Source organism: Canis lupus, chromosome 36, assembly GCF_011100685.1.
Source record: "Canis lupus familiaris isolate Mischka breed German Shepherd chromosome 36, alternate assembly UU_Cfam_GSD_1.0, whole genome shotgun sequence".
Classification (NCBI taxonomy): domain Eukaryota; kingdom Metazoa; phylum Chordata; class Mammalia; order Carnivora; family Canidae; genus Canis; species Canis lupus.
In genome coordinates this window covers 18,294,147-18,438,325 of record NC_049257.1, presented here as the reverse complement: position 1 = coordinate 18,438,325, position 144,179 = coordinate 18,294,147, and the positions used below count along the sequence as shown (strand labels likewise).

At 41.3% G+C, this 144,179-nt stretch overlaps 1 protein-coding gene across 1 annotated transcript; it reads left to right on the top strand.

Annotated features, from left to right (window-relative positions):
• Window positions 1-46,385: 46,385 nt before the first annotated feature.
• On the top strand, window positions 46,386-101,378 carry SP3 (Sp3 transcription factor). Its single transcript, XM_038584877.1, has 7 exons — window positions 46,386-46,612; window positions 47,214-47,383; window positions 47,905-48,036; window positions 55,614-56,973; window positions 91,028-91,220; window positions 96,515-96,711; window positions 99,610-101,378. The coding sequence occupies exons 1-7, from the start codon at window positions 46,606-46,608 to the stop codon at window positions 99,924-99,926; spliced, it is 2,376 nt and encodes a 791-aa protein (XP_038440805.1). The 5' UTR covers window positions 46,386-46,605; the 3' UTR covers window positions 99,927-101,378.
• Window positions 101,379-144,179: the final 42,801 nt, after the last annotated feature.

The window sequence follows — 144,179 nt, the reverse complement described above, 5'->3', positions numbered from 1 at the left end:
ATGTGGGATTCGATCCCAGGAGCCCGGGATCACAACCTGAGCTGAAGGCAGATGAGGCTCAACCATTGAGCCCCACTCAGACACCCCCAGTGGATGCTTTTGATGACAATGAAGAAGCTGCTGTTTCTGGTGCGGGCAGTTGGTTTTGAGGGCAGACTGCCTGGCTTTGAAACCGTAATAAATCTCTCTGTGCCTCAGTTTCTCATCAGTAAAATGAGGACAATAGCAAAAACCAGCTCACAGAGTTTCTGCTGGATTGAGCCCATACGCACGAAGCACTCAGAATAGGGCCCTTGTCGCCTGTTAGCTCCTACTGTTTTCGTAATTATTACTATTGTAGACTAAATCTCTAGTTCCCTTGATGACATTCTCCCCATGGTTGGTAGGTCAAGAATTATGACATAAAATTAAACTATCTAGTTAAGAAAAAAAGAGAGAGAGAGAGACTCTGAAATTGAAAGGTAATAGATAACATCACGCAGTTACCATTCTTAAAAGGAGAACAGCCAAATTCAAATTCATAACTAGTTTGATCACTGTCATGTGCTGTTGACATTTCCTGCTCTGAGGTGTTGACAAATGGTCGAGGCAGCATTACTCAATTCACATTTGCCTCGCACTGACGCACAAGGCCCAAATGGCCCGCGGCTTTGGGGGAAACTCTTTGTAAATCCATCAGATTTGGCCATTAAAAAATGATAACTATGATCAGCCAATGCTGAGGGACCCATTTTGTGGAAAACAGAAATGAAACCAACACAGTTAGTGACATAATAATTAGGACGCAAGGGAGACTGCTGACAATTTGGAGATGTTTTCTTGGAGAAAATATCAAATGACTTCCAGTTTGCAGGACATTAATAGATAATTAAATGACAATTTATTGCCTCAGAGTGACAGCTGTTCCTTTCTCCTGTGTGTACACGAGTCAAGCATCTAAAGGCAATTCCTGCCGCGTCTTAATTGCAGGATAGAGTGCCATGAAAATTCCTTTCCTCCCACTGAAAACCCCAATAAATTTTCTTAAGGACATTAGGATTTTCTTACTATGAGCCTTAAAGTGCATCAGAAGCTACACGAGGATGAGTTATTAATTTAAAATGTTTTGTTTTAATAAACTTATTTTTTGAAAACCACAAATGCTCAAGTTAGCCTCATCCTAACCAATAATATCCACGGAGCCACAGACTGATGAAGATGAGAAATGTCAGTTGACCTGGGCCAATGGCTCAGTCGGATCCCTCCTCCTCATGAAGAAAAATCCACCTGTGTCCCGGCTGGGAGTAGAAACAAAATGGACAGGGGCCTGGAGGAGAAAACCAGGCCCTCTTAGTTGGGCCAGTTTTTTTCCAAGATAAGACAATGACCCAGCAGCAACATTTGGGGATACATGTGTGTTCATTATTGACAAACATTAGCATTCCTGAGGTCTAAGAGGACGAAAGGCAAGGTGGCCAGGAAAGTGAGGGTGAAGTTGTTCAGGGGTCTTCTAGGCAGAGGCAGGCTGGGGGACCTGTAAGGCATCTCAAGGACACTGTGGTGGGGCCTCACTATTTTAGGAGGGGTCCCCTAGCGCGTGTTCCGGCGATTTGGCAGTCTGTACACCCCTCTGGCTTGCTTACTGCCTGGTGTGAGGAAACTGGGGTCTGAGTAAAGGCTTAAGGCTGACAAAGATGCTGAGCTGCAAACATTTGGATCCCATCAACATTAACTCAACACTAAGAGTTTTTACTGGAGCATAACATGCAAGGGGTGAAGCGGTGACAATGAGGCTACACAGGTCAGTTGTAGAGGGTCCTGTTGGCAGGGCAAGGTATTTTCAACCTTATCCTAATAAAGTCCAGATAAGAGGTGAACTAAACCAAGGTAGTCTGTGAAGGTGACGGAGAGATAACAAATTGCTGAGATCCAACTTGATGGCTGGCCTGATGGGGGGAGGGGATGTAGGAACAAGAGGAGCTTATGATAAGCCCTGAGTTCCTGGCATAGGTAACAGGTATCGTAACCAAGGATAGGAACAAAAGAGGAAAAGTGGGCTCTGGGGTAAAAGTGATGTGTTCTGTTACTTATTTTCTTTAAAAGGATTTTATTTTTAAGTAATCCTTACTCCCAATGTGGTGCTTGAAATCACAACCCCAAGATCATGAGTCACATGCTCTACTGACTGAGCCAGCCAGCTGCCCCATCTTCTGTTATTCACATGATGTAGTTTGAAAGGTCTGTGGGATCCTTTTCAGAGATGTCTGGTCTTTGGACACATTGATCTAGATTCAGGACAGAGGGATGGGCCTGAGCAGCAGACTTGAGAGTCCTAGCCGTCCATATGATAATAGAAGCTGTGGTCATAAATAACCTCACCAGGAAGAAGAGAAGGAAGGAGAGGCTTAACTTGTAATAACCCAAGGAAGGAGACAGTGGACTCTGTGATGAGTGAGAAATAGCAGTCAGAGAAACAGGGGAGACCAAATTAATCAACTGTCTCTGTTTCTCCTTGAGGTAATCGTAGCCAACCTGGCTGGACAGTATTCGGGTCCCCTCTGGGGTAACCCTTCAGCATCTTTGGAATCCCAGTCCTCAAAAAACAAAAATACTACAGTTGGGTGACATGCGAAGTGTACTGGGTAGCAATTTTGAAACAAATGGTAATTATATAAATATAGTATGTGTGTACCAGAATTCCTCCCCAAACTCAAGTATTTGGGGAATCTAGAGGGGCAGGATTATAAAACAGTATTTTGGATTCAGCAAACATGCAGGTTCCCCTCACCATTTCTATTCTATTTGCTTTGTTTTGGAAAATTTAGTGGTTTTTTTTTTTGCTACCAAGGGAAAACCAAGTTTTTGTTGCTTTTTGATAGATAAACTGAGGTAACAGTATCCTGGTGACTTATTCACATGGGTTCTTACAATCAAAATAGTAATATGACCATCACATATTATGCCCATTATAAATATTTCTCTGTTACGAAGATTGAATACCACCTGGCACTTACACTTCCTTTATGGTTAGTAGTCTACAGAGCAGGGTTTCACAAACTTCTTGTGTTCTTGTCGCCCTCTTGAATAATTTTTGGTGACACGGGTAATTGCGAGCCAGAAGTTACAATCTGGCAATCCATGAAATGAGTTCCGATGGTCCTGCAAGTGTTTTTTTTTAAAGTCTGAACTAGCTGACATCACTAGAGATCAGGCGATTTCACATAAAAATTCAGATTTCTGGCTTCTCTTGAAAGATTGGGAGGTGTAGTAAACATGGTCCTCCACCTCAACAACCAGTGCATGCTTCATGGGGCTTCTGCTTGCAGACCAGGCCTATCTTCTCCCGTCCCGCAGTCCCAGCCTCCCCGTCTCTCCTGGGGACCATGCCTGGGGAGGCATTCGAGTTTGAGGCCAGACCCCTGCTATAGGCCAATGGATAGCTGTTCAAAGCGAACAGCCAACCGCATCGTCACTTCATTATTTGCCTCCTTCTGCCACTGGAACTCCTTAAGGCCTGAAGTTTGTACTTGCTTTATGTGCTCTGTACAATAGCCCTGTGCTAGGCGTGGCACACAGGCACTCAATAAGAGTTAGTTAATGAATCTAGGAGGCTTAATCCTTTGCAAACATTTGGCTACAGATGAAGAAGGGCAAATTGCCTCGGGTCCAAAACCTTAGAAATCCTGAGTATGAGATTAGTCCAATCCTCATACTCAGGGTCAAGTATGATGTGATGATGAAGATGTGAATAAAGGATAGGTTTGGTGTTCCAGGGCATTTCTTGACAGATCCATCAGCCTGACCTGCTGATTCCTGGGACTCTCTATTGGGTCACAATATGCATAGCAAAGGCTCTGAAGAATTCTGTAATAATTCTGTAATAAAGAATAAAGAATTCTGTAATTCTGTAATAAAACAACACACAACCGGTTTTATTTGGTTTGAGTATTTCCTAGTCTGTATCTACTTTTTCACTATTTTGACACTCAGTCTTGGATTCATAACATTCCCTCTTCTCAGATGTACTAACTGACAAGCTACTTTTTATTTATTTATTTTTTTAAATAATTTTTTAAAATTTACTTATGACAGTCATACAGAGATTGAGAGAGAGAGAGAGACAGAGACACAAGCAGAGGGAGAAGCAGGCTCCATGCACCGGGAGCCGGATGTGGGATTCGATCCGGGTCTCCAGGATCACGCCCTGGGCCAAAGGCAGGCGCCAAACCGCTGCGCCACCCAGGGATCCCGACAAACTACTTTTTAAAATGATGGTAAAATACAAGGATCCTGGTTAAGACAATTTTGCAAGAATTTTGTGACCCTCTCACAGGTCCTTGGGGCCTCCTTCAAAGCATGGCTAAAACAGTGCTGGGAAGTGTGGCTCTCATTGTGGTGTTATTGGAAGTCATTAAGCTATCTTGTTTCTTTTACTCCTTGGATCAGGCCACAAATCTCTGAAGATACAACAGCTCACATTTGTATGGTATAGTTCATCGTCACATGCATTTTCTGTTTTTCCTTACAGCACTTAGGGTAGGGATTATCATCCCATTTTATATAAGAAGAAATGGTCTCGGAGAGCTTCACCGATTTATTGAAGAACTAAAACTAGCTAGAGGTAGGGCCAAGACCTAAGGCTGTCTTTTTATTCTAGATCCGACCATCTTTCTGTAGTTCCATCTGATTTTTTTTGTTTGTTTGTTTTTGCACATGGTTTCGCTTTTTGGTCAAATCAGAACGTTGTCTCTAAATTTCTAAGATCTGGTGTTGTAATCTCCTCCCCTCAACCTAACATGCTGTCTCTCCTGTTCTCCGGGGAGGCCCTGAAGACCCGCAAGAAAAGGCGTTAAAGACGGACCCGAGCACGCCAAGGGCCTGGAGGGCCCACGAAGGGACGTGGGGGAAGGGGGGGGCTGAGACCCCCGCGGACAGAGCCAAGGCCCTGGCGAGCTGGCTCTGACCTGGGACGTTCGCCTTTTCCCCTAAAATCTTGCCCGCCCTCCGGCGCACCTGGGGGCCGCACACTGCCTCTCGGGAGCTGCACGGTCTTCGCTTTCCTTCCCCGGTCCTAAGGGAGGGCGGAAAGCTCAACTGGGGCGGCCCGGGGCGCTCAGCGGTTAGCGCCGCCTGCAGCCCGGGGCGTGACCCCGCGGCCCCGGGATCGAGTCCCTCGTGGGGCTCCCTGCACGGAGCCCGCCTCTCCCTCTGCCTGGGTCTCTGCCTCTCTCTCTCCCCGTGTCTCTCATGCATAAATAAATAAAATCTTAAAAAAAAAAAAAAAAAAGCAAAGCTCAGTTCGCCTAAAGAGCCTCCGGAGCCCCAACGGCGCGCCACCGGCCGGCTGGGCGGGGCCCTGGCTCCGAGTCCGCGGAACCCGGGCGGACGCGGCGGGCCGCGGGGGGCGGGGGGCGAGTCCAGGGCTCCCCGCGACCTGGGGGGGGGCGGGGACTGGGCTCCGGAGCCGGGGGCGGGGCGGGCGGAGCAGGTGGGACGCGGCGTCGGAGGCGCTGTCGAGCCCGGGTTCCCGCGCTGCCCTGGGCCTCGGCTCGGGGCCCGCGCGGCGGGGGAGGGGGAGGGGGTGGGGGAGGGGAGGGGGTGGGGGCACGGCAGGAAGCGGGAGGAGGGCGGCCCCGTGGGCTCCGGGGTCCCCGCGCCCTGGGCCCCCCCCTTCCCCCCGCGCGGGCTGCCCGGCTGCGACCCCGCCGCGACCCCGCCGTCTGCGTTTCTGTGGCCGCAGCTGGCCCCGTGCAGCAAAGTGGTGGGGCACGGGGTGCGGGGGCGGGGGTACGAGAGCAGGACCCGGACCTGCGGGGGTCAGGGCTCCCTGAAGGGAGGCAGCCTGTCCGACCCGAGGGCGCGACGCCCCAGGGAAGGCCTGGCTCCAGGGGGCCCCGGTGCAGAGCACCTCAGAGAACGGAAGGAAACCCCCCAAAAAGAGGGGTGGAGGGACCCGGCCTGCGCCCCTCCCGTCCCCCCCGTGGTGACCTCCCGGAGATGCACACCGCATGTTTGCCCCTCCCCGCCCCTACTTTGCTTTCTGACACCTGATGGCACGTGCCCCTTCTCCTTGGGCTCCTGGTCTCTAGCTCGGAGTCAGGCTGTGGGGTCGCAGCTCCGCCGCTAACGCGCTCCGTGACTTGAGTCCCGTCGTGGGCTTCCCTGCGCGGCGGTTCCCGTTGCTGCAACACGGAGGGGGTAGTGGCGTCCGCCGCCCTGGGGCCCTGAGCTCCCTGGGGCCTACGTGAGCTGATTTCATCGCTTTATCCGGACTTGAGCACCCACTTACCCTCAAGCTGCCCTTGGTGCCCCCCTTCTGTGCCCCTTTACTTTGCCATCTAACTACTTGACGTGTTTTCTTCGTGTGCAGGTGGTTTGTTTCCTCATCCTGCCTTTTGATTTCTTTAAGCACAGTCACTGTGTATTTCTGTGCGTTTATTTCAACATCATCGGTTTGATATATTGTACGTAGCTTGTATTCAATAAACATTTTTTGATCGAGTAATGAAATCTCACCGATTTTATTATCTAGAGAGATTTTTCTAGAAAATTTGAAGTTACCGACAAGGAAAACTCTTCCTGGGGCAGCGTAAGTAGAAGGAAACTTAATACGAGACCTTTACCTTCTTAGTTTAAGACCACAAAAAGGTGTCATGTGTAGTAATCTCGACTGTATAAAGAAGACTGCAAAAAAGACAATTGGAAGCGAAGGTGCCAAATGGTAGAGTTGATGCTCTGCTGTCGTAGGATCATGAGTGTGGTGTTTTATTTTGTTTTTTCGCTTACATTTTTTAGTCCTTTGCAACTTTTTTTGGTAAGATTTATTTGTTTATTCACGAGAGACACAGGGAGAGAGGCAGAGACATAGGCAGGGGGAGAAGCAGGCTCCATGCAGGGAGCCAGACGTGGGACTCGATCCTGGATCCTGAGATCGCTCCCTGAGCTGAAGGCAGATGCTCAACCACTGAGCCACCAGGCATCCTGTCAGTCTTTTCTGAGTTGTGCTAGAAAATCAACTTATCAGTTTGAGGGGTAGAGACATTTCCTTTTCAGTGACCAGAATCGTGTCTTGCCTAATTTAGGGGACTTCCTTTGAAGTGTCAAGATCCCAAACAGGAAACCAAAATCACAGAGGGATTCATATTAAATCCAGAGTCAAGGCCAAGCAAGCAGAATGGTTTTAATGGTTATTTCAACCAAGCTGTAAAAAAGTCTAGTGAACTTTCACCTTCCTAGTGATTTTCTTTTTGAGCTGAAAAATACACCAATTCTCTCCTCCTTGTATTACCGTAACTCTTTTTTTTTTGAATTGCCAAATTTCCAAATTACTTCAAACTGAGTTACCTTCCATTTTTATTGAGAATTAGGACAACTCCTTGACTTATATGTGCATAGTCATTCATTCAACAAAAATTTACTAAATACCTACCAAGTGCCACACCTCAAGCTGATGCTGGGAATATGAGACAAGACCCGGTCCTTTATCTTTTAGGAGCTTGGTGTCTAGATGGACGTGCATATATAAACAATGAGGTATAGGGTATTATCTCAGAGGGGTTGGTAGCTCCCTGAGTCAACTAACACAACTGCCAGTGGGACATGAAGGAGAAACCAGTTCTTGTGGGGTAAAAGGACCCAAGAAGGAGTCAGGAAAGGGTCATAGAAAACTAGTTATCTGGGCTGATCACAAATCTTTAGCTTATAAGTGGTTAGTCCTTCCTGATGTGAGACTTTTTTTTCTACACTTTACTCCGATCATATTGTCTTATAATCTAGCCATCTGATTACATTCTTTGATACATTAAGGGTTTACCTCGTGAGTCCTTCTCTTGTTAACAGGTGAGGTGAGTTTATAACATTCAAATTCTATTCCATTATATTCTAAGGATGAGCCAACATTTAAAAATATGAGTCATTTTATCATGTACGATTTAGACTTGCAAGACAACTTACACCTTAAACTTTTTATTTTTACTTAAAAGATATAATTGTGTGTTCATTACCTAATTTTTAGGTGTTGGGCTCACTGTGTAGGTCTCGTGATTGGAAATACTCCTTGTTTTTCCTGCATAAGCCTGACTCTTGATACTTTGAGTTTAGGATTTGCAACCTTTGCTTTTCTATAGTGTTAGAGAGAGCTTAGACACTTGTAAAGCAATATTACTGTGGAATTCTTAAAGGCTTTATAATTCCTTTCCTCATCTTTTACAATTTTCTAGCTTGTAACTAATTTGACATCCATTTTTATGATTTATTTATTTTATTATTTATTTTTTTTAGTGACCTTCCTCTTTTCAAAGCATGCAACTTCATTTTTATATCATTTTTCATGTCTGGTTTTAAAATTTATTTGTTTTGAGGTTTCTTTTTTTGTGCTTATATTTTACTTTTTATGTAATGGATATAAACACATTTTAGAATAAATAACTGATTTTAATCATACAGTATAACTGTCCTATACAGTTTCATTTAAAGATTTTACTTATTAATGAGAGACACAGAGAGAGGCAGAGACATAGGTAGAGGGAGAAGCAGACTCCCTATGGGGAGCCGGATGCAGGACTGGATCCTGGCACCCCAGGATCATGCCCTGAGTCTAAGGCAGACACTCAATCACTGAGCCACCCAGGCATCCCTACAGTTTCATTTTAAAAATGCCAGTCAAGATGTAGCGAATTTAAATCAATCCAGTAAATTGATATGAAGACTTACTCTTTGAAAAATACTGTGTTAAAGACAAGTAGCCTCCTAATATTCAATGCGTCTGTGGGGGTTAGAGAGAGTTAGAGAGTTAGAGAAAGAAGGTTAATCCAGTAAGTTGGTTAAGTAGTCTTCCATTAAGAGGCTTCTACTATATTAAAATTTTGTTATATTAAATTTCTGGGTGAACCACTAGGGTTTGGCAATCTCATTGCACTCAAGTTTTGGCTTCTCTGTTTTGAGTTTTAAAGAAAGTTGGAGTGGATCTAAAACTCTCAGACTTAGTGCTAATGGCCCACCGAGTTCATGTAATATATTTAACCAACCATAACTGAGCCATTTTAAGTCCATTAGATGATATCCTTTTCCATGGATAGAACAAGGGGATTGATTGATAAAATGTCTAAACTAATATAAGAAAATAGTTTTCTTAGTTTATGATAATGTCTGGGGCCCCTAAGAACCTTCGCTTAAGTCATAGCCTTGGGTTCTCCCTGGGGACATAGCACTTGAAAGATATTTGATGGAACTAGAGAATGATATGCCAGCAAGAATATTTATTTGAGTTGAAATCAAGATCCTCCTTCTCAGTGGAGGCTCCAAGTTACAAAAGATATTGGGGGCTATCCTGCCAGAGAAGGTAGTAAAGGCAGGCGGGTATTTTCCTGTGTTGATAGCTCTAGCTACCTTGGTCTGCAGTACTAGCTTTCAGAAGTTTATTCCTTTTCAAAATGCCTGTTGTTCAGGGAAGATGGGGTTGGCGAAAGAATGGACTATCTGTGGCAAAATATCTGGGATTCTCCATCTGTGAGTCAGGAACCTCTATTCCCTTTTTAATGAGGACACACAGTATGACAGCCTTCTTTTCTGAGCGTGTCGGGCCTGGAACCTTAGAAGTAGGTTGGGTATGGAGATTGCTGAGAAACAGGACTAGAGAAGGATGTGCACTACGCACATCTCCTAGCATTACTAGCTGTTTTTTGAATCCTCCAAGATGGATATAGTTATAGAGCAATTGCAGCTATAGAGAGGATACATTAATGTCAGAGAAAAAAGTCAGCCAGTTTGGCAAACAGGGCCTAATGAGAGGTCATCACTATTGTGTGGTCCTCAAAACTCACATTGTCAATACAACCAGAGTGACCAGACTCCCAGGGACTGATTCATGCTAGCCAGACTCACTGAAGACTTTTGAAAGAACAGAACACCATTTCACAATGGAGACATTCATCTCTAGTGATCAAAGGACTCGTGAATATTCTCCTGGATCCTCACTGCTAAATCCTGGGTACCTTGGGGGAGTCATTACAGATGAAATTAGTTAAGATTAAGAGTAGAGTGGCACCTAATCCAATATGACTGGTAGCCTTAACCTAGTAACCAGAAGGCTTTTTTAGGGATCTTAAAATCACAAGAGAGAAATGGATGTGCTATGGATTGAATTGTGTCCCTAACAAATTCATATGTTGAAGTCCTAACTCCCAGTGCCTCGGAATGTGACTTTAGTGGGAAATAGTCATTACTGCTTAACATACTGAGCTACCCAGGCGACCCACTTTCCATGTTTTTATTTAAATTTATTTTATTAATACAGTGTAATAGTAGTTTCAGATATAGAATTTATTCATCACTAACATACAACACCTGATGCTCATCACAACAAGTATCCTCCTTAATACCCATCATCTGTTTAGCCCATCCCCTTGCCCACCTCCTATTCAGTAACCACCAGTTTGTTCTCTATAGTTAAGAGCAAAAGCAGTTCTCAGAGGGAAGTTTATAGTGATAAAATCCTACCTCAAGAAACAAGAGGGGCCCCCCGGGTAGCTCTATCAGTTAAATGTCTGTCTTTGGCTCAGGTCATGATCTTGGGGTCCTGGGATCAAGACCTGTGTTGTGCCCCCCAGTCAATGGGAAGTCTGCTTCCCCTCTCCCTCTTTCTCTGCCCCTCCCCCTGCTCATCCTCTCTGTCTCTCTTAATTTCAGATGAATAAATAAAATCTTAAAAAAAAAGAAACTAGAAAAATCTCAAATAAAAACCTCGTTTTACACCTTAATAAACTAGATGAAGAATAAATGAAGCCCAAATGTAGTAGAAGGGCGGAAAAACAAAGAGTAGAGCAGAAATAAATGAAGTAGAGATTAAAAAAGATAATAGAAAAGATGAATGAAATGAAGAGTTGGTTCTTTGAAATGATACACAAAATTGAAAGCTTTAGCTAGATTCACCAAGGAAAAAAAAGGACCCAAATAAAATCAGAAATGAAAGAGGAGATGTTACAGCTTATACCAAAAAAATACAAAGATTATGAGACTACTGTATACAATTTACACTAATAAATTGGACAACCTAGAAGAAATGGATAAGTCCCTACAAATATACAACCTACTAAGACTGAATCATGATGAAATAGAAAATCTGAATAGACTGATTATTAGTAAGGATATTAAATCAGTAATCAAAAACCTCCCAATAAACAAAGGCCAAGACCAGATGACTTCACTGGTGAATTCTACCAAACATTCAAAGAAGAATTAACATGAATCCTTCTCAAACTCTTCCAAAAAAGTAGAAGAGCATGGAACTCCTTTAAACAAATTTTACAAGGTCAGCATTACCCTGATACCCAAACTAGTCAAGAATGTCACAAGACAAGAAAATTACTAGCCAATATCCCTGATGAGTATAAATGCAAAAATTCTCAGTAAAATGCTAACAAACAATATTCAACAATACCTTAAAAGAATCATATACCAGAGCAGACTGGGTGGCTCAGAGGTTTGGCGCCTGCCTTCGGCCCAGGGTGTGATCCTGGAGACCCAGGATCGAGTCCCACGTTGGGCTTCTTGCATGGAGCCTGCTTCTCCCTCTGCCTCTGTCTCTGCCTCTCTCTCTCTCTGTGTCTCTCATGAATAAATAAATAAAATCTTAAAAAAAAAAGAATCATATACCATGGATCAAGTCGGCTTTTATCCAGGAATGTGATGATGGTTCAATGTCCACAAATCAGCCAATGTGATATACCACATTAACAAAATGAAAGTTAAAAATCACATGATTAGCTCAATAGATATGCAAAAGTATTTGACAAAATTCAACATCCATTTATAATAACTTTCAACCAAATGGGTATAGAGGGAACGTACCACAACATAATAAAGGCCATATATGACAAATCCACAGCTAACATCATAGTCAATGGTGAAAAGCTGAAAGCTTTTCCTCTAAGGTCAAGAGTAAGACATGGATGCCCACTCTTGCACTTTTAATCAACATAGTATTGAAAGTTCTAGCCAGAGCAATTAGGTAAGAAAAAGGAATAAAAATCATCAAAATTAGAAAGAAAGAAGTAAAATTCACTATTTGCTAATGACATAATAATATAAACAGGAAAACGCTAGAGAATACATCAAAAAGCTGTTAGAATAAATGAATTTGTAGGATACGAAATTTATAATAAAAAAGATGTTGCATTTTTATATACTAATAATGAACTATCAAAAGAGAATTAAGAAAACAGTCACTTTACAATTTCATCAAAAAGAATAAAATACCCTGAAAAGAATTTAACCAAGGAGGTGAAAACTTAAATATTAAAAACTACAAGGCATTGATGAAAAAGCAAAGAAGATACAAATAAATGGAAAAATATTCCATGTTCATGGATTGGAAGAATCAATATTGTTAAAATATCTATACCACGGAAAGCAATCTACCATTTCAATGAAGTCTCTATCAAAATTCAAATGACATTTTTCACAAAAACAGAATAATCCTAAAAAAAAAAAAATAGAAAAAAATCCTAAAATTTGTGTGAAACCATAAAAACTCTAAATAGTTAAAGCAGTCATTTGAAAGAAGAACAAAACTGGAAGTGTCACATTCCATGATTTCAAACTATTACAAAGCTATTGCAATTATTATTTTTAAAAAATATATTCATTTATTCATGAGAGACAGAGAGAGAGAGAGAGGCAGAGACACAGGCAGAGGGAGAAGCAGGCTTCACTCAGGGAGTCTGATGTGGGACTCAATCCTGGGACTTCAGAATCATGCCCTGGGCTGAAGGTAGGCCCTAAACCACTGAGCTACCCAGGGATCCCCAAAGCTGTAGTAATTAACACAATATGGCATTGGCATTAAAAACAGACACATAGATCAATAGAACAGAATAGAGAGCCCAGAAGTAAACCATGCATATGTGGTCAATTATAAAAGGAGCCAAGGATATATAATGGGGAAAGGACAGTCTTTTTAGTAAATAGTGTTAGGAAAATTGGACAGCCACATGCAAAAGAATGAAACTAGACCGCTATCTTACAACATGCACAAAAATTAAATCAAAATGGATCAAATACTTGAATGTAAGACCTGAAACCATAAAACTGCTAGAAGAAAACATAGATGGTAACATCCTTGACATAGGTCTTGGTGATTATTATTATTTTTTTTTTAAGAGAGAGGTGCATGACCGAGGATGGGGCAGGGAAGAGGGATTGGGAGAGAGAATCTTAAGCAGACTCCACACTCAGCAGAGAGCCTGTCTCGGGGCTCAGTCTCACAACCTTGAGGTCATGACCTGAGCCAAAATCAAAAGTCAGTCACTTAACTGACTGAGCCACCCACACATGTTTAGTGATGATGTTTTGAATCTGACACCAAAAGCAAAAGCAATGAAAGCAAAATATCCAGTGGCACTACATCAAACTAAAAAGCTTCTGCACAGTAAAGGAAACAATTAACAAGATGAAACCACAACTTACTGAATGGGACAAATCATAAGGCCCTAATATTCAAAATATATAAAGAACACAACTCAGAAAAAAAAAATGAAAGAAAGAAGAAAAGAAAAGAAAAGAAAAAAGAAAATGAAGAATCCAATCAAAAGGGCAGAGGATCTGGACATTTTTCCAAAGAAGACACACAGATGGCCGATAGGTTCATGGAAAGATGCTCAACATCACTAATCATCAGGGAATCAACAGCCTCGCAGATCTGTTACCCCAGTGTAATCTGCAGTGTCCTAACTAAAGTTACTGACTTGGTCTTATCTGCACAGTTTTTGTGTCCTGTTTGCCTCTTGAATCTGATTAACTAGAATATGTCTCTTGCTCCTTTTTAATATGTGATGTCACTTGACCTAATTTATGTGTAGAAGCACTACACCATTGGTTTCCAGTACCCTATGTGTAAGATACACACTTGTGTGCAGAAAGTATCTCCCTTCAGGCTTGTAATAACCTTAACGTGGAAGATCAATGAGGGAAATCTTTATATTCTGTATAAAAACAAATCAAATTGATATACTAAAATCATTTGTCTAAAAATTTAAGTTGTTTTCAGATAAAAATATAAAAGCATTTCTGATATGCAAAAAAAATTTTGTATTTCAGGGAAATACAAATGAAAACCACAATGAGATATCACCTCACACCTGTTAGGATGGCTGTTACCAAAAAGAGAAGAAATAACAAATTGTTAGTGGGGGTGTAGAGAAAAGGGGACCTTTATGCATCATTGATGGGAATGTAAATTGATGCAGCAGCTATGGAAAACAGTATGGAAAAATAGAATTACCATCTGATCCAGCAATTCTACTTCTAGGTATTTATTTGAAGAAAACAAAAGTACTAATTCAAAAAGATATATGCATCCCCATGTTCATTGCTGCTTTATTTACAATAGTCCAGACATGCAAGCAGCCTAAGTGTCCATTAATGGATGAATGGATAAAGAAATTGGGGTATACCCCCCACATGGGATATAACTTAGCCATAAAAAAGACCAAAATCCTGCCATTTGTGTTAACATGGTTGGAACTTGAGGGGTTGTGCTAAATGAAATAACATGTAGAAAGACATATACTTTTTTTTTTTTAAGATTTATTTATTTATTTATGATAGACATAGAGAGAGAGAGAGAGAGAGAGGCAGAGACACAGGAGGAGGGAGAAGCAGGCTCCATGCACCGGGAGCCCTATGTGGGACTCGATCCCGGGACTCCAGGACCGCGCCCTGGGCCAAAGGCAGGCGCTAAACCGCTGAGCCACCCAGGGATCCCCCTAGAAAGATAAATACTGTAAGATCTCTCTTATATGGGGAATCTAGACAAAAAAATATAATTAAGTTCATAGATACAGAGAACAGATTGGTGGTTGCCACAGCAGGGGGTGTGGGGGGTAAGAGAAATGGGTGAACATTTTTTCTTTTTTAGTTTAAATATATTGAATAAAAACAATGATGATTTTATTGTTGAACAATGGCTCCAATGGGGAGCCCAATGCGGGCCTCGATCCCAGGACCCCGGGATCATGACCTGAGCCAAAGGCAGACGCTCATCCACTGCGCCACCCAGGTGTCCCAAGAACCATCATTTTTAACAAGCACTACAGGTGCTCTTAACCTCATTGATTGTCTGTTGGTTTATATCAGTTTCTTTCTTAGAGCATGATCCAAATTCCAAGTGTTGGAGATACCCAGCATTAGTCCAACTTTGGTAGATCCTATTCCTAACTTTATGATTCATTCATTCATTCAACAAAAATTTTTGAGCACTCCAGCAGTGAAACAAATAGACACAAATCCCTTACATTCTAACTGCGAGGAAAAGAGTCAAGAAATCAATAAATACGCTTAGGCGAGCAGTACTGTGGAAATAAAAGCAGGTTAGGGAGGTTGTGAGTGCAGAGCGTCTTGTGGGCATTGTGGTTTTCAGTGGGCCAACCTGGGTAGGCCTCCCTGACAAAGTGACTTGAAAGTGTGCCATGTGACTCTCCAGAAGATGGGTGGCCCAGGCAAAGAGGACAGCCAGTCTAAGGTCCCTGATCAGAAGCTGAGCACACCTGGTGTGATAGGGGCTGAGGTCCAAGAGTGTCTGGGGAGCCAGATCATGCACTTACAGGGCATTGCAAGGCTTCTCTGGCTTATACTCAAGTGACATGGGGAGCCTCAAGCAGTGACATGATCTGACTTAGAGTTTTATTTTATTTATTTGTTTATTTTTAAGAGATTTTATTTATTTATTCATGAGAGACAGAGAGAGAGGCAGAGATGCAGGCAGAGGGAGAAGCAGGCTTTATCAGGGAGCCCGATGTGGGACTCGATCCCTGGATTCCAGGATCACGCTCTGGGCCAAGGGCAGGAGCCAAACCACTGAGCCACTCAGGGATCCCCTGTGACTTAGAATTTTAAAGTGTCATTCAGGCTGCTGTAGGGGGAACAGGCGCAGAAGCAGGGACACCAGTTGGGAGATGACTCCGGTAATCCAGGTGAAATGCTGATGGCTGGTAACAGGGGGGTAGGGGCAGACGTGGGGAGAGGAGAGGTGGTTGCATGCTGCATGTATTTTGAAGGCAGAACCAAGCATTCTCTGACTGATGAGATGTAAATGTTGGAGAAGAGAGATATCAAGGGAGAATTTAATCGGGGTGAATCTTGGAATTTTTGCTTGGAATGCGGAGCAGAAGCAGCCCAGTGAGGAAGCACATGGTCCGCATGTTGCTGGCAGCCATCCTGTGTTCATGAGGAGAGGCAGCCCGAGGCAGGAGGCAGTGCTGCGTTGGCAGGGCAGAGTGGCAGGCAGAAATTGTCCTGAGGGCAGCGCTGAGCCACCCACACCTGAAGCCTGATCTACCTCTGCACTGGGGTCCCCTTTGTTACTCTCTTATTTGCATCCCAAACTGCTCCTCAGCGCAGACCAGGCTGGGCTGTGTCTTTCAGATGCACTATTTGCCTAAAGAAACTTTTCCCGGTCCTATCAGAGCTAGCCTCCAGACCTCAGGGGTGACTTTGTCCAGATGTTCTTTCTCATGCCTCTCCCCTCTCCCTGGTCCCTTGGCACACTGCAATCCCCTTAAGATAAGGGTACTGAGTCAGGAGCAGGGCCAGACAGACCTGGCATGGCACAAAGTCTGAAATGATTAGCCCCACGTCCCTGTTAGTAGTAGTAGCAGCTGAGCCTGCATTTTACAAAGTTGAGGGCAGAGATTAAGGCACTTCCCCAAGATCAAAAGTCTCCCATTTCACATCTAAGATTAGTTTGTCCGATTAGCCAATCACAATCCATGTATTGGATGAGAGCAGAGCTTTTCAGGAGGAGGCCATCTGGCTGGTTGCTTCACTGACTGGCGGTGTATCGGTACCGATACCACAGATCTGATCCTTAGCCTTACAGATGCAATAACCATAAGGGCCCCTTCACTCAGGGTGATTAAGCTGAAAGGGATTGATTCGTCATAGCCAAACTTCCAAGAGACTGATGTATAAATCAGCTTGTACTATTAATTATAATAGGAAATATTTCTCAGACTTGAAAACTTGTGGGCCCCTGAAGATATCCCCATTTGAGAAATATTGCTTTCACATTTACATTATGAGACTTTAGATGATCACCTGACCAAAACAGTCATAAATGTAAATCCAATCTGGGCATTAATATTACATGGCATTCCTCCGTAAAAAGGTGGTGATTCGGATGATGCGTGTGTTAAAGTTTTTATATTACCTTTCAAATGAAAACACAACATTTAAAGATGATCCTAAAGAATTCATGGGCCTCTGAGAATTTGATTAAAGACTCCAACATGAAAAACAATGCAAAGGGAGAAAGGCTTTGTTTGAAAATTAGGGCTGGTTACGTATACAGGATGCTCTAAAGCAAGTCTACTCAGGAAACTGGATTGTAGATCTGAAGGCAGATTGTAGGGTGTCGAATAAGAACAGAGGGAGTTGGCTGTTCTCAGGGGACACAGCCCTTAGACAAGGGGAGCTAGTTATCCTATCTGTGCTCGTTCTACAGATACTTCTGTTTAAGCCTATCAGTCCTGGAGAACCCAGTTCCATCTTTCTTGCGTTATGGTAGAGAAGCACCGACAAATTATTATTCACTAACTTCCTTTTTCCTAGACTCATCTTGAATCCGTGAACCCTCCCTGCGAATGCATCATTTCTAGGTAAATGGGAAGTGTGCTCTGGTCCCAACAAGGAAGGAGCGTGGACCAGATTGGTGGAACTCCAAGGCCCGTGCGTGCCCTTTCCCCTGAGCGTGTTGCTAGTTTCTGTCATTGAGCTAAAATGACGAGGGACCCCCCCCCCATTCTATAGGAGATGATAAAGCAACTTTTCTTTTTACCTCCTCCAATTTCGTCCGCAGCAGACTCTGAGAATCCATCATTCCTCTCAAGTGACTTCACCGCCTATTCCTGTTCCTATTTTAGATCCACCTTTAACAAACCCTCCCCTTTCCCACCTCCGGCCTCAGCTGAGGAACTGGGGAGCACTCACGGTGCATCGTCACATACTCCCTCCTGGCTTTGGAACCAGACTGGACTAGGGCCAGACTCTAGGCGCTGGGCTGCCTCCACGCAGGCTGGAGAATGCATCCTGTTCCCAGGCAGCGATTCCAAGGGCGGCGTCCAATCGCCAGTTCTTCCCTGGCCCATCAGAGCCCGGCAAGGGCTGGTCATCCTGCAGGCCATTTGACCGATGGTGGCCTGTTCTCCAATAGGGTTGAAGTGGGGTTGTGTGTGACTGGTTGGAAATGAGAGGGCTCCCAGGGAGCAAGCCCTGAGGCCCAGGTCAGCATTACCGAGCCCTCCTTCACCTGTCCACGCCTCTTGGTACTGATGCCCGGAAACATGCCACCAGTGGCTGCCAGCCAGGCCGGACTGCAGCCACGACAGCCACCACAGCCTTGGTCTTTCTTTACCCTACCATTTCTTCCCTGTGGGTGCACTTCTTCCCATAGCCTGGAATGCTATTTAGCTCCTCCTCACCAAACCCTCCCTACTCTTTAGGAGCCATAGCTGAAACGAGCCTCCCAGAGGCCTTGTATGATGTATAACCACAAACGATCCCTCCTTTTGTCAGCAGTTGTACCCATTTTCCTGGACTATCTTAAAACAGACAATTTTCTGGTTTCTGTTGTAGCTTTTGATGTACATTTCTTAACTATTCCACTGAGAAACAAGGTAGGACACCAGGGTATGTCTGACTGCTTTTGTTTTTCCCATAAGGACAAACACATTGTAGATACTTAATATCTGTTGAGTGTATAATAAATCAGAAGCGTTGGACCTGTGGTGCACAAATTACAGAAGGCTGGATCTCTTACAACTTTCTCTTCAGAAGATGACCCTAAGCGGGGCTTCCCTGGGGTCCCTCTGATCTCCCAACACATCTGCTGCTAAAGGGGCCCAGGGGGTTGGGGGGGAGCCTCCAGGCCCTCGACATAGCACTAAGCGAGTATCCCTTCTGATCGGTCAGTGCCTAGGCCATACCAGTTGTTGAATAGTTTGTATATCAGCCCCGCATCTAAGACAGGCAGCACTCAGCCAAATGACGTAGAAGAAACTGGATTCAAATGCATGTTATAGCAGTAAGACATTGTGTGTAAGGCACAGGTTAGGTGTGTTGAGGCAGATACTAGAGGGCAGGGAAGTTGGGGTGTTGGTGGAAGTTGGAAATCAGGGAATGATACCACCTTTCGTCAATCACTTGTGTAAGCTTGGGCGAAAGAACACCTGGGTTCTAGTTCTGGTATTGAATCTTGAGCAAATCACTCTTCATCTTGTCACACAGTGAATTTCATCTACACAATAGCAGGATGAGTGAGGTGATAGTGAGATACGGGGTTGCTTGGTGCAGGTAGAGAGTCAGAAATGCAGTCTTGAAAATGGGATAGGGCAAAGGGATGGTGTTTATTTAGATGTTGAGCCTTCTTGTGGAAGAAAGCATTCATTTTCTTCCTGTGCTTTAACAGGATTTCTTTGGTGGTGGTTCTAGACCAAGCCATGGAATTGAGCATCTGGCAAAAGACGGAAAAAAAATAAAGCAGTGTATTCAACATCAACCTGATAATTTGCCCAAAAGTCTCAGTACTTTTGCTCAAAGTGGGACGTGTCTCTTATCAAGTCAAATCACAATGAAACTATGCTTCTTTTTTCTTTGTAGAAACAATTTTTCTTGTCATTAAATTCCTTTTCATTTCTCTTCTGAAAGGGCCCCTATCACACAGCCATAGGTGACATTACCATATGAGCATGCCGGTTATATAAACCTCCGGCATGGTTAAGTTCATTCTCACTACTTTTAGTACTTGGTAGACCAAAAAAAAAAAAAAAAATCATTTGTTGTTTATGGTTTTTTTTTTTTTTTTTCTGTGCAAGTAGAATTGCTTAATGAAGAAAAGGAAATAGAGCAACTGTTACTAAATGACCCCAAAGCAGAAGTTGAGTTCCTTTCACATGAGTATTCAAGTGTTTTAGCCACACACTCTGGTCTTGGCAGCTCAGAATTGAGGAAGGCCTGAACTGGGTTGAGCAAAATCAGAAGTGAAGATCTATATGCCATCAGAAGAAAGCAGGCAGGAAGTAGACACATGGAGGTGGCATTGGGGCTGAATCTTGGAGCAGGACCACTTAGCATGAGCACCCCTCAGGAATTGAGTGATAATCATGTGACAGAAACACACGCTGCATACTTTTGAATTTCTCAGAACATGTTGTGTTTCAGGAACTTTGTCAAAACTGGCTCTGTGCAAGACCAAACCCCTGCCTGGCTGAACAGTAAGATAATTTTCTAGTTTGGGAGCCATTTGGAATCTGAAAGTCTTGAAAATACCCGTATTACAAAATAGCTCAGGGCCTGGAACAGAGATTACGATTTTAACAACGTGCACTTAAATGTGACTCGTCATCATTGGTTGGACAGATATCCAGTGTATCCAACACAGAACTCCTAGCCTCTTTTTGCCCCATGAAAGCCATAAATACAGTACCAAGTGGGAAATAAAGGCTGCGGGGTGAGTAGTAAAGCAGCCAATCGTTTCTCTGGCAAAGGGAATTTTCGCAACTCGTTCACGTGCCACTGAATTAATGCAAAGACTTGCTGCTGGCTATTAATTATCCCTTCCAAAACCTTGGTATCTGTTTTTTATCTTGATAAGAGAGCAGTTGTCATTATAGTTCTTGGAGAAAGAATGGTGCCTGATGGAACGGCAGTACCAGGTAGGGCCAGAGTACTAGCAGGGGGAGCTTTGTTACAGAGAAAGGATATTGGGGTGGTGTGTTAGCACATTCTAGCTCAAAAAATTAAGTTTCCTGATTGCTTTTGTTGTTAAAGACACAAGTGTGGGGCAGCCCGGGTGGCTCAGTGTTTTGGCGCCGCCTTCGGCCCCGGGCGTGATCCTGGAGACCCAGGATCGAGTCCCACGTTGGGCTCCCTGCATGGAGCCTGCTTCTCTCTCTCCCTCTGCCTGTGTCTCTCCCTCTGTCTGTCATGAATAAATAAAATCTTAAAAAAAAACAAAAAACAAAACGCAAGTGTGTTGAAATATTTGCAAGGCACTTGTTTCTGGGGACTCCGTGCCAAACCCACTATGAAGTTCCCCCAAAAGGAGTAGGCTCTGCCTTTGTTCTCAACATGTTTGCCATCATCTGGCTCGGGGAGTTTTTATAGCAGTTATGCTATGGTTTGTGACTCTTATCAGCAAGAGGATCATCTAAATTTGACAAATAAAAAAAATAAATTTGACAAAGGAACTGCTCCAATTTGAGGGCTTTGGAAAAAAAATCTCAGGCCAATGAAGATTATTAAAAGCATTGGGCACCATTCACTGAGACCAGTAAGTAGCCCATTCCTTTGACCTGGTGACCAAAGATTTTTAAAAGTAATTATTTGTGTAGTGAGGCCAAGCTGCTTATTGTCATGGGATCTCCATTTCCTAGCTTGCTTGTGACGAATAGAGCTTGTGCGAGTCCCCGCTGGCCTCTGTGGACAGGCGGTAAACAAGGAGGACACCGTGGCACGTCCAATTCCCTGGTCTGTTTATTAATTTATTAATTAATTTATTTATTTTGTTTATTTTTTTTAATTAATTAATTTAAACATGTATTTATTTATTCATGAGAGACACAGAAAGAGAGGCAGAGGGAGAAGCAGGCTGCCTGCAAGGAGCCCGATGTGGGACTCGATCCCAGGACCCCAGGATCACACCCTCAGCCAAAGGCAGGTGCTCAACCTCGGAGCCACCCAGGTGCCCCTCTCTTACCTGTTGGAGAGCCAAGTCGGTGCTCAACTCTCTTTTTGTTTGTTTTGTTTTTCTTTTTCTTTTTCTGGGCTCAGCTTTTACCTAGGTCACCAGTCAGAGCCCTTGGGCCCCTCCCTAGTGAGTCCCTCGGTCACCTGGTCACCAGCTGGACTCCCTGTGTCTGGTCCCTCCACCTTCAGCGCCTCCCACACACAGAGCGGGACTAATCCCTCTCAGAGATGGTTTCCACCTTATCAGGCCCTCTCTTCAGGAATTAATTTAACCACCACACACAGAGCCAATGCAAGCTCCCTACCCTAGGATTTTCAGTCATTCTTGGAGAGCTCCGCCTGGCTTGGATGACCTCAGCGCTTCTTGCTACAGTGAGCTCTGCTCAGGTCTGGTCTCTTTGCTCTTCTTTCCCCTTCCCCTTCCACTTTCTCAGTTTCCCTTTCCCCACCCTTGCTCTCTATCTTTATTCTGATCTCCTTGCCTTTGTTTGTACCGTTTCTAAGTTCTTCGTCTGTTCATTCATTGAATAGACATTGAGCATCTACTGTATACGGGGCAGTGTTTGGGGCCCTGAGGATACACGCTCAGCAATTTGGATGACGCCCCCTCCTCTTTTCTCTCAGTCCGAGGCACACACTGCCCTCAAGAGCCAATTTGCACCTCCCCATCCCAAAGGTCTCCTGAAGACGGTCTCCTGACTGATCCCTGTGGACAATGAAGCCAGCCGGGTATAATGGTTAGGAGCAGAAGCTTGGGAATCAGATAAATCTGGCTTGGAATTTTTGCTGTGCAACAAGCATCTATGGCATACCAGGCAAGGTATGCAACCTTTCTAAACCTTCTAGTGCCTCATCTATCAGGTGGGGATCAAGGTCCGCTGTGGGCTTGTTGCGAGAGTGAAGAGAGGGAGCAGTCTGTGGTGGTGTTGCCTTTATTATCTATCTTACCCTTTTCTCAAGGTTTGGCGGGCAAGTGTTGCTCAGTTTCCTAAGAATGAATGGATATTGCTTGTGGTTCCTTTTTTTTTTCTTTTAAGATTTTATTTATTTGTTCATGAAAGACACATAGAGGCAGAGACATAGGCACAGGGAGAAGCAGGTTCCCTGCGGGGAGCCCAAAGCGGAACTTGATCCCAGGACCCTGGGATCACCTGAGCCCAAGGCAGACTCAACCACTGAGTGACCCAGGTCCCCTCTTGCGGTGGGTGCTTTTGTGGGTCTCATGAAACTCTTTTCTTGCTCAGCAGCATGTAACAAGTGTGCGTGTGAATGTACGGGCAGTCAGAGGACACTTGGCTGGATCCTCTGGACACGGCTGGATCCCCAATTCTTCGGGGATATTGGCCTCTGGCTGTCTTCCTATACCACTTCCCCCACCACGACCGACTCTTTTTATGAACTGAAAGCCATCAAGATAGAGATGGAGGCATTTCATTTGCTCTGAGGCTAATGGGAGAGGGAAACTTTTACAAACTGGAGGGTGCCTGGATTTCCAGCTAGTGCTAAGCGGCCATAACAAAGTATAACCCATGGCTTCAATTTGGCCTGTCGAAGATGGAATTAAAAGTAAATTTGAAGTTTCACAACATAGTTCTCTCTATTACGGGTGCTGCTGTGCATTAAAATCGTCTGTGTGAGGCTCATTGGGATGGGCAGAGATTCAATCACTGCTAATGGCTTAAGGAAATGGGGTGGTGAGAATTAGGGTCATCCATCCCAATTGGGGCAAGAAAGAGAAGCAGGAAATGTGTTTTTCAATCTTGACATCTTGCCAGCTGGAGCTAGAAGGAAATGTTTTTCTGAACTCATTGAGCAGCCTACTCACAAATCATAGAGATAGCGGCATTCAATGAGAAGAGATATAATTTTTATGTGGTCTAGCTAAAGACTTGCACCACCCACTCAGAGTTGTTCAGAGCACGCCTTAGGGACCTTTGAAACTACACCATCCCAAGAGGTAGAGGCCCACTTTAGCAAATGCCATAACTGGCTTTATGCAACGGGGCTATTTACTTATTTCCCAGTAACAGTAATTTATTATAAGAAAAATACAATATGCATGTTTAACCATCAATAGATGGCTAAGATTTCATCCGCTTGATGTAAGATTTAGGTGTGGTATCTGGTTCTGCATGTCTATTGATGTGAAGTAGTCTTAAAAAGGGTAAATATTCTGAACAGGTTGCAAACCAACTTTATATTCTTCAAAAGAATTTTTTTTCCATGATCTCATCTGGTTCTTATGACAACACTTGGGACAAGGGCTGGGTAGATAATTGTCATCATTTTAGAGGTAGAGAAAGAGAGAGGCTAAATGCTCAAGGTCATAAAGCCTCTAAATAGGAGAGCCAGGATAAAAGTCCTAGTGGCCACTGTTTTTTTTTAATTATTATTATCCTGATGATGATGATGATGATGATGATGACGATTTTTTAAAGATTTTATTTATTTATTCATGAAAGACACACACAGAGAGGCACAGACACAGGCTGAGGGACAAGCAGGCTCCCTGGGAGGAGCTCGATGCGGGATTCAATCCTAGGATCCCAGGATCATGACCCGATCCAAAGGCAGATGCTCAACTACTGAGCTACCCAGGTGCCCCTATCCTGATGATTATTATATTGACTTTCTGACATACTTCTCTGATTTTACTTCTGTTTTTTTTTTTTTTTTTAAGATTTTATTGATTTGACAGAGAGTCCATGCACGAACAGAGAGGGGAAAGGGAGAAGCAGACTCCCTGCTGAGCAGGGAGCCTGACATAGGGCTCTATCCCAGGAGCCCGGGATCATGACCTGAGTCGAAGGCAGTCACTTAACCACCTGAGCCATTCAGGCGCCCCTTTTCTTCTGTTTTGTACTCAGAGATTTCTGGAATGCGGGGTGCCCCTGAGCCTCTTCTGTCTACCCTGGGCTGGGGAGTACAGGGTCCCAGGCTGGGTCCTTGACTTTCAGGGGGGCACTTTCAATGGTCTGTCCCTCTTGGCCCATTTCTAGCTTTGCCTGGGGCTGGGCCTGAGTGGGATGGTTAGAACTGGAGCCCTTTCGTGTTTTTCTGGTTTCTAAAAATGAAACAAGGCAAGAAACCCCTGCAGCAGGGAGCATTAGTTCCAGGCTGGGCGTTCCCTGCCAGTCTCCTCCTGTAGGAGGGTCTGCCTTAAGGCATTCCTTGTCCCTAATCTTGGTATGTGATCACTCTGACAAGTTTTAAAGATATATCACATTCAGTGTCCAGATCTAACTACCGGATCAGAATAAAAAGGCGGTAGGTTACATGGTTTCATTTCATTAAACAAAACCAAACCTTTCTTAAAGCTGGGACCTGCACATGTTTGCTAATTTATGCTGAAGCTTTATGAAGGGATCAGCCCTAGCCCCAGAGGGGTCAGGCTGGACAACGAGACTCCGGGAGGGAGCAGTGGTGGCCAGCACAGGTTGACATTTGCTGGTTTGGTGGTGGGGTGTAGTTCAGCAGGGGCCAGGACCCTGGGAGCTCAGAATCTGAAAGAGAGATCATTCACACTCTTTTGGTCTTTGCTTGAGTTTGCTTTTGGGTGGGTGGCGGGGAGGGGGCGGGAAGAAACACACCCCAAATTCCAAGGACTAGAACTTCATTATGTTGGAAGCGCCAAGGCTGCATGAATAGGGGAGGGTTTTATTTGGACAAGAAAATGTAAAATCCTTGCTCCCTGGTAGCTGGAACTCATCCAGATTGCACATCTGCATTAATCCTGCTGCCCATGCTTTTCATGGTTGTTTCTGAGGGCAAGGACCTGAGTTCTGGATGCTCACAAATCAGAACCATGCCAGGGGAAACCCAGAAACATTTAGGAACTCTCCCCAGAGCATGCAAAAGAGTCACACCCGCTCTTTCAGTCCACTTGACACAGCTCCTGCATACAGTGGACTCCAAAGGCTGCAGAGGAAAGCATGACTTTGAAAGTCTCTTTAATAGGCTGTAAGAACATGCTTTCCCACATAAACTCTGAGACATCTGGGGAGAGAGAGAGCTTGGAAGAAAGATGGGTGGAGGCAGGGAGACCTTCTCTGTATAGACTAAGCCAAGAGTGCAACAGCAACCGTAAATGTGCCAGAGGAAGGCAGGCGGAGAGCCAAGGAGCTCCGAGCAAAAGCTAAGCACAGGGCAGGCCCCTTGCCCAGCAGAGTCGCTGGCCTAGAAGAGCTGGATGGTGCCCACCAGTTGCCTTGGCAACGGGGGGTGGGGGTGGGAGGTTGGAACCCCCTGGAGTGTGTTAGAACTCTCCAGGGCTTCAAGGGAGGGACTCCGGAGGCCTTTCCTAACTGCAGGGTGAGCAGCTGGAGAGTCTGAAGGGACTGCGGTGGTTTGGGGTCTCAGGAACCACTTTCTCCCTGGCCAGCGGAGTCCCCAGCCTTTGTGTGACCAGGAGTGGACTGTGTCACGGCAGCAGCTGTGTGTCCATCCCTTGGCATGTGCACGTAAAATCATACTTGTGACTGTGTCCCAACCCTTTCAAAATAGATGTGACTTAATTGTTAAGTTGTCCTTTTGCTGACTGGGACGCGTTCCTACCCTGAGTCCCTGCATCATAGTTTCTGAGTCTCCAGTGTCCTCCACGACTTAGTTTTTCCCCTCTCCCACGCAGGCAAGAAAGAAACTGAGCATCACCATGCTTCAAGGGTCTCATCTGCCAAGTTCTAAGAGGATCAGGCCCTGGGAGAGAAGGGGGCCTCATGTACCGCAGCTGTGTGCCGCTCCCCCCGGGGGGCCAGGAGGACCACCAGGACCAGCCTCCTCCATGCCTTGGCGCCACCTCTCTCTCCAGCCCTCTTATTTTGTGAAACTGCACTGCACTCCCTAGGCCGCTATACTCGATGTCCTGGCTCCCAGAAATCTTTGGTGTGAGAGCAAGCAGAGGAATCTCCTGGGGTGTATTTGGAAGGAAGAGAGTAAGCTCAGGGCTGGATAACTTCCACAAGCGGAATCTAAATCAGTGGTTTTTAATCCTGCTGCACAATAGAATCATCTGGGAGCTGTTAAAAAATCACAACGCCCAGGCCCAGGCCAGAGATTCAGTTCAACGGGCCTGGACAAAGGTTTTTGTTTTTGTTTTTTTGTTTTTTTTGTTTTTTTGACAAAGGTATTTTTGGGAACAATTCCCAGGCACTTCTGAGATGTGACTAGGGTTGAGAACCAGTGATGCAGAGGTCCCTGTGTGCTACATGACAAGTCCAAACGTTCTTTGTCTGCAGGAAACCCCCAGGTCTGGGCCAGTCAGGCAGCTGTGCTTGGTGGTGGAGACCTCTTTCTTCTTCTCTTAATCTACCAGATACGCCCTCTACTTAGTTCTACACTTGAGGGAGGCGGCCCTGGGTAAGAAGAACCCAATACTGGCACCGTTATAGTAAGGAAGCTTTTGGGAAGTCAGCAGAGGAGAAATACAATCTCAGAGCGCTGGGGGGAGAGGGAGTGGTGAGTTGATTTTTTTTCTTTACGTCTAAAATAAAACCCAGAGGAGGGTGGGCGGCAGACAAGGGGAGGGAAGAAACAGAAGTGAAACAGCAGACCGAGTCATGAACGAAAATGAGAGAATCCAGGAGACAGCAGCCCCCACCCGCCCTGCCTCGCACACCTGTTCTTTGAGAATCTCGGAAGGTGGAGCTTTTGACTCAAACAATTAAAATTGCAAGTGGCCTTGCTTGGAAATCTGTCCCAAATCTCTGAATAGCTATGGCTCTGGCAGCTGCTTTGGGACAGTTATTTCAGTGTCCCAGAGGAAAGATATTTTGGGGTTTAGTCCTTGCCAGAAATAAGAAGCCAAGGGAAAAGGAGAAACATTACAGAATTTCCAAAAATATTTTGATAGCAATGCAAAACTTTGTGGAGGCTTAAGGAAAAATTAGAGTACACTCTTATTTTAAAAATGCCTAGTGGACTGGCTTTGTATTTTGTTTAGTGATTAATTCTGTTATCCTGTGTTGTCATCTGCAGAAGGGCCGGTAGGTTCAGTTGCAGACGTGGGAGTGTACGTGGAAATGTGTGTGTATGCATGTGTACACTTATTTATGAAGTTACAGTTAGTGTTGCGATTTGAATATATGGAGTAGATAAGGTCGATTTAAGTTTTCAAATGAGAAAGAACTTTTCCTATTTGGGAAAATGAAGAAAATGACGTCAGATCGAAGTCTGGCAGGAAGGTGAAGCACAGAAGGCTTCAGTTAGTTATTTAAAGGAGGACCATGCATCTCGAGAAACCAAATATGACCTCACCTATCTATGGGCGGCAGGACATTGTGGGGCCTTTTACCATAACTCAGCTGCTTTTTGTGGTCCCGCTGGGAAAGAAAGCGCTCTGAATGAAACTCCTGGTTTTCCTCTTCCAGCCCTTCTTCCCTCTACTGACTCCTGCTTCTCTTGCATGAAAGAAAGAAAAGCCTTAAAGTGTCTAACAGTCTTAGTGGTTAAAGGACTTTGTTCCTCCCCTGTGGCCCAGCAATAAGACTATTTTATGAGTTCTTATTTTTAATTCGCTTAAGCTATTAGTTGTTGTCCTATAATATTTTATTTGTTATAATGTGCTCATTTTCTCTAGAAGCACCCGAGGGTTGTGTTGTACAGGGTGCAATTTTAAAAATAAAATAAAATAATGTTAATTATGCCCCGGGGGTTGGCAGATGTGGACCTACGAATTATTGCAATTTAAGGTATCCCTCAGTTATGTGCATACTCATAAATGACCACTAGTCAACTTGTTTGGGCAGCCAAATCTGTAGAATCAGTTTGGGATCGAAGGTACCCAAAGTGCCAAAGGATCGCTTATCTCAGCAAAAAGGGCTTTATGCACTTTGGGACTAAGTAACAAGCATTTCCATGGTGGAAAATAAAACTAGAGCATCTGCATCTGAGAGAACAAGATTTTCTTAGCAGACTTGCGAGCCCTTTGGAAGGATGGGCAGCTAATACTGATTCTCATTTTGCTCTAGCACTTAGCAGTTGAACAAACAATATCTGTCCCATAAAATGTGTATTAAAAAATGCCCCCAGTGGCTTTTCTTCCTCCAACTTTTCCTCACTTAGGGAAAGAAATTGTATTTTTTATTTAAAAAAGAAAGAAGAAAAGAAATGAAAATGAAAGAAAAAGTATTTTTATTCATACGATTATACCTGTAGGAATTTATTTCTTTGAATTGTAAAATAAACATGTAAGCCCCCAAAGCATAGTTTTAAGTTCTTATTGTTACTAAATTTAAGATTGAGTTTAAGAAAGTCTTCAATTTGAATTGTTGGTAATGATTATTAAAAATTTACACTTCTTTACAGTTTATAAAAAGCATTCACGTGCTTGCTCACTTAACTTGCACAATGTGGAGAGGAAGAGGAGGCAGGTTTTATTATGTCTACCTTATGGATGGGAAGGCCAAGGCTCAGAAATTTAAGGATCTTGCCCCAACTCATAAAACTGGTACATGAAGCAGGCACCTGGGTGGTTCAGTTGGTTAAGAGCCCGACTCTTGATTTGGGCTCAGGTCTCTCCGTCCCATATTCCTCAGCCTTGTTGGCTCAGGCAGCTGTTGTTCCTAATTCCAAAACTGAATGAGATCTAGAAAAATTCTCTTTCCTGGTAGTGCAGTCCAGCCCAGCTGTGACAACACTGACCCCTTTCAAAATTGTCTCCTCCTAGTAAACTGAGAAGACAATGATAAAAACTTATAAATGGATTTGTTTATGGAACACAGGTTTTTAAAATTTTAACTACAGTCTGACTTAGACACGCAAAGACCCCACTCTTCCAAGGACTAAGAGGGCTAAAAACAAACTCATTTAGGGCTCAGAGATGCAAATAATAGAGACAAGCAAGATAATGACCTCCAAGAGTTAAGATGTAGAGAAGATGCAAAATTACCATGAGGATTGACAGATGATGCAGGGATTTTTGTTCTGTTTAATGATGGATCCCACACATAGGCACTCAGTGCACGCTGTTGAATGACGAATACTTTAAACTTGAATAAACTAAACGAGCAATGGGAGATTATCTAATTTATCTAACTGTAGTCACTGTAAAATTACCCCTGTGTCCTAGGACTGGTATCTGAGCAGTAGTGGTTAATTTAGAATCACTAGCTAAGTGGCACCTGGTACCTCAGTTGGTTAAGCATCTCCCTTTGGCTCAGGCCATGATCCTGGGATCTTGGGATCAAGTCCCACATAGGGCTCTCTGCTTGGTGGAGTCTACTTCTCCCTCTTCCCCTCTCCTCACTGATGTACAAATTCTCTCTCTCTCTCTCTCAAAAATGAATTTAAAAAAATCTTAGAGAGAGAGAGAGAGAGAGAATGGCTAGCTAAGCTGCTATCCATGTAGCTGCTAATTGGCCTGGCCTTTCCTACTACTACTTTCACTTTTCTGACTCTTGCCTGTGGGATGGTTGGTCTGACATTTATGACTCCATCCACCATCAGTTGGTAAACATCCCCAGAATAATCTTACTGTAACAATTCAGTCAGTAAGCTAAAACGGTCTGGCAAGATCATGCCGTCTTCTAGAGGCTTCGATCGTAGAGAACTAAGGGTGTGTTCCTGTGTCGGTAGATCCGTAAGCCCGGAGATCCGCAGCTGAGAAGCAAAGGAGGAAAAGAGGAGGCCACGTTGCTGTGTGTCCCTCTCTCTGCGAATCAGGGGTGTGCTCAGATCCTTTGGAGAATCTTCGGCCGGGGCTCTACTCTGAAAACAGACTTGCCCTGTAAAATGATTCGTCAACATCATTTTCCATGTAGTGATGGCAGCCAGGGATTTTTTTGAACACGAGAGAAGCCTGACACAAATAAGGAGCAAACCATATAGGGTAACAGGGCTAGAAAAAACCTGGCAGGCCTCGCAGAACCTGCACGGAGCCGATGCCAAAGCTCTGAACTGTGGTCCAGCCGCACCCCCTCTGAGGCGGTGCTGTCTCTTGTGTGGGCTCTCCCTCCCCAGCACGCAGGTTCAGGCACCTCTCTCTTTGCTTCATCTCCTCTTTAGAATCCAGTTCCATACCCTAATCATTTCACTCTTTTGCTTTGTTCCTACTAGCAGTTGCTTTTTTGCTTTTCTACCAAACTCTGTTCTACCAGGCCTCTGTCTTCTCTCTCTCTCTCTCTTTTAAAGCTTTATTATTTATTTATTTATTTATTTATTTATTTATTTATTTATTTATTTATTTATTTATGAGAGAGACAGAGGTAGTCAGAGACACAGGCAGAGAGAGAAGCAGGCTCCCTGCAGGGAGCCTGCTGCGGGACTCGATCCCAGGCCCCTGGGATCATGACCTGAGCCAAAGGCAGACGCTCAACCACTGAACCACCCAGGCATCTCTGGGCCTATGTCTTCTCAAGAAAAGTTTCCTTGTGAGTGTGCTGTTCACAACTCTGAACACCCTGGTTGGCCCCGGGCGCTCCTCCCAAGGGGCATGCGGGCTTACCTAGTTTGGGTATGATATGTGATCCTTGCCCTCCAAGCAGTTTACAACCAACTAAACAGATAAGGCAGGTAATTAATGCGTGATGCATAAAGAAGTAAATCAATCAACTGACAATATAAATTCTAAGGACTACATTTGAAATGCATGATTTACAAGGAATTCGGGCTGGTTGCTTTTAGTAAAGAAAATAAAAAGTTCTGGTAGATAGAAGGGCTTTGCAAATTTGCTCATTCCCTCATCCAGTGATACTTAGGTCAATATGCTATGTTGGACACTCAGAGAGAGAACATGGGTAAGGCATGATTCTTACTCTCAGAGGTTCTAGTTCGTAGAGCAGACGTGATACACTCATGCAGATCTAAAACACAAGGTAAAAACTGTTAAGTCGTGCAAGAGGTATACAAACAAGGCCTCGGGAAGGGAGCAATGATTCTTGGCTGGGGAGGAGCTGGAGGCCTTCGAGGTGGGCTTGAAGCATAGGTGGGACCACAATTTCATCAGGTCATGGATGCTTCAAGGTACAAATAAGACATATTAACTGAAAACAGTGTTTTTCTGGCCTTGCCCATGGCTGTCATTATGGCATCTCAAAATGTTATAAAATCTGCTTGCTCAATGTTTTCTCGGCAGTTAGCAGTTCTTAACCTTTTGAGGATCATAACCTCTTTTCAAAGTCTGAGAAACTTATAGAACCTTTACCGGAAAAACATATATACCTACTAAGTCGCATGCAGTTTTCAGAAATTTATGGGACCCCTGTGGCCTATTCTTGGATTCCTAGGAAGCCATGGCCTCCAGCTTAAGAACTGATGCAGGCAGTCCCCAGGTGTGGAAGCCATGGGTGTACGGAGCTACACAGCAGGGCCACCCTGCCAGAACTCTCTGGAGTCCTCAGTGCCCCAATGGCAGGCTGACCTATGTAAATCTAAGGGCCAATTTTGGCGCCAAAGCAGGGCTCCTTGCTAGTGTGCATCCATCTGTGTACCTAGATAGACAAACACACACCCACGCCCACACATAACACATACAACCAGAATGAGGCATGCATGTGTGCAGGGCATATGTATTTTTTAAAGTTTCCATGGTGATTCTGATACCTGTGATGTATCCCCCATACCCACTGCCTTAGGATGTTGTTTTCTATGAGCTTCCTCCAACCCTCATGCTGAGAGACTCCTGGCAAGCCCATCAGACATGCCCAGACGAATCTGAATCCTGGCTGTGAGCCCAGCTTGGGCTCAGGCTGGGACACCCCTCCACTCCCCTTCCATGCTGAATTAGTATTGAAGCTGGATGGCAAAATAAGGTCACCAACAAGGAAACTCTAGAAAGCGGGCAGTTTACAATGTTAAAGAAAATATATAGCTTTAAAGATTTTGTTTGTTTATTTGAGAGAGAGAGAGAGGAAGAGAGAGAGAGAGAGCACAAGTGGGGGAGTACGGTGGGGGAGAGGAGAGAGAGAGAGGGAGAAGCAGACTCGTTGCTGAGCAGGGAGCCTGATGAGGGGCTCAATCCCAGGGCCCTGAGATCATGACCTGAGCTGAATGCAGACACTTAACTGACTGAGCCACCCTGGCGCCCCAAGAAAGTATTTCTATAACACAGCTTCATTGAGCAGGAGCTGGGCTGGAGCCTTTTAGAATCAGGGATCTGACCTGGGGTTGCTGGCTGAATATTGAGTTGTTCTGATGTGTGGCTTCAGAATTAGACCAGCTTCTGGGAGTAGTAAGTACGCTGGGGTGAAAACCATACCCCATTTCCTGTTTTTTTTTTTTTTTTTTTTTTTTTTAATACCATTTAACATCAGTGTGGTATCTCCCTCAGGACCGATTACCTCGCAGAGTAAGCATGTGCTTAAAGCACTCTCCTCCTAGTTCCCGCTCCCACCTTAATCAAGGCCATAAGGGCTCTTGTCTCCATCGAGGTCCCCTTCTCAACTGGAAAGGGCAAATCAGGCAGAGACCCATAAGCACCCCTTTATTTCTGGAGGGCAGTCTGCCTCTCTGAAGACTTGAGGACAAACACCTTGTTCATAGACCCCAGTGCTTCCCAAGAAGGATCACATTTCTCGCAGTTACTTACAAACACCCACTCTATCTGGGTATTGGGTCAGGCACTTCAGAAAGGTACCATTTATGGTGAGTTTGTGGCAGGGAGACAGTCTGGGGAATGTGTGAGGAGGAGGCCTTCCCCAGGCCCCTTGATTCACGACACAAGAGTGACAATGTTTATTCTCTGTGAACCAGGCCTTCTCCTTAAGTTTTTGTTTTTTATTTATTAGTTACTTTTTTCTTGGCTTACGTGTAATATAAAACTTAAGTCATCTTAAATGTTTGCATTAAAAAGAAGAAGAAAGAAGAAGGCGGCGGTGGCTTTTAAATCTTTCTGATTCTTTTTAATAACTTTTAGTCCTGGCATTTGCCCTAAAATTGTAGGGACTTTAGATGTCCTGAAATTGGGGCAAGGAGAAGGGGAACTAGGAAGAGAACTCCTGGCCTCTCCTGAGCCTAACTTCAGAGGCCAGGCTCTCTGCCCTGTTCAGAGGGAGCCAGGAGCCCCAGGGAAGGACTCAGAGGCACGTGGACTGGGGAGCCCCACTGTGTCCAGCCCTAAATGTATTAAAACAGATGATTTCGAGGTTTGGGAGCTGAACTGTCTTAAAAGATTTTTTTTTTTTAACTGAGTTTTTACTATCTTTGGAATTTATTTCCTTGGAAGTCAGTAGCAGCGCAAGCTTGGCAGCATTCAGGGCAGTGGGCTTTTGAATTTGTTTTATTTCTTTTTTTGGCTCCTAAAGCTTGGTCCTATGAGGACTCAGGTTATTGCCTCATTATGAAAGGGAGCATATCAAGCTATGCTGGAATTGTTGGACTGCAGGATTCCTAGACTCACATGAGCTGCCAGGAACAGGAAAAGCCAGGATGCAGGACAGAGTTCATAAAAATATAAAACATAAAAACAAACCCAAACAAACAAAAGCACAAAGTACCTACCAAAGGCAGAAAATGAATGCAAACACTTCATACCTCTGAAAATCAAAACATCATTAAAAGGCAAATGAAAATCAGGGAAAAATAAGTATTTGAAACTTGTATGGGAGAAGTTTAATGTCATCAACGCACACTTTTAAGTCAATAAGAAAATGATGAATGCCTTGCGAGGAAGCTGGATTTTAAAGGATATAAACAAGTAGGGTACACTATAAGAATATACAAATGGCACTAACCCTATAAAAATGCTGACCATAGGGGTGCCTGGGTGGCTCAGTCGATTGAGCTTAAGCGTCTGCCTTTAATGATCTCAGGGTCCTGGGGTTGAGCCCCGCATGGAATCAGGCTTCCTGCTCAGTGGGGAGCTTGCTTCTCCCTTTGCCTCTGCTGCTTCCCGCTCCTTGCTCCCTTGCTCGCTCTCTCTCTCAAATAAAATAAAATAAAATAAAATAAAATAAAATAAAATAAAATAAAATAAAATAAAAGTTTCCATGATGAGTTACCACCACCACCTCCCCCATGTACAAGAATAGGTCCCCTTATGTTCTTCTTATAGGCATTTGCTTTCAGTATTCTACAGGATTTTTTAAAGTGAAGATTTTCTCTATTTACTTTTTTGTTCCATTAAAAAAATTAAAATATAACTTATATTCACTGAAACCCACCCGTTTTGGACATAATTCTATGAATTTTTGACTACTAGATTTTGACTATTGTAATTCAAGTATTTTCTTCTTGATTCTTTTTTTTTAAGATTTTATTTATTTATTCATGAGGGACACACAGAGAGAGGAGAGGCAGAGACACAGGCAGAGGGAGAAGCAGGCTCCATGCAGGGACCCTGATGTGGGACTCGATCTCGGGACCCCAAGATCACACCCTGAGCCAAAGGCAGGTTCTTAACCACTGAGCCACCATGGAGCCCCTCTTCTTGATTCTTAATAGCTTCTTGGATTTATCAATAAAGGTGACTTGAAATACTTATCTGCTATGTCTTATATACTATCACTTAAAATAAGTAAAACCTCATTAAATTATTGATTATTCCTAAAATATCCCTTTTCTCTTGAATATAAAAGTCAGACTTTAAAAAAAATTTAATGTTTTATTTTTTAAGTCATCTTTACATCCAATGTGGGGCTTAAACTCACAACCCTGAGATCAAGAGTCATATGCTCTACAGACTGAACCATCCGGGCACCCCTAAAATTCAGAATTATTTAGTATAATTTACATGGAGGATAAGACCTTGGTGAACTATGTAGAACATCAATGACTAGAAGTATCAGAAAGATATGATTTAATTTAAAGAGTCGGCATGGATTCACATCTCATCTGCCTCAGTGATGTGAAATAACCTCTGGGTCTAATGACAAATATCAGCTGAGGGAAGCCATGAACCAATTACTTGGGATAAAGCACCATGAAAAGAATACCATACAAACAACCAATCTAGAAGTTAGAGAAGTATGGTATAGGGATGAACTACTTAAGTAGATTAACATTGACTTTGATATCAACGTGTGGAAGAGTTTGGAACAGATGGATTACAAAGCTCCAGGGATCAATATTAGGACCAATTTTATTCATTTTATATGTCAGTGACTTAGAAGAAGGAACATGCAGTAAGCTTGTCGTACAAAACCAGAGGGAGGGACAGTCAATACAAAGAGGGAATGAAATAAGTTGAGTAGACTAGGAACATAAGCAGATAAGTAGCTTATTCAATTCAGTATGAGGAAATATGAAGTAGAAAGATTATCTCACAGTAATGTGAAATCGGAATGTTCAAAATAGAGTAAAAAAAGTAAAAACTCATCAGATGTGTAAATAAGCATGCTAGAAATAAATGAAAATCATTCAAATGCTATGAGTAAGACAGGAATATTGACTACAGAATTTCAATATTCATGTAAACGTTAATATTTTAAATAAAAATATTAAGCATATTCTTACTATACTAGACCAAGAAAATAACTTACTGGAATATATATAATTAGAGCAAAAATAATGACACTTGCCGTCAAGTATGAAAGTACCCTTAAATTTTGGGTGGTCTATCAATACCAGAAACAAATTAATTGACAGGGTCACCTAATTTATTATTTATTATGCTTTGTAATTTACATATACATTGCACATACTTTATATATATATGTATATATCAAAAATATTTGAAGATTTCCTTAAAAGCTTGTGATGATTTGTGCAACTGGCGAATACTAGTTTTGTGGCCCCTTTACAATCAGCAGGTTCATGTTGTTAGCAGTTCCTCTGTTAAAATAAGAAGCCTGAAACTCTAATCCTAACGGAATCCAAATTTGTTGTTTATTGAAATCAACAAATAATAATGGAACAGGTTTTGTTAGTTATCTTCTATTTGCTCACTACTGTAGATGTGGTTTTTTTCTTTTTCTTTCTTTTTTATTCATGGGCGACAGAGAGAGAGACAAAGGCAGAGAGAGAAGCAGGCTCCCTGCGGGGTGGGGGCCTTATGTGGGACTCCATCCCAGGACCCCGGGATCACGACCTGAGCCAAAGGCAGACGCTCAACCACTGAGGCAGGTGCTCCTGTAGATGTGTTTCTTGAACTCTTATTTTTATTTAAAAGATTTTATTTATTTATTCATGAGAGACACAGAGAGAGAGAGAGGCAGAGACACAGGCAGAGGGAGAAGCAGGCTCCATGCAGGAGCCTGACGTGGGACTCGATCCCGTAACTCCAGGATCACGCCCTGGGCTGAAGGGGGTGCTAAATCGTTGAGCCACCCGGGCTGCCCATCTTGAACTCTTGTATTAATAAGATTTCTCTTTTGATAAAGCACACGAGTCTAACGGTTTTCTTTAATATTTGAAATGCAAATAAGTTAATGTCATAGCTTTTTAAAACAGTCCCAGTGGGACAGACGAAGAGCTGTTTATACATCTCTCCTTCCTTGGATAATCATTGCTTGGGAGCTGGGGAAGGCGAGACGTCATGCTTGCACACAGAATGCTTATGATTTAAACAGTGGTGGCAACACGGTCGTAAGTTAAGGGTACAGACTCTAAGTGTAATGGAAAATTCAAGGGGAGGGAATTACTAATTGCTGGAAGCAATGGCTTTTGGGAGGAGGTTAAGACTTGAATGGAAGCTTAAAGACATGTTAGAATTTGCATGAGAACAGGGGGCAGGGAAGGACAGTCCTGGACTAGGGGTGATTGAATATAGGGCAGTGAGGAATTTTGAGGAGAGACTCTGTGTGCGTTACATCTTGGGAGTTACTAATGTGTCAAAGCAAGGCAGAGGAATCTGGTGGCAGATCCAGAACAGAAAGGAGCAGGAAAGTGTGGAGTACCTTAGAGGGCTGCGGAAGTCCAGGCAGGGCAAAGCATGCTTTGATCTCTTGCAGAAGGAGCTGACTGCCCCTCACGGATACCTGAATTCAGAGGGCACTCCTTTGGCAATGCATCTTTGTCATTTCTCTTCTCTGTTATCTGAATTTATGTACATTTCTGTCTTGTTTCTTAATGGGATTATCTGCTTCTGGAGGGGAGGGACCATGCAGTATCTTGGAAACGTGAGGTTCACTTAATTTTGTGGGCTCAGTGAATTGATAGTTAGCTGAGAGATTCTGTAGGAAAACTTGTAAGCGCCTGGTAAGCGGATGCCAGTGGGAGAAGGAAGAGATGTGTCAAAGGTAATTTCATGTGTGGGTGTCTGGGACAATGTTGACGACATTGCTGTCAGAGAGAGGAATGTCATAGGGATAAGGGGCCTGGTTCTGTAGAGAGAGAGTTATGGGGTCAGCTTTGAACATTCTGAGTTTGAGGTAAATTTTGAGACATTAAGAGCATTTCTAGTGCTTGAGGAACTCAAGTGGTAGGGGACAATTAAAGATCAGACTTAGCATTGAGTTTAGAGACATGGCTGGAGTTCCAGGAATGGTGCAGCTTCCAGGGGATGAACTTCTAAAGATGAATAAGTTCAGGGAATCAAAAACAGAGTCTCAAGTAATGTTTGTATTTAGAAAATGGAAGGAGGAAAAGAAATCCTACAACTGCACTGCCCAGTATGGTAGTCACTGCCATCTAATATTTAAATTGATGAATGTGAAATGAAATTAAAAATTCAGTTCTTTGGTCACACTAGCCACATTTCAGGTGCTCAACAGCCACATGTGGTTAGTGGCCACTCTAGTGGATCGTACAAACAGAATGCTTCCAGCATCACAGGTAACAGTATTGGACAGCATTGAAAAGATAGAGGGAAATATTCATTTGAGAGAAAACCGGAGAGCAAATGATCTGTCAAGGGAAAAGAGAGCTTTAAGGATTAAATGTTTAAAGTGTCACATGCTGAAAAGTAATCAAAATTGGTGTAGGGGCGGGGAGATCCATGGTTTTGCAATAAGGAAGTCATTGCAGTCTTTCAGACAGCAATTCTGAGTAGCACGGGAGGCATAGAAATTGAGTGTGGCATTAAATTAGGAAGGCAGTGGGAAGAGAGCAAGTTATTGAGACCTTGGACAAGGAAAGGAAAGAAAAAAGAAGACAATAATTAGAATTTCAGAGTCACATGGAGGCTTTTTAAGGCTGGGGAGACTGTTGCTGTTTGAAGCTATGAAGGCCTCTGAAGATGGTAAGGACTCCATCTAGGAAAAGCTCCCTGTTTCTCTCTCTATTCTCACATTCACAATACTCAGAGCACTTCCCTTTCTGTCACCAAATATGCATGTTTATTCCCGCATCAACCAACACCAGCCAAGTGTCCAACAATTCAGTTTGGTTCTGGTACTTTCTACCTGGAGTCAGTGTCAGATCTCATAGGTGAAGGACTCAATCCCACAAGATTGTTCCCACATTAGATACCAATTGCAAGTATTTCTGACCAACAGGCTGTAAATCCAGGTTCCCACAACTTCCTCCCAGGGTTGGATAAATTGTTGAAATGTCTCACAGAACTCAGGGCAAAACTTGCTTACCTTTACCAGTGTGCCACAAAGAGTGTAGATAAATAGCTAGATGAAGAAACACATAGGGCAAGGTAGGGGCCATAGGGTGCATAGCCTCTGTACCCACTCTGGGCAGGCCACCTTTCTAGCCCTTTCATGAGTTCAGCAACCTGGAAGCTTTCAAACTCTGTACTTAAAGGATTTTTATGGAGCCTTCATTGCATAGGCATGTCTAATTATTAACTCCTTTTCCAGTACCTTTCTGGAGGATGGGGGTGGGGCTGAAAGTTCCAGGCCTCTAATCAAGACTTGGTCATACTGGTGACCAGCCACGACCCAGGATCCACCCCAGGTCACCTCATTAGAACTAAGGATGCTCCTGTCATTTAGGAGATTCCGAGGGAATTAGGAACACCGTGTTAAGATCCAGGGTCAAAGACCAAATATTTGAACGCGATATTGAACCTAGTGCTCTTACCACTAGGAAAGCAAGAGGGTTTTATTTCTTATTTTTATTTTTTTTAATTTTTATTTATTTATGATAGTCACACAGAGAGAGAGAGAGAGGCAGAGACACAGGCAGAGGGAGAAGCAGGCTCCATGCACCGGGAGCCCGACGTGGGATTCGATCCCGGGTCTCCAGGATCGCGCCCTGGGCCAAAGGCAGACGCCAAACCGCTGCGCCACCCAGGGATCCCAGCAAGAGGGTTTTAGGAGCTCTGTCCACGAGTGAGGGGCAGAGATCAATATATTTATATATTTCCTATTATATCATAGGCTTCCAAATCCATGGCTTGCACTTGCTTTTCTTTTTAGCTCTGGGTTCAAATTTACAATAGTCTCTTGGATATCTCATGGATATCCTCCTAGCCCCTCCAATTGCACACATCTAAAACTAGACTCATGTTTGTCCATCCCATCCCTATTCCCACTTTTTATATCCCTTATTCTGGCTATCTTTCCAATTACTAAAGCAGGAAAACATAGTCATATGTGAATCATTCTCTCCCATCCCTCCTTTAGTCAGTTAGTGGCCTGGGCATGCTTATTTTACTATCTCTACCACAGACTTATTTATTAATTTATTCTCCCTGTGAAAATAATGATTATGAGGTATTTCAGGCAAACAGTAGTAATAGAGGACAGTATCACAATAACAACATACTTGGCATTAACTTGAGTAAAACTTGCAAATACAAACAAAGCCCCTTGAGAAATCTGTTCAAATCTCATCCTCCTCTCCATACCAAGGGTTATCACCATTTAAAATTTAGCATCTATCATTCCCATGCAAGTTGTTATAGTTTTACTCCACATCTAGAATGTAAGTTGGTATGTTTTTAAGCTTTATTTTTTAAATAAAATTTTTAAATTTTATTTATTTTTTGTTTTTAAAGATTTTATTTATTTATTTGACAAAGAGAGAGAGAATGACCCAGAGGCCACAAGCAGAGGGAGAGGGAGAAGCAGGCTCCTGGCTGAGCAGGGAGCCCAATGTGGTGCTCGATTCCAGGACCCTGGGGATCATGACCTGAGCTGAAGGCCGAGGTTTAACTGACTGAGCCACCCAGGTGCCCCTGTTTTTAAATGTTATATAAGTGGTATTGTACTGTTAATCCTGCTGTAACTAGATTTTTTCACTCAATATTATTGAGATTTATCCATGATGAATCATCTTTTTTCATTTATTTTAAATGTTGCTTAATAAATACACCACATTTATTAATCATTGTGGATTTTTTAAAAAAAATTATTCATGAGAGACACACAGAGAGAGGTAGAGACATAGGCAGAGGGAGAAGCAAGTTCCTCGAGAGCCTAATATATATAGTATAATCCACAATGATTGGGGACGCCTGGGTGGCTCAGCAGTTGAGCTGCCTTTGGCTCAGGGCATGATCCCGGAATTTCGGGATCGAATCCCCACATCGGGCTCCCTGCATGGAGCCTGCTTCTCCCTCTGCTTGTATCTCTGCCTTTCTCTCTCTCTGTGTCTTTCATGAATAAATAAATAAAATCTTAAAAAAAAAGTCATAAGGAAGAGACAAAAACATTTACAGAACTGTGCTGTATTTACTGGGGGGAAAATCTGTGTAAAGTGGACCCACGTAGTTCAAACTCAAATTGTTCAAAGGTCTACTCTAGTTGATGGATATGTCTGGATTATAGGATTAAAGGATAGAAAAAAATTCCATAATAAGATAGTGAATCATGAAATATAGTATGAATATACTTCATGTTAAAGGTTGTGGCTCATTTAAGGACACTACACCTTAGTGGAATCAGGTGACGGGTATCATTTGTTAAGTAAAGCTACCTTATGTTTGTTAATTGCAACCAAAATAAGCATTCTACATTAATAATAAGCATTCTTCATTAATAATAAGCTTTCTACATTATTCTAAAGGTAGTTAAGGAGACACTTTCTAGTGTTCAAAATTCTTTGAAGATAGCTTAACAAGGTAGAAATATATAAATCTTTTTTTTTTTTTTCAGAATATTGCAATGACTCAGAAATCTGTCAGTGCACTTAGCTTCGTGGACTGACATGAAGATGGTTTCATGTGTGTCATGGATAATTAGGAAATGTAGGATACCTAGGGATGTCAATAATCTAGATCAAAAGAATGAGATTCCTTGAATTATGAAAAGAGGAGTTTTTTTGTACCATGATTATATCATTGGTGTGGAGTTAGAATGAAAATAAGGGTCTAACTCATTTGGGAAAAGTGATCTTGAAAGAGGTGAACTATTTTAAGATAGAAGATGTTTGGGTAGCCTGGGTGGCTCAGCAGTTTAGCGTCTGCCTTCAGCTCAGGGCGTGATCCTGGAGACCTGGGAATGAGTCCCATGTCGGGCTCCCTGCATGGAGCCTGCTTGTCCCTCTGCCTGCATCTCTGCCGTTCTCTGTGTCTCTCATGAATATATATAAAAAAATTGAAGATATTTTATTATACAGTATTTATTGGTTAATTGTAGTTTTTTATTCATCATTTATTTTTCCCACAATTGTCTTGACAGTCTTTCTACTTAATTTTAACCATCCACAAAGTGTTAGGTATTGGTTAGAGCATTCAAAATATAATCCCTAACATAAGGAGCTCACCTCCTGAGACACGCTTTAAAAATGATCTTCCTTATACATATGGACCTATTTTATCTACTTTACTGTGTGTGTGTATAATCTTTACACCCAACGAGGGGTTCAGACTCACCATCCTGAAGTCAAGACTCATGCTCTACCAACTGAGCCAGCCAGGTATTTTTATCTTGCTTTTTTCTTTTTTCCGTAACAGGTATGTGAATCTCTTATTTAAGAAAACTTGAGGGACGCCTGGGTGGTTCAGTGTTTGAGCATCTGCCTTTGACTCAGGGTGTGATCCCGGATTCTTGGGATCGCACATCAAGCTCCCTGTAGGGAGCCTGCTTCTCCCTCCGCCTATGTCTCTCATGAATAAATAAAATCTTAAAAAAAAAAAAAAAAACTTAGTATGTTGATGGGTGAAACTGCCAACGTGCGTTTGAATCCTGACTGCCAGTTATCTGAAAAATGACCCTGAGCAAGTCCCATAATCTTGCTGAACCCCAGCTTCCTCACCTATTATGAGTTATAAACTCATGATATTTATCTCCTAAGGCTGAGGATTAAAAATGTGAAGGAGGTGGCACACTGTAAAAGCCCTGTTTAGTAGATTAAGAAAAAATAAGAAATATGGTTTTTGAGGTATATTTTTAAGAAAGTAGGGAAGATAAGTATGAAGGGGGTTAAGTATACCTAGTCAATGTCAACCAGAATGTTCCTGAAATATGATAGTGATTATGTAAGTAGAACAAACTTGAAGATTTTTGAAATCCAGTGTAAACAGTTTAAAGAGATCCAGGGGTGGAGGAGGGTCACAATCATAGCAATAAAGGCTATGTGAGAGATGTTGATTTAGGTGTAACTTTAAAAAATCACCACCTTTTTAGATGAAAATGAGTGTTGGCAATTTCGTATAGTCCACTTAATTCTTAGGAGGGAAAAGAAGCAGAAGGGGCAGTCCTTCAGGTGTGGTGCAGTTAACCAGGGCTGTCGCTAATTGAAATACAGAATGGCTAGGCTCTTGCAGATGTGAATAAAGCACTATTTAGTAGCCTGTTCTCTTTGAAAAGGGGAGTTGGAGAAGGGTGAAGATTCATGCCACAGTGTATTAGTCTTGTAGGCCCTTTGACATTCATGTTTCCAGGGGATTTAAGAAAACTTTAGAAAAACACATGGAAGATAAAATAAGTGAGGAAACTGAGGAAAAGGGGAAATACAGTAACACCCAGATCTCCTCCTGGGATGTAAACAATGGCTAGCACAGAGCTTCCTGAAATTATCTTTGGAAAGGATAAAAATATAAATGATATCCAGCATGGTGCTTCCCTTTCTGATAGGCAGCTGCAGTTCTGGATTCTTATGTAACGTGGCAGTAGTTGCCATTGAGTCTGCCTTCAACTGAGAAAATTGCTATCTTTTAATTAACATAAACTGTACTTCGAGATTTGACTGGAGTACTGGAATAACTAAGAAAAGGTGTTCTGTCCAGAGACTATCTTCGTTTTCAGCCTTAAGGTACTGCACGACAATCACTCTTTTTAAGTGTGGTCTGAGAGGGACCTCTGAATCGGATTGTGTGGTAGTAATACTTTTGGTATATGTATCTCTTAAAAGCATTGCATTAAAAGCAGAATTGTTAGCTCTGGTAGGTTATTTTCCCTTTTCAGAAAGATTAGATGAAGTGTTTTTGCATTGTGTCAGAATGGTCTACGGACCAAAGAAATTTGAAAATGATTTCTTCATTCCATTTGTTAATCGGTGTCAACGAGGAAATGAATTCCTGTGGCTAAATACTTTGCTCTTTATCTGTGGCTGGACTAAGACTTTGTAAAAGGGCATGGAGATGGTATTTTAAGACCCATAAAACACATTGCCACTCCTGGAAAGACAGCTGAAAATGCCTGAGATCTCTCTTGTAGGGACAGAGAGATCTTCTATCCAACATATCATGCCAGAAAAGTGATAGTGACTTCCCTTTCTCTCCCATTCATTTTCATTTCTCTCTTCAAGCCTCCCATTCCTAACCCCCCATCAGCTCATTTTATGATGCTTTAATTTTCCCTTAAAATTAAGTGTACGTATAGCATTCATATTCTTCTATTTAAATTATTCTTCTATTTAAATATGAGATCAAAAGTCTTCCTATTAGGCAAGATGAACATTTTTTTTTGTTTTTAAGATTTTATTTATTTGAGAGAGAGCACTAGCAGGGTGAGGAGCAGAGGGAGAAGTGGACTCTCTGCTGAGCAGGGAGCCGGGTGTGGGGCTGACCCCCTGGACTCTGGGACCATAACCTGAGCTCAAGGCAGATGGGGGAGCCCCCAAGACCAACCCAATGCTTGGATTTAGAAGTTCAAGCTTTGCTTTTGCATCTTTATAGTTTTTAGGTCATTTCCCTGGGAAGTCCTGTCTTTTGTACAAAGGCCAAGTAACCAACCACAGTGTTTTTGATTCTAGGAGTATAGATCCCAGGAATGGAGATGCAAATTTATTGTCTCACAAAATGGGCCAAAAATTCTTTTTAGTTAGCACACGCAGAATCTAGTTTAGTGGCTTGGACTTTACGATCCTATCCCCCAGCAAACCTTTAACCTTCCGCAAAACACAGTCATCGAAACACGGATTCTTGTTTTGAGTCCAGACTTCTAAGCAACAGGGTTACGGTGGACCATGTCTTCGTCTTTTGGATTTATTAATAAATTCACTTTTTATTACATGTCACGTTCACAAATCCCACTTTTTTTGGGCAATTAGATCTAAAGGTAATAGAAATCTTTTTTTTTTTTTTTTTCTGGCCATTAGATCTAGAGGTAATAGAAATGTCACAAATGCCACTTTTTTTTTTTTTTTTGGCAATTAGATCTAAAGGTAATAGAAATGTTTATTTTAAAAAATTTTTTTTAAATGTCTCTTGACAAAACATGGCTCACACAGCCTGAGCCTTCCTCCCAGATTGACAGCACGATGTCAAGGATGGAAAGGAGTGCTAAACTAACCAACTAATCCAATATGTGCAATGAGGTTTTAAATTAGAGAGTTAACTAAAATGTCCCGAGGAGGAAAAAAAAACCAAAAAAAAAACCAAAAAAAAAAAAAAAAAAACCAAACCCCAAAACAAATAACATAACTTCGCTGAGAATCCCTATTTAAAAAAAAAAATGTTGGCTGTTAATGGGCTTTTTCATTTTTTTTTTTTTTTAAATGGGCTTTTTCAGAGGTTGACCTGTAACCCAGACCATCAGGGAAGCGGAGAATAATGTATGTTTAAGCAACAAAAATGAGTTTTTAAAAATAAATTTATTTTTTATTGGTGTTCAATTTGCCAACATATAGAACAACGCCCAGGGCTCATCCCACCAAGTGCCCCCCTCGGTGCAGCAAAAATGATTTGGGCGGATTTAAAAAAAAAAAAAAAAGAATTTGTACCCCGTGGAACACAGGCACTTGCCACGTACTAAGTGAAAGAAACAGCGCGAAGGCCGGTTCCGGGGGCGTCGGGCCGGGCCGGAGGGTGTCCCCGGGGAGTGGGGCGGGCCGAGCCCCGGCGGGCCCAGCCCCGGGCTCCTCGCGCACTCGCCTGCCCCCGGGCCGGGGCCGGGGCCGGGGCCGGGGCCGGGCGCGCGGCGGCTCGGGCTGGGAAGCGCAGGGCGGACGGCGCGGAGGGAGAGTCCTCCTCCGGCCTCCCCTCCTGGAGGGGGTGTCTCCCCCAGGCCAGCTCCCTCCCCCCGGGCTCGCGGGGCGGGTCTGCGCGGCTCGGCTCGGCTCTGCTCGGAGCCGGGCGGCGGCGGCGGCGGCGGCGGCAGGAGCAGCCCCGGGGCTGAGCGGCGGCCTCCGGGCAGCGCGGGGAAGCGGCGGCTCGGCGGGCGCGGGGCCCTGGGGAGACCGGCGCGGGCTGCCGTCGGGATGGAGGACGCGTCGAGGGGAGCCGCGGCCGCCGGGGCTGGACTCCCGGCCGGGCCCCGCTCCAGGCACCCGCGAGGCGGAGGAGGCCTGCGTCCCGGGCCCGACCGCGGCGGCCGGCGAGCCAGGCGGGCGCCGCGGGGGAACGGCGGAGCCGCGGCCGCTCTCGGGAACCTGCGCCGCCGCGGCCGCTTATTGTCTCTCCCCTTCCACCCGGGGGCAAACAGGAAGCGCGCCGGCTGCCCGCGCGACGGACGGGCATGCGGGCCAATGAGCGCGGCCGACCGGGAGCGCGGCGGCGAATGGGCGCGGAGAAGAGAGGCGGGACTTCCGGGCGGGCTGTCACCCTCTTCCCCCCTTTTGGGCTGGAGGCTCCACCTTTTGTGTTTCCCGCACAGTCAATCAAAATAGGAAAAAAAAATCCCCGGACCGCTCCGGCCGTGTCCGCCGCCGCTTCCCGCATCCTCTCCCGCCGCCGCCGCCTTCGCTCCTCACCATGTGTAAGGCGGCGGGGAGCCCCGCCTGAGGTGCCCTAAACACACTATGACCGGTACGTAGAGCCGAGAGCAGCCCTTGCCGCCGCCGCCGCCGACCACAGCCAGCCCTTGCCGCCGCCGGCTCCCGGCCCGTGTGCGCGACGAGTGTCCGTGAGAGGCAGAGCCGCACTCCCCCGCCGCCTCCCTGCCCTCCCGGCCAGCCAGCGTGCCCCCCGCAGCCCCAGCAGCGCCGTGTCCCCGCCGGGCCCCGGGGCGGGCGGCCGGGCCCGCCGGGAGCGCATCCCCCCGCGTGCGGGCGCGGGCGGCGGGCGGGCGCGTGTGAGTGACTGACGGTGCGAGAGGAGCGAGCGCGAGTGAGAGCGAGCGGCGCGGAGGGAAAGGGGAGGAGAGGAGAGGAGAGGGGGCAGGGGCAGCGCGGGGAGGAGGAGGAGGAGGGAAAGAGGAGGAGGAGGAGGGTTACAGGCAGCGGCGGGCGGGGGCAGCCGCGGGAGGGGAGGAGGGAGCCGCCGCCGCCGCCGCCGGGGGGCGGGTGGGGGAGGGGAAGGGGACGCGGCCCGGGCTTTCCGAGTAATTCCGCCGCGGCCCGCGGGCCCCCTCCCTCTCCTCCACCCGCCTTCCTCCCCACCCCCACCCCCCCCCGCGCTGTGCCTGCAGCTCCCGAAAAGCCCGTGAAACAAGAGGAAATGGCTGCCTTGGACGTGGACAGCGGCGGCGGCGGCGGCAGCGGCGGCGGCCACGGCGAGTATCTGCAGCAGCAGCAGCAGCAGCAGCAGCACGGAAACGGCGCGGCGGCGGCGGCGGCGGCGGCGGCGGCGGCGGCCCAGGTGAGGAGCGGCTGAGCCCCGGCCCGGCTCCCCCCAGCGCCGCTTTCTCCTCCCCTCGCCTCTCCCCTCCCTCCGCGCCTCGCTCTCTCTCTCCTCCCCTCCCCCCGCCCCGGGAGCTGCCCGCCCGAGGCGCCAACGCTCCGACCCCGCCCGCGCTCCCCCGCCCGCCGCCTTTTTGTGAGCGTGTGTGTGTGTGTGTGTGTGAGTGTGTGCGCGCGAGTGTGAGCGTGTGCGCCCTCCCGGGGGTGGGTTCCGGGCGGAAGGTGGGGGCCCGGCGCGCAGCCCGCCGCCCGCCTTCCCTCCCGCGGACGGCGGAGCCGGTGTGCGTGCGAGCGGGAGGACGCGAGCCCGAGCCGAGGAGGAGGAGGAGGAGGAGGAGGAGGAGGAGGAGAGCGCGGGCTGGCGCTGGCCCGGGCTCAGCCTGCGAGGACCCAGGCGCACTTCCTGTGCGAGCGGCGGCCCGGCCCTAACCGCCACCCCCTCCCCCTGTCTCCCTCTCTGAACCCGCCCATCGGGGGTAGGACACTCAGCCGTCACCGCTCGCCCTGCTGGCCGCTACCTGCAGCAAGATAGGGCCGCCATCGCCGGGCGACGACGAGGAGGAGGCGGCTGCCGCAGCCGGGGCCCCCGCCGCCGCCGCCGCCGCCGGAGCGGTAAGTCTCGCGCGCGCGGCCCGCCCCCGCCGAGGCCCTGCGCCCGCCATCCCGGGCCTGCCCGGCCTCCCGCCCGGCTTCCCGCCCGCCGGGCCTCCCCGGGCCCGCGCCTTCCGCGGTGCGGCCGGGGCGCCCTCTCGGGCTCCTTGGCGTGCCCGAGCGGATCGGAGGCCGGCCCGGGCTTTCTCTAGATTGTCACTGCGGCGCCTCGATCCGAATTCACTACAAAATGAAGTCAGAGAGGGCGGGGGTAGAGGACTCCAAAATGGATGTTTGAGCAATTCATATCAGTGCCGAAAAACTCCTTCGCTGCACACTACAAAATTTTCAAGCACAGCCCTATCGGCCATAGATAGTATCAACTACAGAAGGCAGTGTCTTTAGTTCCTAGTATTTTTTTGAACCTGGGGCTTTTCCTGCTGGAACTTAACTAGATCTTAAGTGATTTAAGGCGTAAATTGCTAAAAAAGACCCCTCCCCCCCAAAAAAATAAAAAACCTCAAAACGCGGGGGAGGCATGAAGGTTTATTCTTTGGAGATTACCCTTTTGTAATGCAGCAGTGAACACTGTGAGTGGTTTTTTGGGGGGCCATTCGAAGTTGTTGGATTTTAGTTTTTGCAGACGACTTAAATTTGCGGGAATTCTTCGTAAGTGGAGTAAGTGAAACCTACATTCATTTAGCGACCGTTGAAATTGGTGAAGTTATTACTCAGATGGTACTTTGGTTTTTGAAATTGAATATGAAATACTAGCGTTGGAAACAAAAGTACATGGAAGGAATTGTGTTTACCTGCCTGTTAACGTCTACTGCCCTTACAGTTGAATTTGGTTGGCAAAGCTGTATTTTCATTTTTATTACGATTACTGGTCTGGTAAGATGTGGTGGGAATTCTGTTTGTAGTGTTTTTAGTTTGTCTGGGGGCAGGAAAGAGGACCTGGTCAGTGTGTTGTAGGAGGGCTTAATACGAATTAACTGGACCCAATTTTTAAGACTGTTAATTGTGAATTTTATCTGTTTGAATTGTGTTAAACGTGTAGATGTGTTCACATTAAAATAACAAAAAGCTCTCTCAGTCATTCTTGGTTTCTTTTGAGGTGGATTATAGAAATTGATTTATGGAGTACTATTTTGATTGGTCACTGTAGACAAAAAAGTCTGATATTTGGCATAGTCTGCAGGAAATTCTTAGTATGTCTAGGCACTAAAAGTGAAGCTACTGTTAAGCTGTATTGTTAAATACTGTATTTGTAACTTTAGTGCTTCAAACTATACTGTAGAGGGATGTGAATAGTTTTAATGTCTTAAAAGTGTTTTAGGTTTTGTGCTTTCTTAAGCTGATTAAAATGTAAAAGCATAAAATTATGTTTGTGAGAGGCATTGTTACTTTTAGACAAACTTAGGGGTTGATAAGCCTTTTTTATGAATTATCCCTCTAGCCCCACAGTGCCAAAACAAATTGACTGTTTATCTTAAAAAAACAAAAAACCAAAAACCACTGCACAAGTAAAATTACAAAGCAGATTGCTTCTACTTGTCTTTTACAATATTTTCAATTAGAACAAAAAATTTCTTGTAACTGCCATTTACCAAGTTTATATAGCTCACTGATGGGGGAGGGGGAGAGATGAAGGAGGAAGTTATGGGTGAAAAATATGTACATGTACTTGTATGTGTGAATCTCAGCCCTGGGAATAGAACACTGTCTCTGGTGTTCTATTCCTTATCCTACTGGGGTCATACACTTGTACGGAGGTTGTTTCCATGCCTCTTCAACTCCTCCTCTCGGCTACCAAATCTCTACTGACATCACATTTCCCGCCAGATGAACATGAACTAGAATCAGTAGGAGCACTTTTTTCTTTGTATGTTTGGTACGCATGCATAAAATTTTTCACTGAGTAGAATCAGTAAGACTGGCTTGAATATGTTTGCCTTAGCAAGTGGGAAAATTAGTTTTCCAGTTTAAAAATGAATTTCAGACATGTACATCTCAGAAAATGGAAGAGAATTTAAGTAATTTTTATGGGCATTTTTTTCTATTTAAAAAATGTGCTTAGATAATATTACTGTAATCACTCAAAATTACTGGGAATCATGAGAGGTCTGTAGAGAGCTTTCTTGTAGCTGGGATTTTTAAAAAATTTATTTTGCAATAATTTTATATTTATAGAAAAGTTGCAAAGATAGAACTGAGAGTTACCTTATACCCTTCACCCAGCTTCCCCTAATGGTCGCGTAACCATGGTCCTTTTGTCAAAACTAAGAAACTGACAGTAATACTGTATTTTTAACTAAACTACAGGCTTTATTCTCATTTCACTTTTTTCCCCCACTAATGCCCATTTTCTGTTCCAGGATCTAATCCCAGGGTACCATATTTGCATATATGTTATCGTTGAGTTTAAAATCAAGTAGAAATATACACATAAAATTCAACTTTATGCTCATTTAGTTTGGTATTTTAATAGTAGGAGGGCATTGAAAAGCCAGTCAGCTGCACTGAAGATTTAAGTATTTTGAATTTAGAATATGTTATAATATGATGTGGGTTCTTTCTGGATCCTGGCCAAGAATGGTTATCCTCAGTACAATGCTGAATAGCTCTAATCATAAGCCATTCTCACCTATAATGTCCCACAGCATGGACTCCCAAAGTTGGTTTGATGGTAGGGCTCTTTTTTGTACTGCATTATTAGAAGTTGTATAGTTAATTTTAGTAATAAATCAGGAAATATAAGATGTAGACTTTTATGCAATATTCGTTTGTCCAATCTATATTGATGTGAATTTCTGGATTATTAATTTGTTTATTTTATTTGTACTTTAAATTGTGATCAGTTAATTGGATAATTGTTTTTATTTACTTGAAATTGGTTTCAGTTCTTCAGTGTTCCTTGAAGATTTTAAGAAACTTGAGTATTTGCCTGAGAGTAGTTCTTAGTTTGTTTCCATCTTAGCTTCACACTTATTTTTGTTTCCAGTAACACTCTGCTCTTGCCTGTTTCTGGCTTTCAAAAAGCTATTTGTGGGAACTAAGAAGTTAATAATCCTTTCCAAATGCTATGCAATAAGTAGTATGAATTTTTCTTCTTTTCCTTTACACAGGTATTATCTGAGAAGATAGCCTCCCCCCCCCCCCCCCCCCCAGTCAACTGCCCCTCCCCCCCCTCCATTTTTATGCCTGGTTGCACTGGAGAATGCCCTTGTAATGAATTGCTATAGCAACGTCCCAGGGCTACTCCTGGTTTTGGTCCTTTTTACCATGTGATTATATGTTTATGTACAGAGGGAGACTTAAGGGTACCTTTAGTTACAACTTTTAACGATAATGCCATCTTTCATATCAGGTGGTTTTTTGTTGTCTATTAAGAATATTAGAGTTACTGAGACAGACACTGGTAGATTTTGCTTGAGGGTTATCTTAAACCTAAACCAAATACTAGTTATTGCTTGGGTTTATGTGTTTTTTATATCTCTCTTCTTTTGTTTCTGTAGTGTTTCCAATAGCCTACCATCAAACATTTTTACAACTCTTCTTTGGTCTGAGACGATTTTCTAATTCATCTCTCTTAGTGGTATGCTGCTAATGAAATTTCTCTTACAAATGAATGGGCTTTGTAAAGGTTTTTGTATTTTGGAAATTTGGGGGCCTTATTGTAGAATTATGGAGATAAGTAGGTTTAAAATTGGTATAGAGTTTTCCATAGAAGACTCAATATCTCAAGGCCAGTTTTATTGATTAGTTCTATCATTTTCTTTGTAATGATTCTAAAGTAAATAATTTTAACTGTTCATTTAATAAGTATGGATCTTTATGTCAGGAATTATACTAAGCGTTCTAATCATCCTCTGTCCTCATAATCTTTACTAATCACAATGGTACCTTAGGATTGTATAGTCCTTTTTTTTTTTTTAGATTTTATTTCTTCATGAGAGAGAGACACACACACACAGAGGCAGACACATAGGTAGAGGGAGAAGCAGGCTCCATGTGGGGAGCCTGATGTGGGACTCAATCCCAGGACCCCAGGATCACGACCTGAGCCAAAGGCAGGTGCTAAACCCCTGAGCCACCCAGGTGCCTTTGTATAGTGCTTTATAATTTGTAAAGCGTAACACTTTCTTTTGGTTCTTATGACCCTGTAAGGTAATAATTTTCACATTTTTAACATAAGAAAATTGAATTCTGCTCTAAATCACACACAATTCCAGGGTTCTAGCTGGGACTGAAAGTCCGTTCTGAGTTCTTTCTTTTCTAGTGCAATATCCTCCCCTCCCCCCAGCGTGTAATGGTAGCTTAAAAATCATGAAAGTCTGATAGCTTTCTGACTCAGAGTTTTCTCTCCAATTCCATTGAAAATTTAATACTTAGTAAATTTTTAAACCTGTAAGTTTATTTCATTAAAAAGATCCTTTTTGCTTCCTGTCTTTTTTGCTTAAATTATTTGTTGCTGTTTTTCTGCCCTCTGGGTTTGTGCTTCAAAAGTATTTCTTGTATATGCATTTTACCTTAGGTTTATTAAAAAAAAAAAAAAAGTTCAAATACATCATACTGTCTTAGGTGTGGGGATTTCCCTTCCATTAATGGCCTACATTGTTAGGAAAAGTGGTACCATAGTTTATTTTTATTTAACTTCTGGAGATGGGGTCCTTGGGTAGAACTTACTCAGATTTGTCATTTGAGTAGCTGTATTTATTTTCAAGGAATTTCTTTACTAAAAAGCTGTTCACTGATGGTTGAATATCTTGTAAAGAAATACTTCAGATACCATAAATTTAACTTTTCTTTAAGAATGAAAAGCAAGAGAATGCCAGTATTAGAAAATAATCTGTACCTGAGATACTTTATTCTTTGGTATAAGTTGAATACTGTCAATCGAGTGCTAGTCAGGAAAAAATTCATCAGCCAGTTCTCCAGAGGTAAATACCAACCTTATTAGGAAAATAAAGATTGGGTTTTAGACATTATACTTTAGTGTAGATTTCAGTATAAAGTATAGATGTAAATATTTTTAGATTATTTAAAATGCCAAGAGACTGAAATGAAACATGAGTCTTTACTCAGATATTGGATAAGATAACAGGCTTGTAATTCTTATACCAGATAAAAGTTGAAGAATGACATGCAGCTTTAATGACTGGTCTTCATTTTAGTAATTTAAATTTGATAAGTTTAAATGTTAGTATTTGAAAGATGATGATTTTAGTGCGAGCCTACACATTTGTACGGAGTCCCACAGTTTATCTGTCTTTAGTCTCTTCCGCCTTTCTTTCAGTCTCCTTCACTGGGCCATAGTTTATCTTTATAAAACACAGACCTGATTGCACCACTCACTTGCTTAAAAACCTTTTATAGCTTTCATTTACTATCTGTAGGATAAAGTCCAAACTCCTTAGCAGGATCTACAAAGCCATTAACTACAGTCCTTGATAAAAATGTCTAGTCTTGTTGCCCATTACTTTTCTCTATGAATATGAGCCTTTTCTGGATGGTCTATTGAACTCCAAACTACACATTCTTTAGTTTCTTTTTGTCTGTGACTATTGGTTTTATACCTTTATTAGTGCCTCGATCTCTATTTCCTAGCCGTCTATGGTAAAATAAATTTTATTCTAAGATTACTTTAAAATATCTGTGTGAAAAAAAATTTTTTTTTCTCTTTTCAATCTTCTACGTTCCCAAAAAGCATTCTCTTCACATAGTAGTAGCATGTATGTGTATGTCTGCTTGGATAAATTGAGAACCATTTGAAACAGAGATTGTGTATTTCATGAGCTTACTTATATGCTTGTTTCAACTTGGCAAATATGCTCAAATGTCTTGAATCATTAAACTGTGGTTCATCCATTGAAATTAATGGTTTTCAACTATGCATCTGCATGAAAATTAGGTAGTCCATTTAACTCTTAAAATCTTTTGGTTCTCTAATATTTGTATTAAATTTTGTGGAGTGGCTCATATTGAGAGAACAGTGTATGTCTTAACTTTTTTATATGGTCATATACTTTGAGAATATGATGAGACCCTAGGTTATTCCTCTGCCCCCCCCCCCCCCCCCCCCCCCCATTGCACTTTCTCAGAAAGTTGCTGTGTTAATTTAGAGGATTCACACAGATCTCTTGAAGCCCAGGTGTGGGTCCTAGGTTGAGAATGCTGGGCTAGATATGCTTATGTTTTAATTGTCTAGTGATACACAGCGTCACAGAAAATTATATATTGATCTAGAAGGAAGTGGCATAGGAATGGCTTTATTTTGAGGATGAGTAATTCATATAGGGTCTCATTCCCCATACCTTTACTCTTGGGCTTAGTGAGAGACAAGCTTGGTATAGAATTAAAGGCCAGGCTTCTGGGGTTAGTTAGACTTGGCCTGGTTTTAAATCCTGTCTTGACCATTTGAAACCTGTGTGATTTTGTTTCTCAGTTTTTTCATTTGTGAAATGAGGATAGTGATAACACCTACCTTATAGGATTGTTGTGAGGAGTAGATGGTACAATCTTATGAATCACTATCATAGTACTTGGCGTTAAAAGGATGGTTCCAATGTGTACATTACTTTATTCCCCTAAAAAATTTTACTCTTTAACATTGTTTTCTGCTTTCCTGTGTTGGTGTTTTTCCAGTGTTGCCTAATCCATAAAATACGAGGATGATAACTGAGAATTTGGTCATGTCACAGAATGCACATTGTATATGTCTATCATTTTACTGAAAAGCCAGAGAAGTAGGTAAAACCATAGTCTGTATCCACCAGCTTTTAGGTTCTAGAAAAACCTTTCAGATGGAATGACTTTACCGTGTGGCCACAGGACAATAATATTTCCTCGTTAAAAATTTTTAAGGTCTCAAAAATAAATAAAAAAATTTTAAGATCTTTTTTTTTTTTTTTTTTTGGGGGGGGGGGGAATTCATGGGAAGAGTAAAGAATTTGATGGCCTGCTAGTGAAATAGCCCTACTCAAAGGTTTGCCCTGGAGGATGATAATACATGCCATAAATGAGTGGCTTTAATAGTTTGACTTAAGGTTTATAGCAATAATACACAAATCTTAACTTTTCTAACTTAGATGACTTGATAATATTGTATTAGTTATGTTTCTTTTTTGTACACTAATATAATGTACATAATTTAGTGATGTATATATTTTAGTAGGTTATATGTTTCTTGAACTCTTCAGTGTTTGAGGTAATGTTTGGTTTGAGCTGTCCCTAATCTTTTCTAGCCACTGTACTTTCATTGATTTAATTGTATGGATCAGGGATCGATCATAGCTGAGGAATTAGAAGACCAGTTTGTAAAACATAGAATACTCTGAAATCTTTTTTCTGCTCAGATAGCATGGGTTATCTTTGCAGTAACTAACAAAATTGAAAATAATGATTTTTGTAGTTTATATAGCACTGTTTCAGTATTTGAAGTCTACTGTTATTAAGAGAACTTAATGTTATTAAAAGAACTTTTAATTTCAGATAGTAAGATTTCTGTCAGTTTTTAGATTTTTTTTTTGAGGACTGGTTTAAGTATGCCACAAATATATATCACATAACAACATTTTTTTGTTTTCTTTATCCAGACAGGTGATTTGGCTTCTGCACAGTTAGGAGGAGCACCAAACCGATGGGAGGTTTTGTCAGCCACACCTACAACTATAAAAGATGAAGCTGGTAATCTAGTACAGATTCCAAGTGCTGCTACTTCGAGTGGGCAGTATGTCCTTCCCCTTCAGAATTTGCAGAATCAGCAAATATTTTCAGTTGCACCAGGATCAGATTCATCAAATGGTACAGTGTCCAATGTTCAATATCAAGTAATACCACAGATTCAGTCAACAGATGGTCAGCAGGTTCAGATCGGTTTCACAGGCTCTTCAGATAATGGGGGAATAAATCAAGAAAGTGGCCAAATTCAGATCATTCCTGGCTCTAATCAAACCTTGCTTGCCTCTGGAACACCTCCTGCTAATATCCAGAATCTCATACCACAGACTGGTCAAGTCCAGGTTCAGGGAGTTGCAATTGGTGGTTCATCTTTTCCTGGCCAAACCCAAGTAGTTGCTAATGTGCCTCTTGGTCTGCCAGGAAATATTACCTTTGTACCAATCAATAGTGTCGATCTAGATTCTTTGGGACTCTCGGGCAGTTCTCAGACAATGACTGCAGGCATTAATGCCGATGGACATTTGATAAACACAGGACAAGCTATGGATAGTTCAGACAATTCAGAAAGGACTGGTGAGCGGGTTTCTCCTGATATTAATGAAACTAATACTGATACAGATTTATTTGTGCCAACATCTTCTTCATCACAGTTGCCTGTTACTATAGATAGTACAGGCATATTACAACAGAACACAAATAGCTTGACTACTTCTAGTGGGCAAGTCCATTCTTCAGATCTTCAGGGAAATTATATCCAGTCGCCTGTTTCTGAAGAGACACAGGCTCAGAATATTCAGGTTTCTACAGCACAGCCTGTTGTACAACATCTACAACTTCCAGAGTCTCAGCAGCCAACCAGTCAAGCCCAAATTGTGCAAGGTATTACACCACAGACAATCCATGGTGTGCAAGCCAGTGGTCAAAATATATCACAACAGGCTTTGCAAAATCTTCAGTTGCAGCTGAATCCTGGAACCTTTTTAATTCAGGCACAGACAGTGACCCCTTCTGGACAGATAACTTGGCAAACATTTCAAGTACAAGGGGTCCAGAACTTGCAGAATTTGCAAATACAGAATACTGCTGCCCAACAAATAACTTTGACGCCTGTTCAGACACTCACGCTTGGTCAAGTTGCAGCAGGCGGAGCCTTGACTTCAACTCCAGTTAGTCTAAGCACTGGTCAGTTGCCAAATCTACAGACAGTAACAGTAAACTCTATAGATTCTACTGGTATACAGCTACACCCAGGAGAGAATGCTGACAGTCCTGCAGGTGAGTCTTAAGTCATGTCATGCCATAGATAAGTTAAGTGATATTGTTAACAAATAGGGATGTTTTTTGCTTTAAGGTGTTTTCAGTATCTGGCTATCTTTAAAGGTGAGGATACATTTCCCTATGTTTGAATGAAAAGTAGACATTACAGTGTCTTCCAGATTGTTCTTCATTGAAAATTTTGAAGTCAAGGATTCATTTCTCCTTTATGCCATAAATTATGTTTGTAGTTTTTTCTTAATTTTATATCTGTTTTCACATCTGATTGATATTGTCTAGCAGTACAAAATTTTTATTTGTCAGGTAAGGTGTCTTGGTTGTGCTTCTTACGATGGGAGTTAAATATTTTTGCATTATATTTGTTGGGGAGTCAGAATGGCACGGTAAAAACATGGCACGGGGAGCCAAGACTGTTTATGTTGTTTCACCTACTAGCTAGCTGTATGATTGTGGCCAGGTTACCTTTTCTCTTGCAAACTCAGTTTTCTCATTATGTAAAATGGGGTTATTGAACTAGTTAACTATATCTAGGGTACCTTCCAGACTTAAAATTCTTTGATTCTGTGATAGTTTATTCTTCCAAGTGTGTAGTGAGCATTAAATTTAACTCTGCTAGATGTGTTGTTACTGATAGTATGGATAGAAATTTCAGAAGTCTACTCTTTGAATGGTAGGAGAAACTAAATAATACAGTTTTAAAAGAGATGATGTCATCATTACCTTGATGTTCATTTAGATAACATGTTATTGAATGTTTTGTTGTGCACTAAATCCTTAGTTTTACATTCCTCCTTTTTATTTGTGTTCATGTGGTGACTGTACTACTGATATAACCTTCCACTGAATCAGATTCCAAACTCTTAACATTAGCACAGTTGAATTTAATTTATTGAAATAATTCCTTCACCATAGAGATTATACCTTTTCTTTAGAGAAATTTGTCATCTATACTTAGAAAAATAGAAATTGTTCTAAAGCCTCAGATCTGTACTTGGCGAACCTTTAATTGCATTTGAGCCTTTTGAAGCCACGGCATAGAGCACCCAACATCAAAACATGGTCTGTGGACTCTTGGGGGATCCCTGAGACCCTCTCAGAGGTCCTTGATGTTAAACTACTTTTCTTAATCCTAAAGTTATTCATTGTGTTGACATTTTCACTGATGGTGGCTAAAAATGCCTTGTGTCTTAGCAAAAATGAAATGTAGTACCAAACTGTATAACTAGTTGTTGTATTCTTCATGACTGTGTACTTGCAGTTAAAGAAAAATGGCATTTTCACTAGAGAATGACCTTGATGAACCAGTCAAAATAGTTATTTTTACTAAATCTCGACGCTTGAGTGCTGCATGTCCTTTTTTAAAAAATAGCTTTACTGAAATATAATTTGCATACCATAAGATTCACTCTTTAAAGTATATAATTCAGTGGTTTTTTTTATATAGTCACGGACTTGTACAGCTATCACCACTATCTAATTTTAGAATGTTTTCATCACCCCACAAAAAAAACCCTGCCCATCAGCAGTCGGTCCTCATTTCCTCCCCTTAGCCCCTGGCAACCACTAATCTCCTTTCTGTCTCTGGGTTTGCATGTTCTGGATTTGCCTGTTACTTCATATCAGTGGAATAATACATTCTGCGGGGTCTTTTTTTTTTGTCTAGTATAATATTTTCAAGGTTGATCTGTATTATAGTCTGTCAGTATTTTATTTCTTTTTTTGTGGCTGAATAATATGCTATAGTATGGATAGACCACATTTTATTCATTTACATGTTAAGGGACTGTGTTTCTACTTTTTGGCTATTGTGAATAATGCTGTGTGATCATTTGTGGACAGTTCTTGTGTGAATATGTCTTTCTTTCTTTGGGGTATATACTAAGGAGTGGAATTGCTGGGTTGTATGGTAACTGTGTTTCATGTTTTGAGGGACTGCCAAACTTTTTCTAAAGAGACTACACCATTGAGTGTTCGAATTTCTCTACATCCCTACCAACACTTGTAATTGTCTTTTTGATTATAGTTATTCTAATGGGTGTGAAGTGGTATCTCATTGTATTTTTGATTTACTGTTCTTGCTGCTTGTCTTTGTAATATTCATCATGACAAAATGGGAAGTATGCTTTAATAAAAGCATTTCTGCTGCATACCATAATCAGATGATTGTCCTAAAAAAATTTTTTTTTTTGGATTGTGCAGTTGTAGGAGTTGCAAGGTGAACTATATGCTATTTTCATGAACGACTCTTATTACTTGAACAACTGACAAACTATAGTTATTGAGAGATTCATGTACTTAAGTGCAAATATTTTATTTTTTTTAGTGCAAATATTTTCTAAAAAAAAAAAAAAAATTGAATCTATCACTTAAAGGAAAAAAGCCTGACAGTATTTGCTACCAATGATAAAATTTGGGTTTTCCAGTGAAAATTAAAATTTTGGAAAACTTAAAACTACTGCTATGCACTTGAGAGCTTTTAATAATTAAATAGTTTTCTGATGAGAGGATAGTGATACTAATAAATAGGATTTTGGGGGATACTATATTATAAAGAAATGTGTCAACATTTAGAAGATCTGTATGATAACTCAGTGAACCAGTATTATCAAATATCAGTTCATATAACAAAATCATGTAGGGGTAAAAAGATCCATCCAGAGTTTGAGATAGACCAATAACAGGTGTGTGGAAATTTATCAATGTGGTTTCAGATTTTACACTGCAACTGACCTATTAGAAACTGCCACTTGTCACGGTTGGAGTGGTATAAAAAAATACCCATATTTGGCTGAAGGCAATCAAATTAATCCTTCATTTCCAGGAATATAGCTCTGTAAGACTAGATATTCATCCTATGCTTCATCCCAAACCACATGCTGCCAACAATGCAGAAACAAAATAAGAGACTCTACTTGTTTTCTTTTAACCTAGACATTTTTAAAGAGATTGGCAAAAATGTAAAACGTTATCTCTCTTCTTATTAAGCTTTTGTTTATATTTTTGGAAAATAATAGTTTTTCATAAAATGTTAATTTGTGTTAGCATGCAATGGATTTATTATTTTTAAAGAAAACAAAATTACGGTTTCTCTAATTTTTAATATGGCAAATAGTAAAATATATAATCTACATGAACAAAAGCTTTTGGAGACCCCTCAGTAGTACTTGAGAGTTTAGAAGGAGTTCTGAGACCAAAAAGGTTGAGAATACTGATAGAATGACAGACTTCTGAAGATACAGCTAATATTTTTAGAAACTAGTTTTTAAAGCTTGAACAAAATTAAGGTTGTGGAGAGAGCTATACGTGTTAAAAAAATCCTTAGGAGATTTATTTATGATTTGGTAGATTTATGAATTAGATTGTTACAAAGCACCAAATACTTCAGTACAGTGATTTATTTCTAAAATACTATCAAAATAGCAACATTGTATGAATTAGATACAAAATAGACTTTTTATTTTTTTAAAATTTTACTTTACAAATTTAACTTTGTTTTGTTTTTTAGAGAGAGAGGGAGTGGCGCATAGGGAGAGGGAGAATCTTAAGCAGGCTCTGCAAGTCGGGGCTCGATCTCATGACCCTGAGATCATGACCTGCATCGAATTTAAGAGTCCAACACTTAACCCACTGTGCCATCCAGGTGCCCCTAAAGTGGACTTTTAAAAAATGTTTATTGAATGGTGGCAAGAAAGGGTAAAATAATGAAGCACTCCAGAAGGCCCTTAAGTATGAATTTTGTCCCAATTTTAAAGGAATAAGGAGAAAATTTGAGAAAATAGAAGTTAATGAGAATGAGAATAGAATGAGAATAAATGCTGCCTTAGTACACAATAGCATATTTAGCAATGAAATCCAGGAAATTTTAATTTGGGGAATATTTGGTAATAGGAAAACTGCCTCTTGGGTGTACTGTCTTTTGAATTGGCAAGAAGCAAGATAAATTACTCTAGGACGTGTTTTACCAGGAAATAAGAATAATTTTTTTTTGTCGGTGTTAGAGCATTGTATGCCCACAGGAAATGCTTAAAACTTTTACTACATCATTGGTTTGAATTTTTGTGTTTGATAAGTATGGAAACGATGCAACAATTGTCATAATAAATGAGAAGACACAGATTTTTTACTGGGACACTGGCGTTTCTTTGACTTTTTGTTTTCCTTAAGCTCCCCTTTAACAAAAATGACCTCTGCTTCGGCCTGTTTAAGGCAGTGAGTCTGAGTCTGGATCTCTCCTGGTGATGGGTATGGTTAGTGCCTCTTATCCCTCAGAAACCAGACCCCCATTTTCCTTGGAAGCCCATTCACTGCTTATAATTTTGTTTCTTTTTTAGTGAGAAATGTATGCTGTTTTGGAGTACTGATTTTGAAGTTTTACTTTGTCTACCATTGCTTTGTATTTGAAAATGGGTGGGAAGAGACAAAGTATGGATTTATGAATCTTCCCAAAGATTTTCTAGTCAGAAAATTTCAGAAAATTTCCCCAAAGTTCAAACCAAGACTTAGTCTCTCAAATTTTAATCTTCTTCCAGATTTTGTCTTTTTAGAAGTACAAATTTATTCTTTAAGACTGGGTTTATTATTTATTTATTAATGAATGAACGAATGAATGGGCATATTTAGGGCACCTGGGTGGCTCAGGGGTTGAGCATCTGCCTTTGGCTCTGGCGGTGACCCCGGGGGTCCTGGGATCGAGTCCCACATTGGGCTCCCTGCAGGGGGCCTGCTTCTCCTTCTGCCTATGTCTCTGCCTCTCTCTGTCTCTCTCACCAATCAGTAAATAAAATCTTAAAAAAAAAAAAAAGACTTGGTATATTTAAAATTTGGTCGGGTGTTTGAGGTAGGAAGAAAGGCTTATGGAAATCATTACTTCTTTAGGGCAAAAAACCTCGTTTGGAATTTCCCATTACCTTTGGAAAACTACATAGTTGTAGACTAATTGGTAGCTGTGCTTTTTAAAATTAAGAGAATGGAAGCATTACAAAAAGCTGGATTTTAAAAACCTTTATAGTTCCAAGTATTTAAGGACAAAAAGGAGAGAGATGTGTCAGCTACTGTTTAGGTGTTTTTAGATATATCATCTAATGTAATTCTCTCTTGGAATAATCCTGTTACTATTCTAATGTTTGGGTAGGGAAGGAAACTGGCCCAAGGCTTTTGCAATCAGCCTTTGGGGTTTTGGGGTTTTGTTTTTTGGTTGTTGTTTTTCTGTACCATGCTGATTTGGAGTTCTGTTTAATTTACATCAATATGGTTTTTTTTTTTTTTTTTTTTTTTTTCATTTTTTAGAGAAAGATACTGGTCTTAGGTATTTTTTTCATGGTAAGTCGAGGGAATGTATTGTGGAACATTTTTATTGGAGATTCTAACAAAATAAAGGTAATGGATTTTGGTTTTGTCTAAGGAATCACATGTTAGAACTGGCTGATTATAGGAATGTACATATATTGCTAAAAGGCCAAACCTGCTGCTTGAAGAGTAGAGTGTATGGTGGAAATACAGTCTTTTTAGAGCTAAAGAAAGAATGGGAGAAAAGGAATGACATGACGGTGATCTGTGATGATTTAAAGTAATCTTTTAGCCTTCTTATACAAATAGAGGACCAACCTAGCTATTGTTGGATGTAGACCTTAAAGTTTTATTATTAAACATAATTTGAGGACCTTTTATTTAGGTATAAATAGGTAATTTAGGTATTTTATTTAGGGTATTGTACAGTATACCATACTTTGTTCTAATTCTAAACTCTTCATTTGGGAATCCGTACACTGTATATGTATGCCATAGTCTTTGACTAAATTTTGGAAACGCCTAAATTTTTATTTCAGAGTTTGGGAAAATCATTCATATTCTGATTTCTCCAACCATAGTTTTTTGTTCATTCCATTCTAGTGTTACCATAATTATGTACTTTATGAAAGTTTGCTTTATCTGCTTATAAAATAATACATGTTTGGTATGGAGAATAAAAATCTGGAAATTTTAATGTAGAAAGTGGAAATCTCTAATCTCAGGAATAAACTTGGTGTCATATATGCTTTTTTTTTGGTTTTTTTTTTTTTTAAAGGTTTTATTTATTTATTCATGAGAGAGAGAGAGAGAGAGAGAGGCAGAGACACAGAGAGAGAAGAGAGAGAAGAAGCAGAGAGAGAAGAGAGAGAGAGAGAGGCAGAGAGAGAAGCAGGCTCCACACAGGGAGCCTGATGTGGGACTCTATCCCGGATCATGGGATATGATGGGATATCCAGGATCATGCCCTGGGGCAAAGGCAGGCGCCAAACCGCGGAGCCACCCAGGGATCCCTCATATATGCTTTTTAATATAATTCTATTGTCTATTTATTTCTTTACCTGCTTAATTTTTAGTTAGATATATTTTTTAATAGGAGGAACATACCTGCTGAGTACTTAGGTCTGGAATTATATCTTATTTAATTATTTATTAAAAAGGTAAAAGTAACCCCACATGAGGAAGAGCCAAGGATCAGATTCACTGCTTAAAATGAAGCTGAAGTAGGGCTCCTTTTTTGTTAAAGGGGAGCTTAAAAAAACAAGAGTGATGTTGCTCTCTGCTACTCCAAGGTATGGCTTAAATGAAGCTGTACACTTACAGAAACGAGAAGAGGACCCAAGAAAATAGGACAGGAACACAGTCTGTGATCAGCATCTGAACCGATCTGAACCACTGAACTGTTAGCTCAGTGTCTGGGTTTGTGGTATCTCCAGTATTTTCTTTAAAGCCATTGCAAGACCTGGGTCTGTGCTGGGGCCAGAGAGACTTAGTGGAAGTACTTGCAGAAATTCCAGACATGGAGATGTGATACAGAGAGAAAAATTTTACTCAGGATAAGCCTGAAAACCAAAATTCCAAAATACATGATAAATGCAGAATCTATGACAGATAGCTAATAAAATCAACAATTTCAAAATGAATTTATGTCATATTAAAGAAAGAACAATCTATTGAAGAGTTTAATTTAAAATTAGTATGTTTTTGTAATTATCAATGAGATAAATGTAGCACTTTTAGAAAAGAAGTTGTGAAACAAGGGTAGATATGTAAAAGAAACAATCAGAAATCCTAGAAATGAGAAACGTTTCATTGCTTCTAAAACACACCTTGTTGAACATTTGAATATTTCTGAAGTTGGAGTACATCTTATGATCTATGGCATGTCAGTGTTTAACTGACAATATGCTCTTTCTTTTTTACTGGTAGTGGTGTGTCTTGTCAACATTGTCTTTAGATGAAATAGAGAAATTTGTGGAGGGGTTGGGAGTCAGAGGAAATAGGACAACTTTTAGGCTAGACCTACAAAAAGAGTAAGTCAATAGTAATACACTAAGGAATTTCCCCAAAATACAGCATAGAGATAATGAGCAGTTAAGAGACTTGAAAAGATTGAGAGCCACCAATGTAGGAATTTTATAGAGAATGGAGTGAATGCCAGGAGAAGTAGTATTTGTTGAGATAATGGTTGAGAATTTTCTTGTGTAGAAATACAGTCTGCAGATGAAAATTTTACTTCAAATATTAAGATTTTTAATCTTAAAGATTAAATCTTTTTTTTTAAATCAAAATAAGACAAAAATAAGTCACCCCTGACTTATACTAAAGTTATGGAGAAAGGTAAATTTGGCAGGAAGGAAAGATTATTTACAAAGAAATCACAGACCTACAAATTTGTCATCAGCCACACAGATCCCAAAAGTTGGCGTATTATCTTTACAGTACCAACAGAAAATAACCAGCAGCCAAGAATTCTATATGCAGTTAAACTTCTACTGGAGATAGGATGTAATGAAGACATTTTAAATATTCAGGGCCTGAGAGTTTACTATTCAAAGACCCTTATTAAACTAACTACTGAAGGATTAAGTGGAAATACAGTTTCAGAGGAACTACGTGGGGAAATGAGGAAATAATAGTGATCACAGAAGTGGCTAAAAAATTAACAGTTTAACTGACAATAAAGTACTTGTAACATTAAAAGTTATAGGAAATTTTAAAAGTACATAAAAGTTCATTATACTATGTATAATGAACCTTAATGTAATCACCTTCCAGCTTCAACATTTATCAGTATTCTTTCCTGCTTGTTTCCTCGATTTCTGCCACTTAAAATTTTATTCTTGCTGGAATATTTTATTTATTTATTTTTAAAGATTGTATTTATTTTTTATAGAGTGTGTGCTTGCAGGGAGAGGGGCAGAGGGGGAGGGAGAGGGAAAGGGAGAGGATCTCAAGCAGAGTCCTTGCTGAGTATGGCACCTGCTATGGGATTGGAGCCCATGGCCCTGAGATCAACTGACAGCCACACAGGTGTCCCTGTTTTGGGGTATTTTATTTTATTTTATTTTTTATTTTATTTTATTTATTTTTATTATTATTTTTTTATTTTGGAGTATTTTAAAGTAAAATTTCAGAATTGTATAATTTTGCCCAAAAATACTGATGGAGTGCTCAATGTGTGGTCTGGGAGTTCCTGGTACCCTTTTAATGGGGGTCTGTGAGATCAAAGCTATTTTTATCATAATACTAAGGTGTTATTTGCCTTTTTTATTCTTCACATGCAGTATACAATGGAGTTTCACGATGTGTGGCAACAAAACAGATTGAATGCAGAAGCTGATGGGAGGATCTAGTTGTTTCCCAATAAGCTAGATATTAAAGAGATTTGTGAAAACTTCATACTGTTTTTACTAACTTTTTTGAAAATCTATTTTCCATCAAAGTGTTGTTAACATTTAATGAGTTTATTTTATTTTATTTTTTATTTTGTTTTATTTTTTTAAAGATTTTATTTATTTATTCATAGAGACAGAGAGAGAGGCAGAGACACAGGCAGAGGGAGAAGCAGGCATCATACAGAGAGCCTGACGTGGGACTCGATCCAGGGTCTCCCAGGATCACACCCTGGGCTGCAAGCGGCGCTAAACCGCTGCGCCACTGGGGCTGCCCTTAAAATTATTACATGCAGCTTTAAAATTTTTCTCCATTTTGATTCTTAATACGGCAATATGGATATATATATATATTTATATATTTACTTACATAAATAAAGGGCCTTTGAGGTCCTCAAATTTTTAAACAAGCTTTCCTGTTTTTTATAGAAAACGTAATTTACATGCAGTAAAATTCATCCTTTTTAATGCATAATTCTGCACATGTTGATAACTCACACACTTATGTAATCGCCATTGTACTCATGGTATAGTGTCATTTCATCGCTCCTACCAGTTTCCATGTGTCACTTCATAGCCATTCCTCTCTCCCTGTCCTATGTATAACTCACACAAAAGTTCCTTGACATCTTCCTCAGTAATTTTTAAGTTAAAGTGATAACTGCTCTAATGAATAAGGATTTTTAAAAATAAAAGCACAGTACCATTATTTACTATATTCTAAATTTCTAGTAGTTTTGTAATATTACCTAGCATCTTCACAATGTTTAGTTTTCCCCAATTGATTAAAAAGAGTCTTTTTAATAGTTGAAGGGGATTAAGAGGTAACAGACTTCCAGTTATAAAATAAGTAAGCCACAGATATGAAAGTACAGCATAGGGAGTATATAAAAAGTAATATTGTAATAACATATGGTGTAAGATCCATTTATTGTGATGAGCATTGAATAATGTGTAGAATTGTCAAATCAATATTCTGTACACCTGAAACTACTGTAAGAATGTTTGTCAATTATACTCAGTAATAAAAAAACCTTTAAAGGCCTTTTTAGCGTTTGTTCATTAGGATTCAAACACAGATAGTATAGTTTGTTGGTTGATGTGCCTCCAACTCTGCCTCTCAACTAATGGTTTTAGCAGCTTTTCATTGTCATTTGTATTCATTACTTCATTAAGGTTTGTAAAATAATGATTTTTCTAATTTTCTGAATCCTTTTGTGTTACAGCTTTGATTGTCCCATAAAAAACTTTACCTCATTAGCTATTTGGTTACTCACAAGTACAGTTTGTACAAGAAAGGCAGGATAAATTATTAAATTCATTCCTTTTATTTATGTTTTTGGAGTGAGTTGGTGTCCTAACTTCTATCAGAGATTCTCTTTTTTTTTTGGAATATCATTATGATGAACTCATATTTTATCATTTGTGTTTTTTTTTTTTTTAAAGATTTTATTTATTTATTTATTCATGATAGACAACAGAGAGAGAGGCAGAGACACAGGCAGAGGGAGAAACAGGCTCCATTCACCGGGAGCCTGACGTGGGATTCGATCCCGGGTCTCCAGGATCGCGCCCCGGGTCGAAGGCAGGTGCCAAACCGCTGCGCCACCCAGGGATCCCCCTTATTTGTGTTTTAATACATAGCTGTTATTTTTGGTAGTTACTGTTTATATTGAAAAAGAAATGGAATGCTAATCATGAAAACAAAGGAATTCAGGTATGGGTAAAGGTCCTTTCATTTTTAGGATCATCTTTATAGAGAATAGGGTTTTTTTGTTTTTAAAGATTTTATTTATATTTGAGACAGAGACAGGGACAGCGAGAGAGAGCACAAGTGTGGAGGAGAGGGAGAAACAAACTCCCCACTGAGCAAGGAGCCCAACATGGGGCTTGATCCCAGGACCCAATCATGAACCGAGTCAAAGGCAGATGCTTAACTGACTGAGCCACCCAGGTGCCCCTATAGAGAATAGTTTTACATTTTTTTGCAGAAATTTAAATTTTGGTGTAAGTTACTATTAAGAGAATAAAAATGCAATTTTTAACTTATAAATTGGGACCAGAGGTAGGAAATTGTCAATCCAATAGAAAATTATCAGTCCAAAAGAAAATAAAAAAGAAGAAATGTAGCAAAGAAAAAGAGTCCTAGATACAGAAATTCAGGACAGCTCTGAAAAGGAAACAGGAAAAAACATACTACTAATACCACAGCTAGTAAAATTGGTAAATTATTTGCTAGTATTCTGCTATATATAATCTTCTAGTCTTTATGTATATATTATATACTATAAAGTGTTTTGATAAAATTGGAGTTCTATACATAACAGCCTTGTAACTTTTTTTTTCAAACAATGTATTGTGTGTGTTTTCCCACAGTAGTTCCCTACATGATTATTTGGTTTCATTACTAAGTGCTTTTGTATGGATGTTCCATGATTTAACTGATCCTCTGTTGTCACGTGTTTAGGTTTCGTGCTTTCGGTGATACATAGATCTACAATGTATTATTTATAATCTAAGAATAACTTTATTAAAGCTATTCTCTAAAATACTTGGGTCATTTTAGTGGTTCTTGGGATAGTTTTTGTATCCAACTTTATTTTATGAGTGTATTTGATGTGTGATGCTTTTCTTAAATCTCCTAAATTCTTCTCTGATGAATAGTAACATTCTCCCAGCAACCTAGATGAGAGCAGTTTATCATCATTCATTCAGTCAACAGATCTTTGAGGGTGTGCTAAAGTATTCCAGGTAGTGTTTTTTAGGTTCTTTGCAACAGTAAAGAGACAAAGTCCTCACTCTCATGAATTTTGTGTTTTAGTGGATGAAGACGAATAGCAAACAGTAATTTTAGATAATTAATGTTATGAAGAAAATAAAGTATGTTTTTGGAATAGTTAGAGAGCATGGAAAAAGCTCATTCTGAGCTTTGAAGGATGGTGGTTATTTTAGGTAGGATGGTTAGGAAATACGTCCTTATCAGGAAATGGAATTGAAGTACAGATCTGAACATTAAGAAAGGAGACTGTCATTGAGATCTAGGGGAAAGAGTATTTCTGCAAGAAGGAATGAAGATAGTTGGAGTTCAGTGAATGAAAGGTATTGGAAGATGAGATTGGAAGTAGACAGGGGCCAGATGATATAGGCCATGGTAAGCTTTTTGGGTTTTTATTTATCTCTTTTTTTAAAAGATTTTATTAATTTAAGATTTATTTATTCCAGAGGGAGCTAGCTGTAGGGAGGGGCAGAGGGAAAGAGAGTCCCAAGCCGACTCCACTATAAGCACGGGCTCGATCTCACGATCCTGATGAGATCATAACCTGAACTGAAACCGGAGTCAGATGCTCAATTGATTGTGCTGCCCAGGTGCCCCTTAAAGATTTTATTTTTAAGTTCTCTCTACTACACCCAATGTGGGGTTCAGATTTACTACTTTGAGATCATGAGTCCCATGTTCTATCAACTGAGCCAGCCAGGCACCCCATTTATCTTTTTAATAGGAAAACATTGGAGGATTTTTGAGTATGGAATTTTATGGATATCATTTATGTTTTGAAAAGATCTCTCTGGCAGAGATCCCTGTGGCAAATGGGGATGGGGTGAGTGGGAGTTGGAGTGGCAGAAGTCAGCAGGAAGCTAGTGCAATAATCTAGGCAAAAGAAGATACTGTACTGAATTTGGCTAGGCTACTAATAAAGTCTGGGGAAGCATGGAGTAAAGGGAGGATTAGGACTTCTGTTTTGGCTTTGTTAAATATAAAATGCTTATTAGATACTCAGGTGGATAATTTAGGTAAAGAGTTGGATACTATGTTGGGCTAGAGGTAAAATTTTGGGAGTCATTAATGTAGATAGGATAGGATGAAATCTTATTTGATTGCTTGGTAAGCTTTCACAGGGAACTTTTAAAAAAATGCCAACAACTTTTGTTCACCTTTCTCCCAATTCTAATTTAATTGCCTTGTGTGAGGTTTAGGAAAGATCTATTTTAAAAGTCCCCAAGTGATTTTGAAGTGCAGTTGGGTTGAGAATTAATAATGTAGTAGAGGAAAGAATATAGCTAGAGAAGGGATTGGAATATAATGTCATTCTGAGCTCTGAATTATTTTTCTAGATTTTTCAAATATACTATCACAGAATCAAAGGTAACTGGACATACGAGGAGATGAGACAGAAAGACAAATAAGATTTGTTGGAACTCTAGATGATAGAATTCTCAAACATAGACTACACAAACTGTTTACTATGGTCTAGGAGATTAAAGCCAAGCTTGAGCACTTTTTAACAGCGATGGAGACTGTAACAAAAATGACTTAGCAGATTTGAAAAGAACCAGATAGAAATTCAGTAACTGTATCTTAAAACAGCCAAAATTCAGGGAAATCTTTGGAGCTGAATCCCATGCATTTCAGCATTAAGGGGGCAAGAATTAGAGGAGGTGCCAGCAAAGGAAATAGAAGTAACTTCCAGGAGAGAGTGATATCCAGGAAGCCAAGTGAATAAACTGCTTAAGAATGGAGGAGAGAGTTCTTAATATTGCATATTGTGGAGCGTATATGAGAAGTAAGAGAAAAGGGATTCTGGTTGTTGGTGACAAGAGATTTCAGTGGAGGACTGGTGAGGAAGGCCCAAATAGAATGACTGAAAAGGAGATTAAGGGAAGAGGAAGTAGTGATAGTAATTACAGACTAATATTTTAAAGGTTTTTTTGTTAAGAGGAATTTTGAAATAGATGGTAGCTGGAGGTGGACTTGAGGTTGAGATGTTCATGTGAATGTCTCAATAAAGAGTGAGACACTGATGATGCATAAAGAAGGTATAATAGAGGAAAAGATTTTTTACAAAATTTTTATTTATTCATGAGAGAGAGAGAGAAGCAGAGGGAGAAGCAAGCTCCATGCAGGGAGCCCGATGTGGGACTCGATCCCGGGACTACGGGATCCCACCCTGAGCTGAAGGCAGACACTCAACTGCTGAGCCACCCAGACACCCCCCTAGAGGAAAATTTTTAAGAGGGCAAGCCAGATGAAGTATAGGACATGGATATAGATAGGGGTTGGCCACTGATAAAAGTAGGGATAATCATATTTTAACATGAAGGGCATAAGACAGAACTTTGTTGGTTGGAGCATAAGGTAATTCTTGTTGTATTACTTCTAATTTTCTTTCGTAATAAAACAAGCTGAGGTGGGTGAGGAGGTTAGGTGATAGAAATTTAAGAAGGAAGAAGATATGAAATGGTCATCTCAGAGAGTTGGAAAGTAAAATGACTGATGAAATATGGAGTTGCAGGGTTCATTGGGTACCCACCTAATAATTAGCACTTTGTGTGTTTTTCTCCAGGACCTTTAGCAGCTTGGATGTTGGTTCAGGGTTAACTCTTCTGTTTCCTTGTAGAAAGTTCTAAGTCCTTTTGGTTTTATCTCTGCCATATTTTTGTGATCTATTCTTTCTCTCCGTTCTCATATTGTTAGTCTGGCTTTTACTGTTCTAGGCTATTTATAACATTTAATCTTTTTTCTGTGCTTCAGTCTTTCCCCAATGCATATAAAATTCTTTTTAAAAAATGTATTTCTTGAATAAGCAATATCTGCATAAGGCACAAATTCAGAAAGTATAAAAGGATAATTATTAAAAAGTTGGTTTCCTTCCCTCCTTAATCCTCCAGTTCCCTACCCTAGAGGCAGCCATCATTACCAGTTCTAAATTTATTATTGAAGTATAGATAAAACCATTTTTTTCCAATGTATGGAATATCTCTAGTGGAAGGATACATGTACAAGCATTAACATACCTATATTTTCTCTGCCATTCTTGGAATTGTACCATGCTTTTGCATTTGAAATTTTTATGTTGAATCTCTTAATATTATAGGTATAAAGCTCTTAAATTCTTACCAATGGCAGCAACAGTATTCTTTTGAACAAATATCTTGTCATTTATTTAATAAGATCCTTATTGATGGGTATTTATTTTCAATCATACTTCAACCAGTACTGCTGTGAATATCCTTATACACGTGATTCTTTTTACCCTTAGAGAAAGTATATATATCTGAAATCTGAAAGATCTATATCTAGAAGCAAAATTCCTGGATTAGAGATTACAGTATATGGATTTCAAATTTTGGAAGATACTTAAAATTGTTTTAATATATGCTTTACATCAGTTCTCTTTCCTAAACACAGGTCATACTGTTGCTTTCCTTAAAATCTTCACTGACTTTTCTCTTGCCTTTATTTTTTTTATTTCAACCGTATTGAGGTATAATTGATCATGTAGATTGTACTCTATTGCCTTTATTTTATTTTTTTAGTATTTTATTTTTTTTTAGAATTTTTAAAGATTTAAAAAATTTATTTAATCATGAGAGACAAAGGCAGAGAGAGAAGCAGGCTCCCTCTTGGGGAGCCTGATGGTGGAACTCGATCCTAGAACCCCAAGATCACACTCTGAGCCAAAGACAGATGCTCAACCACTGAGCCACCCAGGTGCCCCTCCATTGCCTTTAAATTGAAGTCTGTTGAGTTCACAGATACTTAGAGATTTCCTGCTGTGCCAGATACTGGGGATACAAAGATACACTTAAAGTTGTTAATAATCTAACAGATTGGACCAGGGTTTCTCAATTTCTACATCATTGATACTTTGGGCCTGATGATTGTTGTGGGAGTCTTCTGTAGATTTTGGGATGTTAAGTAACATCCCTCATTTCTACCCACTAGGTCCTAGTAGCATTCCCTGCCTTATGGTCATGACAATAAAAAATGGCCTGAGACCTTGTCAAAGGCCCCCAGGAAGGCAAAACTCCCCCCTCTTCCCTTTGAGAACCATTAGGTTAGCAGACATATAGAGGAATGTAACATAACATAGCAGTGGTGTACAAACATTGAACTGTAGTACTTCAGGAGCAGAGAGGATTAACCTTCTGGTTGACATCATTAAAGGCTTACCTTAGATGCTTCCAAAGCCTTTTCCGACTCTTGCCTCCTTTAAATTACTGTTTAATATCACCCTATTTCCTTTGTTTTTGTATTATGGTTAATATGTTTATCTTCTTTTGGAATTCAGTCATTTCTTACTCATTCCTTATTCATTTCTATATCTGCTTTAGAGAATGAGTAAATGAAAAAATATCAGTAATACAGAATAAACATAGACTCGTGTGGTAATATATAAGGTAAATTTTACCTATTTTCTTCTGAAATAATTAACTTTGTTCAGATGTTTGGGATGCAGGGTACTTTATTTCATACCACTCTGAGTTGTGTGATTTTGTTAAATGTGTAGCTGTTCAAAGACTTTGACATTTAGAAATATGTTTCAGAAACCAACCTATAAACCTGTGGGCGGGGGGAAGCCAAGAGGAGCAAAAGGAATTTTAGATTTAGTAGTGCCTGATTTTGAGGCAGTTAAGAATTAAATGACTTTTATGTCTTTTTTTTTTTTTTTTTTAACACTGTAGGTCTTGTGTATTTTAAGAATAACATGGGAAAAGATTTTAAAAATGTAAGTTCTGTACCTTTGAGCAATACATACCGAAGTGTTTATGGATGAAATATTCTGTTTGGGGTTTGTTTCAAATAAATATGGAGGCAGTGTGGGTATAGATAAATGGAATTGTCCTAGAGTTGGTTGTTGACATTGGATGATGGGTACATTGGGGTTTATTATATTGTTCTGATTTTGTTAGAAATCTGAGGTTTCTTTACTAAAAAGCTTTTGGAAATTCAGGTCTCTTCTCTCCTGTTTTTGATTTAGGGGACATTTTGGATGGCTGAGTTGTGTTGGGTTTTTTGTTTTGTTTTGTTTATTAAAGAAATCGGACTTTAATTTTCGTATCAAGAATCCCATGATTGAGTTAGTGAGCCTTATTCATAATAACAGCTTGGACAGGATGTGAGAAATACTTAGTAGTTTCATACGTGTCAAGAAGTTATATGGTTCTATGAAAACCTTGAAGATGGATTTTGACTATTGAGTCTTATTTCCCTGCTTCCCTTCAACATGAGAAGATAATTGGTAAATTTTAGAGAATAGCCAGTCATACTAAACTACAATGAAGTATTCTTGTTTCTTTCTTATAGGCGAAGGAGGAAAACTAGATATATTTTTATAAATGCTTTTGTTGGGGCACTTGGGTGGTACAATTGGTTAAGTGTCTGACTCTTAGTTTCAGCCCAGATTGTAATCTCAGGGTTGTGAGATCAGACCCTGTGTTGGGCTCCATACTTAGAGTGGAATCTGCTTGAGATTCTCTCTCCCTCTGCCCTTACCCCTCCAGCTCATGCCCTTGCTCGCTCCCTAAAATAAATCTTAGAGAGAGAGAGAGAGAAATGCTCTTGGTGCTTAAATTCTGCCCAAGGAATAGTAACTAAAGCTCAAGAGTTTGAGAGGAGAGAGGAGTTCAGCAAGTTTCTTAGAGTGGAACTGTATTTAGTAAATAAGTTAAATACCATTTTTTTGGGATATTATGTGGTAAGAGAAGGTTGCACATTTTCATATTTCCAAGAAGCTTATAGATTTGTTGGGGGTATTTAAATCAGACACATGAAACAAGCTAATAATGTATGCCTATGTGCAATTGAGAATATAAATCAATGTAATGTTACTGATCGCGTGATACAGATAATTTTGTAGATGTTCAAAGAGGGCTCCAATTGTCAGCAAAGACCTTGTAGAGAAGGGATAACTTCTGTGGAGGAATCTAATTTGTATAGGTAAGAGAGATGAAGGGTAGAGACATACTAACAAGGCAAAAAGCAATGTAGATGAGAATAGAGGTAGCCTATCCAGGAGACAGTTTAGTAGCCCAGCATTTTCTCAAAATTGGTTTGTGAGATATTATATATTATTGAATAAGTTATGAAAATTAGCATATAAAATTTCTGAGCAATCTTGTGGAAAATAAACCTCTAAGGAAGGAAAGCAGCATCCTTTTTCTTTTTTAGATTATATATCTCAAGAGATTAGTATTTTGATGAGTTAGTTGCAAGGAACACTTTGGGAAATACTGTAATAGCATGAATAGAGGGCTTAAATGTTGTTTGGGGACTGGTGGCTGATAGGGCACATTTGGGTAAGACTGGGGAGCACTAACTATACTACTGGTGAGGATTTTAATATTTTTAACATACGGAGCCCTTGAAGGTTTTTGAACAGATGAATAACATGAGTTAATCAATTCTTGGAAGACTTCATGAATAGATTGGAATAAGGAAGGAATTAGCACTGAAGAAGGTAGGAAGCTATTTTAGTTATGCAGGAATAAGGTAAGGAAGTAGAATGCTAGACATCTCAAAAAACAAATCATAGGATTTGTCGATTAGCTGTTGGAAAGAAAAGATTAGTCCTTTGTTTTAAAAAAGATCGTATCATTGGCAGAGTTGGGAAGGGAAACTGATGTGGGGGAAGCAAAGGGAAAGCAGTTTTAATGGATTGAATTCATAGTTCTAGGTTGAAACGACTGTTGGTAGTAGAGATGAAATATACCATAGTGAGTACTCTAGTAGCCTTGATCCCTAAGTGAAGAAAGCATGCAGTAAACCCTTAGCTGACTTGTGGTGGACATGAATAAAAAGACCACTGAGATTTCAGGGCTTGCTTGCTACTACAACTTAATTTTGCCCTGCATATATAATATGGTAGCTATAGCACCTTGAGGCAGTTAAGCACTTAAATTGTGGATAGACTCAGTTCTGATGTGATTAAGTGTGAAATACAAACTGGACTTGAAGATTTAGTATAGAAGAAAAATAAGATTGTAAAATGTCTCAATAATTTCTATACTACTTGCAGGTTGAAATTAATTATTTTGGGTATTTTGCATATATTAAAATATTATTAAAATTGATTCCACTTTTTAAAAGTTTTTTATGTGTGGCTTTTAGAAAACTTAGACTTACATATGTGACTTGTATTATGTTCCTGTTGGGCAGCACCTATGTAGCCTATCCTGACTAAAATAAAAGTTAGTAACAGTAGGATATACATAGGGTACCCTAACAAAAAATCCTCAAATGTGGCTACCTTGGTTCAAGAATCAGGCAGCAAGGAAACTGACATTAGAGACTGGGAAGATGCAATGCAGAGAAGCATCTGGTAAAAACTTGCCTGCAGTAACTTGCGTTTGTAGTTTTAGGAAATGAAGTTGGAAAACAATGGTGTGTGTGTGTGTTTAAAGATTTTATTTATTTATTCATGAGAGACACAGAGACAGAGAGGCAGAGACACCGGCAGAGGGAGAAGCAGGCTCCATGCAGGGAGCCTGACGTGAGACTCATCCAAGGTCTCCAGGATCCCCTGGGCCAAAGGCGGCGCTAAACTGCTGAGCCACCCAGGCTGCCTAAAACAATTGTATTTTAATTGCTGTTGGCTCAATTAGACAAGATAGAGGAAATGAGCTAGAAAATGATTGGTTGATTGGCAAGTAGGAATGAGAATCTATACAGAGGTCAGATATTTGGGATTTATAGGATAGGAAGAAGCAACTGCTTTTCAGCTTCATTCTGTAAGAGATGAAACCGAGAAGCCTTTTGAGAAGATAATTAGAACTGTCTAATGGCAAGGATCGAAACAAGGTTATGACCATGATTCATTGTGAAAATATCTGAATGGATTAAGGTGACTCAGAGTAACGGTCTACGAATTCATTTTGTTTAGGGTAAAAAGACTAATAATGGTATGGATTCCCTACTAAAGCCAGGTAGAAGTAAGCCCATGGTACTCAAAATTAAGTAGAGAGAAATAGACACAGCCTCATGTGACAGGAAACAAACCTAGTCAGTCTAAGAGATGTATCTAGAAAAAAAAGCTGTGGTCTATATATTGGCACTTAGAAATGGCTAGAATCAAAAAGGTAAGAAGCCTTGTAAGTTTTTCAGGGACTTACAGAGCCAAAGAAACCACAAGCCTGAAAGAAGTGTGAAACAATTAGAACGAATTGAGATTTAATGTTCTTGGTCCCTGCCCCCAACCTTCTACCAGCAGGCTGAGAATTCTGTTTAGTTGAGGAGGCATGCTCTGTGTCCACTGTACTTGTCATGAGGAGGATAACAGACAAGGATAAACCTCTACACTGGAGGGTAGAGCTAAGTAAGAAGCACAGAGAACACTGTACTGAGAAACTCCTAGTTATCACTCAGAGCGTACCCTGCCCTCTGTGTGTTCAGCAGGGTTTATGAATTACCATGAACCACTGACTCTTGAGTCTCCTGTTGCCCCTCTTTTGAACAGGAGTGTTTTTGAACGGTTATACTGACCTCGTTTTTATGGCTATAGTTCGTTCCCTCATAAGTATGTCTGTCTATATGTATGTATAATTGTATATTTTGTATGTGTGGTGAGGTAGAAAGCTTGTTTTAGTAAATAGGTTTCTGTTAAGACAGGCCACATCTGGACATGATAGGTTATTTCCATATCATCCACAGATCCTGGTTTTTGAACTTGATGCTGTAAACTAAATGGGATTTTCATGTTATCTTCCGCACGGAGGGTACAGGTGTATTTCACTTGTAGGAAGGAGGATAAACTGAATGTTTGACCATCAAGGGGACTTGGGAGTTAGGATTCTTCATAAATAGTCCAGTTCTTTTTTCTTGACTTTTCCTGTCATGTTGAGGTTGGGCATGGCCATGTGTTTATTATGGCCAGTAAAACGTGAATGGAAGTTTAAAAAAGCAGGATGTGATTTACCACATTTCCTTTTACCTTCCTTGTCAAGGCAGTCTTGGAAGCATGTATCAAATAGAGTTTAGGTTTCTGAGGGACTGATGAACAGATCCCCCTCTGTCAACCTGAATTGGACATGTAAAAAAAAATTTTTTTTAAAGATTTTATTTATTCATTTGACAGAGCACAAGCTAGGGAGAGTAGCAGGCCAAGGGAGAGGGAGAAGCAGGCTCCCCAAGGAGCAGGATGCTCGACGTGGGGCCTGATTTCAGGACCCTGGGATCATGACATGAGCTGCGGGCAGACACTTAACTGACTGAGCCACTCAGGTACCCCAGGACATGTAAAATTAGTGAGAAATACATATTTCTGTTGAAATTTTGGGATTGTTACTGTAGCACAACCTTACTAGCCCAGGTTATAATTTTAGTCACAGAGGTGCTCATTAGAGGTTTGAATTGAAGACATTGGAATTTGAAGGCAAAGGAAAATGTACAAATTCTAAAGCTGCTGAGATGCAGCTTTGTGCTTTATAGTCCTTGTAGTAGCCAAGCCCACACAGTGACTAAGTGCCCTGTCACATAGGTGATATGGCAAAGAGATTATGTAGATGGAAGACAAAGGAAAAAATAGAAAACAATGAAATTTGTAATATACAGCTAAAAGTAACTGTTCAAAGTTATACATATATGGTTTGGTTTCTTATCTCTGATGATAGCAATTCAAATTAAGATTATTGAAAATACACAGTGTTGTAAATAGTGGGAAAAAAATAGGCATTTTTGTTTCTCAACGATTTATTCATTTTTAGAGTAAGAACGCGAACGTGAAACGGGGTAGAGGCAGAGGGAAAGAATCCCCAGGCAGACTCCCTTCTGATCCTGGATCCCCATTACCTGTGAGATCATTACCTGAGCCGAAACCAAGAGTTGGACACCTAAGTGACTGAGCCACCTAGGCACCCTGAAACAGGCATTTCTAAAACAGTTGAGGAAAGGGAATCTTTTGTTTAAATGGGGGATTCTCTTCTCTTCTCCTTTTTCTTTTTCTTTTTCTTTTTCTTTTTCTTTTTCTTTTTCTTTTTCTTTTTCTTTTTCTTTTTCTTTTTCTTTTTCTTTTTCTTTTTCTTTTTCTTTTTCTTTTTCATGAAGGGGCAGGAGAAAACCAAACCCAAACCATTATTTTTTCTAGCCGTATAGTGATAGCCATATTAGTTTTAGTCCAGTGGTAGAATAGAAAACCCTTTTCTCAAATAAAGTCTCAGTAGAACCCCAGTATATAAAATTGACTTTATGGGGCTGCTCTGATTTATATGAAAACCTGGGACCCTGCATATTCATCTTCTTTGCCAATGAACTTAGAGTTTATAGTATCCACTAAGGACAGTTTGATAGCTCCTAGGCTGGAGCAGGTATAGACATTGTGGTGTCTTTTTGGGGTTTGGGTCTCTTAGGAGAAGCTTCAGATTCTTTAGGCCTAATTTTTCCAGTATTCATTTATAGTTTTTAACAATCCTGGCTGATTTCCAAGTTTCAAACTGGCTTAGAAGACAGGCATTAGGAAGGATGATGGGTATGAGGCTTGGGAGATGGAGAGAGTTGATAATACTAACTAGAGTTAGGAAGGAGGCAAAAAAACAGGTATAAGAAAACAAAGATTAGAATTCAGGATTTATTTTAGTTGCAGTGTTCCAGGGCTTGTTTAATACCATACATTCTTTTAAATAATGAATTAGAGTCATTAAACAAAGATTAAATAATATTTTTAGGTTCCTGCTAAAACAAAGTAGATAAGTGTGTAATTAATTCTGGAGAGATTTCAAAATATGGTAACCTGTAGTTATCTCATAAACTGTCTTCCTAAACAACTCATACCCTGAAGGTTTTGAATTTTAGAAGTTTCTGATGTATTTTTAAAGCACTATACAAATAATTAAACATTGAAGTAGTAATAATACTCTTTTCCAGTGTTCAAGTTTTTTAAAAAGTTTTTATAATAATAATAATTATTAAATATTTTAATTATTTATTCATGAGAGACACAGAGAGAGAGGCAGAGACACAGGCAGAGAGAGAAGCAGGCTCCATGCAGGGAGCCTGACGTGGGACTCGATCCCGGGTCCCCAGGATCAGGTCCTGGGCTGAAGGCGGCGCTAAACCACTGAGCCACCCGGGGTGCCCAAAAGTTTTTATAATTAAAACTTTAAAAAGCCCCAGGTTATTTAAATTTGAGAAAAATGAGTTAATATTATGCTATATGCCATTGCCATTGTATTTCAAGAAGTAATGGTAATGATACATAATATCTAAAAAGCATAATTGAAATCTGTTCTGTGATTTGCTTTTTTTGGGGGTGGGGGTTGGGGGAGGAGGTCTGGGCAGATGTAGGGGGGGAGAGGGAATCTTAAACAGGCTCAGGGCTTGATCTCATGATGTTGAGATAATGACCTGCACCGAAATCAAGAGTCCAATGCCTAACTTACTTATTCCCCTGTAATGGCTATTTTTTTAAAGGAATGTTTTAAGAGATGATTGCAACCATTTGATTTTGAAGAGAGTTTTCTTGCAACATGAAATGAGATTGAATTAGTAATAAAATCCATGTACAGCTATTTTTTGCATTCTTGATGGGTAATGTAGATATGTGTGTGTGTGTGTATATATATATGTATATATATATGAACGTAGAAGAAGATATATTTATTGGATAGGTGGCGTGAAAACAATAGAATTTGCAAGGTGAAGTTAAACAAATCATATGAAACTTACTGTTTGCTGTTTTTGAATATTCCTTCCCTTTTGCTCATATTAGGCTGAAGAAAAAAAAATTTTTTAAAGATTTATTTTTTTATTTGAGAAAGTGAACCTGAGCGGGGTAGGGGCAGAGGGAGAGAATCTCAGCAGGCTCCTGAATTAGCACAGAGCCCCATGGAGGGTTCAGTCTCATGACCCATGAGATTGTGACCTGAGCCTCAACTACTTAGAACTAGAAGGGTGTTGGCTTATGGCAGGGATAGAATATTTAGGTGGTAAGGAGGTAAACTTCCTGTAGGATCCAGTTTATGTTATGGTCACAGTTTTGAATAAAGAGCAATGTTATATACCTCAGTTTAATTATTTAATATTATTCATAATATGTGACTTCAGTTCATCTTAAGTTGTCTCCAAAAATTGAATCTACTTTTAGGATGAATGTTTGGTACTATTAGGATTTGAAAGTGAGAGTTGTGATAGCTGCTTCTAACAAATAATTTTCTTGCTGTTTCTTAGCAGTCGAGGATTATTGGGAACTATCATCTTTTTTGGTATTTTAATCTGGGGAAGTGATGGAGACAACTTTATCTTTTTAAAAAAACTTCAGAGTAACTTTAATGTAGTCTTTTCTTATCTGAAGGAGAGAAGAAGACTAGTCTCAAACTTACGGGGAAGAGAGGAGCCCTAGGAAGGAGTACTGTCTGCAGTAATATCTTATATTGATGTGTGTCATCCTTTATAGTTATTCTGAACTTCTTACCTGTGACACAGGTTTTATCTGTGAGGTTCCTAAAATGAAGTCCTCTATGGTCGGAAGATTTTTTCCAGATTTCTTTTATTGTGGTAAAAGCACATAACATTAAATTTACCATCTTGACCATGTTTAAGTGTACAGTTCTGTAGGGTTAACTATACACATACTGTTATGCAACAGATATCTAGAATCATTTTACAGAACTGAAACTCTGTATTCACTGCTCCTCACTCCTTAGCCCTAAGCAACCACCTTTCTACTTTGTTTTCATTAGTGATTTTTGACTACTTTAGATACTTCATATTAGTAGGATCATATAGCATTTGTTCTTTTGTTAATGATTTGTTTCACTTGGCCTATAATCTCAAGATTCATCCATGTTGTAGCATGCAACAGGATTTCCTTCTTTTTAAAAACTGCACAGTATCCCATTGTATGTGTATATACAACATTTTCTTTATCCTCTCCCGATTTTAAAAGTCCTGTTAATTTGATTTGATCAAACTACAGTTAAAGTTACATATTCATATGTTGGGAGGCTTACTTCAGCTGCTATCCCTGGGAACAAACCCTGGTACAGAGGTGATTTTTACAATCCTTGCAGTATGTTTTGCATAATTCTTTGTCTTATGTCCTGGCTCTGTCCATTTTCAATTATGTGACTTCTAACTACTTAAAACTGCCAACATTTGTTTTCTTTTCTTTTTTAAAAGATTTTATTTATTTATTTGACAGCACAAGCAGGGGGAGTGGCAGGCAAAGAAAGAGGGAGAAGCAGGCTCCCTGTGGAGCAGGGAGTCCAATGTGGGACTTGATCCCAGGACCCTGGGATCATGACCTGAGCCGGGGACAGACGCTAAGCTGACTGAGCCATCTAGGTGCCCCTAACTTTTGTTTTCTTATTTATAAAGTAGGGGAATAAATATTAAGTGCTTAGAATGGTATCTGACAACTGGTAAATCTTAAGTGGTGGTTATTATCATCATCATTATCTGATGGAACACTGCCCTCTTAACACGGAGACTTAATCTAGTACTTCAGATATTAAATTGAATATTTTACTATTTACCGTGTATTAATTGTAAGTCACATGGCCTTTTTCTTTTATATTTGTGGTGTGGCTATAAAATGAGGTCTTCTATAAGGTCTATTAGAAAATCACTTATTTCTAATTGTGTTTACATCTGTGTGTGTATATCCTATAAAAGCTTGTATTGTCTAGATTTACTAGGATGAATAATCCTATGGTATAATCTCCAATTGGGTAGAAAAGCTTTGAAGATAATTTGGAAAACTGCTATGAAAAAATAGAAGGGAGGATTTAAAAAAGATTAGTTGAGATGAAAAATTAAAGATTAATTTTAAATAGGGGGAAGGGAGCTGTCATAGAAGAAAAATGATCCAGATCTGGTTTGAGGGAGGAGATACGGTTTGTGGGAAAGAGATTGCTTCGTGTATATATATTTTGTTTATAATAGGTAAAGGAAGAAAATTTGGTTTTATAACTTTCCCCTAGAGTGTTAACTTCTTTTGAGTAAGTCAGCAAGGTTATATTTCTGGGAATCCATGTCTGTAGTTTAGAACTATCTCCTTGACAGAAAAACTGGAAGAAAAAGGCTTGGTAGTTCTGATATGTCCTTAGGAATCTGAATAGTTATGAATGTAAAAATCTAATTAAAATAATATATGAGAGCTTTTAGGATTATCCTATAATTTTGTTTAGTGATTTTTTTTTTATGGCAGGTGAAACTGATTAAAGGGAAAATATAAAATAAACTTTAGAATCAAATGAAGTAATTTCATCAGGGCTTAAAAAATTGAAGGCAGAGAATATGAAAGCCTTTGATAAGACCAACAAAATCCTAATGATATGCTATTGATAAAGGAGAATATCTCATTTTATCAACAGAACTGTAATTTGTATTTATCTAATGTTATTTAAATTAAATATGCATATTCTAGACTTGATAAACCAGTTAAGAATGTATCTTAAATATTCTATTAGTTCTATTGATAAATAATTAGCCAGTTAGTCTTAGGAGGAAGCATTTAGCATTTTCTGATAATATTTTTAATAGAAATCTAGGCATGAACTGAGTTAATGCTTAACTAATATTGATTATACAGATTACCGTTGAGGCTTTCATTAATTCCATGTCAGCTGTGTTTATGTTACATATGATATGCCTGCTTTACTCCTTCACTTTTTATATGCTTTTAACATACTGCTGCATATTGCTGTTTATATATGCTTGAGTTAAATGGATTTATATTTTCCAGTTTTAACTGAATAACCTTAAAAGTGGACAAGTGGCTTTAATATCAGTAAATTGACTAGAAGAGAAAATAGAAGTAGTACTTTTTTTTTTTTTTTAAGATTTTATTTATTTATTCATAGAGATGCAGAGAGAGAAAGAGAGGCAGAGACACAGGCAGAGGGAGAAGCAGGCTCCATGCAGAGAGCCTAACATGGGACTCGATCCAGGGTCTCCAGGATCACGCCCTGGGCTGCAGGTGGCCCTAAACTGCTGCACCACCGGGGCTGCCCCAGAGTAGTTACTTTCTATCTGTTATTGATAACACTGAATCTTGCCCTTTTTTTGTGTGTTGTGGCATATTACCTAATATTGAGCTATCATAATTTTTTAAGACATTTATTTGAGAGAGATAAAGCATGTACCCACAAACGGGGGAGGGGCAGAGGGGTCATGACCTAAGTTAAAAGGCAGACAATTAACGGACTGAGCCACCCAGGCACCCCTGAGCTATCATAATTAACAAAATTAAAATTGTTTATCTTCTATATGTATTTGTGTTTTATAATATTGTATAATCAATTAGAGTGTATATGCTTAATATTTATGGGGTACATAGTCATAGCTTTACTAATAGCAGTGCTGTATAGTCAAAGACTTGGAGATCCCTGGCTGGCTTTATCTTTCTAATAAAAGCAGCCAAACTCTTTAAAGTCAACAGTGCTATTTAGTGGTGGCTGTGGGAAGTCAGTTTCATCTAAACCTTCACCATACTCCTGTACCTCGGGGGTTTTGCTTCTATCATATTCCTTCTCCTTTTTTTTGCCATTTCTTTACTTAATGTGTATTAATAATATGTTAAACTGTATCTTTCTCTCAATTTTGTGTTTGTCCATAAGCTATGCCAGAAATTTAGTCTGTGTAACCATATCACATGAGTGTGTTTGTGTCATGTGTATTTCATCATTTAAAGTTTCTGTTTTCCTTCCTTCAAGTCTTGTCCAGATATGTAGGTAATTTTTTTCATTTCTGTATCCCTTTGTTTTATTAGGGTAGGCCTTGAAACCAACCATAAATATGAGACAGTACTGTCATATACGAGGCCAGATGAAAAATTTGAACATTTTGAGGTAGAGAGTAAATATATAATTTTTAAAAACTAGTAGTGTTTATAAAGTTCTTAATGTGTGTGCAAGTCTCCTAAAAATTTCTATTTACAGCACTTAAGTTTTTTGCATTTAAATTGCTTTCTCTTACATACCCAAAGTCATGTTTAAGCATATTCATTTTTTATATTGCTAGTGTATATTATACATGTATTGCTACTAGACATGTTAAATCTGCTTTTGTTGGCTAGGTTAGGAATTTCACTGACATTTTTATAATGCTTGCTTTCCCAGCATAACTCTTGGGAAGTGTTGTATATACTTGTTTCCAATTCATCTTCCATTCTTTTGAATCTATTCCAGGCAGGCGTGTGTCTTAACATCTCTACTGCAACAGCTTTTGTCAAGATCACCAGTAATTACCACATTTTTACATCCAAAAGTCATTTCCTAGTCTTCTTTTTACTTGACTTACTTACCAAGCATTGACACCTCTGATCATTTCTTGAAATGATTGCTTTACTTGCTTTATGGACACTAGTTTGCTCCTGTCTTACTGCCTGGTTCTTTTTAATCTCAAATTTTTACTTGTTAACTTTGAAATGCCCCAAAGTTTCTGCCTATCCGCACTCCATTCCAGGTCACCTTCAATAACCAACTATATATGTTGATGATGTCCAAATTTATAACTGCAGGCTATACTTTTGCCTGAACTCAAGACCCATAAACTGCCTGATTAGCATCGTCATTTGGTTATTTCTTTGGCATCTCAAAACTTTCATATGTGAAAATGGCACCCTGATTGGCACCCCCCCCCCCACACACACACATACACACAGTCTTTTTCTATTTAGTTTACCCTATCTCAGTTAATGGCACAGGACAGTTATTTAACAACCCTTTTGTTAACCCTATTAGCAAATGTCTTTGACTCTACTTAAAAAATACTTAGTGACCAATCCTTACTACTCCTTATGAACATCTTAGTTTTAGGCCACTGGCATCTTCTGCCTTGGTAATTATATAATAGCTTCCTAATTTAATTAGTCTTCCTACTTCTGCCTTTGCCTCCCAACAGTCTCTTTAGTGCAGTATCCAGAGTGATCTTGAATTTATTTTAATAAAATATAACTTAAATTATATCACCCCTCTACTCTTAATCCCTTGGTGGCTTCTCTCTTAATGAAATGTAAAGTCCTTATAATGGTCTACAAGGTATTATACAATGTGTAACATCATATATAATCTTATCTCAACCTCGCCTTCCATATTTTTTACCTTTGTGATCTTATCACTTACTACACTTTATCCATATTCATTTCATTCTAGCCACACAGGCCTCCTTGCTTTTCCCTGAATATATCAAGCAAACATTTAACTTGCTTTTCCTTCTGCCTAGAATACTTTCCTCCACCGCACTTGATCCTTTGCCTCTAGGCAGTTTTCTCTGACTACTCTAAAACAGTCAGTACTTTACTCCTTTTGCTTCCTTGTCTCTCTTTACCATTTTTTCCCATAACATTTTATCACCTAAAATACTGTGTATGTACTTACTTGTTCTGTCTTCTTCCAACTAAAAAGGAAACTTGATAAAGGTATGAACTTCAGTCTTGTTAATTGTTTTATTCTTAGAACTAAAAACAATGACTGGCACATTGTGGTCACTCACACACTTATTTGAGTAAATAACATTGTATTCTAAACTTTAATTTATGGACTTAATTTTTGGAGCACACTCCTCTTAAGGGTTTTGTTTTGTTTTAAATTCCTGTGTTGGGGGAAGGTGTTAAAATTGATTACATAGGAACTAGAGAGGAAGCCACAACAAAAGAAGTTGACACAGAATTCCTAAGTAATCTCCTGTAGATTACTTTTAAAAGATTTATTTAGAATAATATTTAGATTGAAGTATAGTTGAATATAAGTATATTGAGTGTAAGTACTTATATTGAGTACAGTATGTTGAATCACATTCAGAAAAATGTAAAATCATGTGTATAACTTGATGAATTTCCATAAAATGAACACCTAGGAAAAATTACCACCCAGATCAAGAGAATGGGATATTACCAATAACCCCGCAATCTCCCTATACCTGTCATTACCCCTCTTAAAGGTAGGCAGTCCCCATACAGTAGTTTCATTTATTGTTTTGAGCTTTATGTAAATGGAATTTTGAGAGGGAGAAAACTCACGCTTTTTGTTTAAAATTATGTTTGTGACATTTGTTTCTGTTGCATATAGCTTGTTAATTTTCATTGTTTTCAATTTCGTTGTATATGAATAAAAGTATCATGATTTATTTTCTGTTCCAATACTAGTGGATATTAGAATTGTTTCGTTTTAAGGTGAATTTTTATACTTTTGGCGTCGTGTATATGCATTTCTGTTGGAGTAAAATTGCTTGAGATATAGAGTATATATAGGTTTAGTTTTAGAAGATATGGTCAAAAGAATTTCCAAAGTTCTATTGATATACACACCTCCCAGTAGTGTAGAAGGATTTCATTTCCATTGCTTTGTCAGGAGTTGGCCTGGTTTGTTTTGAATTTTAGCCATCTTGGTAATATGTAGGATATTTCATTGTGATCTTAATTTTAGTTTTCCTGATACCCAATAATATTGGGTACCTTTTCATACTTGTATGGGCCATTTAAAAAAATATTTTATGTATTTATTTGACAGAGAGATAGTGCACAAGGAGGAGTGGGAGAGGGAGAAGCAAGTTCCCTGCTGAGCAGGGAGCCTGACATGGGCTCTATCCCAGGACCCTGGCCAGGATTATGACCTGAGCCAAAGGCAGAGTGTTAATGGATTGAGCCACCTAGGCGCCCCCATAAATAGTAGATTTCTCAGAATAAGTGGGTACCACATGTAGGACATTAATAGTGCACAGTAAAAAATATTTTCCTATCATCTACGCTAAGATATTAAGGAAGATGTAACCTTGACTGCCTAGTACCAAAGACTTATTTTAAGGTGTCTATAATTAAATTGGTATGCAGTTGGCAAAGGGGAATTATTTTGGATTTATTGGATTAATTATTTTGTTAAGGTTCTGAAATACCCCAGATTGTGTATGAGCAAGTGAAGTGATAAAAATTGGTATAACACTTGTTGGGAGTTAATCTATTATTTTTAGTGAGCACTTTGTAGTCCTGTCCCTATGAAATAAGACAGAAGGAGCATAGAAAAGTAGAGGGCAAAATTTTTCCAGATTATTATTACCTACATGGGATGTTCCTCTTTAGGGAAGGTTTGTTCATTTAGTTAGATTGTGTTTTTTGAGCACTTTGAAGTGAAGCATTCATTATCTCAAGGGATGTATGAGCCAATAAATGTAATTCTATCATAAGCATGTATAGAGGAGGTGATATTTGAACTAGCCTTGAAGAATAAATGGAGATTAATTAGATGAAGAAGGAAAGAACTAGGAAACAATCTAGGTAAGATGCACACGTAAGACCTGACATTGAGAAAGGGCTTATGTTCTGGAAATGATGAGAATTTTAGTGTTTTTAATACTAAAGCTGGAAAAGCAGGTTGGGGCCAAATTGAGAACATTCTTGAATACCAAATTAATGAGTTTAGTCTTTATACTGTAGAAAATAGAGAATTAGTATAAGTATGGTTATCAGGAAAGTGCCATTAGATTTTTATTCAGGAAGAAAATTCTAGAAACTGGAGAAGATAGATTGGCAAAAGAAGATGATGAGAGACTGGGAATGAACTGACAGGAGTAACCTAGAGTTTGATAGTTTGAGAAATGAGCTGGTTTGTAATGCTGTAAACCAAAGGGGGTTGCAAGGAGAAGGTTTGGTAGGTAGACAGGTGTGTTCAATTTACATGTTAAGTTTTATGTGCCTGTGTTGTATTCAGATTCCGTAAGAAAGAAAACTAGAATATGAGTATTCATGTCTGTGACCCATTGTTTAAACGGATTTTGTAGGTTCAATAAGAGAATTAGCAATAGGAGCAGGAATGTGCATCTCCTCAGTCAAGTTGCATTTCATTGCCCTCTCTCATCAGTTGCTTTTTTTGGTTCTGTGTTGTCTGTAAATCTTTCTTTGGTCTCTCTAGACTCCTTATCCATTCTTGATATCTGTATTTGTCCTCCTTTTTACCTGCTGTCTTATCACAAATAATGTAAGATGAGCTGCTTTAAAAACATCTGATAGAATTCCTCATTTTTTAGACTTCAAACATATCCAACTCTGGATATGTGATATCCTTATACTGTGTCTTTTATCTAACTCATAAAGCTAGTACTGTGCGATATTTGTGCAGGTACTTAAATATTTTGTCTTAGTGATGCAAATGGACATCTGATTATAAAGGAACAGAGGTCAGTCAGTACTCATTTATGTTGTGTATTTGGAGGAGCTTTATACATAGTCTAATTCTCATCCTTTCACTAAAGAATGAGAAACCAATTTTCCCTTAATTTCTGGCCATCGAATTCTCTTTGGGTCTGGAGACTAGTTAGTTCATGGCATATAGTAGCTAATTATGTACTGGATGAATGAATGTGCGTGTATCTTTTCTTACCTCATGTAATAAAGGGAATCGTGGCTGTGCTCCATCAGCTAAACCTGTAAGTGCAGTGGCTCATCATCCACTCCCCACTTTTTAGGAATTTCAGTCCTGTGTTTTCAACCTCTCTGTAGTGGCTCTTTCTCATAAGCATTTAAACATGTTCAGGTTTTTCCTGTCTTTTTTTTTTTTTTTTTTTTTAATTTATGATAGTCACAGAGAGAGAGAGAGAGAGAGAGACGTTTTTCCTGTCTTTAAAAACAAAACACTCCCTCCCCTTAACTCTCCTTTTTAGTCCCATTAAGCTACTGTCCTAAGTTTTTGTCTCTCTCAAACCAGACTTCTTCTTCTTTTTTTTTTTTTAAGAGTTTATTTATTCATGAGAGACACACACAGAGAAAGAGAAAGAGGCAGAGACACAGGCAGAGGGAGAAGCAGGCTCCATGCAGGGAGCCTGACTTGGGACTCGATCCTGGGTCCCCAGGATCAGGCCCTGGGGTAAAGGCAGTGCTAAACCGCTGAGCCACCCAGGCTGTCCTCAAACCAGACTTCTTGAAAAACTTAACTGTACTTATTATTAAACACTTTCTTACTTCTTGCCTATGTTCTTAGTTTCTTCATCTGCAGTATTTGATGTTGACTACTTCCTTTCTTTCTTGAAACACATCTTTCCTTTCTTTGATGTAGCACATTTCCTGGATACTAATTTCCTTTGCAGATTCCTCCTCATCTGCTATTTTCTTTTCTCATCCTATTTATAATTCTGAAGTGACTAACCTACTTCTCTGGATGGACTCCATCACTGAGATTTTTTTTTTTTCTTAAATTAACTTATTTTAGAGGGGGCCAGTGCATGTGATCAAGGGGAGGGGCAAAGGAAGAGGGGAAGAGAATCTTAAACAGACTCCTTGCTGAGCGTGGAGCCTGATGCAGGGCTCAGTTTCACAACCCTGAAATCATGATCTGAGCCAAAACCAAGAGTTAGACACTTCACCAACTGAACCACCCAGCACTCTTGTATTGATCATTTCTTTATCTCTAGCACTTCTTTTTTTGAACTCCAGAGCTGTAGGTCCAACTTCTTTACTTGTATGTCTCATTAGCAGTTCAGACTCCGTGGTCTTGAACCTTGAACCCATTAATTTTCCTTCTTTCCCTCTACTTAGGCCTTCTCCAGTATTTCTTGTCTTAGTGAATGGTACCACTATCTACCCTGTTGTCCAGGCCAGACTGATCTCTCTTCTTCCTTTTCTCCCTGATTCTTAGTTGTGGTTATTCTGATAAAATAAACTAGTTTTAAACTTTTTGAGGCATTTTTAAATTTATTTTTATTTTTATTTTTTTGAGGCATTTTTTTAAATTGTTGGTTATATATTCTAATTTTCATTAGTTTAAATTCAGAACTTACTGGACACATTTTTTTAAAGACTATTTTTACCTTACTTATTGGTGACTGATATAGACCTAAAATAATAAAGTTTCTGGTAAGATTTTTAGTTTACATTAATCAAAATAAAAATCTGCAAGACTTTGTTTTACCAAAGATGGTTATATTCAGTGATTTGTTCTAAATCCTGTATTGTTTCTTTAAAAAAGTTTTCTGAGATGAAAAAACGTCTTAGTTTCACATAGAAAATTATATTGTATTATTACTGATATAAACAAATGACATAACTTCCTGCCATGTCCACTCTAACCTACCATTGCATCCTCATTTTTGCTTCCCAGTCTGGTTTGTAACATAACTCCCTGAAAACAAACTGTCTCAAATTTCTGTACCCTCTTCCACAGTGATATTATGTCTACTATAGATATTTTAGTAATAATTGACTTAATTTAAAGCTTAAACTTGTAACAGATTCAAGTGAATGATCCCTTCTTTTGCATTTACATAGTACCTATAGATAGGGATGATTGATTAATACAGGTTATGAAAAAGAAGTATAAGGCATTAGAATTTGTTCCAATCTGTATTAACTGTTGGATTTATTGACTCGTTGGAAGTTTCAGATTCCTTATGACTCAACTTGCTAAAAAAAAAAAAAAAATTTACTTGTTTTCCTTAATTTTTTAAAAAGCAAGCTTTCATGCTTGCTTCATTTCCTTTTTGGCTGAATTCTTTGATATTTAGAATAAAAGAGAAATTGTTTTATAAGAATAAGTCACAATAAGGACCAATGGTTATGTTCCACAAACATAAGTTTTGACTTTTACATAATATTCACTTTACCTTAGAGAGGCTCAGTTCTCATGCTTTTTGGGCCAGTGGGCTGCTTCTCATCTGTATTTGCTTTTTTCTTTAGATATTAGGATCAAGGAAGAAGAACCTGATCCTGAAGAGTGGCAGCTCAGTGGCGATTCTACATTGAATACCAATGATTTAACACACTTAAGAGTACAGGTGGTAGATGAAGAAGGGGACCAACAACATCAAGAAGGAAAAAGACTTCGGAGGGTAGCTTGCACCTGTCCCAACTGTAAAGAAGGTGGTGGGAGGTATGCACACATGAAACATACTTTTTTTTTTTTTTAAGGCTGCTAATACCATCATCCTAATTTTTGAAATACTGCATGCTGTATCAGTTATGGGAAATTATTCATTACATGATCATTTTGTGTGTATGTCTGTATGAGTGTGGCAGGAAAAGTTAGAGAACAAAAATATAAGATAGAATTTTCAGATCTAAATGCCTTTTTAAACACTAAAGTTTCTTAATTTGCCTTAAAAAAAAATGTAACAGATGCCATTTAATAGACCCATATCAGAAATTAGCCTATTTGCAAACCAGCAATGAGATTTGCCTAAATACAGATAAAAAGTTGATTTTTAGCTTGAGAATAGCAATTATATAAAAATAAGAAGTTCAGAAATAGTTGATAAGCATAAACATTTTCTATTTTCAACAGAAATGAACAATAAGCCTTAATGATGGAATTTTTTAAAAAAGTGGAACTGTAGTATTTTAATTCAGTGCTTTAAAAAAATAAACGTTAAGAGAGAATAACATGACAGGAAAAACTAAAAACAGATCACTGATTTTATGAAATGTGAATGGATGGGTTAAGCTTAATAATTAAGAACTTGAAACTCAGATCATATTTAAAAAACATAAAATCCAGCCTTATGTTGATTTTTAAGGAACATCTCAAATAAATTGGCACAGGAATGTTGAAGATAAAGGGATGGGAAAAGATTTATTAGGCAAGTTAATAAGACTTGGATAACAATGTTACTATTAGGCAATGAAGGATTAAGGGGAAAATCATCAAATGGACAAATAGGGGCAGGTTTTTAAAAATAATACCATAACTTTGAAATACATAGAGCAGGAACTGCTAGAACTCGAAAGACATACTGATCAAATCCTCCTGGTAATAGTGAAAAGCCTTAACACGTCCCTCCAAGAAATGCACTGTTGAAGTAGACAAAATATACTATTAAATTGGTTAATGAGCTTGATCTGATGGAAATAGAGCCTTTCTATCTGCCTTTGAGTTGGTGCTGTTGGTTGATTTGCACACTGGCCAGCCCATTCGCAATGATGGTAATAATGACTAATAACTGCTAACATTGAGAGTTTTTAAGACAGTCTCATAAGTGAGGCACAGAGAGGTTGAATGACTCTTATGAGCAACACGCAAGTGGGATTTGGGCCCAGTCTTACTCCAGAGCCTTAACCACTCTACTGTACTTACTGCTTCACAAGCAGATTTGCTTTTGCATCTGATCCTTAGGTATTTGTATTTAATGGTAATTATTTAATTGTTTGAAACATTATTTATTCTTTGAAATGTTTTGATCAATTTAAATACGGAATTCTGGTAAGGCAATAATGTTTCTGAAATTTATTCTCCTTTTTAGAGGAACTTTTAAGATAAATTATTCATGAAAGTCAAATCTAAGTGAGGGTCAAGGTTTGGCCTATGTTTTACTTACTCATTTTCTTGAAAATGAAAATCCTTTAGATTTGTGTTTATTAAACTAATACATGCTCATAAAAATTCAGAAATATAGAATAATATTAGAAGAATACCAAACTTCTATCCCACAACCAGATAACCATTATAACATTTTTGTATATATCCTTCCAGACTTTACATATCTTTTAAAGTGGAATCATCTTATTCTTACTGTTGTATGTGTCTGCTCTTATTTTGGAAATTTTTGTGACCATATTTCCAAGTCTATATAGAGTCTGTATCAATTTTTTAGTGGCTGTTATGCTATTGTATGGATGCATAAGAATTTAACATCTTTTTTGAGTTTATTATTGTCATTCCAATCCTTACACATACATTTTTGCGCATTTTTCTGATTACTTCATCAGTGTAAGTTGACAGAAATGAAATTGTTGGATCTGTATCAAGTTATACTCCTACCAGTGGTGTATGAAAGCATCTGCTTTTCCACACCCTTGCCAACAGTGAAGTTCACATTTTTTAATAGCTTTTTAGGGCTGACAGATGAAAAATAATTCCTCATTATTGTTTCATTTATTTTTGTTATGTTGTGAGATTCATTTTCTGATATATTATTTTACCATTTTAAAATTTCCTATGTGAATTGTCTTTTGTGAATCTGTTAAGAATTTGTGTGTTTAACTGTCATATATGCAGATATTTTTTCCTAGTTTTACATTGCCTTTCAACTTTGTCAGTGGTTTGCGTAATGCATTAACACAAGTAAAAGAAGAATTCCACCACTTAAAAGTTTGCAAACTTTGTTTTATGCACAGGATTTTTGGTTGGTCAGTCTTTATGAAATACTTTACCAAAAAAGACTTAACTTTTATTTTTTTCTAGAACTTTGAGGAGTTTGTTTTTTAAAAAACTTATTTTTTTCAATCAAAGCTGAAGTTCTTAAGAAAAAACTATATTATTTCTTAGAGCTCATTTGAACAAACTTCAGTTAACATATATGTGATAGACACAGTTGTATCATTGACAGTTGTTGATTCTAATTAATAGAAGCATAGCATATAGTAAATCCAGAATATTCCAAAGTGTTCAGCAAAAGTGAAAATAGGCAGTGCTTTAAAAATTAAAAAAAAAATTAAAAAAAAATAGGCAGTGCTTTAAAATTTAAAAAATTTTCCCCTTCACCTATATTCTTTTTATATGTGTGTATATGTATGTGTATATATGTATAAAGTGTCATCTTTAGAGAACAAAATTTTGTTTACCTCTTGAGCAAGGTGTAAAAGATAGTTAAATATTTAAAAATTGTATTCATCTGGGCATTTAACCAATATTTATTAAGCATAACCAGCCTTCAGAAACCTTTTACTCTAGTGGGAGAGACACATAATTTTAATAAAGTAAAATAAATTATAAAAGCATTATTGTTATGTTGGTTTTGTGTGGATTAAACATCAATCCATATTTTAAAATTTTTCTTCTCTGTCAGCATTTCAGTTGATGTCTCATTTCTCCCATCCCAAACAAAAGAAAGTACTTGATGTACTTAACTTTTCTTAATTTCCATACTGAGAATTTAGCTTTACTTATTCTGTGTCACTCTGCCTTGGCATTGTTTAAGTTTAGGCAATCAGGAATAGAAACTTAAAATAGTTTTTTCTAGGTTGTATAAGAGTTATTAGTGGTCTGATTATGTGAATCAAGAAGAAAACTTATGGCTAAATCTTTTATTACCGTTTTATTTGTTGAGAAAGTTCTCTTCTTTCATTTCATATGCCATAAATCCATATCTAGCATATCTAGATCTTGAATAAAATTTCCTTTTTAAACAGAAAATTGGACCCAGGTATTGGGTTTTTCCCTTAATTACATATATTTGTGTGCATCCTTGTCCCCATTTTTTTTTTTCCTTGATGCCTGTCCCATTTTCAAATAGTATTTCTTGTTTTCTCATAATTCAATTGAAAATATCTTTCCCGGGCTTTTTGGTTCTTTGAGAACCCAGATTCGTTACTGTAATTTGTTACAGTCTTGTGCTTTGTTAGTGCTCTCAAGCTAAATTTTGCTAAGTTAGTAAAATAGCACTTTCGAGTTTATAAAAGCACATCAATTCACTTGAGTGGTATGCTTATTAGCATATAGGAAAAAAGTCATGAGTACAAGAGTGAACTGAATTGGGTTCTCTGTGAAATTGCTATGGTGAACACAATGTGTAAAATTGGTTTGTACACCAATAATCACAAACATCGCTTTTTCTTAGGGCTGTTTAAGAATAAAATAAATTTTAAAAGCTAAATTAAATGGAAATACTGGCTTTGGTTAATACTTTGGCATTGCAGGTGAGCCAGAAAAACCTGTTTCACTCAACTCAGCTCTTGGAAGAGAGTTGTAGAAATTGGGGGTGGACTGGAGCAGGAACTAGAATTGTGTTAGATTATGACGTCCTTGCCCTTAAGACAACAGCATGACTCCTCCTTGTCTTTACTTATGCTATTCCTCTGCCTGGAATGCCTTCCCTCCTTTCTATCTAAATCCTACCCACCTCTTCCACGAAGCCTTCTCTAACTACTGGAGCCCACATTGATGTCTCCCTGTTCAGAACACCTATGGCATCTAACAGCCAGCACTGCACCGTTTAGCACTGTTTGTCCTATGGCAATTTCACATGCTACTGAGTGTGAGTACATTAAAATATAAATGTGGGGAAATATGCATTTTTCCAGTAAAATTTGAAAAACAATAGGTATATTATATAAAGGAGGATTTGCAGGCTTAAGGAAAGTTTACAGGCTATACCTATACTGTGAGATTGGGGGAGGAGGGGAAGTCGGGGGTCTTAAATGTACTTTTTTTTAATCTCTGAGAAACATTGCAGAGTTTATATGATTTTGACAGTGAGTCTAAAGTGTCATGTTTTTTATAAACTCATTTATTTTTTATTCAGTAACTAGCCTAATTTTTCTTTCTTTTTTTTATAGCTTGAATAATAACATTTTCTATAGTGTTTAATACCATTTGAATATCAGTTCTGGAATCAAGTTTTCTTCTTGCTTAGCCTAAAATACTGAGTTCATTCATCTAAGCACATATCTCCCAAACCTTATTCTTGGTATCAAATACTAAAATGTAACAAATGTCAAATTTTGCGCTGTGGAGAACTGTATTTTATTATATCTCTGATGTATATAGTTTGGGGTATTTTTGCATGGTTAATATGAAGAGAATTTTAACTGTAAAGATAATTTTGATTTATATTTATTTCATATAGTGCTAAAGGAGCTGAGATAATAGGTTTGTCTAGATTTTTTTCCTTTGATTTGTCTCCAGGTCAGTGTATACTTAGGATATGGCTATACAAATAAATGAATAAATATGCTTAAGTCATTTTAATTTAAAGTCCGCTTAAGGTGCCTGTTTTTTAATTGTACCTGTTACTAATTACGCAGTCATTTCTTGGTTTTTATTTGATTTTTAAATTAGCTGACATCATGACTTTGAATAGACCATTTAGTTTCTTATACAGCTAACTTAATGTGCATTGGGCCTATGCATTGAATTTGTGAATGGTTCTGACCAAATAACAAATAGCTTTATTTATACATTCTTTATGAAATGTCCTTTTAAATTATGTAATTCTTGAGCATATTTACATTTGGACAGCAATCACATTAATTCTGAAGTAAAAGTAATAAGCAATACTTACATGTTTGAGACATACATTTTATTTAAATTGATTTTAAATGGTCTTGGTTTCTGATTGACCTCATGGTGATAATGTCTTCTATATTCAACACAGGGTTGTAATGATATACGTGGTAATGTTTATTCGAGTATTTTCATAGAAGTATATATTATTCTTGTGTGTTTTTTAGAGGTACCAATCTTGGGAAAAAGAAGCAACACATTTGTCATATACCAGGATGTGGTAAAGTCTATGGGAAGACCTCACATCTGAGAGCTCATCTGCGTTGGCATTCTGGGGAGCGCCCTTTTGTTTGTAACTGGATGTTCTGTGGTAAAAGATTTACTCGAAGTGATGAATTACAGAGGCACAGAAGAACACATACAGGTTACTAATATTTACTTCTAACGGACAAAAATAAATGATAAGGCTACATACTACCTTGAAGTTTTTTTTTTTTTTTCTTAGCATACCTTACTAATCTGGATCTTTTAAAATATGACTGGTTACATCCAATTGTTATCTTAAGTAACACCAATTTAAAAATAATAATTCCCAATAAGCCAATATGGTTTCTCTTCTAAAATAGCGTTTTATTTTATGTGGGCTTTGGTTAGCTTTTAACATCCCACCCCCAACCCCCTTTTTTAGTTAGCTTTTTTGTTTTGCTTTAACATTGTTTAATGTCTTAGGGCACATTTATGCTATTCTTATTTGTTAGGTTAACATTTTAAAGATTAATTATTTTCTTTTAGAGTGATAGAGTCCAGGGGGTAGGGAGGGGCAGAGGGAGAGAATGTCTTAAGCCGACTCTTTGCTGAGCTCAGAGCCAGATGCAAAGTGATCTTACAACCCTGAAATCATGACCTAAGCGGAAACCAAAAATTGGCCACTTAGCCAACTGTGCCACCCAGGCACCCCTATGTTAACATTTTAGATTAGTTGTCTCCTTTACTTTTGATCTTTCTTATTCTTGTTCCTCAATACTACAAGAATAATTGATTTTTTTTGATAAATTCAAGCATTCCATCTTTTAATATCTGTGAGATAAGCAAAAAACATTTCATTGAGGAATAATTAAGGCATTAGTGATGGAAAGACTCTCTTCATTTAATTGTTTCCACACAGTATTGTGTGATTATGTGAAATGAGCCTAGAGTGACCCAACTAAATCCTAACTTAATATATCTTAGAGATGCTTTCCTCCTGCTACCATATAATGGTCAAGGTGTTTGAACAATCTGTGCTCAACACTGAAGAATTGAAAAATATCTATTTGTAGTCTCTAGAGAGCTTAGAAGGAAAAAGCATGGTGAAATGAAAGGCAGTGTCGGTTTTGAAGTCTTCTAGATCTGGACTCAAATCCAGGTTCTCTGTTAGATTAGGGAGATAAACTGTCTCTGCTTTCACATCTACATTGTGTTTAAATATATAAAATAACCTATGAGGTATGTATTAATACTTCATAGTATTATTTTATGTCTCACTTGTCAGGTATGGATACGGATGAGCTTATTAACCTCTTTGAAACTGTAACAATGTAAGAAAGTAGAGTATGCTCAGAGGCAGAGGTCATTATTGCTTGCGATGATAAGACATAAATGGACAGTGGGCTGGGATAGTAGACCTTAAGATGGCCTGATAACAGAATTTTCCTCTGTGGTGGAATTTCATCAGGATATAAAAAGGAGTAATGTAAAAGGGGAAAAAAGGTCTGATCAAATAAATGTGAGAAACACTTGGTTAAACAGTTACTACAAGGAACTTCAAGGCAGCTCCCATTAGGACCTTTAATTGAACGTTAACAAGACTGTGCATCTCCAACATCGGGGAGATGCAGTATGTATGTGTAGCATTTCCCAACCTCCTGTGGTGGTTGTGCCATTTTCCATGGGACATCTCTCAGGATTAATTCCAAGAGAAATGTTGGGAAATGCTTTAGAAGAAGAGAATAGTATGTGAATAGAAGAGGTGAGAGAGAGACCATTTGCCACATGAAGATGAGATTCTCTCTCTCGCATTTCTGTTAAAGAATTAGGATTGTGCCACAGGTCCTCTTCCGTTAGGCAGTAGAGAATTAATTAGTTAATTTCTTTTAAAGATTTTATTTATTTGAGAGAGAGCAAATAGAAGCAGGGAAGCAGCGGAGGGAGAGGGAGAAGCAGGCTGAGCAAAGAGCCCGAGGTGAGGCTCAGTCCCAGGACCCTGAGATCATGACTGAGCCACCCAGGCACCCCAATAGTAGAGAATTTCAACTTAAACTATTTAAACTATGAAGCAGTAGAGAATTTCAACTTAAACTATTTAGTTATCTGCAGGTTACTATTGCATACCACTTAGTATAATGGTGGAATTTTATACTGCAATACAAGTTAGTATTAAGATTTGTCTGACACTGATATATTGGGTTGAAGAGGGAGTAACTCAGAGTGTCATTGACGCATAGTTCAGGTGTGAAGTCTGGTGAGGACCTACGTAGGGTGGAGATGCTGGACCAAGATAGGTAAGAATTTTGAAGAAAACAAAATACAAGATTTGTTTATTGATTTCTCTCTGGATTCTCTTTAAATTGACCTTTTGCTTTATCTTCCAGTAATTCTCTTGCATAGTAGGTCTTTGACAATAAAATTTGTCTTTTATATTTAAAAAACGTATTTTATTCATTCTGGGAAATAAATTTAGGCACCAGGATCTTAAATTAACTTTGACATAATAATATGTTAGGCTTGCTCTTGACTCTTCCAGCTAAAATCAAGTCATGTAGCCATCTCCATTATTCCTGGGATTACTCAGTCTTATTGGACCTCAAGCTTGTGTTTTTGCTTTAATCTAGAAGTAGTCTGTGTAGTTACTGGAATTCACATTTAAGAGTCGAAGGTTTAGTATCATGGGTAGGACATGTTAAGAATATCTTAAATATAGCTTAAAACAGTGTACTCTTTAAAGAAATATGTTACAGATGGTCATTTTTTAGCTGGATGGTATCTTGTAACATGTTTCAAAACAAACTGTTGGCATAGTTGAACTATTAAAGTCTCATCTGAGTATCCGTCTGTAATGTTTGAAGATTACCTCTCATTGAAGAGTAGAGATGACAGATTTATTTTGAGGAAAAATACTCTGAGAGAAATCATGCAAGGGCAGCTCATGATACTAAATACAGTTTTAACTGAACTCTGCTTCCTGTCCCTGTCAGTGTTGGCCTTCTTTCTTTTTCAGCAAATGATCAATCTATTAATGTTGAATTTAAAAAACTAAGTAACTTAAATTTTTTTTCCCCCACAGGTGAGAAGAAATTTGTTTGTCCAGAATGTTCAAAACGCTTTATGAGAAGTGACCATCTTGCCAAACATATTAAAACCCATCAGAATAAAAAAGGTATTCACTCTAGCAGTACAGTGCTGGCATCTGTGGAAGCTGCACGAGATGATACTTTGATTACTGCAGGAGGAACAACACTTATCCTTGCAAATATTCAACAAGGTTCTGTTTCAGGGATAGGAACTGTTAATACTTCCACCACCAGCAATCAAGATATCCTTACCAACACTGAAATACCTTTACAGCTTGTCACAGTTTCTGGAAATGAGACAATGGAGTAAATATTACACAAATACTTATTCATTGTGGTTATTTTTATACAGTAGTGAGAAGAATATTGTTCCTAAGTTCTTAGATATCTTTTTATTGATGTGCAAAAATTTTTGGATTGACAGTAACTTGGTTATACATGACACTGAAATGCCTTACTTTGTATGATATTCCATAGTATATTAAAAATGGTAAAATTGCATGGGTTTTGTAGGTACTTTTGGAATCTAGAAGAAATGAAATTTTACCAAGTTATATAAAGAGAAAATTGAATTTAACAATGCGAATGGTAGTCTAACCAAATGCATCAATCCTGTGTGGTTTAGTGTAAAAATGAGAACATGTTGGTATTTATCTATTGTAAGATAAAAAAAAAAAAGTTGGTGGGTGAAAGAAATCATGTTATGATAAAAAAAATTTTTGTAATTTTCTTGATGACTGGAATTTTTATTATGCATAACTGACAAATCAAGTTTCCAAGCAAATGTTACATAGTGTAGGCTTTACTTAGCTTATCAATTTGTCATTTTGAAGCTAATTATTTTAATTAGGTTAACTATGTACAATATTTTAAGCATTACTCTTGTAAGATTTTGAAAACTACATTTTAACATGGAACTCTAGGGATAGTCACCTTTTAAATCCTGTTGAAAAGCCATGTTTAAGATTTAATTTGCCAAAATAATGTCTTGTTAATATTCTTTCAATAACGAAGTTGGGCAATATAACCAATGTTTAAAAAAAAAAAGTTTAAAATGTATAGGTTGAGGCATTTGGGTGGTAAGAAAATGTTACAGTGAATTATCCCTTTTCTTGAATATTGGAGGACCAAAAAAATAAGGTGTATTGCGTCTTAGCAGTGATTTTTTTCTTTCTTTTTTTTTTTTTTAAATCCAATCTTGTTTCCAAAAACCATATGTCTGCCAGGGCCTTAAAAGCCATCATGTAAATTACCAGTAAAGTATAACATATGCAAACATAACAAAATCACTTCCATAGTGACGATACTCCAACCATATGGATATTAGTCATAGAAAACTAGAGGTTTATGATATTTTTTTAAGTCTTTTTTTTTTTTTCGTCTAGGTAGTCAGTCTGCACTTAAATATCAACCATTTTCCTTTTTTGCTTCTTCCCTTTAAATTTATATGTATCCAGTACATTTAATTGAGAAATGTATGTTTTTTATTATGCTGTATTTTCTTTTATTTTTTAATTATTGTTTATATTTTCAATTATTAAAAAAATGTACAAAATAAAGTTTCATTGCTGGTCTTGTAAAAGCTATACAATTTTCCTAAATGTATACCTATAACTACAGCAGTTCACCTATTTCAAAAATTTGGAATTCTGTTCATTTGTTATTCTTAAGACCACCTCAAATTTAAAGGCTACCTTATTGTACGTTTAAAGTGTATTATAACAGTGTGGTAGTTAATAAAACACTATTTTTTTTCTTTTGAGTTTGTTGTATTCCTATGCATTTAAAATATTTGCAGTGGTATGGGGTAAGAAACATCTGTGTGGTTTATTTTTCTTCATCTTAGCCTTTTGGTCACAAAATCTTGATTTCAGACACTGAAATTATTGTGAGCAGGTATATTTACCTGGAAAGGGAAGAGTAGAGGCATTAACAGATTACTAATTTTCACCTGAGAATGAGCTAATTACTAAATAAAACTTTTGAAAAAAAGCTTTTAACTCTTAAGTCCACATTGATTCATGTTAATTGTAATAATGTTATTTTGCAAACCTTGTTGCCCTTGTTAAGGCAGTGCAGAATATTATGAATTGTTAAAAACTTGAATATGATAACATAAGACATACTTTGGTATGTAAACCATGGCAAGAGTTCTTTGAAAAAGTTATGTTTTGGATTTGTGTATGTCTAATCATGATAAAAGCAGAGTACAATATGACTATATTTTAGATATTTTTAAATTAAAAGTCCAATTACTTTCTACATGTGTACAGTGGGGTTAAAGACTAAGATTTCCATTGTCTGTTTTCCAGGCCCAATCTGACACTGTCAATAATATCTTTGAATGCATAGGACAACTCTAGATCTCCATACAAACACAGGCAGAGTTTTCTTAAATATGAGACTTAAGCTTGTGATGTGCAATAGGAAGTATTACTTGAATTACAGAAATTAATGGAATGTACAATTATTTTGAAGTTACAAGGATTAGAATTTGAATCTTTAAACTCCTTCAGATAACTTTTAGGACTTTTTTATTATTGAGAATGTGTGAAGAGGATTATGTGAGAGGGTTGCTCGCATGAGCAAAATACCCATTAAGTCAGGAGATTAAAAATCTTTTTAGAGTGTGATAGTAGAGATGTTTTTAAATAATATTGAGGTTTTACAGTAAGTTTTATAGAGTGTTCTTGATCCATGAGTTTCCAACCATATTTTATCTTAGAGCATGAATACAATGAAGAAAGTAAGTAGTTCTGAAAGTTATATAAGTAAGTTTTTGGATTTTAAAGAGTACCCACTAGGAATATGTGAGCTTTGAATCTTAACCAAAAAAAATCAGTTAATGTTCAGCCTCAGCCTAGCTGATTTCAAATATTTCTATTTTTGTATTTTAAAATGCTGAATATATTGATAATTTTTTCTAGTTATAGAATCTTAGTATTGAGTATATTAGTGCAAGTATAACTCTTTAATAGGTGTTTCATCAGTTGCTTTATTTTCAGGAAGGCTAGAGTGCATATTCAGTATATTTACATGCAAACAATTCCTGTTTATCAGAACATACTTATCTGGTAGGCTAGATGTTTGTACACTGTATACCTTAATTTAAAGGAAATGTCACTTAAAATTTTATTTTCTGTATATTGAGACTTAATGACTTTGAGAAGTAATTCAATTAACCAAAATCCACATAAAGCTTTAAAGGAATACACCTATTGCAAAAAGTCAGGTGCCCTGTAAGTGACTTAGGGCAATATAGTGAAAATGCTTAAAATATTCAAAGTAGTGGAAATGCTTAAATAGTAAAAATACATGTACACATAAGTTGAAAGCATGTCAAACATATCATGGAAAATAGTACGTTAGCCAGTATTGTTCATCAGAAAATGCTGGGAACATTTAAAAACATCTACTGATCTTTGCTGCATTCTTGACCTAGTAACTCTACATTTCTGGGGATGGAGAATATATATGTATCTTGTAATCGCTCCTTAAGTGGCTCTGATAAACACTCCTGGGTTAGAATCACTTAAATAGAGCAAGCATCTTAGTATCCTAATAGTCCAAATCCTACTACTCTCATGAACCTATCTCTTGTCTTATTAAAAATCTTGTATTCAATATTGTTTGAAATTTGTGGTTATTATTACTATAGAGCACTTGGTTTTAGAATATGTTAATGTGTTGGTCATGCTACCCCATCAGACAATTTTTTTTCTTAAGATTTTATTTATTAGCGCGCATGAGTGTGCGCGTGCTGAGAGAGAGAGAGAGAGAGAGCGCGTGAGGGGCGGTGAGGGGCTGATGGAGAAGCAGATTCACCTCTGAGCAGAGAGCTGGATGCACAACTCAATCCAGGGACTCATGACCCAAGCCGAAGGCATATGCTTAACCAACTGAGCCACCCAGGTGCCCCAACAATTTGGTTCTTAGTTTTAATTAAGTTGATAAGAATTGTTTTCAATGTAAAAGAACTATTTGTTTCACTAAATAGGATCTTTAAATTTTTTTGTTAGAAGTACTAAGTCTTTTCTTTGATAATGAGCACAAAACAAATTGGTTGGTAATCTTGGGGACAAGATTTGATATTTTAGTGAAATCACCTCTTCTAGTGTGGGAGACACAAAAATACTGATATAGTCCTTTGGGCAGATATGAATATAATCAAATACATTGTGGTACACTAGCAGATGCAAAGTGTTCTAGAAATGTAGAGGGTAAATTCTGCATGGAGAAATCTGGGAAAGTCGGGCAGAGAAAATGGCATCAGCAAAGGTACAGCGTGGTTTGTTGTGGATGGTAGAGGATTTTGAGAGTTGGAGGAAGGTGGTCAAAATGCAGAGTTCAGAATTTGATCTTTACCAGTAATTCCTGATCTTTTCGGAATCCTGGGTCTTAGAAAAATGTACATTAGGGGATCCCTGGGTGGCTCATTGGTTTGACACCTGCCTTTGGCCCAGGGCACAATCCTGGAGTCCCGGAATCGAATCCCACGTCGGGCTCCCGGCATGGAGCCTGCTTCTCCCTCTGCCTGTGTCTCTCTCTCTCTCTCTCTCTCTCTCTCATAAATAAATAAATAATTAATAAATAAATAATAAATAAATAAATCTTTAAAAAAAGGAAAATGTACATTAGCTCTCATTCAAATCCTGGTTGTTGGAACTGCATGGGAATCTGATCTGAACCTTGGAAAACAGTCATACTTAAGGAACTGGGGGAGAAAGTCTCAGAGGCTGTAAGAAACCAAAAAGTGTCACGATGGTGATGAACATCAAATGCGGCAGAGAGGTTAAGTTGGATGAAACGTAAGAAAAGACTTGATTTTGGCAATAAGGAGTTGGCTGCTGATATTGCAAGTAATTGGTAAGTATTCAGTAAAAGACTAAGCACAGGAGAAGAGGCTTTGGGGACAAGTAGAACATACACTGTTAAAATTGGTGGTGATTAGGGGCAAATGCTGAGACAGGAAAGAAAATCGTTCAAGTTTCTCATAATGGGTACAGTTTTATATTGATAAATATTAAAATAAGTGTAAAAATTTAAGTGACCTCTAAGCTGGAGTTGAAATCTTTAAAGAGCTGCATATGCTGTCGTGTGTTCTTACCATTTCATCACTATATATTTAAATGTGTTTTTTTGATGTTAAAAATGCTGAGGGGTCTCTGTTTCCTTCAGTCTTTCCCCACTCCCCAGCTTTTAACTCCTTTCTGTAAATTCGAATTAAGCGGCATACTTGATGTGCAAAAACAGATGGGTTTCTTACCTTCTTAAAACCTAATTTTTATCATCCATAAAAAGGGATAACTAACGATGATATCCTTCATAGGATTGTTGTGAGGATTAAAATGTAAGCATTTAACATAGTGTCTCTGGCTTATAGCAACTCAATTTTTTCCCCTCCACATCTGCCTCTGAAGCCTTTGTTTTTCTCTAGTAAGGGGGCCAGTGTTTGGGAGTTTCCATTGTTTGACTATGGTTCGTGCATTGATTTCCTCCTTCAGAGAAGGAGGGGGATTTTTAGATGAAAAAAAGATGAAAACTATAGAACCTGAATTGTTGGCATACGATGTGTCACATGACTGTCCCATCAGGATGGAAATAAGCAAAGAATGAAGCACAGAAAAGTGTTTTCTTAAGGAAATTACAATCTGATGTAGAATTCTATCCCTATTTTAACATTTCTAGGAACCAGCCAAAGAATCTTTGGTTCATTTTGATTGAATTTAGCATTCAGTGGTTCCAGCCTTGAGTTGGAAAAAGCCATCAAAGAAATGCAGCTTATTTCTCCAAGAAAAGTCTAAGCCTCCAACGGACAACAGAAATAAGGGAGATGTTATGGTAGACAACCTGTAGGGTATCTGCCCAACTTTTGTGCCATTTGAGGATTACTTCTGCCACCTTCAGAGAGGAACTATTTAGAAGATGGACAAGGAGTTGGACATCTGGTCAAATTTGAGCCGAATAGGTGATTTCTTCTGAGAATTTGAAATCGGAAAACCCATGTCTGGGAAGTTGCATTTGGGACGTGGATATGAAGCAGAAAGAGGATACAGCCAAGATGAGAGAGCATACAACTCTAGAAGAAAAAGATGAGGACAGCCTTGATTGCCGGTAACTACAGTGTCTGTTCCAATGTTTTGTGCCTGTCTGCATTGCCTGCTCCTGCGTTCCATAAGCTACCCTTAAAATCTTACGGAGACGCTCCCCCACTTCCACCTTTAGTTCTTAACTTTGGGAGGCTGTCACTTGCTACCAAGTAACACCAACTAAAAACATCTGAGAAGCCATTCCTTCTTGCTTAAAACATAGTGGTCTGAAGTAGTTGATGACTGGTCCTGTAGGAAATACCACAGAAAGTCCTCGCTAGTGCCGGATGAGGCAGGTTCAGGTGAAGGAGAACTTGGTATAGAGCCTGAGGGAATCAGAAAGGGTGAGCCTTGAAGGGCCGGTCTAATGTACCCAAGGGAACTGATGAAAAAACCTGGAAATCTGTTAGAAGTCTGAAGACTCCTCTTGTGCAAGGGCTGTGTAGTGGGGTTAAGGAATACCGGCTCTCTTGCCAATGCCAGCTTTATTGTTACTGTCTCAAGCCATATGTTCTTCCCTCTTACATTTTCATTATACAGATTCAGGTTCAGTTAGGGCCTCACTTTTAATTGTGTGTACCCACTTCCTGAGTCTTCCTTACATCCTGAACCTTTAAAAATCTTCAGTTAGTTGCACCTTTTCCGTTTTTACTCTTGGTAAATTTCTGTGGCTTTTTCCATCTTGAATCATTTAATAAAAGTGAAACTTTTCACAGTGTAACATGGCGCATAGAGTTTGGACTTCGACAGCCCTGGGTTTATGTCCTGATTGTGCTGCTTAAGACTCCTCATTCTGTTCTCAGCCTCAGCTTTCTAATCTGTAAAATGATAGTAGCATTATCTTCATAAGGAGTTGAAATAAGTTAATGAGCGTATACCACTTCTCACAGTGGCTGACTCAAAGCTAAGTATTAAGTAAATGTAAGCGTTGGAGGAATCAATCCTCTTCCTACACTTGGAAATAATTATCCCCATTTTGTATTAATGTGTTTATCACTTTGACCTAGTTGGTTGTCTGTCAGCAGACATCAACAAAATTGCTATTATTTGTCTTGTGCCTTTTTATTAAGCATTTCAAACACACAGAAAAAATATGGAAAACAATATAAATGAATCCCCATATATCCACCATCCAGCTTTTATAGTCTTAATATTTTATACACATTTGCTTGTTTCTTTTAGAAAAGTTATAGCTACAGTGAAATCTATACAGCCCTGTCTTCCTCCATTTCTTTCCCTTTACCCACAGGGGGTAACTGCTCCTCTTCTTTTATATCAGAATGAATCCCATGGATGGTTTTGTATGTTCATATATATGCATATATAGGATTATCTTCATGTCTTGGAAGCTTTATATAAATGGTATCATTACTGTAGATTAACCTTATGAGATTTGTTTTTTCACTTATGTTGTTGAGATGTATCCATGGGAACACCTGTTTTTTTAAAGTATTCATTTAAAATGCTGTAGTTCATTGAATAAGTATATCACGGTTTCTCCATTTTCTTGATGCACGTTTCAGTTATTTAAATTTTTTCACTGCTACAAACAATGCTGCAATGAGATACTTGACATAGTCCCTTGTGCACTTGTTTGAGGTATGTGTCATGAACTTCAATCACTGGTCAATAGAATATTCTTTTTTTAACTATTTTTTAAAAATACTTATTTATTCATAAGAGACACAGGCAGAGGGAGAAGCAGGCTCCCTGCAGGGAGCCCGATGTGGGACTCGATCCCAGGACCCCGGGATCATGACCTGAGCCAAAGGTCAATAGAATGTTCTTTTTTTTTTTTTTTTTTCCAATAGAATATTCTTATCTTCAAGTTTATCAACTATTGCCAAATTGATCTGTACAGCGTACATACCAGATTACAGTCTGGCCAGCAGTGCATAGGAGTTCACATTTTCCTATACCCTCTCTAACCATTGGCATTGGCAGATATTTTTTCTTTTCAGCAATGCAATTTTATTTTGAAATTTGACAACATTTAAAATTCATCCGGGTCAAAAGTAAGAAGTTAACAAGGAATCAGAAAACCTAAGCCACGTTTATTTATATATAAAGCTGACACCAGTAAGTCATGAGCAAACATTTGTCAAGTGTAGGAGGAACAATGTGTGGTTTTCTTACTGGTTCCACCTTTTAACGCTGATTCAGTCCCTGCCCTGCTAGGCTACTCCCCACTGCCTTTCACTGTAGAGGTGTCTACACAGCAGACCATCCTCTTGGATTGAATATTATAGAGAAGGCTCAAGCCCGCTCACTGTCTTCCAAGGTGTTCACTTCATCCAGGGGCTGGGAGGACAGGCTGCTCTTTTCTGCCCTGTTCTCTCCAGTTCTTCCTCCTGCATCCCTACCCCCACTCCAAGTAGTCCTAACTGATCAACCTGTCAGCTGCATAAGCCAACTTCAAATTGGGGAAACCCTTTCTTGCAGACCGCCAGTGTTACCATATAGTCCCACATGATGGATGTGAAATAACTCACGATTTTGACTCTCATTTCCCCATATTCTGGTGAGGTTGAGCCTATTTTGACTAAGTTTACAATCCATGTTTCCTCTGAAGGGAATTACCTACTTGAATCCTTTACCGCTTGTCTTTTTTGAGTATTTGCATTTTTGCACTGATTTTTTTTTAAAGATTTCCTTTATTCATGAGAGACAGAGAGAGAGAGAGACAGAAAGAGAGAGAGAGAGGCAGAGACACAGGCGGAGGGAGAAGCAGGCTCCATGCAGGGACTCAATCCCAGGACCTCAGGATCACCGCCAGGGCTGAAGGCAGTGCTAAACCGATAAGCCACCCGGGCTGACCTTGCAGTGATTTTTAAATAAATTCCAGGTAGGTATTATTTCAGAGATGCATGGGCTAATAAATCTTTTCCCAATATGGGGCTTGTTTTTTAGCTCTATGCTGTTTTGAGTGTAAGTTTTTGTAAGAGTTTTATTGAATCTATGGGTTGCAGCTTTTCTTTCTGAAGAAATTTTATGGGGTCATAGAAATATTTTCTGTGAACATTTTAGGATTTTTGTTTTCAAGTTTAGCTCATTAATCCAATTTAAAGCTATTTCCCATTATGGTGCGAAGTCTCTAATATTTTCCTATGAATCTCTTGGCACGTTATTGAATGGCCCAACTTTTGCCCCACTGTAATTGTCATGCTACTTCTGTCATTTAGCAGGTTTCCATTTGTGTGTGGATCTAGTCCTTCAGTCCTTTCTGTCTCCCTTGTGCTAGGACCATACAGTCCGTACCATCTCAGTATCTGGCAGGGCACGTCTCTGCTCATGCCTAACCTGTCCTTCAAAATAGTTTTGACTATTCTTGAACCCTGGCTTTTTCTATGAGTTTAGGACTAAATTGTCAAGTACTGTTGAAAACTCATGTTGCGATTTTTATTGGAATTATGTGGAATGTATGTGTTAATTTGGAGAAAGAGTGTTATTTTCCTATCCATGATCTTCTGTATCTTCACTTTATTGCTCTTTTTATAAACTTTTCTCTTTGAAAGGTCTTAAACCTCGTTTCACATTTTTTTCCCTCTGTGGAACCCCCCCCCCCCTTTTTTTAGTTGCTATGGAGATAGCTTTTTTTTTTTTTAAATTAAATGTGTGAATTGGTCAATACTGGTCTATATATATGCTATTGATTTTTTATAAACTCATTTTGTCCAACAGTCCTACATAATTCTCTTGCCAGTTCTAATAGTTTGCCTATGGATTCTATAAGATTTTTTATGGAGATAGTCATAGTGTCCTCAAATAAGAAAAGGTTTGTCTCTTCATTTCCAATTCTGTTACCTCTACTTTTAAAAAACATTGCATTGCATTGGCGGCTTAGTGTTCACCAGAAGTGGTGGTAACAGACATCTCTGGCCTGTTTCTGAGTATTGTTTACTTTTCTTTCCACTTGTAACCTTATTTGATCCTTGTGCTCTGTGGTTAGCACTTGGGATAAAAAAGATGATCAATTCATAGTTTCTGTCCTAAAGGATAAACAGAGAGGCTTGGTGACATTCTGACTACAATGGCCTTTCTGACTTTTAAAAAATTCTATCTTTGTCAATCTAGTTTCTGTGCTTTCCCATTCTAACAACATATTCCCTATATTTCAAAGTTAGGGAAGGACTAGCTTTTTTTTTTTTTTAATCCTTAAACATTATCCTCCAAGAGCTCCAGCATAGCCCTGTTAAGTGTCCACAGATGTGACATCTGGAACATTGTACCCCAAGTATGCAAGAGCCTGAGTGTAAGCCCTCTGTCTGCTTGGCACAGGGTTATATGCACGAGGGCACCTAATAAACCTTTTATGGCATTCAAAGAGAGAATAGAGAATATAGGGGCTTACTTGCTAAGGCTCTAGTGTTAAGCTCAAGGCTTGCTTGATAGGCCAAATTCGGGGTGGGAAAGAAACAGAAAAGTTGTTTATGGGGGTCTTTCTGGCTCAAGTCTACCCTAATACTGGAGACAGTGAGTCAACCCTGAAACAGAAAAACTAGGGACTACAAGGCAGCAGCATATGCAAACAACTTTCTAATCACAGTTCTGGAGGAAAGAAAAAGTAATATTCTGCCCATAAAATCATATTTGACTGATGACATACATTGGAAGGAGCAGTAGGAACAAAGGGCTCCCCCCAACCCAAACACCCTGGGCTCCTCTCTGCTGGGCTGATCCTTCAATTGGCGAAGGATAAAGGGACAGTTGTTGATATTTCTTGAGTCCCAGAATTTAAACCGAGGGCACAGGCCGGAGAGGCTTGGAGGAAGGAGGTGGACAGTGAAGAGGAATGTGCAGGGGAATCGGGCGGGGGCTCGGCCTTCAGTGTCGGCGCTTCGTGTCTTCTGACGTCGTTCACAGGAGCCAACTGCTTGCTGCGTGTACAGAGTCTTACCCTAACTTGAAGATCGCATTTTGGACTCCGACTCCCTGTGATCATTACCTTCTGTGTCCTTGAGGCCTTCCTCCACAACTTGAGAGCCGCTGGGAAGCAAGGTGCAAACTTAAGTTTCTATTTGGTTTTGCTCTGCAAGGGTAGAGAACACTGTCCCTTAGCAAACGGTCATCAAATTAGCAGGATCGCTGTGTGGCTCCTGTCAAGTTGCTGGACGGTCAGGCCTCCGGCTGCCCGAGGGCCTCATGGTGCTCATGGCTGGTCTCTAAAAACTAGCGGCTCCATGTTGCCAACTCCCTCGTTTTTGGCTAGGTCTCTGTCCCATCCATTTCCCTCTTGCCAGATGGGCAGCGAGGGTGAGTGAAGTCAGGGTATGGCTTGCCTTACCATCACCTGCTCACCTTCACTGTCAGCTTCTTGAGAGTGCTGCTCACATTCCCTCCACCTCCTCCTCTCGGTTTCCTCTCGTCTGGTTTCTGCTCCATCACTCCACTGACAAGCTTTAGAAAAGGGTCATATTGATCTCCACGTCATAACCATGTCACACGAAACGTTCATATCCTTGGGGTGAAGAGTGTGGAGGTCAGTTGGCTGTTCTCCCCTTCGTGAAGTGGTCTGTTTCCTTGACATCCGTGGCCCTCCTGAGTTTCCTTCTACCTCTCCCCACTTCTCCTTTCTTTGCCAGCTTTTCTTCTTCTTTTTTTTAAATTTATTTTTATTTATTTATGATAGACATAGAGAGAGAGAGAGAGAGGCAGAGACACAGGCAGAGGGAGAAGCAGGCTCCATGCCGGGAGCCCGACGCGGGACTCGATCCCAGGACTCCAGGATCTGCCCTGGGCCAAATGCAGGTGCGAAACCACTGAGCCACCCAGGGATCCCCTGCCAGCTTTTCTTCTTTTACCTGACACTTAAGTGTTGGGTTTTCTCAGGGCCTGATCTGAGCTGAGTTCTCTCCTCATTTTGCACTCTTACTGGATGATCTCCTATTCATTCTGTAATTTCCTTTTACCCCAGACCTGGACAGCAACCAAGTCTCCTATCTCTATTCCGCTCCTCACTTGAATTGCAGCTAAGATATTGAACGCCTCATTTGTCCTCTCCATTGGAAGTTTCACAGGTACCTCAAAATTTATATGTTCAAAACTCAATTTCAGAATGTCTGCCCCTAATTGGGGGCTGTCAGTATCTGTCTACATGAATAGGATCCTCATATGCATCTGGAGGCTCATGCCAGGAAAGGGAAAGCTCTCCCCGACAGCCCTCTCCTTCTCATCCTAGTCCTTGTCGTTTTTGCCTTAATCCAGATTAGAGCAATTTCCTCTCCTTTGGGCTCCCCATAGCCACGGTTCTTGACCCTTCCCTAGTCCACTCTCCAAACAGCAGGGCAGAGTGATTTTTTTGAAAAAAATACTGGACTCCTTAAAACTCTACGGGCACTCCGGATAGCATCCTGCGTCCTTGCCATGGTTGGTCCCCCGCTGACTTCACCAGCCTCCTCAGCAGGTCTGTCCCCCCAGCCACCGTGCCTTCTCTCACATCCTCGGATATCTCACGTTGCTCCCAGCTTGTCTCTGGCCTAGTGTATTCTCTTAAGGCTACATGACGCTCTAGGCACTTTTGCCTTATGGGCCCCTCATAAAGTTTTCTAAGAAATTACATCTTATGATAACATTGGTACAAAGATAAATATAATCCAGATTTCTTTTTCTATCAAGACAAAATTTCTTTTTTCTATCAAGACAAAATTCACACAACGTGACATTAACCATTTTAAAATGTACAATTCGATGGCATTTACCATAGCCACAACGTTGTGCAACCACCACCTCTATCTGGTTCCAAGACATTATCTGAAAAAAGTAACCCTGTCCCTAGTAAGCACTTACTCTCCATAACCTCCTATGCCCCAGTCCCTTGAGAACCAGCAATCTATTTATTATTAAGAGAGAGAGAGAGAACCAGCAATCTGCTTTCTATCTCCATGGATTTATCCCTTCGGTATATTTCAGATAAGTGAAATCATACAATATGTCACCTTTTATGTCTGGCTTCTTTCAGTTAACACAATGTCTTGGAGGTTCACCAGGGAACATTATTAGGACTTCATTTGTTTTCATGACTGAATATTGTTGCATTGTACGGATACACAACCTTTTGTGTATCCATTTGGTTGTTTAACCGTTTTGCTGTTGTGAATAGTACGGTGTTGAATGTTCACGTATAATATGTACTTATTAGAATGCCTGTTTCAGTTTGGGGTGGTAGATACTTAGTAGTATAATCACTAGATTCATCATTCACTTGATTTTAAAATGAATTTCAGGGGATCCCCGGGTGGCTCAGCGGTTTAGTGCCTGCCTTTGGCCCAGGTCATGATCTTGGAGTCCCGGGATCGAGTCCCACATCAGGCTCCCTGCATGGAGCCTGCTTCTCAGTCTGCCTGTGTCTCTGCCTCTCTCTCTCTCTCTCTCTCTCTCTCTCTCTCTCTCTTTGTCTCTCATAAATAAATAAATAAAATTTAAAAAAAATAAAATGAATTTCAAAAAACATTTGCTGGACCCCTAAATGTATTGTGAGCCTAGGCACTGTGCCTGCTGATTAAGTGGACTCTGCATTCTAGTCCTTCCCTCTGACATGCATCTATTGCATCTTTGCTGCACTATGGAGCGGGGGGGGGGGGGGGGTACAAAGTGTCCACTGGGAAGGAGGACTGTGCCTTGCAGAGGAGATGGGGCCCACTGAGTAAGACAGAGAGTGGATTATTCTCAATTTCCATCTCAGGGAGAAATAAACGGATGGCAACAGTCATTCCGCACTCAGAGCGAAGAATTGCTCTGCACATCTGTGTAATCAACTCTCTCTCCGGCTCCCTCAGTTGGAGCCTATCCCATCTCCCCTGCTCCTGGCACCAGGGTCCTCTTGATTCACATGTTCTCACCCCAGCTCCCTCCTTTCCCTTGGGGAAACTGACTTTAACATGAGAAAAAAATAACTGATGCCTCTAGTCTTGAGTATGGCACTGGTGGTGTCATTACAGATAGTAACGTATGACCAAGTTATTTTTTTTTTCAAGACATCATGCTATTGGAAAGTCTCAAGTAAAATCTGAACTTTCTGAAGAAAGAAATTCCAAGAAAAATAAAGTATAAATAAATAAAGTATAAGAGAGAGCGTGGTGATCTCCCTATCATGAATCCCCTCAGGTACTTGTGCAGGAAACTGCTGGTGGCGGAAAGGAGAGAGGATAGACAGGTTTTGTTTGAACATGTCTTTCTCCTCTTTATGTTAACATCAAGTTTCTTTATTTTTCCCTGCTCTTGGTTTCTTTTTCTTGTATGTTAATTCAGCTAAAGACTAAAGGGAACTAGTACAGGGTTTTAGTCAAAGCGGATGAAGCATCTAAATGTACTGGCCTCACCACCTAGACTTAGATCTCTGTCTTTCTCGCTATTTGTCTGCCTACCAGGTGGTTAAGAGGAAGAGCCCGGACAGATCTGCCATTGTTTCGTGTTCTTCGCATCAATACTTCCTTATGCTGACATTTGTAACAAGAGAAGATTATAGTCAGAAAAAAGTCCCTACCCAATTTTTTTTTTTTAGGCAAACCCACAATATTTTCCATTCCCCCTTTTAATTACATCTGCCCTGTGGTTCGGGTAAGCAGACCACATTGCTTGCTGCCTAAATTATTTTCCAACTACCAAATTGCTCTGTCCTTGCACACATCCCCAAATCATCTCCTACATGTTTTCAGGCAAGCTGTCTTTTAGGACATTGAATTATATCCTTTATTATGGTATATAATTATAGCATCAATGTCTATACACCTTTTGTTACAAATTTATGGTAATTATTTTTTCCTGTTTCGAGATTATTAAAACAGTTCTTAGGCATTAAAGGACACTGTCAAGAGAGTCCATATTGAACAGAAGATTGGTTGAGGGGAGAACAGAAGTTTCCATAGATTAACCTAATAACTTTATACTTGCCCTGATGCCTCTTAATATGTTTTTGACAGTTAGTAACTGGTGGATTCCCTCTGCCTCCCTTTGAATTATTTTGTGAAATCAAATAGGTCATTATGAAGCCTAGATACTCAGTAATCTTCATCTATTTTATCATGTCAAAATTAGCTCCACTTGGAGATGTGCAAATTGTGTTTGTCAGTACTTAGCAAATGTTTCACCGTGATACAAAATTGCCTCTACTTTTGTCAAGGGCTCAAAATGATAATAACACCATGGTAATACAGGATGGCTAATGGGTCTGGAAAGCCTGAGGAAATGGGCCAAGACTATCATGGATTTAAAAAAAAAAAATGCAAAGAGGAGAAAGAGTAAAAAGGCTTTCTGTATCCAAGATTCTGCAAATTTCCCCAAGACTCCTATTTTATGAGAGAAGCTAGACATAAAAGGGTTTTCTTAGCCTTTTTGAGAATTTTTCTCTTCCATCGTTTTCCTTTGGTTTTTCCATCTTTCACTATGAATTATAGGTCTGGTTTCAGTTTCAAATTTTGAACATAGGACCTGGGACCTTAATAGTCTTCATTCTCAATTAAGGATCTATTTACCAAAATCATTCTGATGACCCAGGAATGTGGAGGAAGACATGAGAAGTTGCCTTGTTTAACTCAAAAATAAAATCTAGGCTAGAAGTCTCCTGGCAGGAAGAGCTCTGGCTCTCTGCCCACTGATTCTTGGAAACTTGGATGAAGAAGGCGCTTGTCCGTGGGAGCAGGTGTTCATGGCACACCTAATGAAGATAACAAAGCAGAGCCTCTCAGGGCTTTGCCGGAGCTAATCGGCATTCCCCATTACCTGATGTTTCATTACCTTCTGAAGTTTCTTCTGGAAAGTCTCGCAAGAGGTGTTTTATGAACAAGTTGTAACGATTTTTATGGATTTTAGTGATTTAGACCAGATTCATGACCCACAACCGCATTTGCCATTATGAGCAATATAGACTTTATTTTTTCCAGATTTTGTGCCATGAATATCAATTTTTCCCTCCTTTGAGTAGCACTTAAGGATGACGTTTTAAGAGTCATTTTATGTGGTCCTTTATAACTGAAATGAAAATGAAAGGGGATTTTGAGATGTAAACTGACCTTTGCCCTTATTTGAAATCCTGGGAACTCGGAGTTCCCTTTTAGTGTTAAGTGCCGTGGGGGTGTGCACAGAATGTTATAGGAGAATAGGAGAGGGTCATTGAAACCAGGGGTAGGCTCATGGAAGCCTTTCTGGACGAGTGACAAATGTTGGAGATGAAGTGGGCCTGGATAGATAAGAACGGAGAATTGGCCAGGACACACCCCGTGTCTATTTTGGTCACTGCTGTTTCCTTAGGGCTGAACCGAAGACCGACCGGGTTAAGTATAGTAGGCCGTCAACAAATAATGGATAGGGCAGCTCTGGTGGAGCAGCGGTTTAGCGCCGCCTGCAGCCTGGGGTGTGACCCTGGAGACCCGGGATCGAGTCCCACATCAGGCTCCCTGCATGGAGCCTGCCTCTCCCTCTGCCTGTGTCTCTGCCTCGCTCTTTCTCTCTCTCTGTCTCTCATGAATAATTAAATTAAATTAAAAAAAAAAAGAAAGCCCATGCTTTAAAAAAACAAAGAAAGAAAGAAACAAATAATGGATATGTGATTGAGGAAAGGGCTACTGATGTGCTGGACTTCCACAGCAACATGCTTGCATTTAGCGGGAACTTAGCCCTACGCAAATATTTTGGGCAGCAACAGACTCTTGGGAGGAAGAGCTTCAGGGCAGATGGTGCCTCAGATTAAAAGCTGTTAGGTGGCTGTCTCCCCATCTTCCGCATCTGTGTTATGTCGCTGATTAGGAATATGGAAAGGAAAAACCAGGGACGCGAATGCCAATGAGGAGCGCCTAAGCTGGAATTTTGGGCTCTCATCGGGGCTCCCCAGAGGTGAGTGGTGCTCTCTGGAAGTAGCAGCAAACCTGAGGGGACAGTAGGTGAGCATCAGCTTCAACTACCGGCCAGAGGAAAAGCTGCAGAAAGAGTTTGCACAAAACAAAAAGGAGCATTTGCGGGTTATCCTTCTCAGGTAGGATACTCGCAGGCCAGGGCGGCCGGAGGGGCTCAGTCTGTTAAGCATCTGACGGTTTGGGCTCAGGTCGTGATGTCTTGGGGCCTCCGCCTCGGCCGTGCTCAGCAGAGTTTGCTTGAGGGTCTCTCTCTCTCCCTTTCCTTCCGCCCCCTCCCTGCTCTCTCTCCCTCTCTCTCTCTCTCATATACATAAAAATCTTAAAATAAAAAAAGGATACTCTAAGGCCAGATGGGATTTTCTCTGAGCTGCTCTGCTCTAAAGAGATAATGAACTAATTTGGCCTTTTCTCCTTGTCAAAATATATTAGAAGCAGCCCCGCGAATTAACACTGTCCTGTTATCGGAGAATAGGAGAGGGTCAAAGCAGTAGGGAGAAATAACCCACAGGCCCGGTGACTCCCCTAACTTTGACCGCTACTTTTGGCAGTAAATAATGTAAGCGGGGGAAAAAACAAGAGGATAAAGACACTTAATTTTCAATTTTTGTTGAAGATGCTCGTAGAATGGCAGCTTGCCACCATCGCCCTTCTCCTGTGACCACCTCGGACGCATAGCATGTATGTAAAACGTTAGTAGCACGGACTTTGCTCCGGTGGCTGTCATCAAAAGGAATTTGAAACCTGCTGCAAAGTTCTTTCCAGAACTAGAGCTCCAGCTGTCTGCCTTTTGCCACCTCCCACACAAGCCTGAGTGTCAGGGGGTGCCTGGGGGACAGTGGCCCGGGAGCACAGCTGATTTGGAAGGCCAGAGGGTCTCTTGTCACGTTCCCTAAAGAGGAGGGAGATTGTGGCACCAGAAAGTCCCAACACGCTCTTGCCCCTCCACAAAAAAAAGGCTTGCAAACTATTTTGACGCAAGGCTGCCGCTGCATCAATATTTGCAGAAAAGCATCCGTCTTGGCAGATGCAGCCTCCTCCAGGACTCACGGCTGGGCAAGGGCACTCGGCCTGGATTTCCATCCCTCCTTGTTCCCGGGTCTGGAAACACCTAGCAAGCTGTACGTGGCGGGCATCATCTCACGTACCCCTTAATCTATGTTGGTACCAGTGCTGCAAACGGGGCTGCAGACGGCTTCCTTGGCAGGCTTGTTCGTGGCACCGCGCCACTCTTCTTTCCTATTCCTTTTCTCTGTGTTTCTCTCTCTTCTCTCCACCCGGGACCTTCGAGCTGGACGGACCCCCAATGTCAGCACATTATCCAGGTCTCCCTTCCTGCACTTCAGAATCCCCACCACCACCCCTGCTTGGTACCTTTGCTACCAATTGCTCATCCTCTGCCCCCTTCCTCCAAGACCCTCGGGGTGCAGGGCTTCATCTGGGTAATAAATCGGTGCTAGGTTGCTAATCCAGCTAGCACTCCTGGATGAGCCTTTATAGATTGGGCCACAGGATTCACACTTTGGTAGAGATCTTCAGGATCTTACCCCCAAAGGAGGTGGATGCCGTGAGTTTCATGAACTATGGCGTGGCCAATGGGAAGACGTTTCAGGATTGGGTTTTCTTGCTTTTCTCAGGCCCGCTAGTAGGTAAAACATGAATTCTGCTGATAGCATGAAGTGCTATTCAGAAGTGTTGGGTGCACTGGAGAAGTATATTTACAAACATTTCAATTTTTTGTTTGTTTGTTTCTAAATACTAATGACAGTATTTTAACATTTGGTAGAATGCAACCCTTACCTGCTCCCCTTGCTCTGCACTTTTCTTCTTTCTTCTCAATGGCCTATATGTTTGCTACACTTACTTGAATGTATTGCTTGGTAGAGTAAATGTATTTGCACCCTCATCCAGGAACAATCAAAAAATCCTGGAGTAAATTAGCTTTAGTCAGAGCTTGGCCCAGGAGCTCATATTTCCAGGCCCTGGCCACTCTCTCCTCCTGCTCCATTGCCCAGTAATCTTCAACAATGCCTGACTTTTACCCTCTATATTTTATTAAAAAAAAAAAAAGACCACTGCTTGAAACTTTAAAAAGTTTGTTTTAATTTTTGAAAAATTTAACTGAGATATAATTGACATATAACATAGTCATCTCAGGTGCACAACATAATGATGTGATATTTGTAGATATTGTGAAATGACCACCCCCTTGGGTCTAGCACCGATTTATTAACATCTGTCACTATTTATAGTTACACATGGTTTTTCTTGTGATGAGACCTTGTAAGATCTACTCTCTTGGCAATAATCGAGTATGCAATACAGTGTCATTAACTATAGTCCTCATGCTGTGCATGCGGTACAAAATAGCTCAAAAAGTATTTTGAAATGACTTTAAACTTGTGGAGGAGTTTCAAAAATTGCTCAGGAAGTTCTTGAATACCATTCGTGAAGCTTCCACTAATGTTAACTTTTACGTGAAATGAATACAGTGATGGAAACTAAAAACGTTGATACAATGTAAAGATTTTGAGCTTCACCAGTATTTTTTCATGAAAATTGAGGCTCGCACAGCTTATTTAGATGTCACATCTAAATAAATAATGTCTCCTCCATTCTGTGGCATTTCCTCAACCATCTTTGTCTTTCATGACCTTGATTACTTTTAAAGAGTATAGATCAGTTCTTTTATAAACCATCGCTCCACTTGAGTCTGTGGTGTGTACTCATGATTAGACTCGGATGATGAATTTGCATTAAGAATATCTCAGAAATGATAGATTCTTCTCGGTCCATCATTGTGGGGGTACACGATGTCAGGATGTCGTGTTACAAGTAATGTTAATCTAACATGGTGTCAGCTAGGTGTCTCCAATGAAAAATTCACAATGTCTCCCTTTGTAATTACTAAAGATCTTGGGGGAGATACTTTGAGACTACACAAATGCCTTATTTTCCCCCAAACCTTTGCCCATTAATTTTAGAAATTATCAGTTGATCCTGCCTGCAGCAACTCTTACTATCTTATTTTAATAGTAACTTCTTAGTTGCTTCCTTCCATCTATATTTATTGGTTGGAATTTTTCTGTAAGAACATCTGTTTGTTCTCCTCCATCGACTTATTGGTTCAATTATTTATTGGTATCATTATGGACCCATGAACACTTATTATAATCCAGTGCTGTCATTGTATATTTTGTCATCAGATTGTTCCTCTTTGACTACTGGAGGATAGCCGTGTCCTTTCTTATGCCTCCATCACTATTTTGGAGCCCTTCTCTACTTCCTGGCACCTTGAGATGCTACAGATTCATATTTTATTTTCTCTATAATAGTCCTGGAATCGATCATGTCTCCAAGAAGTCCTGGTTCCTTTTATTGGAGAATAATGGAACCCAAGACCTGGGTGCCTAGGTGTGCTTATCAACCCTCGAGTGTCATAGTGTCTGGGCCTTCTCAGAAGACCAAGCTAGGAAATACACTAACTCATGCGTATATAATTTATTTCTGAGTATATCAGAAATTCATCCACCTATCTGGGTGCATATTTAAAAGCCATGAATTCCTACTAGTACCTCTAATTTCTTTTTCTTTAGTACCTCCAATTTCAATCCAAAATCTTAGGGTTCATTAAGCCTCCCTTCTTTCCTTATTTTTAACTTCCTTTCTGTCATGATGAGAAACCTGGCTGTCATTATTTACAATGTACTTACCTATTTTCTCAAGCCTGGTATAAACATACAAAGTTGTCACCAAATTGCTTCTTTCTCTTTCCTAGGAGTTCCAGGGAAAGTTCCAAGATGGGTTCTATGGGCACTCCCAGAAATTTAGAGTCCAATTACCACAAGATAGGGAAATGATTCTGGGCAAGTTAGAACCAAGATGTCCACTGCTCCATCAAGTGGGACAATAGTGACACAATGTCAATACTGGGAAGTGTCAGGGGTGGGGGAGTGAAGTGTAGATGTACTGCATAGATGCAGACGACTACCAAAAGGTGAGGGTTTTGTTTTTGTTTTTTTAAGTATGTACAGTTGATAGGAACAGGAATATCGCTCCGATTTAATAAGAGTTATTGCCCGGCTTGTTGGCTTGACCTAATTTAAGAAGAAATAAAGAGAAGCTTGATCAATATCATGCTTTTTGTCCAATTTTGTGCAGAAATTCCCTGACATGGCCTCTAGATTCTCCTTGCTTCCAACAGGCTACTCTACCCAAGATTGGAGCAGCTGCCACAAGGATGCCCCGTGAGATTGGCGAAGCCAGTCAAGTCCTCTTGAATTGCTGCCTGCAGATGTTGAGATCATTCTTTTGTGTATGTTACTGAGCAACGGCTATAACTTACAGCTTCTATACAGTAGGAGAACTTCAAAATTCAAACTGTCTTTGCAAAATTGAAAAGCCACAGACAACTTTTGAGTAAGATGTAGAGCATTTTGTTTTGTTTTGTTTTGTTTTTTAAAGATCCAGAGTTAATGATTGCTATTAAGTCCTGCGCTGTGAGTTTGTTCTAAATCTTTCCTTCAGGCCAGACCTTTTTGGGTTTTGCTTGCTCTGGTGTCCAGGCCTGAAAAGAAACCGGTGCCTGTCCTGAGTTGGAGAGGGAGAGTGCGCTCTAGGGACAAACACGGGGCGCTGCTAGCCTTGTTCTAGGCAGTGCTAATATTTTCCTTGCTGTGCTTGGTAACCAGACTGCTTCCTCTTTTACTGACTTTTGTCTTATTAATGCTTCACTTGTATAAAAACCTCTTTAATAAAACACTGCACTTCATTAATCTAGCATTCTGCTAAAAATCACATTTTAACAAGACTTTCTATCTCCCAGTCTCTCTTAGAAGTCAACTGTCTCTTTCAAGGGGCTTGGCCCTTTTCCCTCTTCTGAGTTGTTAGGATGTGTCTACCACAGAATACAACGGTTTTTATGCAACTGCCCAGCGGCTTAATCACAATATAAGCACAACATTACTAATCTGAACAATCTATATGGACGACAATTCATTGAAATAACTCTCAATTAACAACCTAATTGTCATTTATACGTTGCCAACATTAAAATAGGCAATTGTTACTTCTATCAGGCTTTTGTGCTATTTTTCCCCTTTCTCTTCACAGGGTGTGGATTTAGGGCAGGGACCTGGGTTGAAAACATTAAACTATCCACCAGGTTACTTGTTGTTCCAATCATGGGATCACCTTTCGTATAGTTGTTCTGAAGTAGAACAGTGGTGCTAGTCATAAAATTTCATGCCAGGTTTGGCAGGTCAACCTTGCTTTGGTTCTGAAGTGTCTATAGCATCAAATGCGTTGCCGGGTCTAGATTCCGTCTCATCAGGGGCTATTGTAGACAGAGCATGAGGTGTGGGTTTCCTTCTACTTTGTTCCAACAAGCTCATGTCAAAGAAGAAAACCTGGCCTCTGGTCGAAGGCAGAGTCTGCTTGTGCTAATGCAGCTGAAAAGAGATTAGTCCAGCATCCTCAGGATAATGACCTCCGTGTTCTCCTCCCCACTATTGCACCAGAGAGACCCGAGCGTCTCTAAGGCAGATGTAAAAATAGCACAAGGACAAGAATCAGGACTTGGTGGCAGAAGGGCACTGTGAGGATCAAAAGTACCACCACCTCCTTATGTGTTGCCTATCTCTGTCTCTTGGAAGAAGACTGGTGTCAGGGTGCAACCCGGTTCCTGGTCATGCAGGAACACCTTCAGGAAGAGTCACCTAAAAGTAAGACCCCCAACTTGTCCCCCAACTTGACCCCCAACTTCATGGTGAAGTGATTTCTAGCAAAGCTCTGGAACTAGCTAAAAGAAAAATAAGGAATATAAATCCAACTGCCTCTTTTGCCCTGGGCCAATTCATCTGCACATCATCACCTGGTGGTACTTCTCCTTTTGAAGACAAAAGTTTGAGTTGGAGCTTAGGACAGTATTCACTCCCTCCTTGGGGAGCACCACAGGAGAGTGGAAAAACAGGTTTTTGAGCCAGACCCCAGGTATCGGAATAGGAGCACTGGAGCTATTGCAGGGGGTGAACCAGGTTCCTTTCTTGGATCTTTCATTTCTTGCCTCTAAAAGGCTGAGAATCAGTCCACTTTGCACGGTTGTTTAGGAGCTTAAGGGCACTGTGGTGCTTACAATGGCTGGTTGCTGTTAAAGAGACCGTGACAGAGACACTTCTACTGACGTAAAAATATTTAAGTCAAATTAATGAAGTTGCTTTGCTTCCTTGATCTTAATGAAAGGGAATTTAAATTCTTAAATCTTTGAAATCATCAGCGAATGTTTACATTCTAGAACTCACTTCTGAAATTCAGTGGGCTATTACTGTTACTACTGTGCATAATGACTTCATTAGTCATCAGCTTCTGAACCAAGCCTTTCTGTGCAGCTGGCTAGGTGCTGTTGGTAAGGGAGCCAGTTTTGCAAATCGACTGACGGGTACCTATGGCATTTAATAACAATACAGCCAATATCCTTTGTCTTCCCTCCTGGTTATATCATTTGATTGTGTATAGCACAGTCAGTGTTCCAAAGGCAGCAAGAACTCTGTTATCCTGATTTAACAATCATGTCTTGGGGAAGATATAGCTCTGCTTTTTAAGGTCATTGGTTTATGGTTGGGGTTGGGGTGCTCATTTGGTTCCAAAGAACAAGGTTTCCATTTATTTAATATTTTGCCTATTTTTCTTCCCTAAGTGCTTCCCCGAAGCCATCAGGTCGTTGTGCTTGTCACTGAGTGCTCTGGTGATTCTCTGGGCCAGGCCGCAGGCTTCTCCAGCTGTGCGGAGATGGGCTTCACCTTGTGGCTCCGCCCCTCCGAGGCTGCGTCTGCTGCTTGGAAGAACCGTGGAGTCTGGCGATCGGGAACGTCTCATTGCACCCCTTTTCCACACCATCTGTCTGACCTGGACCCATTCCAAACACTACGGCGTTACTGGCAGACTGGTCTTCCTGCTGCAGAAGTTTTGTAATCTGCTAATTGACAGGGTAAGGAAAATTTGTATTTGGGTTACAGCTGAAAAGTTGGATGTTTCTTTGATGGGGCTTTAAATACTGACATATGCTGCATTGGTTTTTGATTTTAGGCATCTCGTTTGTGCACGATCACGCGCTCTCCCCTGTGTTCTCTGCCTCATTGAGAATATGGCATCCTCGGAGAAGAACACCGATACGATCTACCAGAGCATTATCCTCTACTTAGTTTACTCATTAAGCAACGATTTTATTATTATTATCTCTTTGTAGCATGAGACAGATGGCAAAGAAGGAGTTTGCTTTACTGAACAAGACGGAGCGCTGGGCACGGCAAATCTCCTGGATGGTTAATATCTCCGGTCGTCATTGCGCCCTAATGAGCGTGTTTGCTTTTGGGTAAGGCCCGGTCCCACACTCAGCTCTTAATTCAAGTGCAAAGTTGTTATCGATACTCTTTTTCGTGCACATAGGCTAAGGGGAGAAGAACCCTAGAGAAGGAACTATCATGAAAAATGTGCTGTTCAAGTTTACATTTGTGGTCGCCCTCATCTTGCAATTGTGCTGTAAATCTCAGTGTCAGCAAGGGGGGTCGTGGGCAATGATCAGACCCATGTCCTTGGAAGGTGGTCCTCCCTACGCAGGGGCTACAGGCACATGTTGAGGGTACCTCACGAGTGCGGGGGGAGGGGTATCCTGAGACTCTGGCCTCCGCAGACCCCTCTCGGCCATACCCCTGGACCTGCGCTGAGCAGCGCTCGGCATGGGGAAAGATGAGAACGAAAGAGGACTTCTGCTCTACCTTTGAAAACTTCAAAGAAACCCTTCCCAATCTGGTTCTGATGATCCAGGTCTCAGTGCAAAATCATACATAAAGATCTGAAATCTGCACACTGATCAGAAATCGTTTTTGGAAATTCAGATTTAATCCCATGAGCCAAATGATCACTACCAACAGCGATCAGGGAAAACCAAAGTCCACAGCAAATTTTAATTTGGCAAATGCATAAAATGTTCAAAAGAGCAGAGGTCTCATTTACATTCCTCCCGCTCATATGGGATTTTCTTCTATATTAGTAATTAAAGGGTGCAGGCTCTAGAGTGCAACTATATCACATAATAGCCATCGGGGACACACTAACAACTTCCTTGAAGTAACGCACACTAGGGTGTTTATGGTTCAGTGTCACATAGACTCTCTTTGATCTAAATTAGGATTCATTGGCAAACTCACAATAGGCTCCACATGTACCCCTCTCAACCTCTTTCTTTTAATCATGGAAATTAGAGATGGAAAATACCCATTAAGTCACTTAGTCCACTTCCCTGCCAGGGTGAAATTGTTGCCTGTGATACATGGGTAGTGCTTGGTCCAGCTTAAATTTAAAGGTCTCAGGGGGATACACAGGCTCCTGATTTTATATTTTTTCCCTTTTTACTTAAAATTCAGAGTTGGGGGGGGAATATAAAACAGAGGAAGAGATTTCCTCCCCTCCTCCTGCTTTGGAGGTAACGTTGGTGGGTTGAGAACGTGCTCACGCGGTGTCGGCTTTCTGGAAACCACACCTTTTGCTGTGGCAATTTCGTTACTCGTAAAGGTACACAGGTACATCCAGACCCGTCCCCAACATGTTGTACTCTTCAGCTCCACAGAGCTATCCAGATTCCCCGACTTTCCTGTAACCTGGAGCCAGCGAGCACCCCAGGTTGGCTGGGGGTGGTGAGGCCCAGCAAGGGAGGACCCATCTACTTCGGGGTCTCTGGTTGATTCGTTAGAAAGCGCATGGGCCCCCCTGGTTGGAGTGTGATGTCTCCGACGCGGTGTGAGCTCGCGAAGGGAACGCTGCGTGTGTTATGCTGGTGAGGTGACCCGTGGAGGTATTTTCATACTTTGCGCATCTGGCATCTGCGAGAGGAGAAATGTGCGCTGTTGCACAATGAGTTTGGTCCCTGCCGTGTGTTCAGCAGCGGAAGAGTGTCCCTCAGCATCTGGCCACTTCTCTGGCTGTCGCAGTCGGTTGGGTGGGAAAGCAGACAAGACCCCAGGGGCCGCCTCCCCCGTGTCTCTCCATGGGACACACGGTGGCGGTGGCGGTGGTGGTGGTGGTGGTGAGACTTGCAGGAGGAGCCGGTGCCTGTGACCCCGTTTGCATTTGGGGTGTCTCTCAGAGGCTGCTTTCGTGGTCACCAGCTGGCCCGCCGTGCCTAAGTCAGGAGAATCTGGCACTGAGCCTCCAGCTCCGGAGGCAGATGCGTGACAGCGTGATTACCCACATCACTAGGTGGAAGCCCCCCGCCCTCCCTGTCCAAATTCACTGCAAGTTTCATGAAATAGTTCACTTTCCCAGCACGTCTGAAGGAGGATCAGGTTTGCAAAGCCTGCTGTGCCACCGCGTCCCAGGAGGATCCCTCCGGGGCCTTCTAGGACACCGAGAGTGTTGGCCTGTCACCGAGCGATTTCCAGGGCTTCGGCAAAGGACCACGTGCTCCCGGGATGGTTCTTACTTTAAATACCTCTGAGTGGTAATTGATAATGGGTCTTTGAATGGGGGAAAAAACAAAAAAACAAAAAGGATCAGAATTAGTTACAAGGTGACGGTCTAGAATGAGAATTCTGCTGATTGTGACTCTGACCCTGAATCCCCGCTTTGCTCGTGAACATCGCAGATTTTTAAAAAATATTTTTATTTATTTATAAGAGACAGAGAGAGAGCATGACAGAGAGGCAGAGAGAGAAGCAGGCTCCATGCAGGGAGCCCGACGCGGGACTTGATCCTGGGACGCCAGGATCAGGCCTGAGCCGAAGGCAGGCACTAAACCGCTGAGCCACCCAGGCGTCCCTAACATCACAGATCTTACAGCGGGTGTGCAGACTGCTGGGCGTCCTCCCTGACTTTGGATGCCTACGTTCCGAGCCCACCCGCGGGGCCAGCTCGCCTGGGCCAGGCAGTGTGAGGGGGCCTGTGGCCTAAGGGACGCCACCCCTCCACACCATTCTGGGCTATCAGCCTGGAGAAGGGACGGGATGGTCGGAGCTCTGGCAGCTGCTGTGGGTCACAGAGACGAAGACCACTCCTGGGCGTGACTGGAGGTGCCTGAGTGCCAGACACTGTCGTGGAACTGCCAGACTCACCCTAGAGAACCTCCTCCTCGACTTCATTTATGTGAAAGAACCAAACCCAGTGTTTAAAGTCGCTGTTTTCTGACGGTGTCTGTCACCCAACCTACTTCTCATTTGGTAGATACTTAATGTCCTGTCCAAGTCTAAGTATTTCCATTTCAGGTGATGGTCAATGCCAGCTGACGTAATTCTCTGACCACGACCTTGGAGTGTCTGGGGACACAGGTATAAGGAATAATCCAAAGGTGATTCCCCAGCCTACAGATCCTCAAATGTAAGATTAGCTGCAGTAACGACATGGACATTGAGAAAAAGCGTTCTCGTTCAGCCTCTTGCCTCCATCCTGCTCACGACACGTAGGAATGCACACGCTGGTTCCATAAAGGATTTAAGGAGGACCCAGGCCAGAAATAATGGTTAGTAGAAATAAAACTAGAGTGACCAAGAGGAAAACACATAAATGGGAGGTCAGGGCCAGGATAAGGTGACGCGAGGGAGAGGGGAGGGAGCGATGGGTTCCCCAGGGGTGTGCATCAGTGGGAAGAGCACACAGTAGAATGCTCGGTTAGAGATATTTTTCATCTTAAAACGAGAGGCATTAAGATTTAGTAATGTTTCATGTGTGCTGGTCACGTGCACCCCTGGGGTGGCCCATGGCACTTCTGGAAGGTGTCCTGAGGAACTCTGGGCCCACGTCCCACACCCAGAGAGGCTGCAGAGCCTCCTGGCTGGCTGGGTTGCTTCCGGGAGGCTGTGGCAGCTTGTAGCGTGTGTGTGTCCAGTTATGTGGATTCTGGTTTACGTTACCCATGTGCAAGTATATCCTCACCGAAGGCGGATAGGAACTTAAAAATATTCCTGCTGGTTTTGCCTGTCCTGCTAGAATCATCTTTAAGCAAAGAAGAAAATGGCCAAGCTGCTGATCCTTCTCATGCTGCCTGGGCAAGCTCTTTGTCAGCCTCATTAAGCATAAATATAATGATAGTCCAATCTAGTTAGGGCTGAAAGAAGAGGCTAAAACAATTTTGAAACCATTAGAAGGCATGTTGAAATATGGATTTACATCTTTAGTCATTAATGATGAACTTTGGCCTCTGTGTATATTGTGCTTTAAAATATCAAGTAATATAAATAAAAAAAATCAGGTAATAATATATAATCAGGTACACGCACATGATTTATAAATAAGGAAATACTGACGGGCACTGAGGGGGGCACTTGACGGGATGAGCACTGGGTGATATGCTCTATGTTGGCAAATTGAACTCCAATAAAAAGAATAATAATTAATAATAATAAAAAGCAAAATTGGCCAAATTAAAAAAAATAAATAAGGAAATGCATATATATCTACCAGGGAGTCGTCTTTAAATTTAAATTTTTTCCCTATGGAGATGGTGAGACTACAAAAAATCTTGCAGCCCCTCGTAGAGAATCAAAAAAGCCCATTACCTTCCATTTCAAATTTGACTCTGAGTTTTCTAGAAGCTTTAAAAAGTGAGATGGAAAAAAAAAAGTGAGATGGAGATAGAAAAAGAGATGGACCGTTAGGACCACATTTTCATGCTCAGAAATGACAAAATAGACTATTTCCTCAAGGTAAGCAAAACTTTTTTGAGCTAAAAAAAAAAAAAAAAAAAGGAAGTGGGGCAGCCTGGGTGGCTTAGTGGTTTAGCACCTCCCTTTGGCTCAGAGCGTGATCCCGGGGTCAAAGGATCGAGTCCTGCATCGGGCTTCCTGCCTGGGGCCTGCTGCTCCCTCTGCCTGTCTCTCTCTCTCTCTCTCTCTCTCTCTCTCTGTGTGTGTGTCTCTCATGAACAAATAAATAAAATCTTAAAAAAAAAAAAGGAAGTGGTTCATGGGGTCTTTCTTATGGGGGTGATACGGTGGATGACATCATCAGATATTTTTCCTACAGCAGAGGCGGTAAGGAGTTTCATTTAACTGCTTCACAAAAGGTTTCTGCCACATGTCCACAGCAAAATACCTGAGTGCAAGGCAATGGAAGAAATTCTGCCAAGGGGAGGATGGCGTAGCCCAGGGCTGCCTGGTGGCGCAGCTGAATGCAAGAACGCGCCCAGAGTGCCAGCGCCCTTGCCCCCACCCGGTGGGGCCTGGCCCGGGCTGGAGCACGCTGGAGTCTGGCCTCGGTTCACCGCAAGGCCGAGCCAGGTCCGTGGGGCCAGCGGGGAGGCTGCGCATACTCAGGGAATTAAATAGAAAGGCTAACTTTTTGAGAAAACATAGATCTGGGTTGGGAGGGGGCGAGCTGGCTGGAGAACCATCCTACCTGTGCCAACAGGGTGGTACGGGGGGCAAAGCCGTGTCTGTTCATCCGGAGCCCTAGCTCGCGTGGCAAATACGCCAACGGGTACATTTTTCACCTGTTCCCCTGATTCTCGGGTCCCTGAGGTAGTCCCGGTGGAAGCTTGCCCTGCCCCTGACCTTGGTCAGATTTCAGGCAGGGGGTCTTGAACGCTGTAAGACTCCAGGGCCTGATCCTGGAGACCCAGGATCGAGTCCCACGTCGGGCTCCCTGCATGGAGCCTGCTTCTCCCTCTGCCTGTGTCTCTGCCTCTCTCTCTGTGTCCTTCGTGAATAAATAAATAAAAGCTTAAAAAAAAAAAAAAAAGACCTCGGTGAGCGCTTTCCCTCCAGCTCTGATGGGTGCGTTTCTTGGGCAGGAGCAGGGGTCCTGGAACCCGGTTCCAGAATTCCGAACCCTGGCTCCACCACTGACCTCCTCTCCGTGCCTCCGGTTTTTCCATTTCAAAAATGAATAAGCAAGCAAACAAAGGGTGGGAATGCCATCTCCTAACTCCACATGAGCTAATCCCTGTAGACGGCTCAGCACAGTGCTGGGGACACACTGGGGCCCAGTGTTAGGGCTTCATAGTCTAAGCCAAGCGGCCAGAGAAAGAAAGAAACGACGGCCCGGAGTCCGACCTCGACTCTTGCACGTCCCGTGGGGCCTCCCTCGTTCCTCCTTTGCCACACGGCTGTGGGGTGGGCACCCTGCTCGTGGGCTCGCTGGCTGGGTGACTGACACCCAAGAGCACCAGAACAGGTGCCTGGCTGCGGGAGAGACGCTCTGCTCTCTGGTAACTGGGATCTTTGCAGCGCTGGCATTTGACTTTTAGGGGAACTTTGCATCCGAATAGCTCAGTTTTCACGGTTACCCTGTCACCATGGACATGAGTCAATGTTTGATGTTTGGCTTACAAGTCAAACCCGGGTCGCTTGCCCTTTGGCCGGGCACAGGGCACGGGCGATGGATGCCCCCTCTTGGGGGCTCTGATTTCCTTACATCTGTGCCAAGGAATTGCATAAACAGTGTGTGTCCATCGCTCATATTTTTCTTTACACATTTTTATTCCATAGTTTGGGGAACTTGCGATTTGTTTTCGCTGTGTGCGCCTGAGACTCCCAGCTCTGTTGCAATGCTCAGGCCTTCCCGCGGGCCTCCCCTCCCTCCCTTAAGGGGGAGGATGACATTTTCTCTGAAGTTGCCCAAACTGTGTTGCTCTCCTCCGGCAGACTGAAAACCTGGAACATTGAAGTAATGAGCGACTCCCATTGGGTGTATTTTGGGTGTGTTTTTCCCAGCACGAATGTGCAAGTTGAGATAAATCTGGGCAGTGTTTTAGGGATCTCTCCTCCTCTCTCCCTACCACTCTGCCCACCAGGTTCTTGTGCAACAATTATTGCCTCCGCTTCCAAACAGAGGGAGAGGGAGCCCCCATGTCCTCACCGATGCGGTGAGATATGCTTGTGCTTGTGGCCCCGCTGAGACCTCTGGGACCTCATTAAGGATGGTTGAAAGAGGATGCCAAAGGCTTAAAAAAAATTCTAATCTCCTACACTGCAAAGAACCTTGTGCTCTGTATCCGCACAGGGTTAAACAGGGACTCAGCTTTGGCTGGTGCACACTGATGTGTGTACTGGTGGTTTCAAAGTGGAAAGCCTTGTGCGCCCGGTGGTGGACTGGCCCTGCCCATGCTCCTGAGCCAGCTCTGTCCCTCCCCACAGCTGCTCTGGGCCCCCCTGGAACCTGCTCCTTGCCCCCTATGCTCCCCAGTGATACAGAGTGCCGCACCTGGATTAAACCAGGGGGTGAGATTGATGTGTAAAGGATCTTATACGCTGCAGATGTGGCCTGAGCGGGCCTCAAGCACCCTCTGTCTGCCCTCTCGGAGTCCCTTTCCTGTCCCCTGACATCCCTGATGGCTCACTGCCTGTGCATTCTGACTGGTGAGTGCCTCTGCACTCGGTGATGTGACCAGGGCAAGTTCCCAGCCTGCCCTTGGCCTCAGGCTGCCCACTGCAACAGAGAGGTGCTGTGGGAAGTTAGGGGAAGAGATGCTGGGGGGCGGGGGCGCTGAGCTTGGCACGTGGGGGCCTCTCCTTCTCCTCCTCCCCCTCTTCCTTCCCTCCGCCCCTCCTCTTCCTCAGTCATTGTCACCATCATTCAATACCCAGGGACCTGCTATTTACCAAGCCATCAGGGGGTCAATGTTAATTAAAATGCTAGCAGGGCTCCACTGTGTTCCGAAAGGGTCAAGGGGCCTTCATCCTTTGTGTTCTGACCTATCTACTTCTTGCCGAGTCTTGAGGAACATTCCAGGGGATGAGACTGTGTTCCCCATTCTCCAGTGACTTCCGGGAAGCAGCTTCTAGTCCTTTTATCCATGAAGGATGGTCTCCTAAACACCCGCGCTCCTGAACATTTCTTCTGAAGCAGTAGACAAATGCAGAAAGCTCTTTGCTGGGCCTGCTCTCCTTCAAATGGATGCTTCTTGAGCCCTGCAGTAATTTGTTCTGCTGACGAAGGGCCACTCTGTCTTCACACTGGTTGATGTCTGTTGAACTTCCTTGGGCTCAGGAGGATTTAATGACTTGCCCTAGATCATAGAACCTGCTTTTCGGGGATAGGCTGGGACGGAATGCAGGTTACTTGGTTCCCGAACCAGGATTCGGGATGAGCACCCATCTCCAGGCCTCGGCCCCACCTCTGTGTTTGGCCATAGCTCCAGGCCATCCCTAACGGCACCCTGTTTCACTCTCCGAATGCTGATCCCAGGGTCTCCCAGATCCAAGAGGGAATTTGTACTAAGGGTAACTGACAGGGTTGAGCCCAAATCTGCGGTCTGTAGACTTAAGTCGGACACAGCTGTCAATTCCCAAAGACTGTAACTGCCAAGCCCTGTAGAAAAGCATTCATTCCATCGCTCATTTATTCATTCATACATGAATCTGCAGAGCCTCTTCTACGTTTCAGCGTTGGGCTTGGTACCAGGGAACAAGGAGACAGCAAGGTCCCAGACGTAGGTGCGGAAACATCACATTGCAGCACCAGGCAGCCTTTGCTTAGAGTACCAAGCAAAGCTCTAGGGCTGTAAGAGCTTAGAGGAGAGCGTGCACATGTGCTGGAATAGCTGAGAAGCCTTCGTGGAGGGAGTGGGTCTTCGAGCCAGGATCTGGGCTGAGTCAAAGCTCAAGGGGATGGAAGGAACCTGGCAGGTGTCAAGATTTGACTGTACAAGACATCACAAGCCACAGGTGATGAGGAGTTGTGGTCACCGCCTTTAGTCGCCCACGTGTGTCTAGGGAGATGGTAACTGGGGGCAGGTGGATTCTAAGGAGTCATCAAGGCATCGTGGTCATTTACAAACCAAGGGAGCAGATGATGTGGAGATTATGGAAGAAGGGGATGAAGACACAGGAGAGGGGGGTGGAGTTTGATTCTGTGCCACCATGAAAACACTACGTTTCATATTATTTTATCAAGAACAGATGTTTGTGTGAGTCAAATTGACTCAAATGCAAAAAAAAAAAAAAAAAAAAAAAAAAGAGGCCAGATCTTAGATGTATTAAATGGCTTGGGAAAGCTTTGGGAAAACTGGAAATTTTACAATCTATTGATTCCAGTGCTGCGTTGGTGTAGTAATCTTACCGAAGAAATACGTAATATGAAGTCTATTTTTCCTCTCCTAAAACTTAAGGATGAAGCGTATGAGGGAAGACAACACAGGGAATATTTTTGTAGAACTAGTAGTAAATTCAAGTTATCCTACTGCACAGCTGGGTATGTTCGTTGGCCTGACTCCAAAAAGTTATAAAGGGAATATGAGCAAATGCAGCTTTTGCTCCTCAGAGTTCATCAAAATCCAAATCTTTTACAATTCTTTTTATGTTGGCCCTAAAATGTTACTTGACTGAAATAATCTTCCCCTCGATAGCAAAGACTGTCTCACAAGCTACAGATTAATTGGTCAACTTGACATTCCAGGTTCCCAGTAGCGAATGCTGTCCCCCTTTTTTCTAGAACATGGATCTTGTGGGTGATTTATGGGTGGGAATGATTTAAGGCTCAATTACCCTCCTTTTAACAACTCCTATAGTGCCTCTTACTCTGAATTGTATAGCATTTCTCATTTGGTTCCCTGTGCTCCAAAAATTTTTCCTCTCCATTTTAATGTGCTCACTTCTTCCTTGACTTTAAGACTCACCTTGAAAGAGAAATGAACATTTATTGATGCTTCATATATATACCAGACGCTGCACCAGCCATTCCCATCACTTATCTGTGTAAAATCAACAGCTCTTTGGACAAGGTATTTTTCCTTTCCTGAACTTTTCATCTTATAACGAAGAAACCAAGGCTCAGAGAGGTTAAGAAACTTGCCCGATTGCCACACGTCATGGCAAATGTGAACTAGGGTGACTGAAGAGCCCTCTATGATGTCCCCCTTTTCTGAGAAAAGCCCCCAATACCCAGGGATGAGAGTAAGCATCTTGCCCTTGTTGGACCAACCGAATCATTCCTTGGGGATTTTGCAACTGGAATTGGGGAGAGGGACCTAATGGTCTCCCTGATGGTTAAGCTGGGGATGATGAAGAGTTGAGGGTTTCCCAACAGGGACAACACCAGCGTGGGGGAAATAATGCTGCCTCAGAGAGAGATGTAGAGGAAAGAGAGCATGCTGGAGGGTTGTGAGTCCCTGGTCCCAGCTGCCTCTGAAGTCCAGTGGCATTCCCGCTCTTCTAGATGGGGATGTGGGCTTTCAAATAAGTTAGCCTTTTTGCTCAAGCTAAGTTTGGGTTTCTGTCACTTACAATCAAGAATTCTAATTTTCCCAGTGGGATAGACAGAGATTCTAGAAAGCCTGCATTTTCCGTCTGCCATATGACACGATCAGAAGTCGTCCTTATCAGGCCTGCCGAGGCTTAGTCTCTTGGATAACCTGTAAGTGATTTCATCTGGTCACTCCCACCCCATGGCCTTCTTCTTTGGGAAACAAGAAAGGCAAGAGTTTGACAATGCAAAACTAAATCCTCTGCTATGACCAGAACCAACGCTACGTTCTGTTCCATCTAAGTTAGCCGAGCGCACAGACAAGGACTTCTGAATTACTATAAATGATAACAGAACATTTTAACTGTAAGCACATTTAAAAATGTGACTTTGAGACTGAATCTAAATGAAATCTTACAAGAGAATCTGGAATTAAACTGTCTTTTGAATTAGCAAACAGGTAAGCAAACAAACGTCCAAGCTCATAGGATATGCACAGGCTGCATTTGGGTGAGAGACAAAAAAAACCAGTTGTTGGAAAGGGGGTGAACAACAGGAGCCCATGGAAGCATGTGCTGCACCATCAACACCCATCTGCCTGCGCAGCTTCCTGAGACCCCAGAAGCAGAATATGGAAAGCGGGGGGTCCCACCTGAGGGAGCTCTCAGTCTATTTGGACCACTAGGGTGGCCAAGAAACGGATTCAACAGGAAGGCTCAGCGTTCAGAAGGTGGGAATGGAGAGACCTGAAGAGGCTGGACCTCCTCACTCACGTCTCACTCCCTAGGCCCCGGGCTCCTCCAGGGGAGTAGGAGGTAGTCAGAGAAGCTCCCAGCCGGCTCCCAACTGCAATCATTCTGTGAGCAGGGTGGAAAGGAAGACTAGCATAAGCAGCCCTCTAATGGAATCCCAGTAGACATCTGCTTAGATAATGCGTCTCTGCCAGAAGAGGCAGGGGAGACTCGATTAGCTTTGCTGCAGCTCCGGTGGTGGAGGCTGATGGCGGAAATGCACGAATGGGAGCCAGAGAGACAGTGTGACTCCTATTATTTTCCATGACTGAGTTGTCTTTGTCATCTGCTTTTAATTAAAAAGAAAAAAAAAAGTCTCCCCTCCCCACTCCTGGCCCTTTGTGACGAGTCAAATCGAATCTAAAAATAACAGGAGGGGGCAGGCTTAGCTGACAGACAAGGAAGGCCTGGCGACTAGAGGTGGAGCATCTGCACGGGAGTTGCTGGAGCTGGAATGGAGGGCACAGAATGGAGGAGATCCTCCTGGCAACTCGGGGCCACATTTTGGATTTTTTTTTTGGCTTCAGGCTCTTGGTAGAAAGTGGCTGCTTCCTCCTATGGTAGAGGAGAGAGAAAAATGCAGAAATGTGAGCGTTGTCTTATGAAGAGGCGGAGAAAGTAGCATCTCTAACTGAGTCCCCAGGTGATTCTTGGCCTGCTTTCTAGAAAAAAATGAGCCGAGAATTGAATTCATTGAGTGGATCAGATTGGAGCCAGGGCTCCAGCTAAGACGGGCCGGTGGCCTGAGAGAGCTAGCTGGCCCCTGGGCTCGGGCTCCCGGGGAGGAGGGCCCTGCAGGTGTGGCTCGGCCACAGCGGGGATCCCCAGGAGCCCCCCCTGGGTTGCCCGGGGCTGTGCTGGGCACACCTCGGTGGGCGGCCCCTGTGGGCCCTAAGGAGGGGTGTCTCGTGAGGAAGAAGTCACCTGCTGCAGGAGTCCTGGGTCTGTGCAACTATTACGGGTCCCTCCCCGGGGTCGGAAGGCTATAGGGGAAGGAGCTGGTCCAGGTGGCTCAGAAGCACTGGCAGCGACGGGCACAGATTCATCGGGCGCCGTAGAAGCAAGCGATGCCCGAGCTCCGCTGTCTAACGGGGCACCCTCGGGTCCAGCTCTGCACGCCTTCCCCCCTCGGGTTGCAAGGGGCTCCGCTCCACAGCCACGCCGGGGTAACAGATGCCCCCCACCCGCAGCGGCAACGCCCGAGCCCGTTGCTTCCTCATTGCCCTGCAAGACCCCAGAAACGACACTCCCTTCCCCTGGTGGCCCGCTGATCGGCCCGTCCGTGGCCTTGCCCACCGCAAGGGGCCCCGGGCTTGAGAAGCCTCCGTGCACTGCACTCAAGGGGCAGAGAGGCCTCAGGAGGTACGCGACAGCTTAGCATCACCTCCAACCGTGCGGAGCGATGGGGGGCTGGGGGAGCACCAGGAATGTGCCCTTGTTAAATACCGAACAGGGTTCCCAGCGGCTCGTTGGCATCACACTGGCCATTTGGCAGGTGGCGTAAACTGGTTACGTGTTGGTGTGTCCGGAGGGCAAGGATCCAGGCTAGCGGAACTCCCATGGTATGGCTTTGGTGAATGCTGGAAACTCAGAGGTAATTTGTAAGGCCTTAAAATGTTTGTCTTTTCTGGTTTTTATTTTATTTTATTTTTTAAAATATTTTATTTATTTATTTATGAGAGAGAGAGAGAGAGAGAGAGAGAGAGAGGCAAAGACACAAGCAGAGGGAGAAGCAGGCTCCATGCCGGGAGCCTGACGCGGGACTCGATCCTGGGTCTCCAGGATCACGCCCTGGGCTGATGGTGGCGCTAAACCGCTGAGCCACCCGGGCTGCCCTGTCTTTTGTGTTTGTATGTGTGAATGCTTGTTCAGAGCATGAAGAGTAACAAAGGTATTTATTTATTTATTTATTTATTTATTTATTTATTTATTTATATTTTTATTTATTTATATTTTATTTATTTATTCATGAGACACACACACACACACACACACACACACACACACAGAGACACAGGCAGAGGGAGAAGCAGGCCCCATGTGGGGAGCCCGACGTGGGACTCGATCCCGGGACTCCAGGATCACACCCTGGGCTGAAGGCAGGCACTCAACCGCTTGGCCCAGGCGTCCCACAAAGGCCTATATTTATGAAGAACACATTGTTTAAGTTACTTTGGGTTAATATTGAATGCATAACAATGTAACATGGCACTCTGTGGGCCTCTCGTTTCTACCCCCCCGGCCTCCAGCCAGTGAAGAAGTAGAGGAGGAACTTAAAGGTAAGAGCAGAGACGGAATCTCCAGCTCAGTAACTCTTCAAAGACATCAAGTACTCTGCGGACGGTGGAAATTCCACGGGAGCACCTACTAGTCCAAAGCGTGGAGGTTCATCTAATTCACAGTAGAGCATTTCTGGCCAGAAGGCTTTGCCATTTTCCAAACACTATAGTGATTTCCATGTAGTTTACATTATCCTTGTATTAAAAAAAAATAAATGACTACCATTTGGTTGTTTTGATTGTTTGGTGGATTATGAAGCCAATATTCTATATATCTCATCATACTATTTTAATGGTGAGGCATTGGTGATGGTACCTGGTGAATTTAGTATCAGTGAATCTATTTTTTTTTTATATTCGCTAAAACCATTTAGCAAATATTTGTTGTCTTGTTTTGCTGAATGAACTCATTTACTATTTTTAAAACATATTTTATTTATTTATTCGAGAGACAGAGAGAGGATGAGAGAGAGAGAGAGAGAGGTCATAAGCAGGGAGTGGAGGAAAAGCAGACGCCCTGCTGTGCGGGCAGCCCGATGTGGGGCTCCATGTGGGGCTTGATGCAAGGGTTGGTCTCAGGACCCTGCGATCATGACCTGAGATGAAGGCAGATGCTCAACCGACTGAGCCACCCCCGTGCCCCTTACTAATTTTTTCTACTAAGGGGAGTCCTCTGTAACATCCAGTTCAAGCTAATAATGAACACGATCACTTCTTATGTTGTTGTACAACTTTACAGACTTTAGCTGCAATAATTCTTTCCTCACATATTTACTGAGTCCATCCTTCGAGCCAGCCTTACACACACCTTATCCTTAAAATAAAAAAAAAAAAAGAGATACAGAAGACTTTAAAAAGTGGACATGAAGGAAGCAAAGAAAGACTTCGAGAAATAATACAAATTATTGCAGAGTTTCAGAGCAGCTGTAAACATTCACCAGGAGGGGATCCAGCCTGGCTGACAGGGTGTCAAGCTGCAGCTTTCCTTACAGAGCCTGCGTATTCCTGACAGGTTCATGTCACTGTGAGGCTGATGCCCACGAGGGGATGCTCTCATTCTTCTCACAGCCCCTGTGCGAAGATGCCCTTGAGTCTCTTTCCTTTGCCATTGGAGCGCAGGCTGGTTCTAAGATGACCCTCAGTGAAACCTTCTAAGAAACATAAAAAGATTGTCGGAGGGTTGCTGGGCTGGGAAGGAGAGGTCACCAACATTGGTATATTTTAAGGTTGTTATAAAAAATAAAATATTAAATATAATGGGAAAGTTCTTAACCCTTCTCGCATCGTGGCACTGGCTAAATCCACCGAATCTGAACGGCACAACTGGGGGAAGATGCTGCATGGTACGGCCACTCTGGAACGTGCTCTGAAGGCCGATGCTACGCTGAAATCTCACAGGTCAAAATAATAATTAGGAATTTAGGATGTTTCCAGGGAAAGCTACCTAGTTCCTGTCAGATATGATTTCATTTTTATATATAAAACGCAGGTTCAAAAGTTTTTTTCTACAAGATCTAGTGGACCACTGCCATCTCTTGGCCTACCTGTAGCGTACTCTCGGCCTGCGGTGAGCGGTCCCACCAGGCACTGCCGGCTCTGCTGCGATGGGAGTCAGGAGCATGGGCGTCTTTGTTTCAGCTCTGCCCCTAGCTAGCTGTGTAACTCCAGCTAATCTGTGGATTCTTTTTTTTTTTTTTTGTCTTCTCTAAGATCATTACATTGATGATTTTTAAGGATGTCAGCACTGAAATTGCATGATAACCAAACGTTCTTCAGAAGGCTGTGTATAAAGTCATTGATTTTTTTTTTTATGAAGACCCACTGGATATGATATATCAGGTGGTCTTGGGATATTGCTGATTTTTGTAAAGGTTTAATACAGAGATCTCCAGCTGCCAAGAATACTCAGTGGGGAAGGGACAGGCTCTTCGGTTTTCCTCATGTTGGAAAAACTGGATATCTATATGCAAAAGAATGAAATTGGACCCCCCTTGGCACCACTTACAAAAATTAACTGAAACAGGATTAAGGACTTACCCATAAGAATGGAAACTGTAAAATTCCTAGAAGGAACATAAGAGAAAAGATTGGCGATGTCAGTCTTGGCAACGATTTTTTTTTTTTAATATGACACCAAAAGCACAAGTACAAAAGCAAAAACCAACGAGTGGGACTACACCAAACTGAAAAGCTTCTGCACAGCAAAAGAGATGATCAAAAAGATGCAAAGGCAACCTATGGAATGGGATAAAATATTTGCAAACCTTATATCTAATAAGGGATTAATATCCAAAATGTATAAGGAACTCCTACAACGAATCCCCTCCCCCCAAAACCCCAAAGAACCAAAATGAAAACAAACCAAAACTTAATTAAAAATGAGCAGAGGACTTGACCAGACATTCCTCCAGGTGGCCAACAAGACATATGAAAAAGGTGCTCAACATCACTCATTATCAGGGCAATGCGGATCGAAACCACAGCGACATGTCACCTCGCCCCGTTAGCATGGCTGTTACCAAAAACAAAGAAACAACAAACACCTGAGAGCTAACAAATGCTGGTGAGGATGTGGAGGAAAGACAACCCTTGTGCGCTGGTGGTGGGAATGCAAACTGGTGCAGGGGCCGTGAAAAGCAGCATGGAGTGTCCTCAAAAAATTAAAAATAGGACTACCCTGTGACCCAGCATCTCCACTTCTGGGTATATCCCAAGGAGACGAAATCACCTGCTCCTTGAGTGCTCTTCATCATAGCAAAGACATGAAACCATCTAATGTGTCCACTGAGGGATCAACTGATGAAGGAGAAGCGGCATCTGTATACCATGGATATTCACCCACAAGAAAAGAAGGAATTCTTTTTTTTTTTTTTTTTTTTTTTTTTTGTTTTTTTTTTTTTTTAAAAGAAGGAATTCTTGCCATTTGTGACCACATGGGAGGAACCTGAGGCTAAGTGATATAAATCGGACAGAGAAAAAAAAGACAAATATTTTTACAAATATTCATTTTTACATGGACTCTAACCACATCAAACTATAGAAAGGGTGGCATGGTGGTTGCCGGGGGCCAGGGGGTAGGGGGAAGTGGGGACACGTTGGTCAAAGGGTACAAACTCTGAGTTGGAAGGCCAAGGTCCAGGGGTGTGGAGTGTAGCGCATGGCGACTGTGGTTAACTGCACCCTATCGTGTGCTTGGACGCTGCTAGGAGCGTAGAGCTGCACCAACAACTTTACCTACAAAGTGGTAACTATGTGAGGTGAAGGATGAGCTACCTAACCTTGTGGCGGCGGACGGTCCACCAGGGGTGCGTCTATGGGGTGATCACACTGCACACCTTAAACCTACACAACGGCTCAGCGGAGCCAGAAGGAGAAGGGAGGTCTCGGCCGCCAGGCAGGCCCGGCCAGGTCTTGTCCTGGCCCCGCTGGCCTTCTCAGCGGTGACCGAGAGGCCAAGTGCAAGGGGCACTAACTCCAGGTCCCTCCTGGGAGGGGCAGGATGGGAGCTGGGAAGCGGGGCCACGAATGCCCACCAGAGTTCTGGGCGAAGGCGGCGCTGGGGTGCCGTCGCAGGGAGCGGGTGGTCCGTGGGTGCTCGGGCAACGTCCAGCTCGCGCGCCGGGTGCCACTCACCGTTGACGTTTGGCCAGGACTTGGTAACTGGATATTTTCGTTTATCCTTTTAAGTGGGGGAGGAGGGAACACCTAACTACTTTTTTCCAACTAAAACTAAAAACCCCTTGCTCCCAGAACATAGAAAATGAGAACACGCCACGTGTTTTTTCCTTGAGTGCTTTGCACGCTCTTACTGCTCCAGATCCTTTCGTTGGCCTGGTCGGCCTGCGGTCTCCCCCGTTTCAGATTGCTGGCAGCTGCATCTTCCAGTTCCTCCGGCCAAAGCCCCTGGGCCCCCCCACCGCCCCCGAGATCCTCTTGGCCCTCCCCTCCCTCTACCTCCCAAGGCCTGGCCCTTGTCACCGCTGCCGCAGGCCCCGGACCCCATCCCTGCTTCCCTTCCTTTGCCAGAGCCGCCAGGGCGCCCATCCGAGCACCCCAGGCCTCTGCTGACGAGGTGCCATCGCGCTCAGGGTAAAGGCAAAAATTCTGTTCCGTAAGGCTTTACAGGGCCTGCTTCTGTGCGGATTCTCTGAGCGACAGTCCCACGCCTCTTGTTTAGCCCTCTCCAGCCATAGATGGCTCCCTGTGTCTCGGCCCCAGGGCCCTTGCACCGGCTGTTTACTCTGCCTGCAACCCTCTTCCCCCAGATACCTGTCTAGCTTGCACACTCACCTCCTTTGAGTCTTAATGTCACATTCTCAGGGAGGCCTAGCTGGGTAGTGCAAACTACCACTGATGTCGCCCCCTTTCTGCTTTGTCTTCCCCCGTAGGACTCACACCTTGGAGAATCTCGTATATTTTCACTCCACTGACTTATTTTCTTTCCTCATTAAAACGAAAGCTTCTTTGGAAGCAGTGATTTTGGCCTGTTTTGTTTGCTGCGGCTCTCCCAGCAGCTAGGACAGTGCTGGGCATGACTGGGTGGTGGGGCTGGGTGGGGAACACTGCCCCCTAGGCCGCCGAATATGCGACAGGTACCCTCTCCTGCACCAGGCTGTGCATTCAGCTCGGCCTTCTACTCCCTTCAGGGGATATTGGGGAATCGTCCCACCCAACGTTTCTCTGGACCTCGATCCTGGACCATGCTGACCCGGGCTCGAGCCCTTCTTTTTCTGCAGAGAGCCACGTGTCGGTGACCCTGGTGACCCTGCGGCTTTGGGGCTGGTATTTTGCTTTCTGGAGCAGTGCTGCTGCCTCTGGGGCGCATATGAATCCCCTGGGGGTCCACTTCACATGTAGATTGGGACTCAGGAAATCTGAGGGGGTGGCGAGTCTGCTCCCAGGTGCTGCTGCTGCTGCTGAATTGGGGCCATGAGGTAAATAGCCAGGTTCCCGTTTATGCCCTCCCCCCAGGCCAGCAGTACAGGGGCCCAGGAGTGTTGCACGGAGCCCTGAGCAGCTCTGGGCCTTGTTCAAGGCCGCTGGGGCTTCCTGACGTCATAAGCAGCACTGTCTGGGAAGGCCCAGTCTTTTTTTGTTTTTTGTTTTTTGTTTTTTAGATTTTATCTATTTATTCATGAGAGACACAGGCAGAGGGAGAAGCAGGCTCCATGCAGGGAACCTGATGCGGGACTTGATCCCGGGACCCCAGGATCAGGTCCTGGGCCAAAGGTGGGCGCTCAACCGCTGAGCCCACTCAGGCATCCCAAAGGCCCAGTCTTTATTAGGGTGGCACCCACTGCTACCCCTGCTCCCAGCCTTGCGGGGTCCTGGGCTCCTTCTGGGAGGCCTCAGGCTTCCCTACCATCACCCCACTTCCAACTTTTCCACACAAACGAAGCTTGGCTTTTCAGAAAAATTTAGGCTGTTGACTTCCTGAGTGTCCCCCACAATCCCCCCACCCCCTGGCCATTCAAGTTCCTTAAACTTGCTCCCATTCCCTCCAGTCTCAGAGGGGGAGACGGAGGCTTTCCTCTCCTCTCCTTCACCCCCCATCCCCACCCCACTGGGTGTCCTACGCCCGCCCGCAGAGGCAGTAGAGCAGGTGACTCAGGGGGGTGCCCCTACATCACACAGCGGGGATCTCTCTGGCTGGATGACCTCACCCAGATTACTCCACCGACTCTAAGCCTCACCTTGCTCATTTGTAAAATGGGGGTGACGACCTCATGGAGTTTGGGGCAAAAAGCTTAAGACAGAAAAACATTGAGAATAAGGCTTTACAAATCAGTTAAAAGTTCTTATTTTGTTCAGCCATCTCTCCTCTCCTATTTTCAGTGTTGGGTGGGGAAAAATGAGGACTAAATGTTGAACCTTTCCCTGGAAGATTTGGGGGGCCCAGGGGAGGCTGAATATTTTCTTGAGAGTGGAGAGATTTCTTCACAAGAAGGTTCTTCAGTCTTTTGTTGGGAGGTGTTCTCAAGGTTACCAGCGGGAGGTGCTCAAGGGTGTCTGCTCCCATCCATCCTGTATTTTATTAATTTTATTTTATTATTTATTCATGAGAGACACAGAGAGACGGAGGGAGAAGCAGGCTCCACGCAGGGAGCCCGATGCGGGACTCGATCCCAGGACCCCGGGATCACACCCTAAGCCAAAGGCAGATGCTCAACCACTGAGCCCCCTGGGGGTCCCTGGAATGTGTCATTTTATTGTCACTGCAGATCTGCGAAGTTTCATCCTCGTTTTGGAGGTGAGGAAGGTGAGGCTCGGCGAGGCTACACTCCAAGCCGCCCTTGCAGTCAAAGGGGAGCAGAATAGGCCGCCCCAGAATGTGCTGCTTTGGCGTGAGGATTATTTTGAGCCGAAGGCAACAGATGCTGGAGGATCAGCAGATGTGGGAAGAGTTCTCTGCCCTCCGTGGATCTGCCTAAAAGGGGGCATAGAGCCCCCTTTTTGGAGGTACCCCCTCCTCCCACCAGGAAGGGAAGAGCAAGATGGGGAGCTGGCGCTGGATTAAGCCCGCATAAACAGACCTTAGGAAAATCTCACCTTCCATTAGTCTCCCTGCATATTTTCTGGTTCCTTCCCTGTGATGGGTCTCCTTTGAAGCTCAAATCCCCTTGCCTTCATTAAAATGGCACATTAGCCTCTGGGTTTAACTAACTTTGGTGAGTTTGAGGTTTTTTTCCTCCCAGGCCCGTAAATATTAACACAAGTCCTGTGCCTTCTCCTGGAAATCTGGCCTTTGTGAATCCAATTCAGGGGCCTTAAGCTCAGAGGGTCCCCAATGGGGTAAAAGGCAGGTTGTCCGTGGGCCCTGGAAAAACCTTGCCCTTGCTCACTAGCCCTTGTCCTGTCTGTCCCCCATCCCTGCCCTCAGCCAGACCCTCAGCTGGCTCGGCTATTCAGGGGGGAGCTTCCCCAGGGCTCAGGGTCCCTGGTCAGGCCCCTTTTCCTTAACCCCTGCTCCCGGGGGGCTTTCTGCAGGAAAGGTCTGAGTGTGCCCAACTCTTGCGTGAAGCCTTTCAGTGGCTCTTCCCACCAAGGCAAGTCCCCACTCTCCAGACTTCCTTCCTGGGAACATTCCGGGCTCCTTTGGCCCTTGCTTTCGCCCCAGCCCAGATTTTCCTCCCTCAAGCGTGGCCATCTGCACTGATGATCCACTGCACTCATCTGTGCAGGCTCATCCTGGACAGCACCTCCTCTGTTAGGTGGCTCCCAGGGGGGGTTAGTCACCTCCTCCCCTGCTCCCCGCCTGCTCCTCTCCCAGAGGCCTTGCGACACTGCGTTCTGATGACCTGTTTCCACACCGGGCTCCCCTCTGCACCCCAGGCCTGTGTACTCCTTGAGCACAAGGACCGCAATGTACTCCTCCGGGGCCCCCAAGGCCCAGC

Excerpts from the sequence above, each read along its gene's own strand:
- SP3 (XM_038584877.1), top strand. Across the intron at positions 56,974-91,027 it reads GAATGCTGACAGTCCTGCAG|ATATTAGGATCAAGGAAGAA; the intron begins GTGAGTCTTAAG and ends TTTTTTCTTTAG. Across the intron at positions 96,712-99,609 it reads GCACAGAAGAACACATACAG|GTGAGAAGAAATTTGTTTGT; the intron begins GTTACTAATATT and ends TTTCCCCCACAG.